General features: G+C 45.4%; 2 protein-coding genes and 1 long non-coding RNA gene across 3 annotated transcripts; all 3 read right to left on the reverse strand.

The window, feature by feature from the left end:
• Nucleotides 1-24,070: 24,070 nt before the first annotated feature.
• On the reverse strand, nt 24,071-80,865 carry LOC117052040 (hemicentin-1-like). Its single transcript, XM_033158766.1, has 20 exons — nt 80,862-80,865; nt 78,964-79,401; nt 76,235-76,597; nt 73,589-73,656; nt 72,253-72,721; nt 65,613-65,858; nt 64,300-64,639; nt 59,932-60,092; nt 50,808-51,053; nt 49,077-49,337; nt 47,657-47,902; nt 46,604-46,864; nt 45,186-45,455; nt 42,416-42,676; nt 37,330-37,602; nt 36,588-36,854; nt 32,670-32,793; nt 30,710-30,762; nt 28,671-28,702; nt 24,071-26,561 (listed from the first exon to the last, which is right to left on the reverse strand). Exons 1-20 carry the CDS (start codon nt 80,863-80,865, stop codon nt 26,439-26,441), a joined length of 4,506 nt encoding a protein of 1,501 aa, XP_033014657.1. The 3' UTR covers nt 24,071-26,438.
• A 3,777-nt stretch (nt 80,866-84,642) lies between these two features.
• Nucleotides 84,643-89,696, reverse strand: CEACAM8 (CEA cell adhesion molecule 8). Its single transcript, XM_033158767.1, has 5 exons — nt 89,493-89,696; nt 87,577-87,948; nt 86,093-86,188; nt 85,046-85,125; nt 84,643-84,690 (listed from the first exon to the last, which is right to left on the reverse strand). The coding sequence occupies exons 1-5, from the start codon at nt 89,572-89,574 to the stop codon at nt 84,643-84,645; spliced, it is 678 nt and encodes a 225-aa protein (XP_033014658.1). The 5' UTR covers nt 89,575-89,696.
• A 27,405-nt stretch (nt 89,697-117,101) lies between these two features.
• Nucleotides 117,102-120,027, reverse strand: LOC117051719. Its single transcript, XR_004427206.1, has 4 exons — nt 119,952-120,027; nt 118,568-118,662; nt 118,278-118,319; nt 117,102-117,532 (listed from the first exon to the last, which is right to left on the reverse strand). It is a non-coding gene; the product is annotated as an uncharacterized LOC117051719 (long non-coding RNA).
• Between the last annotated feature and the right edge of the window lie 24,152 nt (nt 120,028-144,179).

Here is a 144,179-nt window from a genome sequence, read left to right on the forward strand (position 1 = left end):
GCCCCAGCTGCAACAAAACATGTCTCTCCCATATCGGTCTCTACAGCCACAGCAGCCACTGCAACCTTCCAACAGTTTGACTTCACCCCCAAAGGCCCTCTCCTCCATTAACGCCCGAGACAGACGGATGCCAGTGAGTACAATAATAATACTTTGGGATGCAATGCGACAATCAGTGCAGATCTCCGTGTGTTGCCTTTCATCTGGATCTTCAGATAAAAGGAAGGATTACAGATTTAATAAGTAAATAGATAATGCAGTTTACGTGGGTTCCCATGAGTTCAAGGGCCAATGGCAGAGGCCCAAATCCTGAAATGTTCTGTGATTGGACATTGTGTATTGAATCAGAACACAGGAGCTCAGAATCCTTAGCCCAGACTCAAGCTCAGGCAAACACAGACCACTGAATACATAAGAGATAGTACCATTTTCTGTGTATGTGCAAGGACAAATGATTTTGAGTGCTCCAAATTTTCTTTCAGAGGGACTTAAGCAGTGTTTTCCTTGACGTTCCATTGTATGTAACAGAAGTTGCACACTATCCTCTTGAACGAGTAGCCCCTTGTGTTTTCAGTGTTTTCAGTGTTTCTAAACGCTGAGCTTTGCAGCATAAAGAACCACAACTCCTCAGCGTTGCTCCTGCACTCCTTCTCCAGAGTGACCCTAGGAGCCTGTCTTTGACAGCAGTCTCACCTCCTTCCCCTCGGATTGGCTCCAGTTGACACAATGGGGGAGGACACTCCTTTACAGGGGCTAAAAAGCTCTCCATTCATGCTGATCGGGTGGCCCTAGGACTCTGGAGACAGGGACCCTGCTGTGGAAAGAGTAGGGGATCTTTGACCTCAACCCCAGGCCACGACACCACGACCTGAGCCTGAGGTCCACCACCCCCTGTTTTAAGCCTTGACTGGTCCACTCACATGCAGTGATGGGGAGCTGTGGCAAAGAAGAAACAGGGCTCTAAGATGAGGACTGAACTTCAGGACAGTGTGTCTAAGCCAGAGAAGAAGAAGAAGAAGAAGAAGAAGAAGAAGAAGAAGAGGAGGAGGAGGAGGAGTTTGGATTTGATATCTCGCTTTATCACTACCTGAAGGCGTCTCAAAGCGGCTAACATTCTCCTTTTCCCTTCCTCCCCCACAACAAACACTCTGTGAGGTGAGTGGGGCTGAGAGACTTCAAAGAAGTGTGACTAGCCCAAGGTCACCCAGCAGCTGCATGTGGAGGAGCGGGGAAGCGAACCCGGTTCCCCAGATTACGAGACTACCTCTCTCTCTCTCTCTCTCTCCCCCCCCCCCCCGGTCTAATAAGTAGCATTTGCTGAAATTCCCCTCTTTCCGCAACCGACAAAGGCACAGGGCAGAGATAGAACCATAGAATCGTGCCTGGCATGTTGTACGCTGAAAGAAAATTATACGAAAATGATGTACCGGTGGTATTTGACTCCTAGTAAATTAGCAAAAATGTATAAGACAAGCACAAATATCTGCTGGAAATGTAAAGGAAAAGTAGGCGCCTTTTATCATATGTGGTGGTCATGTAAGGTAATAAAGGCCTTTGGGAAATGATATATAATGAACTGAAAAAATGTTTAAAATAGCTTTTGTAAAAAAAAACCCCCAAAACCAGAAGCTTTTTTATTAGGAATTGTAGGTACCGAGATCTCAAAGGAGCAGAAAAGACTTTTCATGTATGCGATGACAGCCACACAGATGTTACTAGCCCAGAGATGGAAAGAAGATAAAGTCTCTACCAGAGAAGAATGGCAAACTAAGCTGTTGGACTATTCTGAACTGGCAAAACTGACCGGAAAGCTCAGGAACCAAGAAGACCAAAACTTCAATAAAAAATGGGAAAAAATTATAATTTACTTGAGAGACCACTGTAAGCAGATGGAAACCTTAGCAGGATTGCAATAACACTTGTAATGTAGAAGATATTATGGATAAAAAGGAGAGACATAAAACTTGGATGATGAAATAATATGCAGTTGAAATGGTTTATAATAGGACCCATGGAGGGGAAGGTGGGAAGTCTAGAGATTCAGAGAAATCTCCAAATATGGATATGTTTTTTGCATTGTTATAACTCTGTACTTGTAAAATCAAATAAAAATTATTATTATTATTTTTAAAAAAGAATAATAGAATTGTAGAATTGTCATGTAGAATGTACGGAAGTGAGAGCTGGACCATAAAGAAGGCTAATCGCCGAAGAATTGATGCTTTTGAATTATGGTGCTGGAGGAGACTCTTGAGAGTCCCATGGACTGCAAGAAGATCAAACCTATCCATTCTCAAAGAAATCAGCCCTGAGTGCTCACTAGAAGGACAGATCCTGGAGCTGAGGCTCCAATACTTTGGCCACCTCATGAGAAGAGAAGACTCCCTAGAAAAGACCCTGATGTTGGGAAAGATGGAGGGCACAAGGAGAAGGGGACTGAACGACTGAACAACAACAACAAGAATTGTCGTGTGTCGGAAGTGACTCAAAGAGGGAACCAGTGGCTGTACAGATGTTGGACTCCAGCCCAGCTCCCATCAGCCCCAGCCAGCAGGGCTTAATAGTGGGGGGTGATGGAAGATGGAGTCCGCCAACATCTGGAAGGCTGCACGTTCCCCATCCCTGCTGTACACATGTCAAGATTCTCCCTTTTCGACCTGCTAAATGAAAGGGCCAGTTTAATCGATTTAATCGATAGCTCTTGTCAGCTTAGACTGCCAAACATAATAATTTAAACCCCGTCTGGGTCTGTCGTAGAGTTACATCTTGATAGATAGGTAGATAGATAGATAGATCCCTGTCTGGTTCTCCTCTTTATAGGATGCCTTCTGCCTATAAACAGCAGATGAATTTTCAGTCATCTGAGGAGGAAGCCAGTCAGCGGAGGAATAGGACTGTGTTAGTGGAGATTGCCTTCTCTTTCAGCTCTTAGCTTTTGGCTAGTGGAGAAACGAAACTAAGGAGATTCCAGGAAATGGCATCTAAATAATTCACCGGGAAGGAATGAGATGAGTTGGAGCCGAGCATTTCAGGAGTGCCCGGAAGGGAGAGGCCTGTAACAAAGAAATGAGAGCACTTAAGAAGAAGAAAAAAACCTGCACCTCAAATTGAGTAGCGGCAATAAGAATGGCATGTTTCGGTAATGCTTCTTGTGAACTTTAAGAACTATGTACCTCCTTACAATGATGGAGATTATTCTCTAGAATGCCTCACTTGCCAGTTTCACTGGTGGGTCATAAGTCACCATTGGGTAGCGTCTCTTTTCTCTCAGCCTTAAAGTAGCCAGTCCTGATTTTTTAAAAACCTGGTTTAAAAGAACACAGCAGGTTTGTGTGCACTCTGACTGTATCATGTCACCACCACCAGGAAGACTCCCTCTTTTTCCGGTTTCGGTCCTTGCTAAAAGAGGACAGGGTCACACACATACCAGTGATGCTCCTGGGTTGATGCAGATGGGATTCAGCTTGACGGGGTGAATTTGGGTTATGCAGTTACTGTAAGAGTGAAAGCAAACAAAGGAAACCCCGGACTGTTTGCAGTAAGGAAAGTGACAAGATAATAATGTTCTTGGAAGTATGGGATGGCAAATGTGGGAGCCAGTGTGGTGTAGTGGTTAGAGTGTCGGACTAGGACCTGGGAGGAACCAGGGTTCAAATCCTCACTTGGCTCGCTGGGTGTCCTTGGGCCAGTCACACTGCCTCGCAGCCTAACCTACCCCACAGGGTTGTTGTGTGTGAACTCCTTGGAGAAAAAGCTGGGGGTATAACTGCAACAAACAGACAGACAAACCAATGGGCAATTGCTTGATGCAACGTTGAATGTATATGCATTACTGGCTTAAAACACAGCTATGTTGTGTGTGTGTTTTTCTTTTTTAATTTAGATAAAAGCTGGTTTGCTGTATTTCCTAAGTAGCAACGGGTTATTTACAAGATAGAGATGGATTGTGGCTGACACAGGATGCGAACTCTGCTTCCCAAACCAACAGTGGGAGCTTGCTGGATGCAGAGTAGACAGGAAGAAGAGTTTGGATTTGATATCCCGCTTTATCACTACCCGAAGGAGTCTCAAAGCGGCTAACCTTCTCCTTTCCCTTCCTCCCCCTCAACAAACACTCTGTGAGGTGAGTGGGGCTGAGAGACTTCAAAGAAGTGTGACTAGCCCAAGGTCACCCAGCAGCTGCATGTGGAGGAGAGGAGACGCGAACCCGGTTCACCAGATTACGAGTCTACCGCTCTTAACCACTACACCACACTGGCACACAGACAGGAGTGTGTACATGGCCGTTGTATATCCTCTGCACAAAGAAATTGTACTACCAACCTTACTGTAGGCTTGTGAAACATGGACCACTTACAAACGCTATCTCCAACTCCTCAAATGATTCCATCAACGGTGTCTCTGAAAATTTTTACACATCACTTGGGAAGACAGGTGAACTAATACCAGTATATTGGAAGAAGCAAAGATCACCAGTTTCGAAGCAATGATTCTTCAACATCAACTTCATTGGACTGGTCATGTCGTGCGGATGCCTGGTGATCGTCTTCCAAAGCAACTACTCTATTCCAAACTTAAAAATTGAAAGCATAATGCTGGTGGTCAACAAAAGAGATTTAAAGAATCTCTCAAGGCAAATCTAAAAAAATGTAGTATAAACACCAACAATTGGGAAGCACTTGCCTGTGAGCGCTCCAATTGGAGAACAGCCTTTACCAAAGGTGTCATGGGCTTTGAAGATGCTCAAACTCAGGACGCAAGGGAGAAATGCTAAGAGGAAGGCACAGTTTGGCAAACCCTCACCGTAATCAACTCCCACCCAGAAACCTATGTCCCCACTGTGGAAGGACGTGTGGATCCAGAATTGGCCTCCACAGTCACGGACTCATTGTTAAAACCGTGTTTATGGAAGACAATCTTACTCGGCTATGAGTGATTGCCAAAGAAAAGCACAAAGAAATGTGAATGAATGCTCAGTGAGCAATCAATGAATGCTGTATAACATGCCACAAACTATGTGCAAATAAAGCAGGATGAATGCTCAGTAAACAGGTCATCTGGAGGTGACCAAAAGTTATTGAGGTTTCAGATCTGTTACTATGCAATTTATTGACAGGGTGGGGGCAGGAAGCATCTTATTGATTCAGTATTTGCATGTTCTAGTGCTCTGGTTTTCCAGCAAAGTTAAAAGAATAAGTTGCAGCAACTTGATTTGTAGAAATTTCAGACTTTCACCCTACTGGAGATAAACTTTATCGTGTGCAAACGACGGCTTATCCTAGTTGGTGTTAAGGATAGATTGCCCTCAGAAAGTTCACAACCTTAGTGCCAAAAAGGCCCACAGGTCTGGAAATCAAGGCTGCCAACTTTCTGCCTTAATGCTGCTCTTCTGCATTTAACAGCAGCTGGATCTGCTGACATTGGCAGGTGGCAAAGCTTCTCTCCATGCTGTAAAAAACCAAAAAAACCAAACCAAAATCACCTGAAGATTAAGCTGCTGTTGAAGACACAAGAGGTGGTCAGGCCATTTTCTTCCTAACTGGGTCAGTGAGAAACTCTGAATTGGCTTAATCTCTTTAGATCTCAGCAGGGGAGGCCAGATATTGTGGTTCAGTGCAAGGTTCGAAGGCTGATAATGGAGCCGTCACACCACTTCCACAGCATTAGGATTGCTGGAAAGAAGCCAAGCTTTGTTTACTGCACTTGTCCTTCATCTCTGGCATGGCTCATCCTTCCCACAAATATATTAGACTGTGTTTTGATGTTACCGGGAGGAGGACTGAGGTTGCCACTGTCTTGTTTTGGCAGGGCTCTTCTGCCTCTATAACAGGCATTTTATGGGTCATGGAGAGGCGTTGATGAAGAAGCTTCACCTGTTAAATATGTGCATCTGTTGCAGGGCACAGGAGGCTTTTCAGGAAAACAAAACCCTGGCAGCTTCAGCCCTGTGATTTTCCTCCCTGAATTGCATTAGTTGCTTTGTGGAGGTCAGCTGATATATAGAAAACTGAATCACTTGACGCAGAAGAAGAGATGCTGGCAGACCTTAAAGCTCTTTGAAAGTCACGATCTTGCCTCTTCTTGCTTTCATTTTCATCAAGGGCTTTATAAAAAAATAAAATAAATCACAAGCCCATTAGTGACGCACTCTTCAGATTGTTTGTTCTCTAGCTTTCAAGACTTCATTTTATTTCAGGTCCTAAAGAGCCAAGGCTACTTGGGAAACAAAATATAAACAGAGGAGCATGTGCTCTTTTATTGAGTCGTGCTTCCGACACAGGAACACACAGCATTGCAGGTAAATTGTGCTGTGTGTGTTTGATGATAGCACCACAAATTTTTCAACCAGGCTGTGTTAGCAGTGCCTCAGACAACAAGTTGCCACTGCTTCTCTCCGCCGGGACACGGGTGGCACTGTGGTCTAAACCACTGAGCCTAGGGCTTGCAGATCAGAAGGTCAGCGGTTCGAATCCCCGTGACGGGGTGAGCTCCCGTTGCTCGGTCCCAGCTCCTGCTCCACCTAGCAGTTCGAAAGCACGTCAAAGTGCAAGTAGATAAATAGGTACCGCTCTGGTGGGAAGGTAAACAGTGTTTCCATGCGCTGCTCTGGTTCGCCAGAAGCGGCTTAGTCATGCTGGCCACATGACCCAGAATCTGTATGCCGGCTCCCTCAGTCTATAGAGTGAGATGAGCGCCGCAACCTCAGAGTCGTCTGCAACTGCACCTAACGGTCAGGGGTACCTTTACCTTTACCTTTAACGCTTCTCTCCATGCACTGAAAACCCATGACGTCTGCACAGTGCTTTTTTCCTGGCAGTACGCACAGGCTCACAGTACCAACACCTCACCCCTACCAAATCAAAGCCTTGCGCCTCCTTCCCGAAGCTCAGGAAGCTTCTGCCTGGCTTAGAGAAGGAGGCACGATGTCTTAAGATTTAGTGTCAGGAGTATAACGTATTCCTGGACACCGCAGAGTTAGACGCAGACTTTTCTGGATGCTTCTGGCTGTTGTGTAATTGACTGGACAGCACAACGCAGGAACTCAGCAACTCACTGGATAACTATATACAGTATTTATTGACTGAAGCAACTAGCATCCATAAGTCACTATCTACAGACTTCACAAAATAAAAGAAACAAAACATAAAATCTTTCCTCTCTCTCTCTCTCTATACTTACCACTTTCTCACACCAACACCTGAGCACACACTAACCACACTAACTACACAGCTCTCACACAGAGCTCAATCTTTAGGCCCTCATTGACCAATCACAGGTCGTTGCTAAGGGTCTGAGAGAGAGCAGATCTGGGCTTTCTGCCAACTAGTTAATTGCTTGTAAGATAGGCAGCTGCAATTCTGCACGTAGGCAACTCTGAAAATCTCTAACACGATGTTCTGGCAGGGTCAGCGATCCATCTTTAAAGCTTCATACATCTCCGGATCTTGCAATGCGGTCCTCCGTCCGAGTCATGCATGCCAACATCTATATACTAGGGTAAACTCCCTCCCCAATGCACATTTTAGTCTGTGAAAGTAGCATTGAAAATGCATTCAATTAGGGGAAATTGCTTTGCAAAAATCTATATATTAAGAGAAATTCCATGCAAGTGTGTATGCGAGGAGAAATCTCCAGATTTTGCAATGCAGTTCTCCAGCCAAGACACGGGCGCAAACACTAGGGTAGAAAAGCATGTGTATGTAAAAGTGTATCTATCAGAGAGAATAACGTAGAATTGCACTACATTTGGAGGAATTGCTTTGCAAAAAATGCTCATATTGGGCAAAATGCAACACTAACAAATTTGAATTAGGAGAAATTCACACTAAAAAGCGGATGGATTTTCTGGAGGACTTTTTTGTTTTTGTTTCATTGCAAACTGATGTAGAAATGACAAGAACTGAACTTTGGACTGGGAAGAGGAGAAACTGAGAGAAACCGAAATGGATCGATTTGCCTCCCCCTAATGAAAAACACCAAGAAATGTAATTTTTTTGGGTGTTGACGCTGGCAGGATTTAAGGATTGTTGCGCAGGGGTTGGAGTTTGTTGTTGTTGTTGTTGTTGTTGTTGTTGTTGTTGTTGTTGTTGTTTTTGATGTGTGCCTGCTCTGCTCTGTTTCCCCCAAATGTGATGGCACTGTACTGCTGCAGCAAAGTTTCCTCCCAAGTAAACTGTTGGTGTACGGAGCGATGCCCTTAAGGGAACCCATCAGGGAAGTGCATTGGCTCTGCAGCCTCTGCAGGACGACCTCAGTAAGCCATAAATGGGTGATTTTAAATCGCTGGGCAAATGTTTTCCTCCGGACTTGCCATTTGGCAGGCTATGCAAACCATGATACTATTGTTCCCACTCCCATTGGGTGCTCAAGATGGATTTTCCAACACTTAACACCCATTCAGATCTTGCCCTGAACCATTACCTTATGTTAATCTTGTTACAGGTAGGTAGCCGTGTTGGTCTGCCATAGTCAAAACAAAATAAAAAATAAAAATAAAAATCCTTCCAGTAGCACCTTAGAGACCAACTAAGTTTGTTCTTGGTATGAGCTGTCATGTATCTGAAGAAGTGTGCATGCACACGAAAGCTCATACCAAGAACAAATTTAGTTGGTCTCTAAGGTGCTACTGGAAGGATTTTATTATTTATTATTTTGTTTTGATTATGTTAATTTTGTTTGCTACTGTGTTAATCATGTATAACCCTCTCCTTTGCTCTAGTGACGTTTTGATGATGTTTTCCGGACTGTATCTTGGGATGTGGGGGGAAGTTTTAAAAATCCATGTCACGCTGTTTCCTACGTTCAGTCTTGGCTTGAACCTGTTGCTCAATAAACTAGGATCTCTGTTCTTTGCTCCGTTGATGGCCTGGACTCCTTTTTTCCCTCCGCAGAACCCTGCGGGCTTTGCCCGACGGCTAGGTAGCTGAGCGGCCTCGCACCTGGATTCCCCCCCCCCAACACCACACAATACTAAATTAAAAGCCAGGAAACCTGAAAACTGTAGGAGCAGGTAGCGCTCTCTGAGCTTTGCATGGGCATCTGTCTGGCCTCTGCAGGAGCAGGATACTGGAGCTATTGGCCTGATCTTCTGATGTTCTTAAAAGGAAACGCTTTGTAGTCCTGGAAAAATCATTGTTGGGAGTTTATGACTGGCAGAGTTTGTTAGGCCAGATCCAAATATAGCTCAGCAGGAAAGTACCGCTGGGGAAGCAGGCTGGCTGCCCAACCTTATCCAGAGGCTAAACAGAAGTGGGGGGTGGGTAGGTGGGGTTCAGTTTCTGCAGTTCAAACAGCACAGAGAGGAACAAGAGGAGGAGGGAACAGCTGACTTGCTGTCAAACTTGTGACATTCCCCTCGGATTCATCCACAGCCCAGTTAATGGTTAACCATCTCTCTCCCTCTTCTGCACTTCGCAAGGAGAGCTTTGCAGGCACGGTTGATACAGAAAGCTGCATCCATTGGTCTCCCCCCCCCCAGCTCATTTCAGCCTGTTGTTGATTAATAAACATGTTTCTACACTGCCATATCGTAAGATCAGGGCACCATTGAAACAGGAAAAAAATAATCATCAAAACAACTGGTGGATTAAACAGCCGCAAAGGTCTTTTGGAAAGGTGTTCCTGAAAGTGAGAAGCGAGGGTGCCCGTTCCATCTGGAGACACTCCATGCCTAGCTTTTGGTTGAGTCCCGGTGGGAAACTAAGCATGATGATCTCAAGGATCACGGTGGGATATAAGGACTCTGGTGCTCATTAAAATATCCTGGATCTAAGTTGTTCAGGGCTGCACCAGTTGAATTTCTGCCTGTCGTGCAGCTACTAAGGGTCTAGGAACCCTGTGGCCAGAGAGAAATCTGCCATACGGAGCGGTTAACGGTGTTTCATGTTCACAAATCTCCACTGCACTCATCTTGCAACAGCATGCAATACTTTGGTAGGGATGAGGCTGTTAAAACCAGGAATGGGGAGGGGGGCAGTTAGACAAATTTCCCCAAAATCCCAAGTCCCCACCACAGCCTCTAACGAAGATCAGGACAATGATTGTTGACACAGGCACCATACATTGTTGTTGTTGTTTAGTTGTGTCCAACTCTTCATGACCCCATGGACCAGAGCACGCCAGGCACTCCTGTCTTCCACTGCCTCCTGTAGTTTGGTCAAACTCATGTTGGTAGCTTCGAGAACACTGTCCAACCATCTCGTCCTCTGTCGTTCCCTTCTTAAGACCTTTAACGCCATCTTATAATTTAGTCTTATAATTCAATGGGGCAGTTTCCACTTTGATGAATAGATCACAAAGGACAAAAATTACAAATTAGGGGAAATTGCCCAAAATTTTTTCAGATGGTTGATAATTTGGATTTAATTGACACATGGAGACTAACCCAACAGAAACTGAAGCAACTTTTTTTTCAGAACCACAGAAGTCGTGGTCGAGGATTGATTACATCTGGATTTCTAGAGGACTGGCACCAAAAATACAGAAGGCAGTAATCTGCCCCAAGACATGTTCAGACCATAATGCTGTACAATTGGATTTAAAAATTCTCTCCAAGGATTCTTTTAGATGGAGAATGGATGATGCATTGTTGAGAGATACCAAGCTTGTTGAAGAAGCTGTAAAGAAGATGAGAGAGTATTTTCAGATAAATTTGAACTTAGAAGTGGAGAAAAGAATTGTTTGGGACGCAAGTAAAGCGGTGATGAGAGGGTTTCTCATAAGGGAAAAAGCTAAAAAGAAGCAACAAAATCTTGAAAAGGAAAGATTACTGGACCAAATAAAAGAAAAAGAGAAGAAATTAAGAGGGCACCCGAAAAATCAACATATTCAGAAAGAAATAAAGATCTTGCAGTCCCAATATGCAAAGATTTTAAACCAAGAAATTGAATGGAAAATCAAGCTGATGAGAATGCTGGCTTGGCAGTTAAAGAAGAGACAGAAATTGAATACCATCACCAATTTAAAGGTTAAGGACAAGGATGTGGAGAATCCGGAGGAGATTAGAAAATGCTTTCAAATTTTTTACAAACAATTGTACAAGGAAGAGAAAGTGGAGGAGAAAGATATTGAACAATTCTTGGAGGAAAATGGATTGCACAGAGTCCCAGAAGAAAAAGTAACATTACTCAACCACCCAATCTCAACTCAAGAATTGGAAGATGCAATTAACAACATGCAGATAGGGAAGGCCCCAGGACCAGATGGACTGACTGCAAAATACTATAAAACTTTGAAAGACTGGCTGATTCAGCCGTTGAAGGATGTATGCAATGGACTGTTGGAGGGAGGCAGGGCACCAGACTCATGGAAGGAAGCATATATTACACTGATTTTGAAACCAGATTCTGATAAAACATCTATGAAGAATTACCGACCAATTTCGCTTCTGAATGTGGATTATAAAATATTTGCAAATGTCATGGCCACGAGATTAAAAAGAGTGCTGAAGGACTATATCCACAAAGATCAAGCAGGTTTTTTACCTGGAAGACATATAAACAGTAACACAAGGATTATTGTGGATATATTGGAAAGGTTGGAAAAGAAGATAAATATAGATGCTGCACTGATGTTCATTGATGCAGAGAAGACCTTTGACAATATTTCTTGGACTTTTATGAAGAAAAATTTGGAAAAGATGGGGGTCGACCAAAGGTTCCTGAATGGCATTAATGCTATTTACACAGAACAGAAAGCAAAAATTATAATAAACAGTGTAATATCAGAAGAAATTAGGATTGAAAAAGGAACGAGACAAGGGTGCCCTATCTCCCCTTTACTTTTCATTACGGTCCTGGAGGTCCTTCTGAATATGATTAGGACTGATAAGCAGATAAAAGGAATAAGGGTGGGAGAGAAGGAATATAAATTGAGAGCCTTTGCCGATGACTTGGTGTTATCCCTACAGGAACCAGAAAGCAGTGTTCCCAAAGCATTAGAGACAATTGACAGGTTTGGACAAGTAGCAGGATTTAAATTGAATAAAGCCAAAACTAAAGTATTGACAAAAAATATGACGCCATTGCAGATACAGAAATTGCAAGATCGCACTGGATTGAACTTTGTTAAAAAGGTAAAATATGTAGGGGTGAACTTGACTCCAAAGAACATAAACCTGTTCAAGGACAATTATGAAAAACTGTGGAATGAGGTTAAAAGAGACCTAGAGATATGGACTAGGTTAAAGTTATCCTTGATGGGCAGAATAGCGGCTATAAAGATGAATGTACTACCAAAGATGCTATTTTTATTCCAAGTGATACCGATTATAGATAAGTTGGATTGTTTTAGAAGATGGCAAAAGGACTTATCTAAATTTATCTGGCAGGGGAAGAAACCTAGAATAAAATATAAAATTTTGACAGACTCTAAGGAGAGAGGTGGATTCTCCCTGCCAGACCTAAGGATTTATTTTGAAGCTGCAGCCTTTTGCTGGCTAAAGGACTGGTTTAAGTTAGAAAACACGGATGTGTTGGACTTGGAAGGACATGACAATGTATTTGGTTGGCATGCATATCTTTGGTATGATAAGGTTAAGGCCCACAAGGCTTTTAAAAACCACATAATCAGGAATGCCTTGTATCAGGTTTGGACTCGTAACAAAGACTTATTGGAGAGAAAGACCCCTAGATGGATATCTCCAGTGGAGGCCAAGGCCTATAAAAGGCCTAACATGTCTGCAAAATGGCTGAAGTATGCTGATATACTGCAACAAGAAGGTCAAAGTTTTAAGTTGAAAAGTTATGAACAACTTAAAGAGGATGTTGCTGACTGGTTGCAGTATTACCAAATAAATGAAGTTTTAAGTTAGACAAGAAAGTTGGCTTTCAAGTAGAGAAATCTAAGTTGGAAACAGAATTAATAGAACCGAACTCTAAAAACTTTCCAGAATGTATAATTTGTTGCTAGAGTGGCATACAAAAGATTAAATGGTTAAATCTGCAATGATTGACTAGGCAAAAGATGTGGGCCATAATATCATGTTTGAGGACTGGGAGAGGCTGTGGAGGGAAGGTGTCAAATTTACTGCATGTAATGTTTTAAGAGAGAATATTATGAAAATGGTATATAGATGGTATTTAATGCCAGTTAAATTAGCGAAGATGTATCATGGATTGAGTAATGAATGCTGGAAATGTAAGAAAGTGGAAGGTACCTTCTATCACATGTGGTGGACGTGCCCAAAGGTTAAGGACTTCTGGGAGAAAACTTACAACGCACTTTAAAAAGTGTTGAAAAACACATTTTCTAAGAAACCAGAGGCCTTCCTGTTGGGCACAACCAATCATGAGATACCCAGAAAAGATAGAGTGTTTTTTGTGTATGCCACAACAGCTGCTAGAATTTTGATTGCTAAAAACTGGAAAGGTGAAGAGCTCCCAACAGTAGAAGATTGGCAGATGAAGTTAATTGACTACATGGAACTCGCAGAACTGACCACGAAGCTCCGAGACCAGAGGGAGGAGAAGGTGCAAGAAGACTGGAAGAAATTTAAAGATTATTTGAGACAACGTGAAAAGTTGGACATTTGAAGTGAAATCAGTGAATATAATAGGCGATAGCTATGTAATGTTAGGTTAAAATAGTATATAAGAAGTTAAGATTTTGTTTTTTATATCAGAAGTTATGATTATAAATAAGTTGATAGAGATAAGATAAGATGTTATTTGAAGATTAAGAATAATGGTGAATGATTGTTAAAATAGTTACAAAGTTACTAAAGTAAATTAGAATTGAACGCAGAAGAGAGAACGGAGGAAGTCCCCTGAATAAGATTTGAAATAAGATTAAGATAGTTAAATAGGTGTTTTATGTATTTTTTTATATTGTGTATGAGTTTTTTTCTTTGTTTAAGTTTTTGTAGTATGTATACCTTATTGTAATTTGTATGTTTGTATTGTTTTTATTTGTTTGTTATCTTTCTTGGAAAACCAATAAATTCTTATTTATAAAAAAAAGGATTTTCCTTATCAGGGCATAGGCTGGTGCATTGCCCTGAATCATAGTGGGTGGCAAAGTCTGGTTTATAACTCTGATCAGCAGTGGTTAGCAGAGGGTGGGTCCCTGCAGGGTTTATGAGGTTTCTCTGAAAACATCTTGCCCTTGAAAAACAAGATTTCTGGTCTCGAGCAGCCACATTTATGGTGCCCTTCACTTGCTTGGGCAAACAACTTGGGCATCTGAAGAAGTGTGCATGCACACAAAAGCTTATACCCAGAACAAACTTAGTTGGTCTCTAAGGTACTACTAGACAATTTTTTTAATTTTTTACTTTATTTCGACTGCATCAGACCAACACGGCTACCTACCTGAATCTAGAGCTTGAGCAAAGTGAGACTTTTTGATCAAGGAACCTTTGCCCTTAAAAGTGGCTGGGGGAGAGATTAAGGTGGTCACTTACACATTGCCAAAAGAGGAGAAAACGCATCACCTCAAAAACATGCAAAGGAGGATGCAGACTTGCATAAAATTTGCACATGCTAATTTATATGTGCAGCTGCTGATTTTGAAACCATTGTTATGGTATGCATAGAAATACCATATTATACACCTCATTCAAACTATAAGTTTAAAGCACCATGATACCACTTTTAAAAAGTTATGGCTTCCCCCACAGAATTCTGGGCAGTGCAGTCTGTTAAGGGTACTGAGAGTTGTCAGGAGAGATCCTCTATTTGCTTACTCAAGCTACAATTCTCTGAGTGATTTAACAATCAATCCCTTTTCACAGGGAACTCTGGGAATTGTAGCTCCGGGAAGGGAATAGAAGAGCGCAAAATATGGTCTGAAGCTCAACATCAAAAAAACTAAGATCATGGCCACTGGTCCCATCACCTCCTGGCAAATAGAAGGGGAAGAAATGGAGGCAGTGAGATATTTTACTTTCTTGGGCTCCATGATCACTGCAGGTGGTGACAGCAGTCACAAAATTAGTAGACGCCTGCTTCTTGGGAGGAAAGCAATGACAAACCTACACAGCATCTTAAAAAGCAGAGACATCACCTTGCTGACAAAGGTCCATATAGTTAAAGCTATGGTTTTCCCAGTAGTAATGTACGGAAGTGAGAGATGGACCATCAAGAAGGCTGATCGCCGAAGAATTGATGCTTTTGAATTATGGTGCTGGAGGAGACTCTTGAGAGTCCCATGGACTGCAAGAAGATCAAACCTATCCATTCTCAAAGAAATCGGCCCTGAGTGCTCACTAGAAGGACAGATCCTGAAGTTGAGGCTCCAGTACTTTGGCCACCTCATGAGAAGAGAAGACTCCCTAGAAAAGACCCTGATGTTGGTAAAGATGGAGGGCACAAGAAGAAGGGGATGACAGAGGATGAGATGGTTGGACAGTGTTCTTGAAGTGACTAGCATGAGTTTGGCCAAACTGCGGGGGGCAGTGAAAGATAGGCATGCCTGGCGTGCTCTGGTCCATGGGGTCACAAAGAGTCGGACACGACTAAACAACTGAACAACAACAACAAGACTCAGCTGCACCCTTGACAAACTACACTTCCCAGGATCCCTTGGGGCGAGCCATGACTGTTAAAGTGGTATCACAGTGCTTCAAATGTGTCAATGTCATCTTTTGACGGCAGAAAAAAGAGATAGGGGTGTCTTCTGTAATGTGGGAGATGTGGCCACCCCCGGGGGAGGTACAGAGGTGGCAAGAATCTGACAGGGACATTCCTGAGGGGAACTGATCACGATACCTTTTCAGAGACGTACAGTGGTACTTCGGGTTAAGAACTTAATTTGTTCTGGAAGTCCGTTCTTAACCTGAAACTGTTCTTAACCTGAGGTACCACATTAGCTAATGGGGCCTCCCGCTGCCGCCACCGCACGATTTCTATTCTCATCCTGAGGTAAAGTTCTTAACCCGAGGTACTATTTCTGGGTTAGTGGAGTTTGTAACCTGAAGCGCCTGTAACCCGAGATACCACTGTATTTTGGACCTCTCCTCTCTTGAGATGCAGGAGCAAGCATGGATTGTAGGAAATTCTCCTCAGCTAAACAGAAAGAGGGATCTTTCCTGTCAACCTGTATTTCCTTTAATAACTGTTAACCTGCTTGTTTTCTAAAACTCAAGAGTCTCTGGGCGGTTTTATCCAGGGAAAGCATTCTGTCTCAATTCAGCTTTTGGCCAGCTTTCAACTTCAAATGCTAACATGGACATGGTAGGCCAGGCATAGGCAAACTCGGCCCTCCATATGTTTTGGGACTACAACTCCCATCATCCCTAGCTAATAGGACCAGTGGTCAGGGATGATGGGAGTTGTAGTCCTAAAACATCTGGAGGGCCGAGTTTGCCTGTGCCTGTGGTAGGTGCTCCTTTGTCAGATGTTTAAAAGTAGAGGGTGGGTGGCCAATCTATCAGGGATGCCTTAGCATGTGAGTCTTCTGTAGCAGGAGGGGGCTGGGCTGGATGACCTTTGAGGTTCCTCAGCTGAGATAGAACCACTAGTCTAAATATCCACCTACTAAGCTTGTGGCAGAAATGAATTCCAGGCAGGCAAGTTCCTGTGTCATAGCTTAATATCTAAAAAGATGACCCACACTGACCTTTTTCGCCTCACTCTTTCGAGGCCCAGGACTGTGACTTAAAGCTCTGTGTCTGAGCGCCTGTTTTTCTGCTCTAGAGATTTCCTCTGCTATTTAAAGCTGAATGACAATTTGTGTTTTCTACAGATGGCCATTTGCTCCGATTGAGCTTTATGGAGCACGTTTTTTTAGTGGAGAAAGCTCTGGAGCAGAAAAAAGGGCACAGACACAGAGCTTTAAGGACCGGGGAACTGGAAAGTCTGGAGGAAAGGTAAGGGCAAATAAGCCCCGAGCTACTAACCCACTTCCAGGCCCAAACGGGCAAAAACTGAAGAACCAGGGTGTGTAGCTTTAGAGAGAGAATTATACAATGTTTGTCTAGGGCAGGGCTGCCCTGTGAATGCATCTCAAAGTTATCTTTTGAAGCATTGCTCATCATCGCACAGGATATCCCATGCCCTCCAACACTCCTCATATGAGAATAGGGACATTTTTCTTTTTAAAATTTTATTTATTTGGTTTTTCAAATTAAAATTTTACAGAGAGGTATCAAACATAAATAATAAAAACAAGATTCAAAGGAGTCTCCAGGACTTCTATCCTCCCTTTTGTGGGTCCTATTGCTAATCCTTTCCTCCCGCATCTTTTATGATAATCCAAACCCTTTACTTCTTCCATTATGTCCAGAATTCAACCTTAAACTGCAAGTGATATTCCAACCCTACTAACGATTTTAACTGTTTACAATGGTCTTTAAGGTAAGTTATAAATTTTCCCCATTCCTTGTTAAAATTTAGGTTTTCCCTGACCCTTCCGGTCATTTTAGCCATTTCAGCATAGTCCATTCACTTCATCTGCCACTCTTCTCTGGTAGGAACTTTATCTTCTTTCCATTGCTGGGCAAGAATAGGGACATTTCTGCCCTTCTCTCCCCTCCACCCACAACCAACCCTCCTCAACCCTCCATTTTTGTGTGCCACCCCCCCACCTGAGTGTTTCCTATCTGAAGAAGGGCGAATGGCCCCATCATGACACCAAGGAGACACAGCACACACGCTGTTCTGAGAAAACCCCTTAATCCTGATTTTTATTTATTTTATTTTATTCTTTGGTGGATTTACAAAAAGAAAAAGAAAAAAACACCAGTAAATACAGTCGTACATTGGAAGTCGAACGGAATCCATTCCGGAAGTCCGTTCAACTTCCAAAATGTTCAAAAATCAAAGCACGGCTTCTGATTGGCTGCAGGAAGTTCCTGCAGCCATTCGGAAGCTGCGGAAGTCCCGTCGGGCGTTCAGCAAACCAGAACAGTCACTTCTGAGTTTGTGACGTTTGGGAGCCAAAACGTTTGGGAACTAAGCTGTTTGACTTCCAAGGTACGACTGTACGTTTTAGAAAGGGGAAAGATTAGACATGGATGCTCCTCTCAGTTCCTACTTTTTTCCAGGGTGACCCTGTCTTCTGCCTGCACCTCAGAGCTGGTGTATCATCAGGGCTGGGCCCTGGCAGTGTCAGCCTCTCCTCCTCCTCGCCTGCTCTCCAGCAGCTGCTATGAGGACCTCTGGAAGCGACCTGTGTGGTTTGCAGATAGCAGTCGATCTGCCTTTGATGAGGAAGTGACTGTCCAAATTGAAGAACCACAGTGAAGTTTCAGAAGAACTCCAGAGCTTCCTAGAAAACAGTTTGCAAACCACACCATACTGCACTTAACTTGACTGCATTTCTGACTTTATTTTGACAGGGGTGTATTGGGTCCTCTGTCAAACACCACCGACAGGTCTGGGGCTTGACAGCTGCCCGACCCAGCCATATGAGATTGCTAGGGTAGTAAGACTGATGCAAGAGCCCTTGTACCCCACCTGCGCAGTCCCACTGGAATATGGACTTTGGGATCCATTTAGGGTCCCACGTGATTTCTTATCGCACCAAGATGGGCGTGGAGAACGGAGGGTCACTCATTTGAGGGGCGTGAGTGAGGAGAAAAACGCAGCAAGCATTTCTAGCTTGAGAGAGGAGTGATGGAAACAAGCACGCTCTGCCTTAATATATTCTTGAAGATGTTTTAAATAATCCTCACACACAACAGATGCCTGGGACAGAGGTCAGATGGCGCTTCCATTTTTGTTTCTAAAAATGTCTCCGTTTAACTTTTCCTCACTCGTCACAGCAGATAATGAAGGCCGCCTTCTAAAAGACAGCTTGAACTATTTTGAGGCCCGAGGCATAAAAATCCAAATCCGACCCAACTGGTGGTAAAAATACACATGCTGCAACTGTCCCAGTTTGTCAGGTCCTCATCTCTAGTAAATTGCTCCATTAATTTTGCTTTATTTTTGCCGCTTACAGATGCCCTGTCAACATTTGTTCGCTGGGGCTGCTGGCCTTGTTCCTCACAGGTCCAGCTATCTCCACAGGCCCCCTAGAAGTTGAAACTCAAGAGTGCAAAGTAGCTGTGGCATCTTCTCTCTGGGGCATCAATGGGAAGGCATCCTGTGTGGAGCGGTCTGCCGTTTCATAGACTGCAGCTGCTAAGATTTTGGTATTAATATACAGTGGAACCTCGGTTTACGAGCTTAATCCATTCTGGAAGTCCGTTCTTAAACTGGTAACTGTTCTTAAACCGAGGCACGCTTTCCCTAATGAGGCCGTCGGTACCCTTCCACTGTATGGATTCCGTTCGTAGACTGAGGTAAAGTTCCCAAACTGGGACATTACTTCCGGTTTTGTGGAGTTCGTAAACCAAATCTTTCTTAAACCGGACTGTTCTTAAACCAAGGTACCACTGTATTATTGGAAGAATTTAAATGATTAAGAAATAAAGTGATACTGAAAAAATATATAGAAAAGATAGGAAAGGGGGAAAAATGTGTGGAAGAAACAAATATAATATAATATACTCCCATAAATTATCAGCCTTTACCAAAGGTGTCATGGGCTTTGAAGACACTCAAACTCAGGACACAAGGGAGAAATGTGCTAAGAGGAAGGCACGCTTGGCAAATCCACACCGCAATCAACTCTTACCCGGAAACCAATGTTCCCACTGTGGAAGGATGTGTGGATTCGGAACTGGCCTCCACAGTCACTGATGGACTCCTTGCTAAAACCATGTTTATGAAAGACAATCTTACTTGGCTACGAGTGATCACCAGAGAAGAAGATATATATGATGTTATCATCCTAACATGTATGTAGATATTAACAGCCTACTTATTTAATATATATATATTCCGCCCTATACCCGGAGGTCTCAGGGCGGTCCACGGTATGAACTCATTCTAAATGTTAAGGAGTATTTTGAGACCCTGGCAACTTATTGTAGGGTAGTTATGTTCCCCAAGCCTATATTTTTAATCTGATGACCCATCACTTTCTCAGCAGAATAGCAGGAGAAGCTGAGACTCTCCGATCTGTAATGGGAGGGGCAGGGCTGGTCCATGCATAAGGACATCAGAAGAGCTGTCAGCTGAATCCGGCCAATGGCCCATCTAGTCCAGCATCCTGTTCTCACAGCGGCCAGCCAGATGACCATGGGAAGCCTGAAAGCAGGATCTCAGGAAACACACATCCCACAGCAGGGGCATAGCAAGGGGGGGCGAGGGGGGCGGGCCGTCCCGGGTTCCATAATGGAGGGGGTGACAAATTAGCAATAAATAATTTTTTTGGGGAAAATAATTTGAATTTTTTTTTTTGAAAAATAATTTTGATTTTTTTTAAAAAAATGCCTGCTCCGAAGGACTTATCTTACTATACTAGGGATTATATAGCTATATATGAAATTTCATGCGTATCGGTTAATATCTTGACCCTCCTCCACCAAAATAGCTGTTCACTTGGCTGTTTTCCTATGTCATGAAGGCTGAAATTTCAGTTCAGAGAACACTTACTGTTCCCAACCCTAACCCTGTGGAAAGCCATCTAATTAGACTTTGAGAGGTTTTTAGGAGGTAACTTAATTATTGTTTGATTTTATACCAATGTTATGTATCTGGTGTTAGCCACCCTGAGCCCGACTTTGGCCGGGGAGGGTGGGATACAAATAAAAGTTTTTTTATTATTATTACTTGTTATTATTCCTTTGTAAGAAAATATGAAATAACGTAAAACCATTTTTGGGGGGGTCAATGGGGGGGTTGACAAGAAATTTTCCGCACCGGGTACCACCTGACCTTCCCATGCCTTGGGGGGGGGCAACAATTTTTTTTTGCCCCCGGGTACCAATTTACCTAGCTACGCCCCTGCGGCCCACAGAGACCTGCTGATACAGGGAAACAAGTTGCATTAACATACCCCAGACCCTCCAAGTTTCCTTATTTTCCAGGGACAGTCCTGGATTTTCAGAAACTGTCCCAGTTTCTTATTTGATCCTAGAACGTCCCGCTTTTCCTGAGGACGTCTCTATTTTCATCGGAGAAGTGTTGGAGGGTATGGAGTTAGGCGACCCCCGAGCCAAGGAGATAAGTAAACTATACAACTTTTAGAAGACACCTCAAGGCAGTCCTGTATAGGGATGGTTTGTTTTTTAAATGTTTAATGGGTGGCATATAAATAAATAAATAGAATAGGACATCCTCATTTTCATTGGAGAAATGTTGGAGGGTAGGCATACTCAAGCACTATCTGCAATAAAGGCTGTGTACATGCCATATATTGAAAGCATCCACCCCATCCAGAGAACCCTGGAATTGTAGCTTTGTGTTTGTGTGTGTGTGTGTGTGGGGCGGGGGTTGCTTTAAATGCCGGGTGTGTTCCCAGCCATGGTCTCAATGTTTTAGTCCAGGCATAGGCAAGCTCACCCCTCCAGATGTTTTGAGACTACATTTCCCATCATCCCTGGCCACTGGTCATGTTAGCTAGGGATGATGGGAGTTGTAGTCCCAAAACATCTGGAGGGCCGAGTATGCCTATGCCTGTTGTAGTCACAGAAATGGGTTCACAGACCAGATCAGCTTTCCAGGCTGCATCTCCAGTTTCTGCACTGTCTGTCTATGCCTTGCTCCTAATGAGAGGCAAAATGTTGCCCCAGAGATCCATCTTTGGCTTGTCCCATCAGTGGGTTAGAACATCTGCTTTGCATGCAGAAGGTGCCGTGTACAGTTGCAGGTCTCCCCAGGTCGGGCTGGGTCTGCTGCCTGCCTGACACCCTGACCAGCTGCTGCCAGCCAGTGCGGACCACCTTAGCTAGATGGACCCACAGTCTGGACTCAGCATAAGCTTCCATCCCATGTTCACCTGGCCTTGTTTTCACTCCCATGTTGAAGACCGTGGCCAAACGACGCCGGCCCAGCAAGCTTCCTCTCCACATTTCAAACAAATCTGGTTTAAAAATAAACCACGTTTTTAAAATAGCAACATTCCGACCATCTGCATTACCTCTGCTGGGTTTCGGGTCGCGTGGGGGATGTGTTGGAACATTTTGGAATTTCTAAATCTAATCTCGCAAGTGCTTAAGTCTCCATCAAACCGGCAGCTGCTCCAAGGCAGCGTGGAGGAGTCTCAACGCCATTGCGGTGGCAAAGGAACGGAAAGGGAAGTGAGAAGAAGACGCCCGTCCTTCAATAAGAAGTTCCTCAGGAAAGTATTATAAATTGCACCCTCGGGCACTGGACTGTGTAAATTCCTTGCTTCCGGATGGCTATGCAAGCTGAGCATGAATCCTGATCTCTTTGCATCAAATTTTCAGGAAGCCTATGTGACTGTTTATTGCTCATTTGTTCTGGTTTGTTTGTGCAGGAGGTTACATGTCGCCGTGCCGAGCAGAAGGCATCGAGTTCAAATCCCCCAGCACCACACCTCTAGTTAGGGCTAGTGGAGAACTCTCTCTGAAACCCTGGAGAAACCGCTGCCAGTCAGGGTAGACAATATTGAGCAAAATGACCAAAGGTCTGATACAGAGTAAGGCAGCTCAGTGGACAGTCTGCCATTTTACAAACTGCTGTGCTCTGTTTTGAACTGTGGGTGACACACCGGAATTCTTTGGTTGTTTTTTTTTTAAAGTTTATCTTTTACCAAAATAGCAATTATCACCCTGGCTTTGAAATGAGAACAGAACAGGCTGTTTCGCAATAAAGAAATGCTGCATCCAGAGGGGGCGTAACAGGGGGGTAACAGGACTCCAGGAGAAGAGTACTTTGGCATGAGTCAATGCTGTTGTTCCAAGCATAGCTATTTTCATCTGGGAAATGTTTCAGGGCATGTGTTTACACTGTAAACTTCCAAGTGATTTTAAACTGGGTTAACCCTCACAGCGCAATCGCCACCCCTCCCTTTTATTTTTTGTTTTTAAAGAAACAGACAGAGAAATTATGCAAGGGAAGCTTTCCTAGGCATTTCTAGAGAAAAGCAGCCAGCTGCTTTTTAAAGGCATAGTATAGCCAGCATCACCAAAGAGAAGCAGCAAGGCGATTATGTGCCTTAAAAAAAACAAAAACCCAAAAAACTGGGAAACGAGGCTCGGCATGCTAGGGGTGGCATGGGAATTTATTATAAGGCATGCTGCACCCTCCCCCCCCAAAAAAACACCCAAGGGTTTTTAAGAAAATAGGAAGATGCCTATGGGAAGCCCACCAATCACCAGGACATTAATTTAACCACATTCTCCCCCTACCCCGGTCCGCATTTGTGATTTCCAGCAATTGCTCTTCACAGACACAACACTGGAAGATATTTGACATGCAAAATCTTTATTGGCATGCAGGTGCGGCAGCAAGAAAAGCTGCCCTGCTGACTTCCAGTTTGCTCATGCAAACTCCCAAAGATGCAAAGCAACAGAAAACGGTGATGCAACTGCAGGGGGTCAAGGGAAGCTGCTGCCGAGCCCCTCTGATGGGTGGGAGGGCACGAGGAGGAGCGGGAAAAGGTGAGTTGTGGTGGCATCCCCGTAGCTATCACATTCTAGAGACCAGGGACCTTGCAAGACAAGCTGCATCTATGGGCTGTAGGACAGCCAGGAAGTGGGGGGGGGGAGAGGCTTGCCTGGTTGATTGGTCAAGCAGAATACCAGCGCACACCAGACCCATAAAAACGTCCGAGCTACAAAGGCTTATGCAATCTAACACCCATGCATTGTGTCCTGCAAGAGCGCGAGATGCTATCTCACCGCTCCCTCATGTTTGCAGTCTCAGGCAGGCAGTGAAAGCAGGTTAACTACCTTCCAGGCGGGCCGCCATTCTTAATGGGTCACGAGTTGTGCAGGCCAGCCTGCCTGACACATTCTCACCAAACCTTCCTGCTGCATCGCTGCTGCTCCCGTCACTTTTAGCAGCAGCCTGATTTGCAGAGATTCGTTTGCGTGTCGTTACGGGAGTGAAAAGCTTCACTGCCCAGTTTCAGCAGATCAAACTGTTGCTAAAGGCCCAGGAACAAGAAAAGTTTTGTTTTTGTCTTCTCCTGTCAAGTTGCGGGATCCTATTCCTTCCCCCTAGGGCTACCCGAAAACATTTTGGCACCTGAGGCAAACCACAAAATGGTGCCCCTTCCCCGGCCAGGGAAGAAGGGGTGAGTGAAGATCTACATCAGGAATTCTACACAAGAGTCTTTTCCATTCTCAATTTATTATTATCGTTATTATTAAAAACAAAATTATTCATCATTTTACAACCAGAATAACAGCCCAAATTTCCACAACCATCAGCTTTGCATTCCATCACCAGTTTTGCACTCTCAACAGCCGCCCCTCAGATCTGAGCAGCCTTCTCTGCTTCTCCTGTCCTGCAGGACAGCAGCTAATCATTTCAAAGGCCCGGTGCCAACCGGATGCAACAGGGAGACAAGCTTTCTTTTGTGGGGGTTTCTTCATTGAAGACGACTGTGCCAGGCCTCCTCAAGATGGCAGAACGATTCATGGGTTAACTGGGGCATGATGAGTGCAGCGCTTGTTCCAAACACTGCTCCATTGTCCTTCTGTCCTGAAGCTTAACGTGAATACATGCAGTCTTCCAGCCACACCCAACAATTAGCGAGGCCCAGAGTATATGAGATGCTATCGACTCTTAATCGAAGATGACAAACTTTTGGCGTGGGGTGGTGGTGGTGGTGGAGGAGGAAAACGCACACCCAAACAACACGACGAGGGAGCAGAAGGCATGGGATTCCCCTCTCGTTCCTATCAGAGATCTTACGAGGTCTGCCTTTGGCTCAGGCCAACATCAACAGTGCTTGGCATGTCTGCCCCATTAGCTAGAAGCTGGCTAGTTGCGAAACCGGCGCTGGCGTTTGAAGCAAAACGAACAAATGCTCGCTGCCAAGTGCCCTCCTCCTTTCTTCCTCGCTGCACTTTGTTGAATTTTGCAGAGCAGCCCAGTTCGCCTGCCCGTTCTGAGTCGTTTCTTTGCGGTGTGGGAGTTGAGCTAATCTAGAATGCAGACCCCGCTGTCCCTGATTCTACACCTGCAATTAAAATAAATTAATCTCCCGAGACTCCGATCCCCCCCCCTCCTGCTGGCTCTAGGCATTATTATTGTTACAGCTTTATCTCACTGTAGCCCCACAACAATCCTGCAAAGGAGGTTAGTCTGAGGGGTAGTTAACTTGCTCAAGTCTGCTCAGCGAGCGTCACGGTTCTTGCAACCGACCCCAGTGCTTTGCCCACTGGCTCTGCGGCCGCCCAGGGGACGTGGGGAGACATCGGATCCCTTCCTCTTCTGTGGGTGGTGGCTTCCTAACCCCTGCCCAGTGCTCTAAGCCTCCAGACATTTGGCACAGTTCTCTTCCATTTCTAGACCCCACGTAGCTGGAGAAACATGGAAGGGAATCTATTCAAGATGCCTCAACTCACCCCATGTTCTACAGCAGCCTGCTGTGCTTAACATATCTGCTCTGCAAAATGATCTTGCTCCTTCTGTTACAGACTGGATTTGGCAGTTAATCGCAAGAAATGGGGCAGTGGTGGTGGAGAGGGGATAATGACCGGTGGCCTTACCAGGCAGAGGGGAAATAATTATGGCTTTACCACTACAAATCCCCCCCCCTCCCACCCACATGTCACTCCGAGTTCCATATCCACACGTAGGGCACTTTCAAATTCACATGAGCAAAAGAATAGCTGAAGCCAAAAGCCAGACTGCAGGGGCAAGGGGTGTTGCTGTCTTGTTGAGACGTTGCCAGTTCATTCTGGACAGTAAGAGGGGGTGAACTGCTAGTCCACAGATCTGGTCTGACCCCCAAGCAAGTTTTTATGCCTCCTCAAAAAAGAATAAGCTCAGAAGCGTCTGGAGTCAGATGGAGGCATCAGGAGCAAAGGCCCTCTCCTGTCCAGTCCAGGCTGGCCCTGGATGCAGCTGCCACACCGGCCTGTTTCCCAGTGCACTCTTTCCCGGATATCGAACGCTTTCTTCGCCGGTGCCTGGAATCCAGCTCCCCCAGGGAGGGCTTGTGGTGTCTGGGGTAGGCCTGAGGGAGCAGCAGCCACACCGCTGCCTAGCGACACCAAAACCCGAGGGACAGGAGAAAGAGGGGAGGTTTGGCACAGCCAGGAAGCGAAACAATAGCAGGATGGGGAGAGAGAGAGAGAGCGAAAGGGAGAAGAGATATCTGAAATGTTTCTAGTTTCTCTCCACACAGATCCGAGGATGAAATGGCCTCCCTCTTGCCATGCATGCCACCAACGGCAGGGTGGGTGGAAGGAAGGTCTGATTTTGCATGGTTTGGTTCCATTCCAAACCCTACCCTCAATTACACCAGGTGGCAGGGCGTGGAGACAAACTTCTGCTTTTTTGTTTTCAGCTCAGCGGGTTGGTAGAGGAGAACCACTTGAGAGGGGGGTGTGTGTGGGAGGGACCGATAACCTTATCTTCAGAAGAGGCAACAGTTTTTTTAACCCCCCCCCCAACCAAAAATAAAATCCAGGCAAATGAAGCAGAGGTGAGTCATGGGGGAGCCCATTAGGGGAGATCCATCCCTGATCATTTCTTCTTGATTTCTGAGTATATTATGGTGCTTTCCAATGGCCGGATGGCCGCTGGCTCTGGCTGAGGAGGGTGGTTGGGCTTGAAGGCTAGTGTTGAATATTGTATGTCCTCTTCACCCTGCAAGAGAAGATCAGCAGGAGTCAGAGGGAGCAAAGGAAGGTTCGAAGGCAGGGCCCTTGCCACAGGTGGGCCTGTGGGGGGGGGGAAGCAGTCCCTCCTGGGTTCTTGAAAGGCCCTTCCCCGAATCTCCAGCTTTCATTGGAATTAAGAAAAGCAAACAGCAGCACACAACAAGGCGCAGGCCTTTTCACTTGCAAGGTTATAAGGAAAAGCATGCAATCAATAATCAATCTGTTACTCAGGAAACATCAAACTTCCAGTGATCCAGCCAGCGAGTGTAAAAGTACCAGGGTAACAGCCAAGAACTAAACTCTTATTTTGATATTTTGAAACACATTTCATTTCATTGGAATTCAACAATCTGTGCAATTAAGACAAAAAAATAAATAAATAAAAATTCCTTCCAGTAGCAGCTTAGAGACCAACTAAATTTGTTCTTGGTATGAGCTTTCGTGTGCATGCACACTTCTTCAGATCCACTGAGACAGAAGTAATTAAGTAATTAAGATTAAATAAAAGTATATTAAGATTAAAAGTAATTAAGATTACTTTTAAGCTTACTAGGTTCTCTCTATTTTGCTTCTGGCTGTTTTGCTCTGGTCTTCCTCCTCTGCTGGCCACACTTACAGCTTATTTACACTTAGTTTTCCTCCACGCTTTCCAGGAATGGTCCACACTTTAAAGCTCTGTGTCCGGGTGTCCTTTTCTTTCTTTCTTTCTTTCTTTCTTTGATCCACAGCTTTCTGCACAAGAACCTGCTCTTTAAAGCTGAATTGGAGCACATGGCAACCCACAGAAAACTTGAAATGGCCATTCGTTGCGCTTCAGCTTCAAATAGTTAGGTTTTGCGGGGAAAGCTCCGGGGCAAAAGAAAGAGGAGCTCTCAGACTCGGGAGTTTTAAAGCACGGACCCGTGCCTGGAAAGAGCAGGGCAAAAGGTAAAGTGTGGCTAAGCCTTTAGCCAGCATCACCTGAGCCCCAGGACCCCTACCCACTGCACATGAGCAGGTCCATTTTGAAAGGTGACGATTCTACTTGCATGTTGATGAGGGAATCACAGAATGGTAGAATCATAGAATTGGAAGGGACCTCAAGGGTCCCGCAATGCAGGAATCTTGGCTAAAGCATCCTTGACAGATGGCCACCCAACCTCTGCTTAGAAACCTCCAAGGAAGGAGAGTCCACCACCTCCTGGGGGAGGCCGTTCCAAACAGGTGAGGTGGAGACCAAAGAGAAGCTTATGAATCTCCTAGCAACTAGCTCCTAGTTCCGCTTTAGGGAGCCCTCTCCTCCTGCTCTGAGAGAGACACATCTGATTCCCTCGGAGTTGCTAGAAGCGTGGTAAAATTAAACTCTACGCTGACCAGCAGACTGTACAGACTTACCTCACTTACCCTGGAGCAAGCAAGACACCCCCAGGGTAGTTTGGCTGTACGGGCACCAAAGTCCACTCACCTCTCAGGCCAGAACCTGATGCCTGGATCATATGGGCTAGGATACCAAGAGGCCAGAACACAGGGGTGGGGAGAGGCAGACCTTCTCCCATGCCTTGATCGACAGAAGTCCACTAGCAAAGCTTTTGACTGATTGTTTGTTAAGCATGATAATGCTTTTGAAGATTTGGAAGGGACCTCGGGGGTCATCTGCTGATGCAAGAAATCCACTACTACAGCATCTATGCTAGGTGGACCCATGCAGCTGCTGCCTGGAATTCTCTAATGAAGGACAGTTTGCCACCATCAAGGCAATCCAAAGTTCTTGTCCCCATCAAGAACTTGTGTCGTTGTCACATTGCTACGTTCTGCAGATGAAGCTGCTGTTAGCAGGTCAAAGAGTTTGGGGCTGCTTCCTTGTTAGGATTGGGAATGGGCTCAGGAAGCCTCTAGGGCTGGGCGATATCTGGTTTTCAACACTGTGATATATCACCAGATAAACATCGCAATGTCTGAAATAAGGCTGGCTTCACGGTTCTTCCCGCATTGTGATTTTTGGATAGCACACACACAAACACACACACACACATCATGATTTGCAACATATTGCCAGGTCAAAAATTATGAAACCAACATCATGATACGGACTTCAATATCATGATTCCGTCCTTACCGGTGTGGGTTTGGTGTCAGTGACGCCCTGGTCTGAAATGACAGAGACAGGACAGAGAGAGAGCATCAGGGAACTGGCACGTACAACAGACAGAGCCTGAACACAAGCCCACGGGAGCCAAGCAGGAGACACTGAAAACCCACAACCCTCTGCCCTTGGACTACAGTGGGGTGGGGACTCCCACTGGATTAGCGGAAGCAGACAGGACAAATGGCGTGAGCTGGATTAGTAATGTGGTAAGCAATGAAGGTGCCTGGCCAGGATTTCCCCCTTGGTATCAGGAATCTCCTAAAGGGCCGTATTCCTTTAGGGCAGACCTCTTTCACCATGTGCCATCCAGACATTGCAGGGCTCACAGCGGGAGAGTCCAACAGGATCTGGAGGGCCACAGCTTAAGCTACCCCCACTTTTAGGGCTGCATAGAAAGGAGAGGTCCACTGGGTATGCACAGCTGCTACTTTCACTAAACCACAGTTTAGTGAAAGTGGGGGGGAAAGGCCTAGCAGGTAAACATTCTCTCTTTGGGCAGCTCTTAAAACCCCAGAAGCCTACACTGAGCCCAGACTGGCAATCATACAACATAGTAGACATGAGCAGCGCATGTTGGCACCCGCCTGTCTTGAAAGACAGTGCGCCTCCGAGAGTGATGTCAAAGCGCTGCATGAGCAGCATCAAAGTGTGCCTGGAGGTCCTGCGCTGCCCACATGACAAGACCGCCCCCTTGGCCTCGCTGATGTGGTCCAAAGGAAAGCAGAGCAAGACATCTGGCTCCAGCTAGGCGGCAGGAGTTGCTAGAAGGTGGCATAAAATGCCAACCGTTTTAGAAACCCCACTCCAAAGGCAGCAGAGGTTTAGGATCGGAGTCTTCCTTCTCCTAGATGGGCTTCCTTCCCAGGTGGACGAGCCCCATCTGCCCCTCACTTCCCTCAACAGCACGTGCAGAAACTGCCTTCTTGACCTGATCTCGTCTGCTCCGTCTGCCAGAGTCTGTCTTCGCATGCAGGGGAAGTCCCTAGGCTCACTGAAGGTTTGAGACCCATTGGCTACCCTCACCTGGTTTAGCCGGCCAGTTGAAGCCGTTCCCAGGGCGTGGTTGCTGTCGCATGCCGACAGCTTCTAGGAACCTCAGGTGAGAGCTGAATGCAGGGTGGGGACCAATGGCAAGCAAGGTAACGGTCCATCAGCTGGACAGGTGGGACAGGAGAGGGGATGTGCGTGTGCGTGTAAGACCGTCCCCTCCTCACTCCAGTCGTTCCCCCATCTCACACCCTTCCCCCTTGCTCCAGCCCCACCTGCTGCATCTTCCTACCTGTGCTGAGTCCACCTGAGCACTCCAAGGCCAATGTACGGAGTAGAGGAAGGGAGCCACCTGCTTCCACCCTCACCCCTCATTTCTTCACTTCCGTTCCTTGCTTCGCACCGAAGCCCAAGCATGATTAAAGAGGCAGGCAAAGAACGGTCTTGGATAGACTTGATTCTAGGAAAATTACGGTGGGGATGCAGAGGCCAGAAATAGCCATTCTCTGGAGAGACCAGTCCGGCGAGCCCCATCACCTCCCCCAAGTCCCCCCTCGTGAGCTTTTCCACCACCAGGCTGGCTACAGAGCCACAGCATGAATCCCAAAAAAGATGATGAAAGATTTTTGTGGGGTGGGCGGAGAGGGCGATAGGGGACAGGAAGACACCCGCACTCCACAGAAAACAGCAGCTTACTTTCCCCTCCCCAGGAGGGGTCAGGGAAGAGATTCCCCCAGCCAGCCTCTTGGAAATGGGAGCTGGGGCAGCTGTGAAGTCCTTTCTCCCCGCTCCCATGAAATGGATTAAGCAGGAGTTTCCCATGATGCATCTGGGTTGGGGATGGAGTGGTCCTTCTTGCCCATGCTTTGGCACAGAAGTGCATGGGAAGGCCACCTACATTCTTCGTGAACTATAAAGGCTCACCCTAAACCGGGTGATGGTGGTCGGGGGGAGTAACATAGAGCACACAACACGCGTCACATAGACCCCGGCCCGGCCCAGCCCGTTGGGCTGATACTTACTGCGGCCGGGAGCTGAGGGTATGTTTCCATTAGATGAGTGCTGCTCCGTCCTCCTAGGTAAACAGCAGACACTGTGTGATCCTATAGCAAGCAGGGGGTCTCTCCCCCAACAACAGAACCAGCACATTATCCCTCGCCCTATACTAGTGACCAGTCACGTGAAATAATAAATCTCATTCGCTTCCTTTGTGCCACATAGTCATCCATCCAATTTTTAACTTGCCCTTGGCCAAACCAGTGGTTTCCAAACTTTCTACTATTGATGGAACCTTCCCCGTATTGACCTGCTTGCAAAGGGAGCCCTCGTGTGCCTTCAAAGGAAACGCCGGTAAATTGCAGGGGATTCTGGCACACGTTCCAAAGGGCGCACTCAGTTCACGGGCAACCTGCAGCCCTTCAGAAGTTGCTGAACTACATCTCCCGTGATTCCTAGCCAACAGGGCCACTAGTCAGGGATGATGTAAGTTGTAGTCCAACAACATCTACAGAGTTGAAGGGTCCTCAACTGGTCATAAAAGGGCACCGGCAAGGCCTTGGGAGGCCTCGCCGTTTCCCTGTGTGAACTGAGAATAGGCCTAGGGCACGTCCCTATGTGGTTACGAACAAAAACCAGTAGCCATGGGCCAGTTTTGTTTTGTCTTCCATTGCTTATGGCTTCATTGGCAAGTATTGGAGATGATCTGAAGACCCCCCCCCAGTCTCTCTGTCTTTCAGACACCCCCCTGACCTTTATACATCTGTTAGCCCTTTCAAGCTGAAACAAAATATGTAAGGGAGTGGGGGGACGGACTCTTAAGAATTTTTTTCAAACTTGAATTTACTCCTCAGAATTTGAACTGGGGATGAATCAAAATGAGACCTGCGCCTTACACTGACATCTGACCAGTGAGAGCAGCAAGGGAGTGGGGACAGGGGCAGGCCGGGCGGTTGCAACACCAGGTTCATGGGGGGGCACAACATCATTAGGGGTAGCAGAAACTTACTGAAACGTCTTTTAAAATAATCTTGCCACGGGCGACTACAGCAGAGTTCCCCTTTTAGGGGAACAACAGCCATTTTCTTTCCCCGAGAATGCCCCAGATGCAGCCCTGTTTTCACTGACCACTTGTGGTGACCACTTGTTTCGAGTTCAGGAGACGAAAGATTGAAAACTGTCAATCTTTGAAATTTTGGCACTACCATCATTCTTCCCCACCCTTTACAATCTCCCCACTAACATATGTATTTGAACTTTCAGGGTCCCTGAGAGCTGAAAGTTTGGCAGGTCCATACTTAATATTGTTGCCTAAACATGTCATCAACAACGCTTAAGACTTACACTTTTTTAAAAGGGTCTATCCAATCATAATTACCCATTCGGCTCCATATGTGTGTTTTAAACTTTTTAAATGCTTTTACCGGTTTTACTGTATGATTTCATGCTTTTATTGCTGCACACCGCTTTGATATATTTGTTATATTACAGCAGTATGCACATATTTGTTATAATAAATAAATTTATTTATAAATCAATAAATTAAATGTGTGTGCTTTTGGAGCGACCAGATTCAACAGAGGGCAGGCCTTCTGTGTCTTTTGACAGGCTATACAGAAGTGGGAATTTCAGCCGCTGCAACTTATTTAAGCTCTTTCCAAGTGTCACAGTGGAAGCAGAAGTTTCTTCCCCTGCCCCATCTTGAATCTGGCAACCCGGGTTAGTGTCTGTGCTTTGGCTGGGAGGCATGAACAGCAGGACACACTTGGTTCTTCCAAGAGATGTGTAAGTCAGGGCTCCAACCCAGGCTGGAGAGACAGGAAAGAAACCCGCACCCATGAGACAGCCTCAAACCCTGAGCATGAGCAGAGAGACCAATCAAACCAAGTAAACAGAGCAGGAAGGTCCTGGAGAAGCTGGGGAGATGGCAAATTCAGATTTCAAATGGGGGACCCCAATCCAAGATGAATGGGATGGCAGACTTACCCCAAGGAAGTCTTGGTGCACAGGAAATATCCCAGACCTCCAATGAGTGCTACTCCAAGCACACAACCTATGACAATTCCAGCAATTTGTCCTGAATTAAGACCCGTATCTGATGGAAGAGATTCTGGAAGAGGAGAACAAGAGGAACTGTGAACTTTGGAAAGTACAGGTATACACTAGTGGCCAAAATTGTGGAAACCTTTTTCGAAAAAGTGTATTTCTGAGGTCTGATGCCTCATAACACCATTTTTTTGGGAGGGGGAATAATACCATAAATTTATATATCAATGGAAAGATAATTTAATGAAGAATGTAATGCAACAAAGTTTGTTCAATTATCTGTATTCTATCAAAAGTTATAGCCAAATAACCAGAAAAAGGAAGCACAATATGCTTAGGTTAATATGCAGAAGTTTCCTCCCCCCCCCCAAAAGAAAAGCAACTCTATGACCACAGTGCCCCTTTCCCTTTACTAAATCAGTCTTTTGGGACCTCTAGCCAAGATTGCCATCTGTTTATTTATTTTAGCGTCCTTAGCTCCTGTGCCTTCAACGTCACTCTGACAAACAGAAATTCAGGCAGTGAACTTTTTTTCTGGCATGGAGGTAAGTGGCGGGGTGGAAAAACTTCACCAGCTTGTTTTCTGCATGGTCTGACTGCTTTCTTAACAAAGCAAATGGGCAGGAGTGAAAAAAGAGGAGGCAACTTTACCCCAAGTTTATATGTGGTGTGGGTGCAGTGAGGCTTCTCAATCTTTCACTTCATATTCCCTTTCCTCACAAGCGCTGGCCTTACGATTAATTTAACTTTTCATTTAATGTAACAGCAAAGCGGTTCACAACCCAGAAACCTTATGAGATTCAACAAAACCGGAAAAATCAGCCAAGTGCTAGAGGCCAGGGCAAAGAGACAGATCTTTAACCGCTGGCAAAAGCAGCCAGGCTGGCCTAATTTCAATAGGGAGAGTGAGCACTCCACACGGTAGGAGCCACTACAGAAAAGGCCCTCTCGACTCCTACCAATCTAACTTCTGTAAAGGTATGATATGGTCAGTGGGGTCCCATCTTTAGGCCATAGTGACATGGGCAGCCTATTCGGGAGGAGGAAATCCTGCAGATATCCTCATCCCAAGCTCTATAAAAGGTAAAGGTAAAGGGACCCCTGACCATTAAGTCCAGTCGCGGATGACTCTGGGGTTGCGGCGCTCGTCTCGCTTTACTGGCCAAGGGAGCCAGCATACAGCTTCTGGGTCATGTGGCCAGTATGACTAAGCCACTTCTGGTGAATCAGAGCAGCACACAGAAACGCCGTTTACCTTCCCGCTGGAGCGGGACCTATTTATCTACTTCCATTTTGACGTGCTTTTGAACTGCTACGTGGGCAGGAGCTGGGACAGAGCAATGGGAGCTCACCCCGTCACGGGGATTCGAACCGTCGACCTTCTGATTGACAAGCCCTAGGCTCTGTGGTTTAGACCACAGTGCCACCCTTGTCCCACCCCAAGCTCTATAGGGCTTTGTAAACCAAAACTAACAGTGCCGTCCCTAACCATATCTACTCAGAAGTTATTCAAGTTGGTGATGGCTACCTCCTCCCCTAGCCCTGCTGCTGCTCTCATACCAGGAGCTAAGTCATGGTCTGACATAGTGTTTTGTTTGTACCTGGGCTGGTGGTTTGTCTAACTCCAAACAAACCATGGGCTGTAGCCAAGGTCTGCTCTTGGCTTACAGTTTGTGGTTTGTTTCAGGAAGACAAGTCACTAGCCTGTGCTATGACAAACCATGGCTTAGCTCTAGATAGGGTTGAGTAGGGTTGCCATATGTCTGGAATTTCCTAGGTAAAGGTAAAGGGACCCCTGACCATTAGGTCCAGTCATGGACGACTGTGGGGTTGTGGCGCTCATCTCGCTTTACTGGCCAAGGGAGCCGGCGTACAGCTTCCGGGTCATGTGGCCAGCATGACTAAGCCGCTTCTGGCAAACCAGAGCAGTGCACAGAAACACCATTTACCTTCCCGCTGGAGCGGTACCTATTTATCAACTTGCACTTTGATGTGCTTTTGAACTGCTAGGTTGGCAGGAGCAGGGACCAAGCAACAGGAGCTTACCCCGTTGCGGGGATTTGAACCGCCGACCTTCTGACTGGCAAACCCTAAGCTCTGTGGTTTAACCCACAGCGCCACCCACATCCCAACCTGGAATTTATGGCAACCCTAGTATTGAGCAACCCACACGCTTGCTCATTAACATTCCGTGTGAAACACACCACAGTCAAATGATTTTGGAGCCCTCTGATGCACACTCACAGGAGAAGGGAATCTGTTCCTGGTTCATATTATTCTATGACTATCATCATTCATCATCATCATCATTATTAATAATAATTATCCACCCTTCACTCTACAGTCCCGGGGCGGGTTAAAACAATTTAAAATACAACATTAGAAACAGTTAAAAAACTTACAATTGCTAAAAACACAACCACAAAAAACGATTTAATAAAAATAACATTATCTGATAAAAAGCAATATACAACTGCTTATATCACACTTAGGTTTCCAATCTTTCTGCATCTTAAAGGCCGTTTCTTATTTGCTTTAAATTTGCAGCTCTAAGCTGAGAGGTTGTGTCGCATTTTGGTCTGATGCATGTAAGAGGAAGCTGCAGGACTTTCCGAACGCCGAGAATGAAGACGAAAATTAACAAACATCTAAATTTGTTCCTGTAACCAGGGGGTTGGTAGTGATTCAATATTAACAAATTCACGCCATGCCTATGGATGATGCTAAGCAAACAAACCAACGAACCAGAACCACCACAAGAAATGGGGTTCTCAGGCTGCAGCACAGAGAGTAACCTCTGTACCTTGCAAACCAGCAAGTCTCTTCACACGTCACATGTACAGGGGCAACACAGATACAAAGGGTGTGTGGAGGCTCCATCCCGGATGCCCCGTGGCTCCTCCTGTGTGGAGGGAGAACTTCTGGAGCAGACAGCCCTTTCTACCCTTTGGGATTTAGAACGTGGGAAGACCAGGCGTATAAAGCAACATGGGTACCTCCATGAGACGCATTAAAAAAAAAAACCCATGGCTTGCACTTATGTGTGCACCCCTTCTACTATGCCTAGGCAACGTGTATCATTTCTGTACTTCTGAACAGCTTCTAAACCAATGTCTACACATCTCCAGATCATCATTCCTCCTCCAAAAGAAAACACCTCGCTGCCATAAAACCCTCAAAGACTACATAAATTTGCCACAAAGTTTTTTTCCCTAGCATTCAGGTGCAAGAATAGATAACAAGGTTCTTCCTCTTCTGTTTTTTAACCCTGCCCCTGCCCAACCTGTGCCTTTAAACTGCAGCCGGACACCCAGAAACCTAGCAGGTGAAGCTTTTGCTAGTAAAGAGGTGCAACAATGCGGGGTGGGGAAAACTGAAGCTATTACGTTTTCAGGCTGTAGTTAAAGTTTAATTTTTTAAACGTAGTTTATTGTTTGATTATGTCTTATCTTGCTTGTCGTGTTTTATTTTGCGACACTGTTAATAGTCTTGGGTGGCCATTTCGCCCAGAAAGGCAGGGTATACTTAAAAAAATAAAATAATGAAAGGCGCAGGAGCAAGGGAAAGCCTAAACAAGACTTTGGGTCGGATCCAGACAAAGTTGGTTGCACCTAGTTCCACTGAGATCACGGGGAGTTGTCACGATGAACTCACTCAACTGGTTTCAATGAGATCTTGGCGCAGCCGACTCTGGATACCACCCTTTTCTGCCCGCAAAAAAAAGGCAGTTGCGTCCTCCTCTGTTAATTCCACTCGGTTTGGCCACATTTCCAAATAATCAGGTCCAGGGGGAAGACTGTGGGGCATTCAAAATGCTGGTGGGACAAGAGACAATTGTGGGCTTGTCAAGGGACTCACCCTGCTCTGTCAATTTCACGTTGACAGATGCTGAGGCCGTCTTGTTAACGACGCTGTTGTATGCCTGGCAGGTGTAAGTGCCTTCGTCTTCCCAGGTTGTTAATTCTGTGCTGAAGGTGTTCGCCGCCACATTCATATCAGTATTATTGAAAAGCCACCGAAACTGGGCTTCGGGTAGGGACTCTGCAGCGCACAGCAGAGCCAAATGGGAACCTAGTTTTAGAGTTACGGTTCCCGTTTGGTTCAGCTTAACGTTATTTGGCCCATCTAGAAAGGAAAGCAAGTAGAATCAGGACCAAGGGGTGGAAACAGGGGCGGGGTGCGTCTGTGTTGTCCCGCCGCCCTGTGTGTGTGCGCACCCCCCCAAACGCAGCAAAAGAGCTGGCCAACCAGCTTTAGGGCTTAATATGAGAAAGTGTTTGCTGGGGTTCAGTTCCCCGAAGCCGTTTTCAATCCTGGGGCTTAGCTTTAGAATGCAGGCCTTTATTAATAAAGGGGACAGCATCTGCCGAGTGCTTTTCCCGCCTCCCCATGAGCTACCTCCACACATCGGGGGTTAGGGAATAGGGGGCTCATAGCCTCCAAGTATGCTTCGAGTGCCAGCACCTAAGACCAGGGGTGGGGAGATCGAGGGAGAGAGGAAATCCCCATTAGGACTCACAAATGCCCTCGCTGCCAAATGCACGCAGCAACGGCAAGGGAAAAAGGAGTCACCAAGCATTTTCAAACCAGGGTTACTTACATGCCAAGCTAATCTTACTGGGGTTGCTTTTGGCATTGCTGACAGGGTTGGTAGCATTACATGTATACACCCCTTCCTCATCTTTGGAGACGCCAGTTAGAGTGAGGGTTCGGTTCCTGTTGAAAAGCACAGCCTTATCTAGGACAGGGTTACTGCCCTTGAACCAGGTGACGGTGACATCTTGGCTGTTGGAGGTGTTACACTCTAAGGAGACGGTTGCGTTCTCTGCCACTATGGCTTCTGCAGGCCACAGGATTGGGTCGGAGAGGGTTTCTGCACACAAAACAGAAAGAGGGTCATGCTTTGTGGGTCCTCATGGCCCCTAAATCTGGTCAGGGTCTCTTCAAGTGTGGTTATTAGGGAAAGTGCAGCACTTTGCCTCTGGAGTGTGTTAGAAATCCCGTCCCTTTTAAAGCAGAATCCTGCTTCTTTTGAAAGCATAGCTTGAGATTGCTATACGAAAGTGTTCAAGGAATTACGTACTGAATTGCCAGGGCCATGGGTTGTTTTGTGCACCGTTGTCTCTGTTGTGGTATAGAGAACACACAGAAAGGGTGTGTGTGTATATGTGTTGGGGGAGATACATTTTGGCAGCATTTCCAGGCAAGACATCTCGAGGAGGAAGCAAGTGAGCTAGAAGCTTCCTGCAGCTGCTCTCCAAAGGCCTCTTCTTAGCAGCAATTTAAATGGAATTTGCAAACTGTGATTTAATGAAATTTTGAAATGCGAGTAGCTGAGACAGCGACTGACCTCACGCTTTGAAATTAACAATTAAGTGGCGCCAGCGACTGCTATAACCCAGAGACTTTTTACAAAAACAAGGTGATTTGGTTTTTTTTTTTTACAACCTATATGTTGTCGTGGTCACTTTTAAGCCGTATTAGTGCTCAATCTCGGGTGTCCGTCCCTTGCCCATTTAAAAGTGGCTGGACACCAGGTGCTGATGGCGTCACATAATAGGGGTGTTGTGGGATTTTTGTAAAGGGAATGTTAATATGGGGAGTGTGCTGCTAAGTGCTTTAATGAAGTGTCAGGGAAGTTTATGCAATTTGCAGGAACGAGCAGGAAAGCTTTCCCAGGGTTCTTCCACGAGGCTATGCAGGAGAACATCCTGGGCAATTGCACCGCATGGGCAATTGCACCACATGGTGATGCTTCCAGGTTCCCGAGGGTCCTGGGGCAAGATGCTCATAGTTGGGCCCTCTTCCTGAACAGGCACCATTGCTGCCACTGCCCATGAGCTTGTCTCTTCTCCTGGGCCAAATCGGCACCACCTCTCAGAGAGAGAAAAGAACAACAAGGCAGCCTAACCCAACAAGGTGTCCTTCCAGATGTTTGGTATTACAAGTACCATCAGCTGCAGCTAGCACTGATGTGTTAGCAGGAGCTGATGGGGGCTGTAAATCCAGAACATCTGGAGGTCACCCACATTGGGGAAGACAGTGACAGGGTGAGCCTGCTCCTCTCATTGCTTGCTTGAAGAGAGTAGGAGACGAGTCAGCTGCAGAGGTACCTTTTGAGGAGTCCTCCTAACCACTAGGAGGAAGGACAAGACGCTTATTGGATGGTGTGTGTGTGTGTTTGGAGGGGGGGTTACTGCTAGGTAACTGAATGGACAGGGGTGCAGGTCCCTGACACGTATTTGCATGCAATCTGCATATGTTCATTTATATGTAGAGATGCCTCTGGGAAATTAAGATGTTGAGAGGCTGGGGTTTCCTCACCACGACTGCACTTCATAATGCACTCAGCCGTCCTATAAGCAAAGTAAAATAGTTAAAACAATTAAAAAAAAAAAGGAGTGGAGGAGGAAACGAACAGATGTAAAAGACCCCATGGCTCAAGGTCCCCTGGGACGCCTCCGGTGGTGCAGCAGGATTGATCAGATTTAGAGACATGCTTTTGATTTTTGTATTAAATCACACGTGTGGGTGCTTTTGTTTAATTGAAACAAAATAATAATTTAAAAAACCCTTCCTTGTTTAATTGGTTTTCTTGGATTTGGAATGAATTCAATTAATTAGAAAGAAGCAAAGCGACGCCAGTGAGGAGCAATGGGAACTGAATTTTAGGAGGAAAAGGAGAATTCCTTCTGAACCCCTTCAAAGAATTCCAAGGACACCGGTCCCTGGGAACCACAAGTAGTAAACAGGTTTGAAAGGCAGGTAAGCTTATATGGATGAGGACAGCGCATAAAACAAAGGTGGGGTGGAAGGGTAGGGGTGGGAGAATAAGAGAAATGAGGAAGAAGACCTCAGATGCATTACACAGAGTTGTTATCACTGGGAGAGGTGACTGGGAGAGGTAAAGCACTAAGCTGTATCTCAGTTCAAGGGTTGAGCTTTATTGGCATAATAAGGAAACGCTGAAACGAAGATTAAAGAAAGGCACCTGACTGACACAAACACACCTGGAACTGTCACATTTTCATGGACAATGGATGCTGGATAGATGAGGTTAAATTACAAGTGAAAGGGTGGACTGAGACAGCACAAAGAAGCGATTTGCAAATTCTACAGAGCAAACAGATGTGAAAGAGCAGGCTTTTGCCTAGCTCATCTGCCAGGGAGCAGAAATGGAGCTGATGGTGGTTCACAGTTCTGTATGGCACGTGACAATGCGACCAAGAGAAACAGCCAGCAACAACTTCAACTCCCAATGGATGGTGGGGGTTGGAAGCAGACCTTGATACAGGACTCTCTGAACCTGAGCAGAGCTGTGACACATTAACCTAGTAACCAACCGAAACTTAACAGGAGGCCTTCGCACAATCACTAAGCATAAATTAGTTACCTGAGAATCAGGGCTGTGTGTACTCCATGCTTTAAACACAAACAAACAAACAAAATCTACATCTACCTAGGGAATCCCAGTTCTGCTCCAAAAAACCCCTGAATTCTGTGACATAAAAGAAATTACACAGGTTCAACTTAATTTTGCAGATTTGCACAATTTAGTCTTTCGTTTGTATTACTCTGCACAATCTCTTGGTTCATGTTTTCCTGTGTGAGGACAAAGCCCAGGCACTGGCAACCATTCTTTTAGTGACCTCCCTGGCTTCTGAAATTTCAGCAACTATCTACCAAACAATCCCAGACATATTGTTGCAGTAGTAAGGGCTGGAAACCTTTTAAAAAGCTTTGCAATCTGGCACTTGCAGGGATAACGGTTTCTCTTCACAGGAGAACCCCCAACTGGGGATATTCATGGTTGCCATTTTCCAAGAGGGTGAAATCTCAAATACAATGGTTGCGTATTTGTGTACGGTCCATGCAAAATTTGTGGATTCGTAACTCCTGTGCACTGAACGCATGCTTGGAAGGCGTAGAGCAGGGGAGAAAGAATCCCAGTCACACTGGTTTAAAACTGCCAAGGTGGCACTGCCCAAAGGGAAATGCAACAGTTGCATATGATCTGCCAGCAAACAAAGAATTAAACGTAGCTTAGTTGCTGAGCCGGTCTTCTCAAGGGCTTGGATCTTTGTCATATCCATTTGCTTCCTGTTGCTATTCTGATACTACACGCTATTATGCTCTCTAAAGTGCTTCTTCCCTCCCCACCCGAAACTGCCAGAATCCCAGCACAAACCTCATCCGTATTTGGGGTCCAAGATTTGCACAGAGAGCAGGCTAAGCCGAGGCTGATGGCAACCATTCCACATACTGCAGAGCGACTCTTTCCCAGTTCATCATAGAAGTGGAGAAAGCTTTGGAGTCCACACTGAGACCCTCAGCAATTTTCAATGTGGTCAGTGGAGGGGGCCACCAACATAGAATTCAAATAGTGTTTTTCCACAAACATGCTGCAGAACACCCGAATGAAGCTTGCAGACAATGGGTGGCCCACAGACCACAGTTTGGGAACCCCTGGCCTAGAAGTTTGGATAACGCAGAGGATTCCAATGCACAATGCAAAGTGAGAGTCCGACCACTAAGCTATGCTAACAGAATCTCATTAACATTCCAGCGCGGTCTATGTTGCATAAGAAACTTACATGCTAAAGAGCTAAATCTGGGGTGGGAGACAAGTGGCCCTCGGCCAAATTTTGTGGGCGTGTGCCTAGAGGAAGAGAAGGAGGCAGGACAGGGGTGGGTGGTGAGCCAACAGAGATCGTGCTAATGGAAGAAGTGTGGAGGGAAGGGGGGGGTGCAAGTCAGAGCCAGCAACTTGTTCTCAATGGTTTCCGACAGACCCATAATGGAAACGTCAGAAACTTCCGCTGTAAGGAAAGAATAACGAGGAGGCAGAGGGTTATCAAGGAACAAATGATGAACAGATGCAGGGAAGGGTGTTGCGGGTCTGCCTGCGAGGACTCCCTCTTCCCTTGAGATCTTCCAAGGAGGACAGAAACGTAGTTTAAAAGCCACACGACTGCTTTCACCAACAGAACAAGAAGGACCTCAAAGATACCAAAGAAGTGTTGAGTGACAGGTGATGAACAAGGCCTTGACCGGGGACAGATGGACAATTTCCACGGACAAGAGATATTTTTGTTTTATTTTATTTTATTTTATTTGTGGCCAGTCCTAAATAAAAGTGACAGTCACTGCAAAAAGACACCAGAGGGGGAGACAGTGAAGCAAGTGGCTGTGAGCACCATTCCTTTGAAGGGAAGCAGTAAGCTGTTGCATCAAGATTCTTATCCAGTTTCAGGAGATGCATCTTAGAGAGGGCAGATTCTTGGGAATAAGATGAACAGAAAACATACAAGAAGTTTGCCAAGGCAGCAAAACGCCACAGGAGGTGCCTTCCATTGGTGATCTTGATTTGAAGGTCTTCATTGACAGGTGACTGATTATATTCGAAGAGACACCGAGAGTCATGCAATATCCCGCGGGAGACAAATCAATAACAGAAGGGCAACTGAGCCTGCTGGGTAGGCAGAAAATGACAGAATACCCAAACATTCATTTAAAAAAAATAAAAGAAACAGGAGGCCAAAAGATGGCATTGGGTTTGGCTCCAGGAAGAGTCCCATGGAAACAGGAAGCGAGACAGGAGTATAAACGACCAGCATGGCAAAAGAAATGCCAGTGAGAAGTCATGTTTGTAAGCAATGGATGCGTATAACCCTGTGGATACTCACCTAGTACCCAGATCTCCCAGTTTGCGAAGGTGGAGTTAGCATTGGTTTCATTGTTGAAAGCCTTGCAGGTGTAATTCCCACTGTGGTGGAACTGGAGGTTGTGGACAGAAAGCTGGGAGCCGGACCCTATGTCTGATGTCTCATTGAAACTCCAGGTGTATTGTGCAGCCGGGTTGGAGTCAGCAGTGCAGGAGAGAGTGAGGTTGGAGCCTTCTGCATAATAGTGCTCACTGGGGCCAATTACAGGGACATCAGGCCCATCTGGAGTAAATACAGGAGAGTCAGAAGTTGGGGGAAGCCAGTGAGATCCTGGAGGGCTCAGGTGCCACCGTTGGCAAAATGCATCAGGAGTCGGATTGACCAGCACATGCCTGTGTGTTCAGCATGCGAAGTGTGATGTTGTTCTCTTAGTTGGAAGAAAGCTGAATTGCAGATAGAAGCACTTGTTCGGAGACAGCAGAATAGCTGCCTTGGGAGGTTTAAACTGCCCCTACCATATCCGGGATAAGTTTACTTACTTAGAGCATGCTTACATTTCTCTGGGAATCCTGACAAAAGAATTGTCAGGATTTCCCAAAACTGTGGGGAAATCCTTGGTAGAAGTCATGACTTCCAATTACAGCAGCACCTCGGTTTACAGACGCTTCAGGTTACAGACTCCACTAACCCAGAAATAGTACCTCGGGTTAAGAACTTTGCTTCAGGATGAGAGCAGAAATCGTGCGGCGGGAGGCCCCATTAGCTAAAGTGGTACCTCAGGTTAAGAACGGTTTCAGGTCAAGAACGGACCTCCGGAACGAATTAAGTTCTTAACCAGAGGTACCACTGTACTGGTTTGTGATCTGGGAATCAATATTACAGACTCTGTTATCAGAGAGAGAAAAGCAGGAAGCTGTGAACCTAAAATGGGAAGTTGAACAAGCTGGGCAGGATGCGGGCAATAATTCTGTTCAGTGCTTTTAAGGTATCTTTGGGAACTTGTTGCGGCTTATTCTTGAGCAATTTATGAAAAGAGGAACATATAAGCTCAATAAAATGGAAAAGCTGTGTGTCAAGGACAATACACTATAAAGTGAGGCTGGCTTTTTTTTTAAAAAAAAATGCAATTAGCTAAGATTTCTGAAGTCTGCTGGGTGGCTGGTTTTGCTTAAGGACAAGAAGGAATTGCTAGCTTACGAGTGGCAGGTCTTCACTTGGGAGATGGAGCCTGTCGCTTTAATAGCTCGGAGGCAACACAAAAGGCAGCGCATTATTTAACTCTTCCTCATCAAAACTCAAGGAGGAGCAAACTAACACCATGAAGCCATGTGACCAGATGTGCAGCAGTTGCATTTTGAGCATTCGAAAGGGGAAATAGCTCCTCCTGGTTTCTTAGGTTTTGCCAGTAAAATGTGTGCCTCTGTGTGAAGGAGTATTGCCTCAGCTAACTTCTGAGCAGCAAGGCTAGACTCCTACACCACACCACAGCCAGCCAGTCACCATATAGGAAGTTGTACAATACGTACTGGGAAGTTGCTATGAGCTAAAGCACATGGTATGCCTTTACTAGGCCACAAATCTAGCCCTCGCCATCTGCAGTGAAGGATTCTAGCGGTCCAGAAACGACATCTGCCTCCGATGTTGGACAGCTACTTTGCCGCCAATTAGGCCAGGCAGTTCTGTTTATTCATTTATTCTGATTTCTCATTCTCATTTCTCACATTTTCCTCCAGGGAGCTCAAGGGGGTGTGCTTGGTTCTCCCCTCTGTATTTTATTCTACACCAAGCCTGTGAGGGAGGTTAGGATGAGAGACACATGGCTGGTTCAAGGTCACTCAGTGAGCTTCATGGCTGAGTGGGAATTTGAACCTTGGGTTCCCAGGTCCTAGCCTAACACTCTCATCATTACGTTACACTGGCTCTGGATTACAGGGGCCACAGATCTCGCTCAATATGATGCAGACCCCTGAACTTCAACTTACTATCTTTGGGTCTGATGCAGCTCTTAAGAGTTGACAGTGCTGTGTGAAATCAAGTGTACGGTTAGATCAAATAAGGGCCGCTACATTGATCTTCAATCTCTCCTAGAGATTTTGATGGTACTTTCAAAATATGAAGGAGCATTCCCACCCCCATCGTTCAACACTGAGGTCCAGCTCAGAGGGCCTTCTGGTGGTTCCCTCACTGCGAGAAGCGAAGTTACAGGGAACCAAACAGAGGGCCTTCTCGGTAGTGGCTCCTGCCCTGTGGAATTCCCTCTCATCAGATGTCAAGGAAATAAACATCTATCTGACTTTTAGAAGACATCTGAAGACAGCCCTGTTTAGGGAAGTCTTTAATGTTTGATCTTTTATCGCTTTTATTATTATTAATAATAATATTATGTTGGGAACTGCGCAGAGTGGCTGGGGAAACCCAGAGAGATGGGTGGGGTAATAATAATAATAATAATAATAATAATAATAATAATTTGGTATTATTATTATTCTGCAATAAGTGGGGGGAGAGTTTTAAAAACAACAGAGTTCTGGCAATCCGGTTCCAAAAGAAGGTAGATTGGGCATGAAGTAATGTTTTTAGAAGTTGTGAGTGCTAACTTTGCATGAAGTGAGTTAACTCACATAGTGGGTCTTCTCTACCTTTGTGTATTTCAGTCTTATTATTATCTGCTTGCCAGATATCCTTGTCTTTAAAAGTTATAGTCTTGCACCCTCAGGGCCTAAGTCAAGCCCCCACCTGCTCTGCTCCCAGAACTGCTTCAACCCTCCCTCAACGGTAGAACCAGACTTACAGAGAACATTCAGCAAGTATGAGGTGCTGTCATTAGAGAAGGTGTTATATCCATAGCAGCTGTAGCTGTCCGAGTCATTCCGGCTCGTTGGATTGATTGTGAGGACCTGGTTGTTGTTGCTCAGAGAAATGCGCTCTCCAACCACCAGGCTCTCGTTCCCTCTTAACCAAGAGTAGGAAACATTAGTGCCTGCGGAGGTGCAGTTCAGAACTGTGATGTTATTCTCGATGGCTTTGCCAGAGTCACTGATGGTGATATTAGTGACATATCCTGTAGAGAGAGAGAGAGAGAGAGAAAAGAGAGAGAAGTAGAGGGAATGATGGTGTTATCCAAGGTAAAAGTGGAGAAGTAAGTAGGCCTCCTCAGGGTAGTTTCTTCGTTCTGCATCTTGGAAGTTGAATATATCCGGCTGTCATTTAAGGAGAGGTCCTGCAGTGTGATCCGTTTGCCGTTGAGAGGTGGAACTCTTGTTTATTTTCGATTAGGAAACTTCAATAAACTAAATTCTGCAGCAATATGGAACAAGTCGGCAGATGCAAAGAACAGGAGGGCACACACAGAAACACTTCAAAATTATTGGTTGCAAAAGGTTGTCAGTGTGAAATGAATGTCCAGTCAGGGATGAATGTCAACATGGAACAAGGCAAAAGAAGTGGACAAGAAAATAGTTGATACAGTAAATAATCTAAAATCAGAATTGCAGTGAACATTAATTACAATCCGATCTCTGATGCATTTCACATGGAAGACGGAATCCACAGCAGTGAAGAAACTGGTGTGATGAAATCTGAAGGTTCGGCAACAGAGAACAAAGTTTGCTTCTTTGGGAATGCGTTATTTGGAGTTTCAGTGCAAATCAGTGGGAAATCTGATCCAAGGTTTTGGAACAAAGATGACCATCCATGGAGGACCAAGATACAGTAAAGCCCAAGTGGAATCAAGTTAAGGAAGACAGGTATCTGAAAGGAAAGGGTCTATCCAGAGACCCATGCCAACTTGAACCACCACATGAATCAAATTTCTAGAAGGAAGGTTCTTGAAGACAGGGCACACAAAGGAAGAGAAATGGCAGGAACTTTGGCACAATTTTTGTTTGTTATCCGGGCATTTTCATTGACAGGTAAAAAGTAGTGAGTCCAGAAATATGGTAAGAGACCGAGACTACAAAAAAAGCTGAATATGACCTGAAGGAGAGAAAATTCATGGTACTTCAGGAACTGAACTGGAGTGATCGCCATGGGACAGTGAGGTGACAGAATACGAGGAATGCATTCTGGAAGCCAAAATGGCCATAGGACAGAGTTTGCGCAATCAAGTCCCCATTGTACAGATGAAGCAGCGACTGCAAGGACAGTCTTATCAGCCACAGGAAGACGCAAGTTAGCCTAGGATCCAGCCTGGCCATTCAAGCAACTCACCCAGGACGCTGATCTCCAGGCTGGTGTGGCTGAAAAGGCCAGTGACATCATTGGTGGCATTACAAGTATATTTGCCGGCATCATTTAGAGAAAGATGTGAGATCAGGAGCTGGGACTCGTTCTGAGCTTCCAGAAGTTTCTCATTATGATACCAAGAATAACTGGCAGGTGGGTTGGAGTTGGCAGAACACCAGAGGTTAAGCGGGAAGTGCTCTATGTAAACTGTCTCCTGAGGGTCGATTGTGGCGTTGTCGGGCCCGTCTGAAGCAAATATAGGAAAACCACATGTTGGAAAGGGCCAGGCTGTGCTGGTAAAAGAGGTGCTACTCAGTTGTTACTACACTGATGCAAAAACACAGAGCCCTTGGAACCGTTGTTTTTGCAATATGTTGTTCCTATGCAATCTTACTGACCTGGAGAAATATCCCTGGGATGGATGCTCAGTGAATATATCACCTCACGGTTCTTTGGAAGAACATCAGGACCCTAAGGGTTTGAGCTTTGGGAGGGGGGGTAGGAATGCTAAATCCCCATTATTTAGCCTTTCATTTCTATTTGTGCAGTTCATTTCTATTTGTGCAGTTGGAGAGTGTCTGGGTGGAGGGGCTTTCTTGGAAGAAATGCAGCATAGAAAAAAATCCTCCAACATTAACAATAGGATTAGGGGTTAGCAATAAGATAGACCTGCAGACCAATGCATAGTTGAGTCCCAGGTGTGGGTCAGATCTCTTACACTTCTCCACTTCATGCAGCCAGTATACTTACAACTAGCTGCAATGGAGAGCCACAGAACACTGCACACTGGTCTCAGGAAAAAAAAGGGAGGCTGTAGCAAACATTTGCTCAGGACAGTCTCTGGCAGTTTCTTCTCCCTCCTGAAGCCAGCTGTGATAAGGGCTAAAAGAGCCACTTTTGTCTGCTACAGAAGGTAGAATGGGATGGGGCAACCTATGATTGACTGCGGCTGGGTTTGGACTATGGGACACCAGTTGCCTGCCATTGCCCACATAGTCAGTCTAGACTTACAGAAGATTTGCAGCCAATGTGGCTCACTGGAATTTCCAGAGAAGCTGTTGTTCCCAAAGCAGGTGTAGTTGGCATCATCGTTCCTGGTGACTGGGTTGAGAATGAGACTCTGGTGGTTGTTGTCTAAAAAGATATGACCTCCTTCTTCAATCAGCTGGCTTCCGTTCAGCCAGTAATACGAAACACTGTCGCCAGCAGCAGTGCAGTTCAAAGTGACAGCACTGTTCTCTATGGCATGAAACGGGCCGGAAATGGCCACATTATATACTTCACCTGTTGGGAAAGAAATGTTGCAAAAGGGCTCCATGTTTCTTATAGTGCAATAGCCCTGGATTTTGATCAATTTGTAAAAGAACCAATATTAAGAGAAATAGGCCCAGACAGATAAAGGAAGAGACCATTGGGAAAATCATTGCCAGGGGTGGGGTGGGGGTTGTACTATCATTTGATAATATGAGTCTTCGACAACATTTAAGACAGAAGGTAGCACTTCACAAAGAACTGAGATTTTGATGGCCAAACATCAGAGCCATATTCTACCCACCCCCCAAGAAAAAACTCAGCTTGAAATGACAATGAAATGAAAATTAGCTTAGTTATTATAAAAGAAATATAAAGACTTAGTGAGCCATCTTTAGCCATCTCACCCCTTGCCTTTCCCTGCTAGACTAATTGCAGCCGTTTAGAGTCGTCAACAGGTTTTCCACACTTATCAGCCTATCACCCATTCCCACCACCCTTCTGAGTAATACCCCTCCCCACTCCCCCACTATATTTAAGGATCTGGTGACTTCTGTTTCAGTGTATCTGAAGAAGTGTGCATGCACACGAAAGCTCATACCAGGAACAAACTCAGTTGGTCTCTAAGGTGCTACTAGAAAGAATTTTCGATTTTGTTAGTGAGAGGTGCAACCTTCCAGTTGATACCAGAGGAAGTGGGAAGACATCTAGCGAAACTTTGGAACCCGGAAAAGGTTTACTGTATACAAGATATAGCAAAGGTACATTGACTGAGAGTTTGTGACTTGGAGTGTGCAACACAACATGAGGAAAAGTGAGGACTGAGGCAACAATGGATAGAGGCAGATGAGAGAGGAGCATTTTTTGTTTGTTATCGGGGTGTTTTCTTTGAAGGGAAAAAAGTAGTGTGAGTCCAGAAACAGGGTAGGAGACAGAGAGACTCCAAGACCAAGAACTGGATTTGACCTGAAGAAGAGAAACTTCATGGTACATCAATAACTGGAGTGATCACCATGGATACTGTAAAGGGACAGTGAGGTGGCAGAATACGAGGAGTGCATTCTGGAAGCCAAAATGGCCACGGGACAGAGTTTGCGCAATCAAGTGCCCATTGTACAGATGAAGCAATGACTGCAAGGACAGTCTTATCAGCCACAGGAAGACGCCAATTAGCCTAGGATCCAGCCTGGCCATTCAAGCTACTCACCCAGGACGCTGATCTCCAGGCTGGTGTGGTTGAAAAGGCCAGTGACATCATTGGTGGCAATACAAGTATATTTGCCAGCATCATTTAGAGAAAGATGCGAGATCAGGAGTTGGGACTCGTTCTGAGCTTCCAGAAGTTTCTCATTATGGTACCAAGAATAACTGGCAGGTGGGTTGGAGTTGGCAGAACACGAGAGGTTAAGGGGGAAGTGCTCTATGTAAACTGGCTCCTGAGGGTCGATTGTGGGGTTGTCGGGCCCGTCTGAAGCAAATATAGGAAAACCACATGTTGGAAAGGGCCAGGCTGTGCTAGTAGAAGAGGTGCTACTCAGTTGTTACTACACTGATGCCAAAACACAGAGCCTCTGGAACTGCAGTTTTTGCAACCTGCTGTCCCCATGCAACAATACCAACCCTGAGAAATATCCCTGGATATGGGTGCTCAGTGAATATATCACCTCACCGTTGTTTTGGAAGACCCTAAGGGTTTGAGCTGGGGGGGGGTACGAATGCTGAATCCCCATTATTTAGCCTTTCATGTAGCAGAAAGGTGATCAAGATGCTGATAATATTACAATCAGCCCACTGATCAAAGGGACAGATGCAGTAAAAGCAAACAGTTCTTTCTGTTTTCTCCACAAATTTTATTGGGATTGTCGAAACTGGGTGTGGCAGTGAGCCAGGTTTCTCATGGATTTGGGTGACCCAAGGCAACTAATACCGGATCCCTTCTATAGTATTCCTCCCTATTGGCCACTAGACTTTCAAGCTTCAGTTACAGCTCTATGGTCTTTGAAAAATGAGCAAAGTCCCCTGAATGCTACACACAAGGTTAGCTAAGAAACCTTTTCAACTCCGTAAGGAGATGTTTTTTATTTGAAATTTCTATTTGTGCACTTTGAGAGTGTCCGGCGGGGTGGGGTGGGGGGCTTTCTTGGATGAAATGGAGCATAGAAAAAATTCTCTAATAATAACAATAGGATTAAAAGGTAAAGGTAAAGGGACCCCTGACCGTTAGGTCCAGTTGCGGATGACTCTGGGGTTGCGGCGCTCATCTCACTTTACTGGCCGAGGGAGCCAGCGTACAGCTTCCGGGTCATGTTGCTAGCATGACTAAGCCGCTTCTGGCAAACCAGAGCAGCGCACGGAAATGCTGGTTACCTTCCCGCAGGAGCGGGATCTATTTATCTACTTGCACTTTGACGTGCTTTCAAACTGCTAGGTTGGCAGGAGCAGGGACCGAGCAACAGGAGCTCACCTCGTCGCAAGGATTCAAACCGCCGGCCTTCTGATCGGCAAGCCCTAGGCTCTGTGGTTTAGACCACAGCGCCACCCGCGTCCCCAACAATAGGATTAGGGGTTAGCAATACAATTGTCCTGCGGACCAATGCATAGTTGAGTCCCAGGTATGTGTCAAATCTCTTACTTTTCTTCACTTCATGCAGCCAGTATACTCACAGCTAGCTGCAATGGAAACCCACACTCATCTTAGAAAAAGAGGGAGGCTGTAGGAAACATTTGCTCAGGACAGACCCTGGCAGTTTCTTCTCCCCCCTGAAGCCAGCTGTGATAAGGGCTAAAAGAGCCACTTTTGTCTGCTACAGAAGGTAGAATGGGATGGGGCAACCTATGATTGACTGCGGCTGGGTTTGGACTATGGGACACCAGTTGCCTGCCATTGCCCACATAGTCAGTCTAGACTTACAGAAGATTTGCAGCCAATGTGGCTCACTGGAATTTCCAGAGAAGCTGTTGTTCCCAAAGCAGGTGTAGTTGGCATCGTCATTCCTGGTGACTGGGTTGAGAATGAGACTCTGGTGGTTGTTGTCTAAAAAGATATGACCTCCTTCTTCAATTAGCTGGCTTCCGTTCAGCCAGTAATACGAAACACTGTCGCCAGCAGCAGTGCAGTTCAAAGTGACAATACCGTTCTCTATAGCATTAAAGGGGCCGGAAATAGCCACATTATATACCTCTCCTGTTGGGAAAGAAAAGTTGTAAAAGGGATGCTTCTTATAGTGCAATAGCCCTGGATTTTGATCAATTTGGAAAAGAACCAATATTAAGAAAAATAGGCCCAGACAGATAAAGGAGGAGACCATTGGGAAGATCATTGCCAGGGGTGGGGTGTGATACGGAAATTATGGGGGGGGGGTCACCTAAGCAAAGTCTCCTCCTGAGTAAACTCATTTGGGGTATGGAGTGATGCCCTTAAGGGGACCCATCTCTGCCATGATCCAGTAGGCGAGAGACCACGTACACAGGGAAATGCCTCAGGAGGTAATCTCTGGGTGTTTCAGGCTAATATCCCTCAACCAGAATCCCATTGTTCTCTCCCAGATAAGTGCTCAAGGTATCCTTGCCAATACTTAACACCCATTCACACTTCTCAGGGCTATCTCCCTGATATTGCTCTGTTTCCCCCATATGCTAATCTTGTCTTTCCTGTTTTTCCTATATGCAAATCATGTATAACCCTTCCCTTTTGTGAGGTAGTGATGATGTAGTGATGATGTTTTCCAAACTGTATTCTGGGAGATGATAGGAGTTTTAAAAGTTCTTGTAACACTGTTCTGGGTGTGCAGTTTGACTGTAACCTATTGCGCAATAAACCCTGTCTTGTCCTTGCTCCAGTGGCTGGACTTCTTTTATTTAACTCCGCAGAAACCAGTGGGCCTATCCCTAAGGGCCAGGTGGCTGGGCAGTTCCACACCTGGGATTTTTTCCATAACAGTTGGTGCCGAAAGCCGGGACTTGCGGTTCTCCCATGTTGCTGACTGGGGGCCCTGAAATCTTCAGCCGGCACCAGGCCATTTGCCTGGGAAGATCTTTTGGACCCCCGGCCATCTTCAGGGGCGGTAATTTGCAAGTCTCTAAGGAGCCAGCCGGGGAGCAAAGACAAGATCCAGCCGGCTTATTCATTGATCCCGGGATCCCAGCGCAGGACGCGTGAGTATAGGTTAAAGGGAAAAACCCAGTGCACTGGTGGGAGAGGGGTGGTGACTCCTGGCAACGAATTCTCTGCCCTCTTACCTGTTATTACTTCTTGCCTTTCTCTTGGTCCAGACCACAAAGCCTGTGGACCTTTGCTCAACTCGACAGGGGAGTTCTGAGCTCTATTACTTTCTCTCAAATTCTCTGGCCAGCCGCACCGAGACTGGGCCCGAACGTAAGACGGGGAGGACGGCCTAAACAACCACCTCACCGCTGTGGGCACCTTATCGAAAGCAAGGGGTCAGAGTTCTTTTTCATACTTCTGCCTGCCTTATCGGTGTGGAGCCCGAAGAATAAGTCGGGGAGGACGGCCTAAACAACCACCTCCCTGCAAACGGGTGTCCTGTCGACAGAAGGGGTTGGAAGGACTGTCTTCTATCCAGGGGCCACCCGATCTGGCACCACATTGAGTGGGCGTTCAGTAGGGTGTCCCCCCTTTTCTCAAGTTTGTGACAATAGGTAGGAGGTTGCCAGGAGGGAGAGCTTGGCCTGAGGGGCAGGACAAGGCAGAGTGGTAGATTGCACCCCTGGGAAAAGGAATAAGGAAGAAGAGGTCTGGGGAGGGAACCAGACGGTTGTTGAGGTGTACACGGAAGTTTAGTTGATAGGTTTAGTTGTTAAGTTTTCTTTTACATGTTACATGTTGTCTGTTATGTGTATGTGAGTCTGTTGTGTCTCTGTCATTTTGTTTTCCTTATGTAATTTCAGTGATCTTAAAAGGGCCAGAGAAAACCAGAAACAATTACAAAAATCCAGTCTGAGAGCATGTATGTTAGAGATCTTAAGAGAGTTGTGTTTTAAAACTGGCCATCAGACTGCCCTTCTTAAGTGTGCATAATTTAAAACTGCAAGCTTGCTTCAAATTTTTAGTTTAAAGAAACTATTTGGACCTGATCAACTTAAACATGATATGTTTTAACCCTCGATTAGGAGCCACCCAGAGTGGCTGGGGAGACTCAGCCAGATGGGTGGGATGTAAATAATAACTTATTATTATTATTGAATATAAAACTGAGGTGTGAGCAAATATTTATTATTCAAGAGAGGCTCCAAAAGTGTCTCTCCAAGTGGTAGGAAAATCCCCTGAAGGGGTTTGACTGTGTTCTGAGAGGGGGATTCCCCCCCTTCCTTTTGCAACTAAACAGGAAAGAAATCTGTACCTAATGAGAAATGTTTAGTTGCAACGTAAGTTTATGAGAGCTAGTCTACTATTGTGTTCTAGTCTACTTTGGAATGTGCTGTGAATTTAGCCTAATGTTTCTGCTGCAGACAGCCAAGTTGAGTATAACTGCTCTCGCAAGCTAAACTGCAGCGCCTGTAATTTCATTAAGCCTTAGGTAGGTCTCCCTTTGAGAGAGAAATGTGGTTGCTGTTGTTCTGAGGAATTGTTATGACTATATGCCTATGAAAATATGGTGTTCCTTCTAGGAAAAGTGTTATTAAGGGTAGAAGCTTCCATAGCCAGCAATTGTCTATCTGAGTCCAGTTTTAACTTTGATTTGGTTGGACAGAAGGGTTATTGTAAGGCTCCCAATATCGGTCTGTAAGATCAGCCAGGATTAACTAGCCCTTTTCTTGGAAAATGCCCCTTCAGTTTCTGTCTCTTTCTGGTCCCCAAATCGGAGTTTGCCCAGGTTCTCCTTTTGAGTTTGTCAGCCTTAGAAATTGGCCATAGCTTCTTAAGGGTGCACAGTTAAAAAAAAAAAATGTGTGAGGGCTTGATCAACCCAAAAACATGGCAAATATTGGAATGGGTGGAAGTGGTGTGTAAAGATTTGTTGTTTTAAAGAGACTGTAGAAGGCCATTTCCCCCCCCCCCTCCAAAGAGTAAAAGAGGGTGCAATACACAATTTTCCTGCTGCAGAAGTCTTAAGTTTTACAAGATAAACTGCAGTGTCTGATTTTCATCAGCCTTAAGCCTTAAAACAACAACAACAACAACAACAACAACAACGAGGTAGTACAAAACTTGTGAACCCTGTAATTTAGGGGGTTGGACTGGATGACCTCAGGGTCCTTCTTTCAACTCCCACTTTATAGCTATGTGGAAGGCCATGTGTCTGCAAGCATTGGAGGGTAATTTTTAAATCCTGGTGTGGTGGTGGGTTGAAATTCAGCCCAGCTTTCCGAGTTAAGAGGAGAGTGTTGTGTTTTGTTTTTTTTAAAGGAGTGATTATCTAAGTTTTACCATTTCACCTATTATTTAAGTTTTAAAGTTTAAGCACACACATACAAAATTGACCTTCCCTATAAGAGCCATTTTCCCATACATGAGGGGGGCAGAGAGTTTAGTCTGCCTTGGCTAAAATCACTGAGAATATTTGAATTTTATGAATTCTGACTCTCTGGCCATTTTTACTCATATATAAGGGAGCAGGTATTCTGCTAAATGACCAGAGGGGGTGCACACAAAATAATGATAGCCCACATTTAATAGAGATCTGTACCCCGAAACCTGTAGATAAAGGAGGCATAGCTCCCAATTTATTTTGCCTGGGGTATGAGATGTTTATTTGATACCGTAAACATGATTAATTAGTGCTGAGACTTCATTATTAGGAATTTAATTTGACCAAACTTAGCTAGGTTTGTCTGAATGCTGAAGTTCTAATTATTTAAAGTTTAAGATTTATAAGCCCATTTCCTAAGCAGTGAGAAACAGGAAATGTGTCAGAAAATGTCTTAGGACGAAACCCTAGAAAAATGGATTTAAACTGACCAAACCGAAATTTAATTTGACCAATTTCATTGCTGTTTGGTTAGGGGTGTGAATTGCTAGGTTTCTGTTTAAAAATCCCACCCTGCTCTTTAAAAATCTACTCTTCACGCTTACCTTCCTTTATTCAAGGTAATTTAGCCAATGGATACAATTCTTTCAAATGGTACAATAGGTTTCTAAATCATGAACTCTGTACATGCACAGAGGCTACTGACAAAGTTTAGCCCTGCAGGGAGATTGCTGCAGAAGCCACCTGAAGAACAAGAACAGAATTAAGTATTCGGGCTTTAAAATCCTAACATGCCAAATTCTTTCAATAGGTAAAAATGAGTGCTCTCTCAGGAGCACTATTCTTTCTTTTCTTTTCTTTTCTTTTTTGAAAAAGGGGGGGATTAAGTACTGAACCATTGCAAGTTAGGAGGTTGCCATTCCAAATCTAACATGCAAAATTCTTTCCACAGGTAAATATCCCAGCACTCTAGTTCATCTCTTTAGTAGTTTTTTCCCCTTCTGTTTTGTTTTGTATGTATGTATGCCTATGCATTTTATCCACAGCACATCCTGACAGATTTTCACAGGCAATAATTTTCCTTTTACATCAGGATACTGAGATCCAGGGTGCAGAAAAAAAAAATTGCAGTTCTTTCAGAACCTTAAATGCAAATTCTATTTCTGAGTGGGGATGTTAAGGAATGGGGGAGGGGCACCTAAAGGTAAATTGCCGTCTTCTTTTTATTCTACCACTGATTTGCACCTTTGGTCAAATGCTTCCTCTGAAATCCACTCAGGTGATAAGACTATGCAAAACGAAGGTTCTATTGTTCTTTCCCAGTAGGTACTCACTCTTTGCATTTGACTCCAAGCATTCTCTCTTATGTTAATCTGCTATAACCCTTTCCTCTCTTCATAACAAGTTTGAATCCCTGCTAATAATCCCTGCTATGTTAGTTTACTTCCCTATATTTTTAGGCTACAAATAATCTGCTTTTCATTTATTAAATTAGTTCTCCATTATGTCTATGAAATTGATCTAAGCACAACCAAGTATTCTTTTATTGGTGTTATTTTTGCTATTAACATTCTAGCTGATGTTGTCACATAAACAAACATTTTTTTTGTTTCATTTGGGAACCATTGTTAGAAATTGTGTTTTTTATCATTTATTTTTGGTTCCTCATAGGTCATTTTTTATTTTGGGGACATGTCATTTGTTGCATCTCCTAAACTTATGGTTGATATTTATTTATTTATTTTTGACTAACTTGGATGGGGTCAGGTACCATCTATAAGTTTGTTTGTTTTTCCTTCATAAAGTTCTTTTTTATCAGATAGCACATTGTTTAATGTGGATCTAATTTTTAATTTTGTTTCCTTTTAATATTTTTACCTTTTGAAAAAAAAGAATCCAAACAAACTAAGTAGGTACTAACAGTAATTATATAGAAATATGATGATAATATTGAAATAATTAAAATGCTTAATGCATCAAGATTTTTTTGTTTGCAGTTTCCCAGGAGGACTCCGGGAGATTTTTTTTATTTTATTTTTTTTTTGCTTTTACTTATTCCCTTGATAACTATGTCCTTAAGCCCCCAAACCCTACCCCTTACAGGATATCCCTTCTACAGACGTTAATGCAGACCCAATGATGGAAAACCCTCAGCCCAATTCCATGTGACCACAAGACTAGCTACCTCCTGCAGCAGCAGCAGCAACAACAGCAACAAGACTTCAGAGTTTTCAGAGTGGCCACAGCAATCTCCTTCCAAAGGACATAAGACTGAGGGGGGTTTGGGGGAATTAACAAAGGGGGGAGTTGAATTGTAAGGACATTTTTCTTTTGACCTCAAGATTCTGTCTCAAAATCACATGAGTTCCTCAAAGACATCCAACTGCTGTGGAATTAATAATTGAATGTTGTGTATAATGTGTTATTATGTAGGAATGCTGAAATGTGTCTGATAGTGTGTTCCTTTTGTGTTTAATTGTTTTGTTTTTATGTTTAATGTATAGTATATTGCATGCATTTTATGTTTCAATAGATCAGGCTATTGCATAGTCATGTATTTAGGTTAGACCAATTTATGACCACATTCCTTGTCTCACATGGTATTCCAACCTTCCCTACACATTTTAGATTGTTTTAGGTCATTTTATCAAGAAGAAACTTCAAGATCAAAACAGAACCCCAGATACATGAAGGTGTTTATGCTTTGATTTAGCAGGAATGGTTCCCTATAGGTTAAATTATTAATTTGGACCACTGCCTTTTTAGAATGGTTTTTCACAGTTTGGTTTGGAAAGTGAGAACCAGGGGCATATGTAAATTCTAATTGGACTTTGTTTGAATTGGACAAAGTGTATCCAAGGTGCCATGGCTTTTGTCCCCTTAAATAGCAAGAGCGCAGGCCCACCCCTTTGAGAGCAGGACCAAAGCCACAGAGGCCCCACAGTTGGTCAGGGTGCGGCATTTCTCTCCAGGGAGTGTCACACCTAACCACATGGGGTAAAAAGGCTTTAGGTCAAGTCAATGCAAGCCCTTACACCAGGGATGCATGTTGATGGGTGTTGCTGTGGCATCAAGAGACCAGAGGACAGCTAGCTTTGACACCTGGGAACACAACACACACAAAAAAAGAGAAAAAACAAAACAAACTGCATTTTCAGTCACAGGCGGACCTTTCTGGTAAATAAGCATAAACCACTATTGGAAATGATTCTCCCAAAGTGCTAGAATAGTAATTTAGTAACAAAATGTAGCATATGTTATTTTTACGTAATATCCTATGTCTCGCTAGGTACACTGATACACTTCCAAAGAGCCTTAAGAGGCGTGACATGCAAGTCCCTTTCAGGTTACATACACCCACACCTGGGAGGTTGGATGCCATGATAATATTCAGTGTATATAACATGCAGGACGAAAGGGGGGTGGGAAATATGTCTATCTCTGAACTGTAGTTCAGTGCGGAGAAAGGATTTGCGTTTCCTTCAGAACCTGATGCAAATCTATCTCCGAAGGGGGGAATGATACGGAAATTATGGGGGGGGGGTCACCTAAGCAAAGTCTCCTCCTGAGTAAACTCATTTGGGGTATGGAGTGATGCCCTTAAGGGGACCCATCTCTGCCATGATCCAGTAGGCGAGAGACCACGTACACAGGGAAATGCCTCAGGAGGTAATCTCTGGGTGTTTCAGGCTAATATCCCTCAACCAGAATCCCATTGTTCTCTCCCAGATAAGTGCTCAAGGTATCCTTGCCAATACTTAACACCCATTCACACTTCTCAGGGCTATCTCCCTGATATTGCTCTGTTTCCCCCATATGCTAATCTTGTCTTTCCTGTTTTTCCTATATGCAAATCATGTATAACCCTTCCCTTTTGTGAGGTAGTGATGATGTAGTGATGATGTTTTCCAAACTGTATTCTGGGAGATGATAGGAGTTTTAAAAGTTCTTGTAACACTGTTCTGGGTGTGCAGTTTGACTGTAACCTATTGCGCAATAAACCCTGTCTTGTCCTTGCTCCAGTGGCTGGACTTCTTTTATTTAACTCCGCAGAAACCAGTGGGCCTATCCCTAAGGGCCAGGTGGCTGGGCAGTTCCACACCTGGGATTTTTTCCATAACAGGTGGGAGTTGTACTATCTGTTGATAATATGATTCCTCGACAACATTTAAGACAGAAGGTAGCACTTCACAAAGAACTGAGATTTTTTGGCCAAACATCAGAGCCATATTCTACCCCCCCCCTCCGAAAAAAAAAATCAGCTTGAAAAGACAGTGAAATGAAAATTAACTTAGTTATTATAAAGGAAATATAAAGACTTAGTGAGAGGTGCAAACTTCCAGTTGACATCAGAGGAAGTGGGAAGACATCTAGCGAAACTTTGGAACCCGGAAAAAGTTGACTGCATACAAGGAATAGCAATGGTACATTGACTGAGAGTTTGTGACTTGGAGTGTGCAACACAACATGAGGAAAAGTGAGGACTGAGGCAACAATGGATAGAGGCAGATGAGAAAGTGTTCAAATACAGTACCTTCTCCCCACAAAGGCATGAGATATGACTTTCAGTGACAATTTTTCTACGTATTCAATGTATCAAATGTAGAAAAGTTCAACGAGACTGTTTGTCTAGTTGCATTTATATTTTGAGCAAGGAGATACTGATATTCATGAACAGAGTCTGCACTGCATCTTATTATCTGCAATTAACATGGTAAATCTTACTTGTGACAAGTTTACATAGAACTTATCCCTCACTGAAATCTTGATTTCTTGATAGCTTCTTTCAGCAGAACTAGTGCTGGATTCTTAATGATTCCAGCTTCAAGTACCCTTTCCATACCACATCAAATTTATTAGGGTAAACATGCAGTGCTTTTTAAATTATTTTTAACGAAGGAACCTTCATTTTGGTGAGAAAGAAACATTTATGTATGAAAAACTGTCACTACATTGAAAGAACCGGTGTGATGAAATCTGAAGGTTCAAAAACAGAGAATAAAAGAACAGAGTTTCTCCTTTGTGGATGTGTTATTTATGGTTTCAGTGCAAAGCAGTAGAAAATCTTCTGATCCAGCTTTTGGAACAAAGATGACCATCCATGGAGAACCAAGATATAGTAAAGCCCAAGTGGAATCAAGTTAAGGAAGACAGGTATCTGGAAGGAAAGGGTTCATTCAGAGACCCTTGCCAACTTGAACCACCACATGAATCAACTTTCTAGAAGGAAGGTTCTTGAAGACAGGGCACACAAAGGAAGAGAAATGGCAGGAACTTTGGCGCAATTTTTGTTTGTTATCTGGGTGTTTTCATTGACAGGAAAAAAGTAGTGTGAGTCCAGAAATATGGTAAGAGACAGAGAGACTCCAAGACCAAAAACTGGATTTGACCTGAAGAAGAGAAACTTCATGGTACACTCAACTAAAGTGGAGTGATAGTCATGGATACTGTAAAGGGACAGTGAGGTGGCAGAATATGAGGAGTGCATTCTGGAAGCCAAAATGGCCATGGGACAGAGTTCGCGCAATCAAGTCCCCATTGTACAGATGAAGCAGTGACTGCAAGGACAGTCTTATCAGCCACAGGAAGACGCAGGTTAGCCTAGGATCCAGCCTGGCCATTCAAGCTACTCACCCAGGACGCTGATCTCCAGGCTGGTGTGGCTGAAAAGGCCAGTGACATCATTGGTGGCATTACAAGTATATTTGCCAGCATCATTTAGAGAAAGATGTGAGATCAGGAGTTGGGACTCGTTTTGAGCTTCCAGAAGTTTCTCATTATGATACCAAGAATAACTGGCAGGTGGGTTGGAGTTGGCAGAACACGAGAGGTTAAGGGGGAAGTGCTCTATGTAAACTGTCTCCTGAGGGTTGATTGTGGTGTTGTCCGGCCCGTCTGAAGCAAATATAGGAAAGCCACATGTTGGAAAGGGCCATGCTGTGCTAGTAGTAAGGGTGATACTCAGTTGTTACTACACTGAGGCCAAAACACAGATCCCTTGGAACCTTTGTTTTTGCAATATGTTGTTCCCATGCGACATTACTAACCTGGAGAAATATCCCTGGGATGGATGCTCAGTAAATATATCACCTCAGGGTTGCAGGGTTGTTTGGAAAAGCATATAATATCGTCAGGATGGCTCTAGGTTATTGCTGACTCTCTTAGTTGCTAAGGATCTGAGCTTGGGGAAGAGGGGTTGGAAACACTAAACACCCACTCCTGAGCCTTTCATTTAGTATTTATCTTCCAAGTAGCAGAAAGCTGATCAGGATGCAGATAATATTCCAATCAGCCCATTGATCAAAGTGACAGATGAAGTAAAACCAAATACTGTAGTTCTTTCTGTTTTCTCCACAACTTTTGTTGGGATTGTCCAAACTAAGTGTGGCAGTGAGCAAAGTTGCTCACAGATTTGGGTGACCCAAGGCAAGTATTACCTGATCCATTCTATAGTATTCCTTCCTACTGGCCACTAGACTTTCAAAGTTCAGTTACATCTCTTTAGGCATCGGGAAATGAATGAAATCCCTTGCATGCTGCACACAGGATCAGATCAAAAACCCTCTCAACCCTATCTGATATTTCTATTTGTGCACTTCGTGATGCTCCATAGGGTGGCATTTTGTGGCCAAAGGGAGCATTAAAAACCTCTTTAATATTGGATTAGGTTTTAGCCATAAGATGACTTGGGGGCGAATTAAGGGCAGAGTACAAGGTGTGGGTCAAATCTCTTTCCTTTCTCCACTTCATGCACACAGTATACTCATAGTTAGCTGCAGTGAAGAGCCACAGAACACTGCCAACTGCCCACTAGGGATGGGAGATATCTGGTTTTCAACATTGTGCTATATCACCAGCTAAACATATCTGAAATAAGGATAGAGCTTTGTAGACGCACTGGCTGGCTTCACAGCTTTTCTTGGATCATGCTTTTTCCAGTGCCTGCTCTTGTGATTCGCTGCCCCCGCATGAAGCAGGGGAGAGCTGAGCTGTCAGAGTGAAAACGGGCTGCAGGAATCGAGAAAAGCATTGCCTGGCTTCACGGTTTCCCCCCCTCCAAATTGCGATCTTTACATAGCCCGCACACACACACACACGCGCACACAAAAATGCTTCATGATATATTGTCAGGTCAAAAATTATGAAACCAATATCACAATATGGACTTCAAACCAGTTTTGGACGATATCTCACCCAGGCCTACTGCCAAATAGGATTAGGGGTTAGCAATAAAACAGACCTGTGGACCAATTCATAGTTGAGTCCCAGGTGTGGGTCAAATCTCTTACTCTTCTTCATTTCATGAAGCCAGTATACTCACAGCTAGCTGCAATGGAGAGCCACAGAACACTGCACACTGGTCTCAGGAAAAAGAGGGAGGCTGTAGCAAACATTTGCTCAGGACAGACCCTGGCAGTTTCTTCTCCCTCCTTAAGCCAGCTGTGAGAAGGGCTGAAAGAGCCACTTCTGTCTGCTACAGAAGGTAGAATGGGATGGGGCAACCTATGATTGACTGCGGCTGGGTTTGGACTATGGGACACCAGTTGCCTGCCATTGCCCACATAGTCAGTCTAGACTTACAGAAGATTTGCAGCCAATGTGGCTCACTGGAATTTCCAGAGAAGCTGTTGTTCCCAAAGCAGGTGTAGCTGGCATCGTCATTCCTGGTGACTGGGTTGAGAATGAGACTCTGGTGGTTGTTGTCTAAAAAGATATGACCTCCTCCTTCAATCAGCTGGCTTCCGTTCAGCCAGTAATATGAAACATTGGTGCCAGCAGCAGTGCAATTCAAAGTGACAATACTGTTCTCTATGGCATTAGAGGGGCCGGAAATGGCCACATTATATACATCACCTGTTGGGAAAGAAAAGTTGTAAAAGGGCTCCATGTTTCTTGTAGTGCAACAGCTCTGGATTTTGAACAATTTGGAAAAGAACCAATATTAAAAGAAACAGGCACTGGGCCCAGACAGACAAAGGAAGAGATCATTGGAAAAATCATTGCCGGGGGAGTGTTGTACTATTAGTTGATAATTTGCTTCCCAGAGGAGATGTAAGACAGAAGGTAGCACTTCACAAAGAACTGAGATTTTGTGGCTTAAAATCAGCCGCATATTCTACCCAACCTTACCCACAAAAACAAAAACAAAAAACAACAGCTTGAAAAGACAGTGAAATGTAAACTGGGTTGGCATTTATAAAGGAAATTTAAAAGCTTAGTGGCAGGTAGAACATTCCCGTTGACATCAGAAGTGGAAAGACATCTTGGAAAACTTTAGGAACTAAAAAATGAAACCGACCACATACAAAGAATAGCAATAGTCAATTGACTGACAGTTTGTGATTTGGAATGTGCAACACACCATGAGAAAAAGTGAGGACTTAAGGCAACAACAGAGACAGGCCAATGAGAAGGTATGAGTTCTGAGTCTCAGTGACGTATCTTTGGATATTCAAAGTATGAAATAAAGAAATGTTCTACAAGAGTGTGTGCAGATGCATTTGTATTTCAAGCAGAGAGATACTGATATTCATGAAAGTATTCTGCACTGCATCCTATGATCTGCAAATAACATGGTGAAACTTTCTTGTGACAAGTTTACATAGAAATCTCATCTTATTTTCTGCTTTGATTGTATTTTTAAAAAGGCAGAATGCATTACACTTCTGCATTTGTGAACGTATCCATCGCAGACACCTTGATAGATTTTTCTGCTAGTTTATTTCAACAGGAACTAGGACTGGATTCTTCACGAGTCCAGTTATAAGTAACCCTTCCGTACTGCATCAAATCTATTGGGGTAAACATGCAGTCTTTTAAAAAAGAAAAAGAAAAACCTGCTCCACCCAGAAAAAGATGCATTTTTGTATTAAAAATGGTCACTACACTAAAGGAAATGGTGTGAAGAAATCTAAAGGTTCAACAACAGAGAATAAAAGAACAGAGTTTGCTCCTTTGTGGATGTGTTATTTATGGATCAGTACAAATCAGTGGAGAATCTTCTGATCCACCTTTTGGAACAAAGATGACCATCTATAGAAAACCAAGATTAAGCCCAAGTGGAACAAAGGTAAGGAATTCTAGATTCAGGTAGGTAGCCGTGTTGGTCTGACACAGTCGAAATAAATAAAGTAGCACCTTAGAGACCATCTAAGTTTGTTCTGGGTACAGTGGTACCTCTGGTTGCGAACGTTTCTGGTTTCGCTCATGTCAGGTTATGAGGTCTGCTAACCCGGAAGTAGCTGCTCCTTGTTTTGACGTTTCCCTAGGATGCAAGCGGAAATCGCATGCTGGAGGCGCATGCAGCAGAATTCCCCATTGATGAAAGCGCGCCTCAGGTTAAGAAAAGTTTTAGGTTACGAATGGACCTCCAGAACGGATTAAGTTTGTAACCGGAGGTACCACCATATAAGCATTTGTAGAAGTGTGCATGCACACGAAAGTTTATACCAAGAAAAAATTTAGTTGGTCTCTAAGGTGCTACTGGACAAAAGTTAAGGAAGACAGGTATCTGGAATGAAAGGATCAGTTCAGGGCCTGAAGCACCAAGTGAATAATTGCAAAATGCTTGCCAACTTGAACCAACACAATAGAAGATCTAGAAGAAAGGTTGTTGAAGATAGGGCACACAAAGGAGGAGAAATGGCAGGAATGTCTGCACAATTTTTGTTCATTATCTGAGTGGATTCATTGACAGGAAAAAAGTAGTGTGAGTCCAGAAATATGGTAAGAGACAGAGACTCCAAGACCAAAAACTGGATTTGACCTGAAGAGAAACTTCATGGTACATCAAGAACTGAAGTGGAGTGATAGTCATGGATACTGTAAAGGGACAGCGAGGTGACAGAATACGAGGAGTGCATTCTGGAAGCCAAAATGGCCACGGGAAAGAGTTCGCGCAATCAAGTCCCCATTGTACAGATGAAGCAGTGACTGCAAGGACAGTCTTATCAGCCACAGGAAGACGCAGGTAAGCCTAGGATCCAGCCTGGCCATTCAAGCTACTCACCCAGGACGCTGATCTCCAGGCTGGTGTGGCTGAATAGGCCGGTGACATCATTGGTGGCATTACAAGTATATTTGCCAGCATCATTTAGAGAAAGATGCGAGATCAGGAGTTGGGACTCGTTCTGAGCTTCCAGAAGTTTCTCATTATGATACCAAGAATAACTGGCAGGGGGGTTGGAGTTGGCAGAACACGAGAGGTTAAGGGTGGATTGGTCTCTATAAACTGGCTCCTGAGGGTTGATTGTGGTGTTCTCAGGCCCGTCTGAAGCAAATATAGGAAAGCCACATGTTGGAGAGGGCCAGGCTGTGCTAGTAGTAAGGGTGCTACTCAGTTGTTACTACACTGATGCCAAAATACAGAGCCCTTGGAACCTTTGTTTTTGCAATATGTTGTCCCCATGTGATCTTACTGACCTGGGGAAAAATGGAAGCCCCACCCTGGGAATGGATGCTCAGTGAAAATATGACCTCTAGGTTTTTTGGGAAGATATACAGTATACTGTATCATTAGAACTGGGTCTAGGTAATAAACCACTGTTTTAGATGCAAAGAGTATGGACTTCAGGGGAAATCACTCACTACCCACTCTTGAACCTTTCCTTTGGTATTAATCTACTGAGGAGCAGAAACCTGATCAGGATGCAGGTGATATTTCAATCAGCCTATTGATCAAAGGACAGATGTATTGAAAACCAATGATTATTTCAGTTTTCTCTATGTCTTTTGTTGGGATAGTCCAAACAGGCAAAGTTCCCTGCATCCTACACACAAGGTTACCTAAAATAACCCTTTCGACTCTGTGTGGAAATTGTATTTTGTATTTGAAATTTCTATTTGTGCAGTTGGAGAGTGTCTGGGGAGGCGTTCTTGGATGAAATGGAGCATAGAAAAAATCCTCCAACATTAACAATAGGATTAGGGGTTAGCAATAAGATAGACCAGCAGACCAATGCATAGTTGAGTCCCAGGTGTGGGTCAAATCTCTTACTCTTCTTCACTTCATGCAGCCAGTATACTCACAGCTAGCTGCAATGGAGAGCCACAAAAAACTGCACACTGGTCTCAGGAAAAAGAGGGAGGCTGTAGGAAACATTTGCTCAGGACAGACCCTGGCAGTTTCTTCTCCCTCCTGAAGCCAGCTGTGATAAGGGCTAAAAAAGCCACTTCTGCCTGCTACAGAAGGTAGAATGGGACGGGGCAACCTATGATTGACTTCAGCTGGGTTTGGACTATGGGACACCAGTTGCCTGCCATTGCCCACATAGTCAGTCTAGACTTACAGAAGATTTGCAGCCAATGTGGCTCACTGGAATTTCCAGAGAAGCTGTTGTTCCCAAAGCAGGTGTAGTTGGCATCGTCATTCCTGGTGACTGGGTTGAGAATGAGCCTCTGGTTGTTGTCATCTAAAAAGATATGATCTCCTCCTTCAATCAGCTGGCTTCCGTTCAGCCAGTAATACGAAACATTGGTGCCAGCAGCATTGCAGTTCAAAGTGACACTATCGTTTTCTGTGGCATTAGAGGGGCCCGAAATGGCCACATTATATACCGCTCCTGTTGAGAAAGAAAAGTTGCAAAAGGGCTCCATGTTTCTTATAGTGCAATAGCCCTGGATTTTTATCCATTTGGAAAAGAACCAATATTAAGAGAAACAGGCACCGTGTCCAGACAGACAAAGGAAGAGACCATTGGAAAAATCATTGCCGGGGGAGTGTTGTACTTTTAGTTGATAATTTGCTGCTCAGAGGAGATTTAAGACAGAAGCTAACATCTCACAATGAACTGAGATTTTGTGGCTAACAATCAGCACCATATTCCATCCTGACCCCACAAAAAAACAGCTTGGAAACAAAAACTGGCTTTGCATATATAAAGGAAATATAGAGGTTTAGTGGCATGTGCAAGCTTCCTGTTGATATCAGAGGAAGTGGGAAGACATCTAGGAAAACTTTGGCACCGCAAAGGAAAAGACTGACAGCGTACAAAACAAAAAAAAGAGCAAACGGCCATAGCCGAGATGAAAAATCCAATGCATCAAGAATGCTGGCTTGGACACACCTTAAGGGAGAAAGGACATGAAAACAAAACAAACAAGCCATTGGATGAAAGCACAGTGGGATCACAGCATGAGAGACAATAAGCTAAGAGCTGGAGCTCCAAATTCAGATATAAAGAGAACGCTTCATCAACCCAAATTGACAGCAGGATGTAATCAGTAAACTGGCCAGAGCAGATCATGCTCCTTGAATAGCGGCAACAGATATTCTCGAGCTACTCACCCACCACCTCAATTTCCAGGGTGGTGTTTTTCTGGTCACGAGTCAATTTATTCATCGCCTTGCAGAGATACGTCCCAGACTGCTTCACAGAAATGTCTCGGATGAGCAGTTGGGATCCGACAGAATGTTCTGTCCCATTGATAAACCAAGTATAGACAATAGCAGGCTCTCCAATAGCTGTGCAGCTGAGCTGGATGTCAGAATGCTCATTGTAAATGCTTGTATTTGGTTGGATCACAGGTGTTTCGGGTCCAACTGAGGTAAACAGATGAAGCTACCATGTTGTTATTCCAGCAGGCGACTGAGATTCCCTCCCATCCCTTCGCAACATGAAAGATTCCTTCACCAGAACAAGATGGAACCAGAAAGACAGGGAATTTTTAGCCCCCTGATATTCCACGGAAAGGTGATAGACACAAGTAAATAGAACAGTGCAAAGAGAGAACCTTGCTAGGACTTATCTCTTCACCTGGGTCTATTTGTTCCTCCTTGACAGGCATCCTAGGGACCTGTGCATCTCACCCCTAGAAGATGTTATGACAACAAGCTTGGTGTATCTCCATACAGATCTACAGTGATGAGTCTTAGCTGCAGGCTGCTAGTTTTCATCATTGTCACCTTGGTACGCATCCTTCCCCTTTGTTCCACCTCTGCTTTCTGCTTGCAAAATGATATCCCAAGACCCCACTTCAGTCAATTTTTGTGCAGCTCCTATAGGGCCCTGCTCAGCAACTTCTGGAATTACACTGGGGTTGCATCCACACTAGTCCCTTCCCTAGGAGTTGCCCTCACTTTTTATGGAAAATTGTTGTGTCCCAGGGTTTTTTGTGTTGTCTTCAAACCTGCCATATGGTGGTATGAGCAGGTGCTTGCTATAAAATGTAATTCTAGCCTAAACATGATGCCTGGTGTGGATAAAATATTACCAAGGCTTTCAAGGAGGCCTTTCTTGAATGGGATGCTTTGGTGAGTAGACATTATACAGTAGAAGGATCCTGGCCATATGGACAGCTATTGCTGGATACAAAATGGCACAGAATTAAGCACCATCTATTTTAGTTCCATTTCCAGCTAGCTGTGGAAGAGCAATGCCTCAGTAGCATACAAGGGGAAGCTATTTAAGTGAGACCATTTGTCCAGCTAACACAGTACTATTGAATGCGACTGGTAATAGGTATCCAAGATCTCAGGTAGAGGTATTTTCCATAACCTTTCACTTGAGGTGCGAGGCACAGAATCCAGAAACTTCCGTATTCAAAGCATGCACCTTTATCTTGTTGAACTGTCGTTGAAATGGGCCACAACGCAACTTACCGGCAAACAATTTGTATTGTGTTATTTTATGCAGTGACTTGCTGCTATTTTTGTTGATTATAGTTTGGAAATTATTTACTGTAATTGTTAAGAGTGAGTTTCTGTTTAATTATTATTTGCTGATATTTAATTTCATTGTGTGCTATTATTAGATAGATAGATATTCTTTATTCGGCTATAAGCCCACAAGGTAAAACAAATCAATAAATAAAACGGCATTTTACATTTTAAAATATCAACTAAAATATTTCAACGCATAATCTCCTTCGCATTACAGCACTTACAATCTCTAGATGTACCGTATTAAGGCCTTGAAGATAAAGATGGTGCATAGAGTTTACTAGATTTTTAATAGTCATGCAGCATTCCATGAAGTCTTTTATATGAAAGAACTGAAACCAGGAATCTGGCAACTTGTAATGTTCTATAAGAGTCTATGTCCTGGAGTAGATAAGCTAGATGCAATTCAGGTGGTTTAGCAACAATTTCCAGAATGATTGAACTCAGAATCCTTGATCAGGGAACACTGTATAATGGGCAATTAAATAAGATATGGTAAAGGGATTCTATTGATTTGTTATCACATGCGCATAAAACAGAGGTTTTACCGTTAGAAAATCTATTGCTCAGAACATTTGAGGGGAACACATTAAATCTGGCTCTAACAAATGCGAATCTGTGCGACGCAACCGATAAGGTAGACAGATATCGAGGTATCTGGGACATAGGTGTAATGCCCATATTTATCGGAGAACATGTGCTATTATTACATTCTAATGTGTTGAATATTAGTTTATTTGATATAAGTTGTTTATTTTAAAGTTAGGCTTTCATCATGACATTTTTGTATAGGATCAGATTGTTATAAGGTGTGCCATCTTTGTTGTATAGTAATATACTTGTGCAGAGTAATATAAAAAGGCGGTATACAAATCAGAAGCAAAATGAAAATGAGAAGCAGCTTTACAGTACCGACAGGTACAGGGCAGGAAGGAAATAATAAATTCCTTTTGAACTGTAGACAGAGAGGCCAGGACTGAGAAAATTAGCAGGGCTGAGAGAAGTGCCCTCAGGGTTTAGTTTGCGCCATGGCTGAGACCAGGATCAAACTTTCTATTCATTGTCAGGGCTCAGCACTAGGAAGAATGAAATAAATCAATTGTACAAACAGCACCTGTTTGGAGGACAACATGCCAGTTCTAGCTGGCACCATTTCCAGACACTGCTGTTCCTATTCTACCTGTCTCTAGGGAGAACTGGAATGACCTTTATTTAGATGACGCAATAAAAATGCTCGACTGGCTGATTCCTATTATGCAGGGACACAGAACGCAGCACAGGAGCGATGGCTGCACATACAGTACTAGCAGCCTCCGAGAGATGTTCTCTGGGATGTGCTGCAGGAAGTGGCAGAGGAGGAAGTCTGCCTAACAGGGATGACTCAAAATATTTTGCTGCCCCTGGCAAAAAGTTGGCCCTCAGCCTTCTTGTATGCAACCAGGGGGGCGGCGGCATTTCATTTTTTTTTACTTATTCATGCCTTCGTTGTAATTATTTATCGTCCTGCCTTTATGAACGAGTTCTCCCAGGGAGGCGGGAAAGTGAAAAGATCAAAACAATAAGCATTAAAAATGCAGCACTGAAAGATTGTGTTTCCTCCGCAAAGGGTTTCCCTGATTGAATCCTCCTTACCCGGTTTCTAGTGGAGGAAACAGACTATTCACAGCTCTTATATATTCACTTATATGGAATGGAGGAAAAGTGGCTGCAGTCAGGTCATTTAGCCCTACAGATCGATCTCAAGTGGCTGTGCATTGTATCCACAGACGTTTTTCCCAATGGGCCTGGAGCCCCCAGCATTCTGTCCTGCCACCCATTCAAAACTTTTGTGGATCGTTCATAGTTTGCGTGCTCTGTCCATAACTAAAACAGAAACACTAGAATTTATGGCTAAAGTTCGTTAATACATTGGCAGGATTTTAAAAACACTTGTAATTTTGGAAATAGTACAGGAAATCTGAGGTAAATAATAATAATTTGGAGTAGAAATGATATGCAGCTGAAAAGAAAACTTAAGGAACCAGGGGTGGGTGGGTGGGAGGGAAGTCACGGGTTCGGAGAATCCCATTTTGTGGATTTGATATTGTTTTTGTGCATATTTTTTGTTTGTGGTTGTTATTGTATTGTCAGTGTTTTTGTTGTTATTATATTTGTTGAAATTTAATAAAAAAATATTTAAAGAAATTATGGGTAAAGTTCATCCAGACGTTTCTGATGGCCGAGTTGCGTACCTGAGCAGACTTAAAATAAATTTTGCCTTCAGTTTTTTTAAAATGCGCGTTGTGTCTGTGTATTAGGTGAAGGGTTCTGAAGACAGCAAAGAACAGCAGCTAATCTGCCTTTCCGGTAGACTAATAGGGGAAGCCATTTTGCTGAAACAATAATAATCATACCTTGAAATCTCATTTTATATGCGATAGTCGGTGAAACTGAATTTACTATTTGGAGAATAAGGAACTTTAATGACCTTACGCACTGTGGGCCTGTTTTTCCAACTCTGCCTTTCTAATAACTGCAATAATTACCAAGATGGGACCAGATAGCCAGGACTATAGGCTACTATAGTCAAAACAATGAACTCTTTGACGTTTGGCTCATTCTGCCTCAATTTTGCCAGTGCAGCCCCCAAAAGTAGCAAGCTTTGTTCCGCATTTAAATGTATCCTCAAGAACACTTTTTAAACTCCTTAAACTACCGCAAACTATATTATTGGGGTGGAGATGGGAGAGTTGTATGGCCAATGTGGGCTAACTCGGAGCCTCAAAATCACATCTCCTTTGATAAAAGGCCTAGTTGCGGCTAAATTCCCTTTGTTGTAAGAAGAACTTTGTTAATAAACCTCCTGTTTCAGCTCCCTAGAAAAGCAGGCCTTTAGCGCCTTTCAGTTGCAAAAAGGCCGCCCCTGTCCTGCCTCGCCTCGCTTGCCTGGGTGCCCTTTTACCCAAGGGAGCCACAGTGAGCGGTGCCAGCAAGCTGCGTCTGACGCCAGCAAATAAAAACAGTTGTCAGGTTAATGAGAAACGGAGGAGGAAGAGAAAAACAAAACTGTGTGAGGGGGGAAATCCTGCAGAGGCCTTTCGAGACAGGGGCCAAGCCCGCTCTCCCTCACACCTGACTAGACTCTGGGGCGAACCCTCACACATCCCTCTCCTGATTTATTTGTTGCTTCAGATTTATCTGAAGTGGGCAAGAAAAGGGAAGGAAATAGATAAAAAGAAAAAGAAAGATGTTGAATAAATATAGGCAGCTTGGTTCGTTTAACTCTCCATGAAGAGAACATGTCTGTCAGTGTTCTCTGCTCAAAGGGGTGGGTGTCTGGGATTTTATAAGTGGGCCTCAAAGCGAGATCTCAGAGATTTCTCAGCCTCCTCCCATGTCCACAAATAATTTCCCTCAGGCAAGAGGAACGTGAATAAATTGCCTGGAAGAGCCACATGCCAGTTTGACCCACAAAATGTTCAAATTAAGGCAGAGCTAGGATGAATCTAAGGGAAATCCTCAGGCCATTTCTCTTCCTAGCTCTGAATGGCTTCACTCCTTCCTGTGTAAGGCCCTTAATATGGTGCTTGTTATAAAAATTAACATCATGCTTCTTTTTTGGGGACTACCTGTTTCATGCTTTTATTTGGAACGATCTGTTGCTTCCTCTCTTCAAAAATGTAATCCAGACTCATTGGGCCATATTACTAATATTATCCTTCTGCGTATTGTTCCCAGAAGGACAAACCACTTCAACTTCATGTGGAAATCCAATTCGGACTTTAACCTGCATTTATTTTATGGTTGTTTCGCTCATTGTAAAAAACAAACAAACACCCAACCACACCTATTGTACGCTTTATATTTGCCACCGGGAAAACAAGAGGAAGTGCTTGGAGGAATTATGAGGTTTGCGTAACTATGCCAAATCTTTAATTTAAAAACAACCAAAGGCAGCAAAAACAGCCATGCGGACTGAGCCACCTAATGTTGTTTGTTGGAAAAGAAAGAAAAATGGAAAACAGGGCAGAGAATGAAATGGGATATTCTGGAGGAGGGCATGGCAGACTGGCAAAGATACTGAACAGGACCATTCTTGTTAGAAGGTGAGGGTAAGCTAATGAGGAACAGAGAGGACAAGGAAGGTGACTAAGGGGCTAGAGTCAGTCAGCAGCAGAGGTGGACTTCTGAACTGAACAGTTGGGACTAGGTTTTCATGGATACCACAACGAAATTTGCACATTGCATTGGCACAGTACAATCACCATATCTTGACTCTCTATCCAAGCATCACGAAGAAGTTCCCTAGAAGCAACCCAGAGAGATCTGAAGAATCAGAAATAAAATAAGACTTTTTTTGAAACCGAAGCACCTGAAGAGATGTAGAGGTGGGAGAAGATACCACAGGACAGAGAAGAAGCAGAGACCGGGACAGGTCCAACGGGCGGCGCTTGGAGACAGATACTCACAGAACACTGAAATGTATACGGCATCACTCCGCACAATGTAGGCTGGGTTGGACACTCGACAGCGATAGTTCCCAGCATCGCTGCGGTTAATGCCGTGGATGGTGAGAGTCCGATTATCATCGGAAAGCTGCATCTGAGAGCTCTCCCTGAGAGGCATTCCTTCCCAGAACCAGGCGACACTGACAACACTAGGCGAGGTGTTGCAAGTTAAAATGGCAGTCTCGAACTCAGTTAGGAAACGGGATGGGGAAACAAGCACGTTGGGCTTGGAGAGAATTTCTACAGATGGAAGAGACACAGTGTTATCGTTGCTGAGCTATGTGAAAGCATGAGAAAGGGAACCAGAGACTGTCCCATTTTAGAAGCCGGATGCTACCTGAGGCAGGAAAATCGAAATGGCAATCCAAATACTGGTAAAATATAACACCACCACCAGATCATTAATTGCATTCTGATTCTTAATAGCACCCTGGAATTGGATGCCCAAAGTGAGCTGCTTCGTCCAACATCAGCTCACATCAGCTGCAGGTTGCAACTACCATATCACCGGTTTGAAACCAGAGGGTTGCCAACAGAGAACCATTAACAACAGTTTCTTTCTCCTACTGATGCTTGATGGAGATTGGGAGAAAAATACCCAGCAAATAAGCATTTCGGAAATGTATTTACAAAAACAGAAAAGAACAAAGATGCTTCCACCGAGTCTGACGGATGGAGAACACATCTACAATTGACAAGAAATTCAGCGTTCAGTGTTTTTTTCAGTTCCCACAATCGGCTACAAGTATTCAAGCGCTGTACAAGTGTTTGATCTGATAATATTTCAGTGCTGGTTCGCACATGTGCATTCCCAGCATCCCTGTGGATAATGTGTGGGATATCGACAGTCCGATTATTGTCAGACAGGTGGATCAGACAACCATTTTGGCATATTAGCCGAAATAAATAAATAAATAAATGCCCAGCAACTTTGGAAAACCTATAGTTAGCTTTCACAAATCCATGATCTCATTTCTTGCTTCAGAAAACCTCCCTGCCAAATATGTAGATTTTTAGAATTCTGAGTTCCGTTCATACCTACTCAAGTTTAACACCCTTTTAACAGAATATGACAGCACATGTTGCAACACTAGGATGAATATAGCTGGTATACTGGTAGCATATGAACAAATGTGATCCAAACATGACTGCTTTGCTTGCACTGGGCGCTGGACCAAGATGGTGCCGCAGGGGGCGTTGCACAGGGCACCCCTGGAATATGAAAACCCAAAGTCCTCACAGGCAACCAAGTTTTGGGAGTCACCTCTGCTATGTCAAATTAGACCTGTATTTAAATCATCCTGGGGTATTAATACGCCAACTCTGCCATTCAGGAGCAAGCAAAAGCATTTTGGTGCAAAACAAGGAAAATTCCAGTGGAACCCACTGTATAACTAATTAACATGGGGTGCAATGCATTAATAATAATTTTTCCTGCACCTGTCTCTATTAAGCATATAGCACCTGTTCATTGCAATAAGGATCATGTATATTGTACCCCATGAGTCAGGTCTGTTCATTTCCTACAGTGCTGCTCACGGGTCACTCTTGCTTCTTCTATTCATTTTAAAGACAATGGGTTACACCCAATGTTAGTTATTCTCAGAGTAGGCACACTGAAATGACATGACTATATTAGGTCCATTCATTTCAATGGGTCGTTTTCAAGTAGAACTTTGGGTAGACACTGCCATCTTAAAGCATTTCCCTGCTCCCCACCCCTGCAAGCTGTTCACATAAGCACATCTTCATTTGTTTGCGCACACACCAGGGGGTATTGGCAAAGTGGGGATGTCTCTACCCTATGCAAAAATGTCCAGACCTTAAGGATTCCAACTGGGGTGAAGCTGGTTTGAGAAACAACACATCAAACAGTAGCATCTTATAACAAAATACAAGATAACATGGGCATTTTGGCCGGCGTCATGTGAACCTGGATTAAAAAACCCAGCACTGGAAATGCAATACAAGTGCACAGTAAACAGAAGAAGTGTGAACATATCCTTAGTTGGATGTAACTTGCACTGCATTTGCCACACCAGTTTTGGCACTTCGGAAAACTCTCTGGTTCAAGTGAGGTGTCCATGGAACAAACCCACACCATGACAGCAATGCAACCAGCTGCAACACATATTCACCCAACTCCCTTCTCATCATGTCACTTTGGTCATGTGCATCGGCCTTCATGTGGCCTTAACTCAAAGTGCAGATGCTCACTCGCTTTCTGCAGCTCGGCAGCCTGTGGCATACTAGAACAGTACATGCAAAACAGTGGATTAGTTTGCTCCAACATCATTGTATAAAGACACCCCTAGGAAAGTTTCATCAAGGTAACAAGGCAGGATTGACCCCAGTCCAAAAGAATGGGGAAGAACTGTCCCTTATAGGAACACAGAGAACTGCCTTACACTGCCTTAGTCTATCTAGCTCACTATTGTCTACACCAGCCGGCAGTTGCTCTACTACACAATCTCAAAGAGGATTCTCCCCCGAGCCCAACCTGGAAATGTTAGGGACTGAACCTGAGACATTCTGCTTACAAAGCAGATGCTCTACCGCTTTGGGGTAGCCCTCCAACCACTCTTGTGCAAGACCAGATGCAGAAAGATGGCAAAGAGTACCACCCTACAAATATATATATATATCAGCCAACCTTATTCTATTGATAACCCAGACACCACTGTTCATAGTTTTTCTTGGCACTCCTGTCTGTGCCATTCACTCAAAATAGAGAACAACTTTTTTTCCTCCAGCAAGTTAGCCATATTGAATCAACTTCTTTTCAATACCATCAAGCTGGCACAGATCCAGGAAGACTGGCTCACATCCCACATTCAGAAGACCCCATCTTTCCCCTCCAGTTTGGTTAATCTGGAGTCACTACCAATTCCTATTTTTGCACTATCAATCATTAACAACAATCAGAAACTTGATTTCCCCTGTGAGCATGTACTGATAGCACAGGGGGAAATGGTGCAGTTCAACTTCTCTTTAGCAATCCACATTGAGAGCATATTATGGGAGTTAACTAATGTAGCAGTATATTAGGGTGACCAGTGCAGAGGAATGGGCAAATCTGTCAACTTTGGCTTCTCTTAAGTTTCTCATTTCTCCACCATTCAGTTCTATACATTTCCCCATCAAAACAAGACCTCATGAAAATTCAAAAAATTCTACAGGATTTTAGTGTGATTTCTCCCAATGTACATAACTTGCTTTGCAATTTTGCATAACACCCACATTATAATGCATTTTTGCATGTTATTACCAAAAATATTCATTCTTGTGCACATGTTATCTTGGGGTATGTGTTTTTGGACAAATTACTGGGCTGGAGAACTGCAAAATTCAGGTAAGTGTGAATTTAAAAGGGTGGCTGTGTTCTCATATTGTTTTGGAAACTGTGACTTAGGAAGTCTTCCTTTCGATGTGAAACCTCACCCCCCCCATTCCTACTAATGCAAGTAACACAGTTTAGGGATTTTAGCTTTTAAATGAATATAACTCCTCCCCTCCCCCCAAAAAACCCTATCAAACATTTCCCCATTGAACAGCTAAAAAGGCAGTAGCAAGACTAGCGTATTCTGGTATAGTTTTCTGATGAAAAAATGAATAATTTTGTAGGGCCTCATTCTTGGGGCAGAAAAATTGTGCTTAGGACAAATTCACGAGCGCCCCCCCCCCCACCCCCCAAGGGGGAAAGCCAGAATTCTCCACCTCAGAGCTCAGCAGAGGAGATAGATTTGGGTGCATAAGTAGTAAGAATGACTGGAGATCAAGTTAATCATACCTGAAACGGTGATGTTTGTAGCCCCTGTGTTGGTAACCCCAGGACCTTCTGATTTAAATGAATAGGTTCCAGAGTCATCTGGCTTTAAATCTGTGATGAGAAGGGAGCAATCTGGGTTCACAGTCTCCCTGCCAGTGTAGGCATCTCCACGGTTCTGACCAACATTTGGTGGGAAAAAGGTAATAATAATGTTTTTTTCTTCAACTACCCCTCGGTACCATCTGCAGGTAATCGCCTTCGGAGCAAGACCTTCTGGTGTTAATGTGACACTATCTCTTTCTTTCAGCACGTCTGGAAAAATTCTGATACTTATAGTTGTCTCCTGGGCTCGAGTCAACAGGAAGCAGGAACTCAGGACGGAGGCTGTAGGGTGGAGAAGAAAAGAAGGAAACTGAACTGCAAGCAAAAGACCTGTTCTAGGCAAAAATAACAGATATCAGCACGTGTAGTAATCATATTCCAAAAGGCCATCAGGTGATGAAGAAATGCCCCCAAAGTCTTGCTCTTATGTGCTTTCACAATATTTCAAAGAGGCTTCAACCCAAAAGAGTGCTGATATAATTACAATGCCCACATTAACAAGTATATGAACAAAAGCGAAATAAAATAAACAATAATTTTTTAAAAAATATAATGCAGATCATTAAGTCAGCAGTCACACCCCTCCTGTGTTCTGAAATAGTATAGTAAAACTGCAGGTATCCCGCCTGCCTGGGGATTCTTGGATCTGGACTGTTTTCATGCACTAGCAACACATCCTGTAGAATTCTATCCATTATATTTTATCTGCACAATCAGAATGAACTTCAGGAACCAAAAATGTTGTGTTGAAAAATATGACTTTTGAGCCGCCTGGCCCCAAAATGGCAACTAGGCCTTCCGCTTTGCCAACTGTAATCTTGGTTTAATGAGCCATTTGGCGCCTAACTTATATATCTGAGTTTCTAACACTGCCTCTTTTCCATACAAGTATTCCACAAACCTCAGCATTATCAGCAAACTGCATAGAACTCTAACCTTTGTCTTCCTTTTATCTCTCTCACTTTCCATCTCAACCCTTCCATGGGGATGGGAATTCCCATTGCTAGGGTTTGGATCTATGGGCAGGAAAGTCCCAAATTAGATGTCACCCAATAGCAACCTCAAAGGAGGATGAGCTCAACAAGGATTGCAGCTCAGGAGAAAGGGGCCCTTTTTTAAACCCTACCCCCCCCACACACTCCAAAAGCTGCCGTTAGTCCTAGAGGGGGAAAAGACATATACCTATCTCCACTGCCCCAAAATCATGCCCGAGAACACCTACAGGCAATTTTGGTCAGATTGTGTGTTTGAGTGAGGAGCTCTTCTCCACCAAATGCTGCCACCCTGGTCCATTTTGCCTCCACTCCCCATGAAAGCTTTTAAAAGCTGTTATGAGATCTACAATGCAACCATTTACATGACTACGCAGAAGTAAGCCCCACTGAGTTTAGTAGGACTTACTCCCAGATAAGTGGGCATAAGATTGCAACCCTAATCACCAATCTCCCATGTAACTTGGCCCTATGGAGAGGGATTGACTAGGTTCTAGGTGCTAAAAGATCCCTTGATTTGGGGTAAAGGTAAAGGTAAAGGTACCCCTGACCATTAGGTCCAGTCGTGTCTGACTCTGGAGTTGCGGCGCTCATCTCGCGTTACTGGCCGAGGGAGCCGGCGTACAGCTTCTGGGTCATGTGGCCAGCATAACAAAGCCGCTTCTGGCGAACCAGAGCAGCGCATGGAAACACCGTTTACCTTCCTGCCGGAGCAGTAACTATTTATCTACTTGCACTTTTGATGTGTTTTTGAACTGCTAGGTGGGCAGGAGCAGGGGCTGAGCAACGGGAGCTCACCCCATCGCGTGGATTCGAACCGCCGACCTTCTAATCAGCAAGCCCTAGGCTCTGTGGGAACCCGTAAAACCTAAGAACGTAAGGACAGCTTGGCTTCTGGATCAGGACTCCTGTAAACCAGCATCCTGGTCGCACAGCGGAAACCAGATGCCTCTGGGAAGCCCACAAACTGGACAAGAGTATAATGGCCCTCTCCTGTTCCAGATCCCCAGGGACTGGAATTCAGGGACTGTATTTGACACCAGAGGTACCAGTAATCTATAGCTTGCCTGCCTAGCAGCCATTGGTAGCTTCCTGTTCCACGAAATTGCCTCAACCCTGCAAAAGTATTCAAAAGTTTGTAAAAAGTGAACGCCTTAGGAGATTCTAAGGAAGAGGTGTAAAGACAATAGCTATTCAGGCGCAATTTGCCATGAGCGTGGACCTATGGTGCTAAGGGGCACCGAAGCCAAAATCAAGAGTGATGCATTGAATGGTCACTAAACATCTGATCACCCCTAGGATCTTGCTCAAATAAATGCAATAAACACAGTAATCATATGAGCTAGAATCGTATAATCATCCCCTCGGTAGCTCAGTTGGTAGAGCACAAAACTCTTAATCTCAGGGTTGTGGGTTTGAGCCCCACACAGGGGCTTGGACTAGATGACCCTCGGGATCCCTTCCAACTTTGGGACCACGAGGGTCGTCTAGTCCAACCCTCTGCAATGTAGGAATCTCAACACAGAATCATAGGGAGCACACTACAGGGCAGGCAAGCGGGGCCAGAGAGAGAAGCCCCATTCCTCCCCATCCCATTCCTCTGAGACCCCCCCAAATAAATCTGTGGCTCTCTTTTAGGGTCCCGATCCGCCTCACCTGCTAGGAACGCCGTGTGCCAGGAGTACCTCCATCCGGGGGGTCTCCACGCCTCGTGCTTGCCCATGGCGGGGCTTCGCTTCGCGGTGGGAGGGGGCCCCTTCGCTTCCAGCTGCTCACCAGCGCCCGGCAACAGATCCCTGGGTTCTGATCTGCCCGGCTGGAGATCTGATCTGCCTCGCTCGTTCCGCCCTCGGGGGCCGGGCTTGTGTACCCCGTCTGCGCGCTCCAGCCCGCCGCGTCCTCGGCCAGGTAGCGGGATTCGCAGGAAAGGCGCGGCCGTCGGGGGGCGGGGAGAAGAGGACTCTGCCCACAACCAGCCAGCGGCCACTGAAGCCTCAATCGGCCCCGCCTTGCAGAACAGACACTTCCCGTTAGGGGAGCAGGAGGAGGAGGAGAAGAAGGAGGAAGAGCCGGGGCGCGCCTGTCCCGCCACGTCTGGCAAGCGCAATGGAGAGAGCCGAGGGCGCCCGCCCGCCCGGAAAGGCAGGGCGGATTTCGGGCAGAAACGTGGCACGGGAGGAAAAGGGGGTCGCCAACCTTCGGGGAACCCTGGGAGTATCTACAAGCCTGGGAAACTTTCCCGGCCACGCGGCGGAACCGCGCTTACACCGCTGGGTGCGTGTAGCGCAATTACGCACAGGACAACCACACTCAAAGCAGTAGCGGACCTACATTTTAGGGGGCCACTGAAGCTTGAACTGTCATGGGAGGCCCTTCACAGCCAGCAACGAGCTCTGGGTAGCTCAGTCGGTAGAGCACGAGACACTTAATCTCAGGGTCATGACTCATGGGTTCCAGCCCATGTTGGGGAAAACCAACTAAGTTTGTTCTTGGTATGAGCTTTTCAGATACACTGAAACAGAAGTTGGGCAAAAGACCCCTGCATTGCAAGGGGTTGGACTGGCTGACCCTGGGGTCGCTTCCAACGCTAGTTCTATGATTCTTCAAGGGGGTTGTTGCCCCACAGATCACCACACCTTTACAACATCTATGCTACTGACTCTCAAACTTTGGGTTTCTTGAAATATATACAACACAAGATTAACCAATTAGAGTTGTGAGACTCAAATTGGGTCTTCTCAACACAAAAAAATTAATCAAAAGTTGCTTCAGGATTAGGCGCCCTGAATCTACTAGTTTCCTAGTAGATCCATGCTGCCCCAAGGTTTGAAAAAAAGAGTGTTGTAACTTTTGTCCAAGCTATTTTTTTTGGTAATTTTTTAAAAATACTTTTTTGTGTGGTGATCCTCCTGGAGATTGTTGCTGGGGAGAGGATTCTTGCTTCTTTCAAGCCTGATTTGTGCCTGTGGAGGAATGGGGACAGTGAGACCCTGTGGGCACCAGGGCTCTGTAGGGGCACCCAGGGGTGCCCTGCCATTGGCAACCCTGACGGAGCGGTGGCTGAAGACATTTTTGGTGCCTGAGATGGAAAATCCTAATTATAACACATGCACAGGCACACATCTCTTGGGATGTTGACTGCCTGCAGAGCTGGCCCAAGACATTCTGCTGCCTGAGGCAAAGGATAACATTCCTCCCCACCTCATTCCTTGAAGATGGTTGGGATGGCAACCAAAGCTGGTGAAGGGACAAGATTAGGGTTTGGGCCTCCAAAGATGCACCAGGAAAAAAAAAACCCTCTCCAAATTGAAACAGACAAACAAACAAAACAAAACAAAACCACAGAACTGTTGGGATACTGAATTAATTTCTGCACACATTGTGAAAACAACTGAACCGACAAGGCACTAATTGCATCTCGTGAAATGCATTTAAATGCCCCATCATTTGAGGAGGTATTTAGTGATGACAACGCCTCTTGATTCAGGCAACGCAGTTAAAATGGTTTCCTGAGCACTTAATGTGTGTTCTGTATTAATGGGAAGCACCAGTACCCATTAAGCATTCTCGCAATATACTTCATAAAAACACAGCCTTGCAAATCAACAGCCTACAAGCTGAGCCTGGTGTTGACTGTGGTTTTGCTATACATCACGTCCCACGCTTCCTCCAAGGAGCTCTGGGCAGTGTGTCTGGAATTACTCCGTCTTATCCCTATGACAACCCTGCAAGATAAATTAGGCTGAGATAGGAGTATTTGCTGGAGACCACCCACTGACCTTCAAAACCGAGATTGGATGTTTTCTATCAACTCCCCAACGCCCTGTCTTTTTTTTTTTTATTAATATGGGATTCTGTGTCCCTCTAGTGGCTATTCAGGAAATGGCAATCTCTTCTTCGAGAGGACTTTCCCTCTTGGTGGGGCAGCAACAGTCTCTCATCTCCTTGGAGACTTAACTTTTCATAGAGAAAATTAAGTTCAGCTCCTTTAACAGAAACTTTTGCCTTGCGCTATGGAATATCATATAGTTTGCCCCTGACCGCTAGGCTCAATGGCAGGAACTTGGTCCGGTGCCTTAGCCAGTGGAACAGGAGTCTGGCTCTGGTCACTGCTAGACTCTAGGGTCATAGAATCTCAGAATCATAGAATTGGAAGGGACCCCAAGGGTCATCTAGTCCAACCATCTGCGATGCAGGAATCTCAACCAAAGCACCCAGGACAGATGGCCATCCAACCTCCGCTTATGACATGGATGGAGTAAGTCCACCTTCCTTCCTTCGCTTCATGCCTTGTCTGTCAGGGCCAGTGTTAATGTCAGCAGTGGTTAAGTGCTCTAGAGATAATTTATCTCACTATGTGGGCAGGTGTTCTGTTCTGCTGGGAGCAGAGTTAAGTTGATGGGTGGTAAAAAAAAGGTAAAAAGCAAATTAACAAATAAAACTAGGTTGGAAACCAGACGAAAAAGGACTTGGGTTAATCCATTTCACCCGGGAACCAAGTTGCCAGGACATTTGCCAAGGCACTTTGGCAAAGACTAGTTTTGGGGGGGACCTGCAGTTCAACCCTTCTAGATCGATGACCTTACTCAGAATTTTTATTCGCTGAGTTTCAAGGAACTCTCTCAATACATGCAATGTTGTGTGCCTCCTGGTGGTGATTCAGGAAATTTCCTTTATTTTTAAATTGCATCTACCAGCAGCTTTATTGATTTATTTAAAAGCATTTCCAAAGTTTTTAAAATCTGTAAGCAGCGTACTATGTTCTCTCTCTCTCTCTCTCTCTCTCTCTCTCTCTCTCTCTCTCTCTCTCTCTGAAATACTACCCAAAACAAATAAATATATAAAAGCAAATGAAACAGAGATTCTGGGGTTATGGGTTGGAGAAGGCCCTGGCAAAGCATTGCAAACTTAAGAGATCATCTTCCTTGGCATTTCGATCCTCATCAGCTGGATATACCATGGGGCATGTTCTTACACCACCAAGAAAGGAGGCAGTTGGCCCATTAGCCAGGGCTGGCCCTTCCATTGAAAGTATAACATATTGCTAATTACTTATTGCTGAGAAGAAGGAAGAAATTTTGCAAGCTCAATAACTTTGCCAAAAAAAGCTCAACAACTTTTGTTGTCTCAGGCAACAAATTCTTTTGCCCATAGCAAAAAATGGAATATGGTTTTCTGTTTCTTTAATCCAGAACTGGTCCTCCCCAGTGGCTGTTGGCTGGATCTGATGGGGGTTGTAGTCAAAAACATCTGGCAGGCACCTGGTTGGCAAAGGATGCCATGAGCTATATTTGCAGACTCAGCCACTGGCCACACAAGTAACATTTTCACGAATTTAACGGCCATTACGGGGAGAGCTTCCCACAGTAGGGCATTGGAAGTTACTTCAGGCAGATTCAGAACTAGATCAGTACTTTTATTCCAACTGGATCTCCAAGGTCTCAGGCAGTTCTTCCTTTGCACTTCCACAAGATCCCTTTAACCAGAGAACCAGGGGGCTGTACTTTGTATCGTTCCAATTTTAGTATATGTGCTGCCGAAGCGAGCACTGTACTTTGGACTTCCAGGGTGTGCCCTTCCATCGAAGCTCCAAGTCAGAAGTAAAATGGACATTGGTGGGTTCATGCATTACCGCTTTGTCTGGTTGTAAATTGCCTGGTCTCTCTGTTGGAGGGCCTGAGGACGAAATGGAGTTGCATGAGACAGAAGCACCGAGAGCAAAACTTTCTTTTTTTCTTTTTTAACCTGGGTATCCTGGGAAGCTGGCCATTTAGGTTGGATGGCCACCTGTCAAGGATTCTCTAGTATTGCAGGGGGTTGGACTAGATGACCGTTTGGGTCCCTCCCAACTTTACAGTTCCGTGAGCCTATGATTCTAACCGTGGAGGTACCACACAGCCAGCCATATTAATAGCCCTTAATGGACTTATCTACCATAAAATTGGACGCGGGTGGCGCTGTGGTCTAAACCTCTGAGCCTAGGGCTTGCTGACTGGAAGGTTGGCGGTTCGAATCCCCGCGACGGGGTAAGCTCCTGTTGCTCGGTCCCTGCTCCTGCCAACCTAGCAGTTCAAAAGCACATCAAAGTGCAAGTAGATAAATAGGTACCACTCTGGCGGGAAGGTAAATGGCGTTTCTGTGCACTGCTCTGGTTTCGCCAGAAGCGGCTTAGTCATACTAGCTACATGACCCGGAAAAACTGTCTGCGGACAAACGCTGGCTCTCTCAGTTGGTAAAGCGAGATGAGCGCCACAACCCCAGAGTCGTTCACAACTGGACTTTACTGTCAGTAGTCCTTTACCTTTACTTTTTACCATAAAATTGTCCTGAGTCTTTGACCATTGAGCAGGAAGAGGGAATCTTTTAAACTAATACTTTAATTATTCATTTTAAGACTCTTTTAAGTTCTTAAGATAGGACACGGGTGGCGCTGTGAGTTAAACCACAGAGCCTAGGGCTTGCTGATCAGAAGGTCAGTGGTTTGAATCCCCGCGATGGGGTGAGCTCCCATTGCTCGGTCCCTGCTCCTGCCAACCTAGCAGTTCAAAAGCACATCAAAGTGCAAGTAGATAAATAGGTACCGCTCCGGTGGGAAGGTAAACGGCATTTCCGTGCGCTGCTCTGGTTCGCCAGAACTTAGTTATGCTGGCCACATGACCCGGAAGTTGTACGCCGGCTCCCTCGGCCAATAAAGCGAGATGAGCGCCACAACCCCAGAGTTGTCTGCGGCTGGAGCTAATGGTCAGGGGTCCCTTTACCTTTACCTAAGTTATTAAGACAAACAACTTTTAACCAAGAAGGGAAAGGCATCAATATGGAAAGCAGGGAGGGGGAAACCTGAATCCATATTCAGAACAAATCCCCCATCAGCTTGGATGTTAAGATGTTACTTTACAAGGTCAGCATATGTGGAGGAGGTGTTTGTGTACATGTCTGAAAGTTTCTGCCTCTGATTCTGCTGGGGCTCGGGGTCTTGGTCAGGCCAGGTAAATCAGGACCATGGACAGCTCCCAGACCACCATGTTGCTGAATTAAAGAGGATGTTGCTTCAGCCAGAGACCAAAGTCATTCGATTGCTCAAGAAGGCTGGTAGGGCCTTTCCTTCCAGTGGCCCTGTACCTTTGAGAGAGGAGATCACATGGGATCACCTGTCTTTTATGAGAGAAGGATAAATGTGAAGGACATTCACCTACCTGGTACATGTGGTTGGGATCAGAGGAGCTGTCAGACTTGACCTGGATTTAATACAAACAACAACAATAATAATGATGCTAAAGAACAGTTCTTGGTTATTAAGCAACAGCACCAGTAGCAGGGACTGATGAACTGTTGAACCTAGTGCTGAATTCTGAATATGGCTAGTTCTAATAGCAAACTTGAGTGCTGTGTGGCAACAGAAATTGAACCAAAATGGATCCATTGAGAAATGACGGAGGGTATCAAAAGGCTTAGGTGAACCCTGGGGAGATTCAGGCTTGCAAAACATTTTTTAACGACCCCAGTGGAGGGCAGCCTCCCTTTTAGAAAGCCGATTTTGCATGTCCCAATCTCACCCTCTTTGCTGAGCTGTCAACTGCTAATCCTTTTCCCGCCTTACTGATTGTATATTCCTTGGGGCAGGGCCCTCACAACCCTTTCATGTTCTCAAATGGACTGCATATAAGTCTTTATGCTGAAGATAAACTTGAGATAGGATTTGCCAGTGCAAACGGCTTCCCTCGCTGTACTGAGGTCTCACCTGTGCAGAAAAGGGAACATCATCAGGTAAAGGAGGCGCAGAGACAGAGGCAGAAGACTTAAATCTCAGGCGACAGGCCCCTGAAGGAGGGAGAAAAGTGGGAATCAAACCTGAACACTCACCCTACACAGTGCCTTGCTTTTCTGTTTTTTTCTTTATCATAAGATAGGATATTGGGATAAAGAACTGGGATGATAGAAGCAGAACTGATTTGGAGCGGGATCTGTCAGAAAATTAAAAGGGGAATAAATGAATGGAAGAGGGACTCACCTAAAGAATTTTTTTGGGGGGGTGACATGGATGGGTTGCATGCTCTAGTTATCTCCTGCTTGGGTTATTGTAATGCGCTCTACGTGGGCATCTACCTTTGAAGGTGACTTGGAAACTACCAACTAATCCAGAATGCGGCAGCCAGACTAGTGACTGGGAGTGGCCACCGAGACCATATAACACTGGTCTTTAAAGACCTACATTGGCTCCCAGTACGTTTCCGAGCACAATTCAAAGTGTTGGTGCTAACCTTTAAAACCCTAAACAGCCTTGGCCCAGTATACCTGAAGGAACGTCTCCACCCCCATCATTCAGCCCACACACTAAGGTCCAGCTCCGATGGCCTTCTGGTGGTTCCCTCCCTTGCGAGAAGTGAGGTTACAGGGAACCAGGCAGAGGGCCTTCTCGGTAGTGGCGCCCGCCCTGTGGAATGCCCTCCCATCAGATGTCAAGGAAATAAACAACTATCCGACTTTTAGAAGACATCTGAAGGCAGCCCTGTTTAGGGAAGTTTCTAATGTTTGATGTTTTATTGTGTTTTTAATATTCTGTTGGGAGCCACCCAGAGTGGCTGGGGAAAGCCAGCCAGATGGCAGGGGTATAAATAATAAAATTGATATTGTTATTGTTGTTCTGTGGCATTTATGTCTAAGTTAGGGCAAACACATTTTATGCACATTTGTTTCTGTGGACCCTCTGCCCTGTCCAGCAATACCCCCGGGCTCTAGCAGTTGGCGACAGGACCCAGGCTTCTGAATCTTTCAATGTCTTACTCACAGAATAAGACACAAAGCAGCGTTCCAAACAACGTCAGCCCAACCAGAGACCCAACGACAATCCGAGAAATGACTCCTGCTTCCAGCAGAGCAGAATCTAGAACCAGAAAGAAGTTTTTGAGGAACTCGGCAATGGCAGCAATAAGGACTAGCATTCATCTGACTGACCTCCTCTTTTCAAACACATCAAGGCTTTCTAGGTGAATGGAGGAAGCAAAACACAGAAATGAAAGAATCTGCCTTTTAAAAAGCCAGACAACCTGGGCCCTGGAATTTCCCATCCAGAGCAGGCGCTTCCATGGATCTGTTCCCTAAGTGAAGGTTGGCAATAGGCAATGACTTGAGTTTCCTTCCATCTGCTGACCCTGAGGACTAGTATCAAGTAACCCATCTGAGCAGGAACTCTTCCTTCCTTTTGGCTTTGCTGGCTCCACCATTTTTATTATTAATCAGTTAATTAAATTTGTTAACCACTCTTTATCCGTAGATCTCAGGAGGGTTCACAACCTAAAATAATTGGTGGGTGATTGGTGGGCTACTTAAAAATGAGGCTGCAGTTTAGATTTAATTTTAAATTGTATTTTAATCTGTATTTTAATGAATTATTTTATGTTTTTGTTGTGATTTTATTGGTGTTAGCCGCCCTGAGCCCAGTTTGGCGGGGAAGGGCGGGGTATAAATAAAATATTATTATTATTATTATTATTATTATTATTATTATTATTATTATTATTATTATTATACAAACCCCCCACAAAATACATGATAAAAATAAGAACAACAAACTAATATTTTCCCCCTCCTACAACACATTTAAAAGGGCATCGGATGCCAATCAGCCAAAGGCCTGCAGCAAGAGGGATGTTTTTGCCTGGTGCCTAAATGAAGGCAGCAACTGAACTATTTCAGTTGGGGTCATGCCCTGGGCTTGAGTCAAGCAAAAACTGAGGGTTGTGGTTGCCACATCAGAGGGGTTTAATAAGGGGGGAAGTGACCTTACCTTCAGTCAAAAGGCCCATTTCATGGAGTTACTGTACCACCATCCAGGGGAGCTTCCAGACCCACCATGTTGTGCTAGGAATTATGGGATTGCAGCAGGAACCCTAATTAAAAGTAGCTGCCTTCAATACCTGAACCTAAACCTTCTTCATCCAATTCTTCACGGATTTCTTGCAGCTAATGAACCCAGCAGTTATGACAGGGGTTTTCTCCTTGGAGACGGTTGTGCTGGGGGCAAGTTCACTCAACCCTCAGCAGAAATGCTCAGAGACCTAGCCAGAAGCTGCTTAGAGGGTGTGTGTGTGTGTGTGTGTGTGTGTAAATCATGCCTGAGACCTCTAGGTTTGCACTCCCTGTTTCAAATCCCAGAGGCCCTTCTGTTCTCAACGTATAGGTTCCAGAGTCATTTGGCCCTCGAAGCTCAGCAGAGGAGGCAGATTTGGGTGCATAAAAGGTCAGAATGACTGGAGGACAAGCTAATCATACCTGGGACGGTTATATTGATAGCCCCTGTTCTGTGTTCCAGAGGCCCTTCTGGTTCCAGAGTATAGGTTCCAGAGTCGCTTGGTGTTAAATCTGTGATACGAAGGGAACAGTCTCTTCTCCCGGTCTCCCTGTCGGTGAAAGCAGATTCGTTTTTCTGTGAAATCATCGGAGCTAGGAAATAGGTGAAGATTCGATTTTCATCAGCACTTGACCCTCGGTACCATTTGCAGCTACGAAGTGTGGTCACATCAATATCTCCTGGTGTTAAAGTGACACTCTGTCCTTCTTGCGGTATTTCTGGTTCAACTTTGATAGGTATTCCAGTCTTGGCCTGGGCTTGAGTCCAGAGGAAGCAAGAACTCAGGATGGAGGCTGCAGCATGAAGGTGGGTAGGGAAGAAGAGCAAAAACACGTCCCCATATTATAATTTCTTTTCCTTTTTTTACAATTTATTTACTTGGTTTTTCAGATTAAAATTTTATCGTCACATATCTGACATGCAGCATAAAAACAAGATTCCAAAGAATCTCTCAGACTTCCCTCCTCCCCTTTGTGGGTCCTATTGTTAATCATTTCCTCCTGCGTCTTTTATGATAATCCAGATCTTCTACCTCTCAATGGTAGAATGTGTCCAAAATTCACCATTAAACTACGAGTGATATTCCAATCCTACTAACGATTTTAATTTTTTCCAATGGTTTTAAAGACAAGTTATTAAATTTCCCCATTCCTTATTAAAATTTTGGTCTTCCTGATTTCTGATTCTTCCAGTCTTTTAGCCATTTTTGTCATAATCCATCAAATTGGTCTGCCATTCTTCTCTGGTAGGGACTTTATCTTCTTTCCATCTCTTTCCATTATAATTTCTTAGTTTACATGTCACTTATTGCTAAAATAGGCTTCTAAGTGGATTATAGATTATGAAAACATATTGCACACACATTAAAATGTGAACACTCACAATTCAAGTACATAATAAAACAATTCCCTATATCTGTGTGTGGTAGTTATATTTATTATTATATTTATTTATAGCTTGGCTTTCCCCCCCATACTGGGTCTCAAAAGCTACAAGCATAGAAAAAATAATCATTAAAAGATAATTAATTACACACACATTCATGATCTAGTAAAAATAGAGATATTAACAATAAAAACATCACGGCACCAGCCCTTTCCTTAAGAACAGTCAGTTCCTAAAAGCATGTTGGAATAAGGAAGGAAGGACAAGGAAGAATCCAGTCTAAATTCTCTAGGAAAGGAGTTCCAAAGTTTGGGAGTAGCCCTGTACTACATCCCAAGCAAGATTGGCTGTGAAGGGGGCAGGACTGAGAAAAGGGCCTCCTCTCAAGGGTATGTTATGGTTTTTCAAAGTTATATGTAAACAACCCTGTACTCTTCAGATGAAGAACGGTATATAAATTTATTTATTTTTTAAAATGTGATTGTGTGTATGAGTGTGTGTGTGTGTGTGTGTGTGTGTGTGTGTCCTGCTCACTGCTGGACTGCAGCCCCCAAGAACTTCCCAGAGTAGCTTAAGCAGTCAATCCCTCTTCACAGGCATCTCTGGGAACTAGTTTCGAGAGGGGAAATAGACGTCACCTGACAACTCTTGGCACCCTTAACAAACCACACCTCCCAGAATCCTTTGGGGGAAGCCATGATGGTTTAAAGTGGTACCACAGTGCCTTAAATCCATGTTGTGAATGTGACCTATCACCCTTAGAGAGATCAAAATCTCTTTCCGTGCTATCAGATAGCAGATGGTGAAATGTTGGGAAATAAGTGGCTGGAGCTGTACAGCCAGCCACCGAAAATTAGCCACCCTCCGGCAAAGGACAAATCGAAACCCAGCACCCATTTCCCTTACCCCTTTGTGTCTCCTCCCTCCTATTCAGGGTCCCTATCCATCTCACCTTTGAAGAGTGTGGCCTGCCATAAGCCCTTCTTCCCCAGCAAAGCCCAAGCACAGCATGGCGGCTTCTCCTGCCTCCCCATAGGATGCTTCCCTCGGCTGACTCCTGGATTCGTCCTCTCTCTCTGCTCCTCCCCTGGTTTCCTGCTTCTGTGCCGGGAAAGAGCCCCCGGCGGGCACAGAGTAGGGTGGGGAACTTGGCAACAGAAGCCCACGCCCCACATCTCTCTCTGTGCTGCAGCTATCCAGCCAGGTGACAGGCTGTGGGGCAGAGACCAGAGCCGAGGCACGGCTTCTGGCAGCGGCAGAAAGGGGAAGGAAGGAAGGAGGAGGCCCTACTCAGAAGGGACGAAGAAGAGGCAAACTTCCTTCCCTTGGCCCCACTTGGAGATCAAAAGTTGGAGGGAGGGACTTGTTCTCAGTTCCTTCTTTGCGTGAAAGTTTGCAGCACAGCTCAAGGAGACTGGGACCACAATCCTAACCCACTTAACATGGGAGTATGCCCCACTGAATTCAGTAGGACTGACTTCTGAGTAGGCATGGTTAGGATAGCAGACATACCGGTATATGCCCTGCACCCTCAGATAAGCTTTTGGTCACCTCATATCATCTACTGTCCCTTCCCTTGACACCCCATTATCTCCGATCAAGACTGTTGTCTTTGTGCAATGCTCTCTTCAGGGGTTAACCTCTCGTTTGCCTACAGTTCGGGGTCTCTCCTTATTAGATCCCCTCACTATACCAGTTAGCTAAGCCCTCTTAGCAACTCTGTGGCAATACCAGGGTTTCCGCCCGCTAGCCCCTCCTGAGGGAACTCCAAGACACAAACTATCACCCTTCAGTTTAGTTTTGTCCTTTCCCTGAGTTCACCTCCTCAAGAGCCTATATAACTCGCTGGACCAAATGAACGACGATATTTTCTTAGCTCAACAATAAGAGGTCTTTATTTCTTACAGAACATAACGGTTTCAGTGATGGTTCATAAGCTTGGTTTCATAACAGTGTAAACTCTTTATTTCAGCAACATATACACATCTTCAACGATCCTAACCTAACCTAAACCTAACCTGGCCCCACACCCTCCTTCTTCCAGTCACCACTCTCTCTCTCACTAACGGCTCCTCCCTCCTTTTAAAGAGCAGAATGTCCCGCCTCCCAAGGGGTATCTGCCACTCAAACTGGGGTGCCCATTAACTCCTAAAACACCGTTGGTTTCTGAACACCCCCTAACTTAGATCTGATTCATTACATATGGCAGACCAACACGGCTACCTACCTGTAACTGGAACTATGGAAGGCACCACATTGAGCCGCATGAAATGGAAGTCCATCAACCTCACCAAGAAACTTGCACATGTACAGACCGACATCTTCTTTCTGACTAAATGCAAGAACCTGGACATTATACCTAAGGGTCTTAGAATTAAGAACCCTCTACAATCCACTTATCCTACTGAATATGCAAGGAAACTATGCCACACTCTCTCCAAGAAGCTGCTGAAACATCTGATCGGCGTTCTGTACTCCAAACAGAAGCTAAAACTTAGTTGGTCTCTAAGGTGCTACTGGAAGAATTTTTAAAAAATTTTTTAATTTTTTGACACTGGTCCTGTTAGCTAGGGATGATGGGAGTTGTAGTCCCAAAACATCTGGAGGGCCGAGTTTGGGGGTACCTGACCTAGCCATTCCCTGACAATGAGCTGCGGTTTGTATCCCAAGTGAAGCACTGAGTCCCCCTCAACCATATACCCACGACTCCATGAGGGTCCTCCTTTTGAGGTGGCATCAACTTAAATCCAGTCCCAAGGCACAAGACAGCAGAATCCTTTGATTCCTACGTCGGCTCCTAATGCTCCCCCTGTGCGTAAGCAATGCAGCCATTCGACTAGAATTGAAGATTGAAGCAAGTCTTCAATTATTGGTTAACATTGTGGCATAGATTACCAAGCCACTACCTTGTCCAATGCTTATGGCGAGATGAATTCTCTAGCCTTTGGACTAGTAGAATTCATGCCAAACTCCTGAGTTATGGAATCTCTCCTTCAGATTCCCTAAAATTAGATCAAATTACTGCTCAAAGACTGATCCGCCAAAGACTGGATGACATCGATCTACAGTGAAATTATATGCTGGGGGGAGGTGTTTGTTTGCCCCAGAACATCGGTATCACTTTAACTTACTGTGTTCCATCATACCTCTCCTCCCTTTCGACTGTTGTCCATAGACTGGCCTTCACCAAAGCGAGGTTCAACGTTTTTCCCTCCAACGTCCTGAGACATAGATTCTCAAAGGGCCAAGCCTCCGCCATGTGCGAATGTGATAAGGAGACACTGGAGTCTCTCCAGCACATTATGTTCACTTGCCCCTTGTTCAATGTGCCACGGGCAAACTTGTTGGGATCAATCATACAGAAACTAGAGGGCACCCCACCAGAATTCCACCTCGCCCAAATCTTGCAGGATAAGGATACTCATACGACCCTGAAAGTGGCAAGGTTCCTGGTCGCTGTCCTTACCCAAAAGCGACGCCAAGGAGCACTACAAGCTAGCTAAGGCGTAGTTTGCCAGTCTATTTTATTGTATTTTATTGTTATTGTGGTGTTTTAGCACAAGTTGTTATCTATGTGTTTTTTTACTTGTATGGGCCTATGGCCGTAAATAAAATTCTATTCTATTCGGAATCTTTTGAATGGTATGGTAAGCCAAGCTACAGTTTACCGGGAGCATATGGGTGTGGGCTCTTGGAGGGGAGCTCATGAACACTTTGCCCCTCCCTGGTCCTTCTTTTGCCCTTGCCATGCTGAGTTACCCCAAGATTTGTCTTTGCGTCTCATCCAAATCTGGGCTCTAAGCCTCAAACCATTTAGCACCCCTCTTCCCTTTCCACCCAGCAGATACCACAACGCTGGAGAAGCATGGAAGATAAACTATTCGATTCCCTTCGACACTTCCCACACTCTCTTTACAGCCTGCTGTGTCCTCGCTTGCTTCACCAATCTGCACCTTGACGCTTCTGTCATTGTCAGGGTGTGGGCAGAGGAGGAATGGTGGAGGAAGAGGAAGACAGTCTAGATTTACAACAGGGGTCTGAGGTGGGTTGCAGCTCAGAGGCAGATGAGGAGAAAAGTTGGGAAATGATGGGAGAGCCGGAACAACACCCGGCTGACACGTTGTCATTAGAAAACAGTGTTTTAGGAAACAGCGTTTCCATGTGCTCTGGTTTCCATCACGGTGTTCCATTGCACCAGAAGCGGTTTAGTCCTGCTGGCCACATGACCCGGAAAAGTTGTCTGTGGACAAACGCTGGTTCCCTCAGCCTGAAAGCGAGATGAGCCCCACAACCCCACAGTCGCCTTTGACTGGACTGAACCGTCCAGGGGTCCTTTACCTTACCTTTTTTACCTTACATTAGAAAACATTCAAGACCTGCCATTTCCCAGAACCCGGCGAGCCTTAAAAGTAGGAGAGCAAGGAACTCAAAGACAGAGGGCATGTAGCCGCACCTGTAGAGGAGACAATGAGCAGGGCAAACGAGGAAGCGGAAGACATGGAGGGTGGAGATTTGCTCGGGACAACGCTATTGTCCAAGAGGCTGGGTTCTATAGGCTCTCTCTGTAAATAATGAAATAATAAAGGGCTATAAGAAACTTTTCCTTGTCTTCATACTTTCCTGGGCAACCAGCTGGGAGCCGCTGACAGCATCCTGACAGTCATCTCGTTGTAGAGTGGATTTTGTGGGTTAATCTGGAGAAACTGAGGTGTGTGTGAGGACCAATGGCTTTACCCAACAGAGGGGAAATCACTATCCCTTTGCCGCTACAAATCCTGCCCACACACTTCAAGCCCCCCATACTTCCACCTGACATATCCATCCATGGGACAGTTTCAAATTCACATGAGCAAAAGAGTAGCTGGAGCCAAAAGCCAGACTAGAGGGCAAAGGGTGCTGCTGGCTTGCTGAGACGTTGCCAGTCCATTCTGGACAACAAGAGGGGTGAACTGCTAGTGCACGGGTCCGGTCTGACCCCCAAGCAAGTTTTTATGCCTCTTCAAAAAAGGATAAGCTCAGAAGCAGATGGAGGCATCTGGAGCAAAGGTCATCTCCTGTCCGGCACTGGACGCAACTGCCGCACGAGCCTGTTTTGCAGTGCACACTTTCCCAGATATTGAGCACTTTTTTCACCGGGGCCTGAAACCCAGCGCCCTCAAGGAGGGCTTGTGATGGCTGGGTTAGGCCTGAAGTAGCCACACCGCTGCCTAGCGACACCAAAACTCGAGGGACAGGAGAAAGAGGGGACGTTTGGCATAGCCAGGAAGTGAAACAATGGCCTGGCATGGTAAGGAGAAAAGAGATACAAACCATTGCTAGCTTTCCCCCACCCAGTTATGAGAATGAAGCAGCCTCTTTCTCGGTACGCACACAAGTCACAGCAAGAATTGAGGCCTTGTCTGTGAACCACTTGGTCCCACTGCTAAAACTTTTTATTACACATTCTTCTCTTCAGACAAGGCAACCAATTTTTTTCCAACACACTTTCCCCAAACAATCCAGGCAAAGGAGGTGAGTCACAGGAGATGTTTGCACTGAGGAGACCACAGGAGATGTTTGCACTGAGGAGACCACCAGGGTAGAAATATCCCTGATCATTTCTTCTTGATTTCTGAGCATATTATGGTGCTTTCTAAAGGCAGGACGGCCGCTGGCTCTGGCTGAGGAGGGTGGTTGGCCTTGAAGGCTAGTGTTGAATATTGTATGTCCTCTTCACCCTGCAAGAGACCATAAGAAGGAGTCAGTGGGACCAAGGGGAGGTTCAAAGGCATTGCGGTGGTGGTGGTGGGGGTTGTAATGGGGCAGCACTTTTGAGTGTTTATTGCAAGGCCGTTCCCTGGATTTCTAGCTTTCGTTGAATTTTTCAAAAGCAAACACGATGGCACAGCAGAGATCACAACTTTCTACTTGCAGGGTTATAAGGGAAAGCATGCAATCAATAATCAATCTGTTTGCCAGGAAACATCAAACTTGATCCCACCTTCCAGTAATCCAGCCAGCGAGTGTAAAGGTGTCAGGATAACAGCCAAGCTCTAGGTCCTTCCTTTTAAATATATTTTTAAAATTTCACTTTAAAAAACCACAACAAACACATAAACTCAACAAATTCATAGGTACATAGTATTATCGAATACATATATACTTCACACAACATCAATATTATGAATACCAGCATTGGTATTTGATTTAATATTCCCCCCGGGTACTTCTTCTGTATCAATTTTGTCAATGATTCAGCACACAAAAAATGCAAAGGTAAAAGAGGGGCCTCTGCTTCCTCAAAAATGATTTCAGGAATTTATTTATATTTGTTTGTTTATATATAAAACTGTGCATGGGTCTTCAGAAACAGCTTTGATATATTCCAAGAAAGGAACACCAGTTTTTAATTTATCCAACAGGGATTATGAATAATTACTTTCTATCCTATCAAAAGCTTTTTCAGCGTCTAAGAAAACCAAAGCTATTTCTTTCATTTATTAAATACAAGAATTTTCTTGCATTAACTGATAGTAAACAATCTATAATGACACTCGTGGGTCTGGATGTCTATACATTAAAATAACTTTAACCTTTTTGTGTACATTGCAGCAAGAATTCTAAAATCTTGGTTTAATGATGATATTGGTCTATAAGATTAGGGTAATGTCAGATATTTGTATTTCCTATGAATTAAGGTTTTTTCCCATCTTTCCAAGATTCTTATATTACCTTAGTTAGCTTGCAATAGTTAAACAGCTTAATTTTAACAGTACTGCTACCTGAAAATGTTTTTATAAAATTATGCATATAATCCATCAAAGCCTGGTGAATTGTTGGTTTTAAGAGCTCTTATAACATTTTGTATTTCTTGGGGAGTATTCTCTATATTGAGCATTTGCCTGTCCTCAGTAAATGCTGCAAGTTTTATTCCAAATAACATGGGTGTCTTTATCCCGGGGTTGCATTGACTGATATACACTGGAAAATTGCTTTCCAAAGACGGCCCTCACTTTGAAGTTTGTTTCTAAGTGACTTCAAAGGAGCCTGCTTGCAAATGAAATTCCTAGTCATTGTTGTCATGTGATTGACGTGTTGGTGACCTAGTCTACCTGGCAAATTTGCCCGGGGGAGGGGGGGGTTCCATGAAGATAAAGATCTGAACTGCTGGGCTGAAGAGGTTCTCCTCTCCTGCTCTTACTTCCTTCGCAGGACATCCTCTGTTGCAACTGAACCCTTCTCCCACTTCTAGACTTTGCATCAGAATGCTGAAGTCTGCATTTATTAGGGACTGCGGTTGTTCTATCCTTACCAATGTGGGTTTGTATTCTGTTCCTACAGATGCACTGAAGCACCGGTCTGAAATTACAAAGAGAGAAAGTCACGGAACGTACAAGAAGAGTTTGGATTTGATATCCCCCTTTATCACTACCCTAAGGAGTCTCAAAGTGGCTCACATTCTCCTTTCCCTTCCCCCCCCCCACAACAAACACTCTGTGAGGTGAGTGGGGCTGAGAGACTTCAGAGAAGTGTGACTAGCCCAGGGTCACCCAGCAGCTGCATGTGGAAGAGCGGAGACGCGAACCAGGTTCCCCAGATTACGAGTCTACCACTCTTAACCACTACACCACACTGGCTCTCAGACAGAACCCAAGCCCAGCAGAACCAAGCAGGACACACTGAGAGGGGTGGTTGTCCGGTGTCTGGTAGTTGGGTGATCCAGCCTACTACATGTCAAAGTTGGCCCACAGGACTCATGGAAATAAGGATCTGGCTCGCTGGGTTGAAAAAGTTCCTCACCCATGTCCTACTTCCTTCTGAGGAAGGAAGACCTTCACTTTGCTCTGCTTTAGCTCAAACCCCCTCCCCTCCCCTTCCTACTCCGTTGTAGAGATTGGACCAGAACTCTGGAGTCTGAATGCATTAGGAATCATAAGTGTTTCATTCTTACCCTGGTGGGTTTCGTGTCAGCGACGCCCTGGTCTGAAATGACAGAAACAGGACGGAGAATGAGCATCAGGGAACAGAGAGAGTTCCCACCAGGGCCAAGGAAGAGGCACTGAAAACCCACAACCCTCTGCTCCTTTTGAACCCTTTGCTTAAAAGGCTGAGACCGCGGGAAGGAACAACTCCTACTAGATTAGTGGAAGCAGGCAGGGCGAGTGGCCTGAGATGGGTTAGGGGTGCAAAGAAAATGCCTTGCTAGGACTTCCTCTAAGATACTGGGAACTCCCAAAATGGCAAAAAATAAAAATAAAAAACCTTTAAGGAAGGTTTCTTCAATCAGGTGTCCTCCAGACATTTATTGAGTCTGACAGCATCTGGAAGGTCACAGCTTAGCCACCCCTCATTTAAGGCTACGTAGAATTGAAAAGTCAACCCAACGTGTACAGTTTCTAACCAATTTTGGAGGGGTGCTTGGTGTGGTCATCTACTCATCGCAAATGTGTGTGTATCAGAATCATCAGGTTTAACAGAGGGTAGGCCTACGGTGCCTTTGGCAGACTATCGAGAAGAGGGAACCTCAGCTGCTGGAACTTCTCCTGCCCGAGTGTCACATTTGAAGCAGACACTTCTTCCTCTGCCCCGTCTTCAACATGGCAACCCTGGTTGGCATTTGTGCATTTGGCTGGGGGGGGGGGCGTAAACAGCGGGGCCCTGAATGCTTCAGGGGTGGGACTCCAACCTAGGCTGGAGAGACTGGAAAGAAACCCACACCAGTGAGACAGCCTCAAACCCTGAGAGTGAGCAGAGAGACCACTCAAACCAGTTAAGCAGAGCAGGAACTTCCCGGAGAACCGGGGGGAGGTGGCAAATTCACGGGGGCCCTGATTCAAGGGGACCAGGACAGGAGACTTACGGTAAGCAAAGCCTGGGGTACAGACACAACCCCAGACCTCCCATGGCCACGATTACAATCATACAACCTAGGATGATTCCAAAAATTGACGCTTGGGGGTGGGAATCAGCCTCCTGTACATCTGCAAGATGGGAGAGAAAGGTGCTGTGAGCTTTGGAAAGTATGTGACCAGCCATAATTGCTTTATTGAGATTAAAAAGATGTAACAAACATACCAGTTGAATAATAATAATGATAATGATAATAAAGATAATCGTGCTACTTGTTACATCATATCACTGTACATTCCACATCCAACGACTTCTTGCCACCCCATCGTGTATTTGCTGCTTAATCTTTCTAGCGCACTATTAACATTCATTTCATTTTATTTGCTTTTGTCAATTATCAATATTGTATTCTCTTGTTAGTCAACATACCACAGAATTCATTCGAGTCCTCCCACTGGCATTATGTTCCTACAGTAATTTATAAGGTGGTTGGGTTTTTTTTGGTACATATCCCATCTCTTCATAAAAGTTTGCTCTGTAGAACCTCTCAGTTTTACTGTCATTTTTGCCAAATCCGCGTACTCCAACAACTTACTTTGCCACTCCAGCTTTGTTGCAATTTTTTCTCCTTTCCAGTTTGATGCAATAAATATTTTTGCAGCTACAGTAGCATACAAGAATAATTCTCTCACATTTCTAGGTATATCTGGGCCAAGTATCCCTAAGAGAAACACCTCCGTTTTTTTAAAAAAATAAAGGATACCTTAATCATTCTTTTAAACTCATTATAGACTACATTCCAAAATTCCTTTATTTTCTTGCAAGTCCTCCACATGTGTAACATTGAGTATAGGGCAATTTTCAGTGAAACCAGGTCTTCTGGACATAAGCCTAATGTTGCCAGTTATTTAATTTCCCCAGCTCATGCGCCATTCAGAAGAGCCTTGATGAATAGCTAAAGGTTGTTTTTCCCCCCCTCCCTGGCATGGAGATACAGTGGGACTTCTGGTTGCGAACGGGATCCATTCTGGAGGCCCGTTTGCAATGTGAAAAGCCTGCAACCTGAAGCGCCGTATCTGTGCAGGTGCGCGGTACGATTTTGCCATAGCTGTCAACCTTCCCTTTTTTTTGGCGGGAAATTCCCCTATCAGTACTGATAGGGGAATTTCCCGCAAAAAAGGGGGAAGGTTGACAGCTATGGATTTAGCGCTTGTGCGCATGCGCGAGTGGCGAAACCCGGAAGTAACCCTTTCTGGTACTTCCGGGTTGCCATGGGACGCAATCTGAAAAAACGTAACATGAACCAAATGTAACATGAGGTATGACTATAGGTGGTAAAAAGAGTATCACCAAAATCTTTCTTGCCTGCTCTGACTGCTGTTAAAGGCGGGGCGGGGCGGGGGGGGGGAGAGAAAGAGGTGGCAACTTTGTCCCCAACCTGTCTGTGGCCTTGCTGCAGTGAGGCGTCTCAAACTTTCTCTTCACATCCCCCTCCACGAATGCATCTGGAGGGTGACCTGCATGGACAAATGCACCTGTGTGCATTGCACATTCAGGCTTCCCTGCACACGAGAGCCTTCCATTCCATTCTGATTTATCTGAAGTATTTCTACCCCGTTCTTCATTGGATGTTTTCAACCCCAGAGCAGGGAGCAAAGCGATAAAAATTAAAACGGGCAAAACAGCAATACAGCAGAAATTACAAAATCGTATTAACAGGACCAGTAGCCGACTAAGCAATTCTACCCGAAGGTAAACAAAGCAAGATCGCAACGGCATTAATTAACATTCCCAATTTATGGAATATGAGCCTCAAGATCAGCAGGGCTGCCAGGTAGTGACGTGCAGGTGGATTTGTTTGGCTCCCTCATCACTAGATGTTCCTTGGGGTCCCTTCCAACTCTGCAATTCTATGATTTGTTTTTTTTAAAAAAAACAATTTTCATTAAAGATTTACGTGAATTACAAAAGAAGGTGTGTGTGTGTGTGTGTTTGTGTGTGTTTCAGATTATAAAGTCAATTCTGTGATTATTATTTCTGTTACCACTATTTTCCCACCCTGGGCCCTTAGTTCCCAGGGAAGGCTGCAACATTAAAACACACAGTATGAGAAACAGTTTTAAAATAACTTACAGTAATAAGGCGGATCCTAAAAGTAGACACCATACCTAAGATATTTATGACTACAAATCCTAATACCGTTTCCGAAGATAATTTAGCAGTCAATGTATAGAGTCCAGAGTCATTTAACCACAAATCCCTGATGTTAAGGGAGCTGTCTAGGCCCCCAGTCTCCCGCCCAGTGAAGGAAGGTCCATTGTTCTGTATTCTAGCTGGTACTAGTATATAAGTAAAGATCCGACTACTCTCCTCAATTTCCCCTCGGTACCAGCTGAAGAAGTTAAGGTGCCCCACATCGAGGTCTACGGGCCTGAAGGTAATGCTGCCTCTTTTTTCTGGGTGTTCGTTGTCCATCCTGATGGTTGCCTCCTTCTCACCCTTGGTTTGAGTCAAGAGGAAGCAGGAACTCAGGATGGAGGCTGTAAAGGGGAGAGAGCGAAGAGGAGACGTCACTTCAAAGAAGAAGAAGAAGAGTTTGGATTTGATATCCCGCTTTGTCACTACCCGAAGGAGTCTCAAAGCGGCTAACATTCTCCTTTTCCCTTCCTCCCCCACAACAAACACTCTGTGGGGTGAGTGGGGCTGAGAGACTTCAGAGAAGTGTGACCAGCCCAAGGTCACCCAGCAGCTGCATGTGGAGGAGCGGAGACGCGAACCCGGTCCACCAGATTACGAGTCTACCGCTCTTAACCACCACACCACAGGACTCGTTCACTTGCACATCACACAAATGTGTGGGAAATGGCTTTACCTGCGAAACTAACTGAGTACATGCCTGGAATGACGTATCTGATACAGAAAATTTTGTTGAAATATGGCACCCCTTTTAAAAATGTCCACGTCAACACCCAGCTGACCAGCACCCACCAAGTATGTACATAGACATATGGGAAAATTTGACACACTATTTTTCCAATCTGGGGGAGGGGTGGGAAGGGGGGGAAACCAATGGTTTTGTTCATGTTGATGTTCACGTTTATATCCTTTTAATTTGAAATTAATAAAAAGGTTTATAAAATAAACGACAGACAACTTTGACAAAATACCACCAAAATGCACAGTTACATATGGAAATTGATGCAAAGCTCCCAGTGTATATAAACCAATATGAATTCATTTTCGAGGCCAAACTTAGATTCACAAAATGTTTTGGTATGCGTCCCCCCAGAAAAAAAAGCACTGGGCATGGGAGAGTCAAGTACTTACTTCTACACACCTCCACCAAACCATGTCTGCAAGCTGCTGGAAGGGGTGTGTGCGATTTTGATCAGAGGAACAACGGGCGCAGGCATAAAGTGAAATAAGTCTCAATGCTTCTGCAGCACCCCTGATTCATCTGGCCTCCGATCTTCGTTTGAAAAAGTGCTGGGAGCTTCGCGGCACGAAACCACAACCATATCCATCAGTTTGGTCCCGATCCTGCTCACCTGCGAGAAGCCCTGCGCTCCAGCAGTTCCTCCATCCCGGGGGTCTCCAAGGCAGGGCCGGACGCACGTCCAACCTGCCCATGGCGGGGCTTCGCTTCGTGGTGGGGGCCCCTTCGTTTGCCCGCTTCCGGGCAGCCCCGGAGGCCGGGCTTCCATCCACCGCGATCCGACTCAACCGGCTGGCTCCTTCCCTGCGTTGTTGGCAAGGTCGGGGGACCGCTGCATTGTCGCCAATGCGCGGACGTCGGGGGCAAGGGATAAGAGGGCTCTGCCTAGAACCAGACGGAGGAGCGCGAAGCCGCGATGGCCAATGCCGCGATTTCGAAGCTCAGCTGCGTTTGGCCTGGAACCGAGGAGTCCAGGAGCGTCATGAATGCGCAATAAACAGAACGCCTGGGCGGCCCCGACGGTAAAAGAAGGATGGACACTGTCGACGAAACGGACGGCACGGATGCGGACGACGTCGACAGCCAGAAGGGGGCGCTGAGAAGGAAAAAAAGTTTCGCCCACTTTTGGGGGCTTGTGGGCACCTTTGTAAACTGGAGAAACTGTCTTGGGCGCACTCAGCCCCGCTGCAAGCGGTGGGATCAGATGATCAGGGCCCAAACATGAGGCCAGGTGAGGCAACAGCCTCAGGCGGCAGGAGCCACAGAAACAGGACACCCAGCCTCAAAGGGATAATAGAATTTTAGAACTGTAAGGGACCATAAGGGTCATCTAGTCCAACCCCCTGTAACGCAGCCAGTGCCGGATTAGCAAGTAGACTTCTTCCCTGGTGGCTGGGGGTCATTTTGCAGTTCGCCTCAGGCAGCAAAGTGTCTTGGGCAGGCCTGAGTCAGATGGTGCTGATGTTGCAACTTCCATCATCCCTGGCCCTGGGCAGAGCTTGCTGGTGCCCACAGAAGCTGGAGACCAGCAACATCTGAAAAGGCAAAGGCAGGGAAACCAGTTCCTCCCCTCTGGTTTATAATGATGTTAATAACTGCCTATTAACCCACCCCCCGCACCCACCTTCCCCGTGAAATATTGGCTATATTGGGCTGTTTCTTGTATGCTAAATAATAAAAAAGCAAGACATTTTCTCAGAAGGATGGACAGGAAGAGTTCTGAGCTGACAGCATGACTCACATAGTAAAGAAACTGACCCATTTCCTAGCCACAGATTTAAAGGGTGCTGTTTGGGGATCCTGGCTCTCACAAACGCCATTAATAAAGAACCGAAGTTTCTTTTGCCCCTGGTAACCATCCTTTTGACACAACTGCATTGCACATATGCCTATTGGTGCCTTAACCCCACTCTGATTTTGGCTTCTAGCAAGAAAGGGAGCCCAGAGCTACAATAAGCCTTACTGTCCCAGTATATGGTGTTTGACAGGTAATAATAATAATAATAATAATAATAATACCCTGCCCATCCGGCTAGGTTTCCTCAGCCACTCTGGGTGACTTACAGCATATATGTCCCCCAGAGTGAAGAAGAAGTGTAAAGGTAAAGGGTAAAGGACCCCTGACTGTTAGGTCCAGTTGTGTCCGACTCTGGGGTTGCGGCACTCATCTTGCGTTACTGGCCAAGGGAGCCGGCGTACAGCTTCTGGGTCATGTGGCCAGCATGACAAAGCCACTTCTGATGAACCAGAGCAGCGCACGGAAATGTCGTTTACCTTCCCGCCGGAGCAGTACCTATTGATCTACTTGCACTTTGTCGTGCTTTCGAACTGCTAGGTTGGCAGGAGCTGGGACCGAGCAACGGGAGCTCACCCCGTCATGGGGATTCGAACCGCCAACCTTCTGATCGGCAAGCCCTAGGCTTTGTGGTTTAACGCGCATCCCTAAGAAGAAATGTGCATGCACACAAAAGCTCATACCAATAACAAACTTAGTTGGTCTCTAAGGTGCTACTGGAAGGATTTTTAAAATTTTGTTCCAGCACATATAAAAGCATAGCATCCAAATAAAGTCAGACCCCTGTCTTTGTGGAAATGCATCGAGTTATGTGCAGAGCAGTGCTGCCTGCAAATTGTCTCCCCAAAATAGTGACAGTCCGAAAGAGCCCAGATAGATGGCTCCAAGTGTGGAGAGGCGATTGTAGAAACACAGAAGATTTGTTTTGACAACAGAAGAAGGAAGCAGTAGATGGAGTCATGACTCAAGTCTTTCAGGCGCCTGAGGAAACTCCAAATGTCAAAACTGTTAAATGTGAAAATTCTCTCTCTCTCTCTCTCTCTCTCTCTCTCTCTCTCTCTCTCTCTCTCACACACACACACACACACAATTGAGTAATATGGGGCAGAATCCTGTGGGAATCTTCTCTAAATGAACAATATGCTTGCACAATTCACTTCAACGGGGCTTCCCTCAGAGAACGTCCCTCCTTATCAGAGCTATCCAGTCTTGCAGTGTTGAGTCAATCATTACATAACCAAACAAAATGTGGGCGCTACACACAGTCAACTCAGCATACAGCGGTTGCTTCCAGACAACCTCTTTATTGAGCAAATATTCATCACCCTCTATTATTATTATTACTAATCATTTGCTATTATTACCATGGCCACCCTGCTATGTTCTCTAGGTCAGTGTTTTTCAACCACTGTTCCGCGGCACACTAGTGTGCCGCGAGATGTTGCCTGGTGTGCCGTGGGAAAAATGGAAAAATTACTTCATATATAGTCCAGTGGTGGCGAACCTATGGCACGCGCACCATCGGCCCACCCGCGCCGCTGTTGCCGCTTTCTCCCCAGGCTTGCGTCCGCTGCCGAAACCCTGAACTTTTTATTATTATTTTTTGCTAGTCGCCGGAGATTGTGTTCGGCGATTGATCTGCCCCTCAATCCGCCGCGTCAGCAGTCGTCTCCGACTGGGCACAACAGCGCTCGCTTCTTCAACCCCCAGGGCCGGTGTGGGGCCCCCGCGCGGGATGGAAGGCGAGGGCGGCCGGCTCCGGGCGGCATTCCCTTCTCCTGCCTTCTGCCCCCTTCCACTTCTGGCTGGGAGTCCGCTGAGGAGCCGCAACGGGCGAGGAAGCGGGGCTCGCCGGCTGGGGTCGCCTCAAGCTAGCGCGGCTCCGGGAGAGGAGAGGCCCGTGAGCTGACAAAGAGCAGCCGTACTCGCTCGCCCGCCCGCCCGCTTGGCCTCCCCTTAGTCCGGAGCCCCCTCGGCTGCTCCCCTCTGCCTGCCTGAGGGCGATTAATAATGGGGCGAGGACAATGTGTCAGGCGCTGCCGTCACACGCCCAAGCGCCCCGGCTGAATGGGCGAGGCTGGCACAAAAGGCGCCGCCGCGGAGGGAGCCGTCGGCGGCGCTGCTTCTCAAGGGCCCCGCCGGCCTCCCTCGCTCGGCCCCTGCGGCCCTCGCCTGCGAAGTGAGCCGCGCTTTGGTGTCTTTGTCGCCTTGGGAGCGGGGCGGTGGCGGCAGAGCAGGGCTGCTTCCCTTTTAACCGGCTGGCGCCACGCAGCCCCGGCCAGGTTGGCCCAGGCGAGGCGCGGGCGGCAGGCGAGGCGAGGCGCGGGCGGCGGCTGCTTCCTTTCCGGGGTCCCCGCCGCCCGCCTGCCGCTCTCCGGGCAGCTTGCAAACTCCCCGCTCCAAATAAGAACAGTTCAGGGGCACAAGGACAAAATGTGGCGCAAGTCTTGTCTTTAAGCAGGTATCCATATAAATATTGTTGTTATTAAAGGTGGGGCGGGAAATCGAGGCCTGGTTTTTAAGCCAGCTGGCCTGCATTCCCACATAGTGTTCCCGTGCTTAGGGTGGATTAATTAATTAGTTAATTAATAATAGATGGGCGGCAGGCGGGGAAGGCTGGGGCTGACCGCTGCCTCCAGCTTGCAGGACCCGGCCAGGGCAACGGGATGGTCCAGCCCTGGGCAGCTCAGGGAGCAGTTTTCCTCCTTCATAGCAACTTCTTTACAGGCCAGGGGAAGTGTGATCTGCAGTGCCTCCTCAAACCCACAGTTGCCTTTTGCAGACCCTCCAAGTGAAATATGATTGGCCGGGGGGAAGGTCATCTCGCCTAGGGCGCAAAACACCCTAGCACCGGCCCTGCCCACTGCGCTGTGCGCGCGTCCCCCTGGCGCCCCGGCAGACGACGTCGGCGCTGCATGCCAACTCCAGCAAAGGTACCACCTGTCATCCACTTCTGTTCTCTCCCCCCCCCAAAAAAGCTCAGCAGCCTTGGGGCGCCCACCCAAAAAAGCAAAGCAACCCCTGTGCAATCCCCCCAAAAAGCTCCAAAACCTTGGTCGGCAGCTCCCCAAAAAAAGCTCAACAAGCTTGGGCACCCCGTGATAAACAAGTGGGTCCTGGTCTACAGTTTGGGCACTCGGTCTCCAAAAGGTTCGCCACCACTGATATAGTCAATATAGGCACAGAGTTAAATTTTTTAACATTTTCTAATGGTGGTGTGCCTCGTGATTTTTTTCATGAAACAAGTGTGCCTTTGCCCAAAAAAGGTTGAAAAACACTGCTCTAGGTGCTTTACTTATAACAATAAAATGCAAAACACAATTCATAATAAAAATCCTGAAACCGAAACAAAGGACCTCAGTCAAAACAACAACCCCAGAGAAAATCTGCACAGAACACAGCAGCTAGCTAACACAATTTAAACCTTTAAACCTAGCATAGAACACATCAAATGGAGAGCAAATGGTTCAAGTCAACTATAGCAAACCAGCTATAAGCACCCACTTCAAATCTTGACTGAGCTGGGAATAGGGTTTGCTTGTTAGTCTTTAAACTACGTGGTTGCAGTTTCCAGTTCATGTCTGGGGCCATGACGGCAGCTTTCCCATTCATGGGAGAGACTCGGGTGGAGGGAAAGGGGGGGTTACATGAGATTGTAAAATCCCCTGAAAACCCCCAAGGTGATTTAGGGGACCCAAGGATATCTTTGTGCCCGCTCCTGCCACCGAAAAAGCAGGAAGGGAGGAGATGCTGGGTCTCAAAGAGTTTGCAAGTAAGACATTTTTAACTTACCAAATTTGTGGTCTCTTTCTATGCCGAGGGCAGTGGGGAGCTTTGGAATAACAACAACAACAACAACAACAACAACAAATTTTATTTCTATCCCGCCCTTCCGAATCCAAAAACCGGGCTCAGGGTGGCTAACAACAAATGTAAGACAATGATTAAAACAACTTAAAAAACAGCTAAAAAACAGCATAAAAACAAACATCAGTGGGATCCCCCGGGCTAACTGGCCAGGTTAGTCATGCTAGGCCAGTAGGGAGACCAGGGAGGAATTTTAAGGTGGGGACCCAGAAGGGTTTCTTCAGAAAAAGGGAAGGGGTAAAGGAATAGGGGATCAGGCTAGATTAAAGGCCAGGCGGAATAACTTTGTCTTATAGGCCCTGCGGAAGGAGGTCAGGTCCCGCAGGGCCCTAGTCTCGTTGGACAGAATATTCCACCAGGTCGGAGCCAACACTGAAAAAGCCCTGGCCCTTGTGGAGGATAATCTGGCTTCTTTTGGGCCTGGGACCCTTAGGCTATTGTTATTGTGGACCTTAAGGTCTTCTGTGGGGCATACCAGGAATACTTGGAACCATACTGTGGGGCATACTTGGAAGCAACCAAGAAGGGGCTATTTTAAAGGTCCAGCAGCCTATATTTCCATGCTTTACTTTGCTGTGTGTTTAGTGATTTTAAATCTCTGCTGGAGCTCTGTCATCGAAGACGACATGCCGCAAACCTGGATCTAGGCATCCGGCGAATTCTCCTTTTTATTATACAGGGTGAGTCCTTTAAAAGAGGGCCCGTGGATACAGAGTACTCATGTTCCATAGGGCCTCTTTTAAAGGACTCACCCTGTACGACTAGTATTTATCCATCTCAGCCAAATTACAAAAAACCCCACCCAAGAAACTCAACATTCACCACCCACGATCCCTCTGCAAGCAGGGATGTTTGTGGAAGCGTCTCCATCTTAAGACGGGAGCAGGGTCACGAGGAAGCAGACTCTTCTTCCGATGCTGATCTGTTGTGGGTGCTCATTCGAAGCGAGGGCTAGGATTTGCAGAAGGACAGGCCTCGAAGGAAGGAAGGTCCATTTTGATGGAGAATATGATATCCCCACTTCAGGTGTGCTGAAAGGAGCACATCTCCTCTGAAAAGGGATGAGCGATGAGGGTCAAGGAGACGACCCAACAGAGGGGTCTTCCGATGGGTTTTGTTTGAATATCAACTGGTTGTAGACATTCTGATCTCCATGCTGCAGACTCTAGAGAAGAAATGGAGGCACTGCATCAGCCGACATGATTGATGTTTGTGCCTGGGAGGAGGGAAAGATAAGAAATCCCTCCTCTGACCAGGTCTCAGAGACACAAGAGCCCATCCCTCCTTCGCATCTACCCTCCCTGGAGTGCACCCAGCACCATCTGCAGAATTATTGCCTGATATTGGCTTCTTCCGGGTCTTTTCTGAAGGGTAAATCATGAAGAGCTCCTGCCAATGCTTACCTCGTATACCTGGTCAGCACCAGAGGAACTGTTGTGCATGACCTGGAATGAATGAAAAATGGTTGAAGGTCATTTATTGGTTGTTACACCCAGGGTTCAAATAATCCCCGCTCAGCCATGAAGCTTACTGGGCGACCAGCTAAAAAAAGGCCAACAACTTTGGGGTGAAATTGTAAAAAAAAAAAGCTCTACAACTTCAATCCTAAAAAAAAAGTTTGGGCACCCCTGAGCTACTGTCTCTCAGCCTAAGCTTTGTGTTAATGTAGCACCTGAGAAGTCACTGTGGGGTGGGGATTATCATGTTATACATTTGTTATTATACATTTTAATAAATATATATCTTCCTGTTTAAAGTTTGTAAATTTCCCAGGGCGGGTACTGTTATGCTCTCAACAGCACCTCAAAATCTGAAAGCCAGTGTTGAATAGTTGTCAGGGACCGTGCTGAGGAGGGTTGCACTGAGGAAGAATGGTGGGAGTCTCCCCCTCCCCCTGATCCTGAATCTTCCCAGGAGCAGGAGGACAGTATAGATTTGGAACAGTGGTTCGCGGAGGGACATAGTTCAGAAGGCAGAAGCTGGGAAATACTGGATGGGGAACAGCTAGCAGAAGAAGAAACACTAGAAGAGAGAGGGTTAACAGATTCACAATCTCTGGATAGCATTCACCCCCCTTCCCCAAAGACACAGAGAGCTCAGAAAGTGGCAGAACAGAAAGTGCAGAGGGTACAACCTCAGATTACAAGACGTAGGAGTGATGCAGATTAATAGGGACGGTGGGGGGGGGAGTGAACCTTAATTGGGAGCTCCGCCATTTCTAGGTAGACGTGTTCTTTTCTCTCTCTCGCTGTGATTATTAAAGAATCCAACTGGGAAGACGTTCCTTTTGTTTGATCTTCTTATTTACTGCCACAGGGGAGGAAGCCGATCCCCCAAAGTCTTCGTGTCGCCCACTTGAGGCCTCACCTTTTGTGCAGGGGAGATGTTCTCATATAACGGTGTCGTGGAGATGACCTGGGTGGGTGTCCCGTAGCTCTTACGACGGACGCCTGAGAAAGGGAGGAGGCTCGGAGTAAAATGTTAACATCCAAACCCTATATTAACATCAGCAGCGTAATCCTAATCAAATGTGGTCTCTACAGGGCATGAAGGGCAAGGGGTAAGGGTCGTCATCCCTCAGTGGGAGAGGAACTGCTTTGCATGCACAACACCCCCAGTTCTGTCCCCGGGGGCACCTCTAGGTGAGGCCGGGAGCATCTCCTCTCCAAATCTCTGGACCATTCAGTGTAGACAATACTGAGCAAGATGGAACAAAACGAAAACTTCTTATAAGGCAGCTTGGTGGTAGAACATCTGCCCTGTATGCAGAAGGTCCTGGGTGCCATCCCCAGCAGCATCTCCAGGTTGGGTGGGAGAGATTGGATAGCTCAGCTAGTTACAGCATGGTGCTGATAATGACAAGATTGCAAGTTTGATCCCTGCATGGGACAGCTGCATATACCTGAAGGAGCATGGCCACCCCCATCGTTCAGCCCGGACACTGAGGTCAAGCTCCAAGGGCCTTCTGGTGGTTCCCTCATTGCAGGAAGTGAAGCTACAGGGAACCAGACGGAGGGCCTTTTCGGAAGTGGTGCCCACCCTGTGGAATGCCCTCTGTTCAGATTTCAAGGAAATAAACAACTATCTGACTTTTAGAAGAATTCTGAAGGCAGCCCTGTTTAAGGAAGTTTTTAATGTTTGATCGCATTATTATTATTATTATTATTATTATTATTATTATTATTATTCTGTTGGGAGCCACCTAGAGTGGCTGGGGAAACCCAGCCAGATTGGTGGGGTAATAATAATAATAATAATAATAATAATAATAATAATAATAATAATAATAATAATATTCCTGCATTGCAGGGGGTTGGACTGGATCATCCTCAGGGTCCCTTTCAACTCTACCAATCTATGATTCTATGATTCATGACCCCTGCTTGCAATCTGCTGCCTGTCAGTGTTGACCATCCTGAGCTAGATAGACCACTAGCATGATTTCCTAGGTTCCTAGGAGCAGTTTTTACAGGGTCTCCAAAGGGTCTAGGGAAAGGGATGGATTTTAAGCCTACAAACGTATCTCCTTCCTTAATACGGGGGAGACTCCAGGTTCCCCATCTCCTTCCTGCCCTGGACACGAACCATCATTTCTGTCTCACGGTTGGGAGTCTTGTGGTCCCAGGTTCCGGCATGTTACTCACAGAGAAAGAAGTAAAGCAGAAACCCAGCTATGACGAGTACCAGCAGAACTGCAACGATGACGATGGTGGCCACCAAACTTTTTGAATGGTTGACTGGGCCTGCGGAGAATATTTTTAGGAACTTCAGTTGTTAGGTGAATCCCATCCCTTGATCTGAAAGGAGCAAGGTTAGCACCTCTGCTCGCTGCTCAGAACTGGAAATGTAAGAGTTCCCCTCCCCGCAGTACTAGGAGGCCAAACTATTGCTCCGAGTTCCCACCTTTTTCTGTATCAGTGAAGTTCTTTTCTTTGTGTAGATCTGATAGTTCCTCTGTCGTTGATATTATGGTCCCAGCTGCAGTTTGTGAATGCATTGAGGAGATGGAAAGAGTGGGAGCTTCATGGCAGGTGTAAGGAGTCCAGATTCCAGCTTGATAACACAGTAAGTATAGGTAATTAAAAAGGAGGATTTATTGCAAAAACTAACAGATAGCTCCGGACGGCTCTAACGAAGCCTCCAACATTATCACTCAAGATGACCCTTCTGAAGATTTCTTCCGCTTCCTACAGAAGATATTGAACTTTCGCACCTTACGTCTCTTGTTTTGCTTCCTGTCTAGCAGCCCTCCCATTTGCAGACTCTTTGGACTTATTGGATTAGTTCTAGCCTCTTCCCATTCTGACAGACTATCTCTGTTTTCTGCTCGCATCTGTTTGAACTTCCCAAGAGCTTTGGCTGTGTTCCACCCCACTCTCAATTGTTCCCTTGGCAACCGGCATGTCAATGTCCAAGGGAGTCACACTGGGCACTCGCCGCTGTTCAGCCTGCATCAGATCTAACCCTCTCTGTTCTGCAGCTAGCTGTGAAGTTCCACTAGGAGCTGACTCATTCCTGACAGTGGGGGATGGACAGAGAAAAGGACCATTAACTTCAAGGAAAAGGAAGAGGACTTGGGCCCCCTCCAGACTAGGTATAAGCAAATACGTCCATTTCCGTTTCTCATTTTTTCCAGTCTTGGGTTGGGGTCACTTCTCCACATTCGTTTGAAAGTTATAGAAAAGAAAATATACCTCCTTGTGAAAATTCATCAACGTTTTAAGAGTGAATTTCTCCCAATGTACATGTAATTTTGCCTGAGACATACACTGTCACAAAGCAACTTTCCCTAAAAATGTAGAGACTGAAAAGAGAATTCAGCTCTGGGTGAATAAAAGGAACACACTGAGGGCGTCCCGCTAAAAGATGGGAAACTAGGGGGGAACATAACTGAGATGGTTATAGTTACAGGTGGGTAGCCGTGTTGGTCTGCCATAGTCAAAACAAAATCGAAAATTCTTTCTAGTAGCACCTTAGAGACCAACTGAGTTTGTTCCTGGTATGAGCTTTCGTGTGCATGCACACTTCTTCAGATACCTTAGAGACCAACTGAGTTTGTTCCTGGTATGAGCTTTCGTGTGCATGCACACTTATGTTTGTATTCCATTTCACATCCCAGAAATTCTTTTTTTAAATGATTTTTCAAGTTTATACGTTTCCATAATTTTACAGTCATTTTAACATTTCAAAACCTGACTCACTCCCCCCCCTTTCTGCGGTTCCTTAAATTTATTTTTAACATCTGCATATCCAAATTAACTTAATTTGTTCATTTATTCATATACTTTAAATATATACTCTTATGAAACTGCAGGTTATTACAACAATCCTGCCAATGTTCTTATCTGTTTAAAATTTCTCTGTAAATATTCAATAAACTATTTCCATTCTTTTATAAAAAGTTGATCTTGATTTCTTATTCTTCCGGTAAGTTTTGCCATTTCTGCATATTCCATAAGTTTTTGCATCCATTCTTCCTTTGCTGGGACTTCTACTTCTTTCCATTTGGGGGCAAGTAACATTCTTGCGGCTGTAGTAGCATGCATGAATAAGTTTCTATACAGTTTAGGTAGTTCTGTTCCTATAATTCCCAAAAGGAAAGCTTCTGGTTTTTGGGTTTTTTTGTTTTTTTTTACAAACATTATTTTAAACATCCTTTTCAATCCATTACATATCATTTCCCAGCAAGCTTTAACCTTACTACAAGACCACCACATATGATAAAAAGAACCTTATTTCTCTTTACATTTCCAACACTTATTTAATTTAGATATATACATTTTTGCCAATTTGCACAGTGTTAGATACCATCGATATTTTCCCTGTAGTGATGTATGGAAGTCAGTGCTGGACCATAAAGAAGGCTGATCGCCGAAGAATTGATGCTTTTGAATTATGGTGCTGGAGGAGACTCTTGAGAGTCCCATGGACTGCAAGAAGATCAAACCTATCCATTCTTAAGGAAATCAGCCCTGAGTGCTCACTGGAAGGACAGATCCTGAAGCTGAGGCTCCAATACTTTGGCCACCTCATGAGAAGAGAAGACTCCCTAGAAAAGACCCTGATGTTGGGAAAGGTGGAGGGCACAAGGAGAAGGGGACAACAGAGGACGAGATGGTTGGACAGTGTTCTCGAAGCTACCAATGTGAGTCTGACCAAACTGCAGGCGGCAGTGGAAGAAAGGAGTGCCTGGCGTGCTCTGGTCCATGGGGTCATGAAGAGTCGGACATGACTAAACGACTAAACAACAACAACAACAACAACAACAACCACAAGATACCATCAATATATCATTTTCATAACAGCCCAGAAATTCTGTTGTTGTTGTTGTTCAGTCGTGTCCGACTCTTCATGACCCCATGGACCAGAGCATGCCAGGCACCCCTATCCTCGACTGCCTCCTGCAGTTTGGCCAAACTCATGCTAGTTGCTTTGAGAACACTGTCACTTAGCCTTAAATCTGAGACCCCAGTTTCCCACCCAATGAAGGCAGATACATTTTCCTGTCCACTGCACAGAGGTCCTGCTAACCAAACGCTCGCTATGTGAAAATTCACTTATCCAAAAGTGAGGAATTAGTACCCAACCTGGCTATATACACTGTAGATTCAGATATCCAAACAGTTGGACCTGCATGCATCCTTAAACAACCTTTTGGGGGTTTCTCCCTGGTGCAATGCAGGCGTTTCACCAGAAACCATGGTGGGAGGGAGGGAGGAAGGGGAAGACATCGGTCAAATAAGAGAGCATTTTCCCCTTCCTCATTTGCCTCCTGCAAGGTTTCAGAAGGTTTCCTCAGTTTTTTCCTCATCATTTGGTCGGGAACACAATAGAAATTTCCCCATAGGAATCAATGGAAATCATTGACTTGAGAACACTCACCTAACTCTCCACCTCAGAGCTCAGCATAGATTTGGGTGCACAAGAAGTAAGAATGACTGGACAGCAAGTTAATCATACCTGAAATGGTGATGTTTGTAGCCCCTGTGTTGGTAACCCCAGGACCTTCTGATTTAAATGAATAGGTTCCAGAGTCACCTGGCTTTAAATCTGTGATGAGAAGGGAGCAATCTGTGTTCACAGTCTCCCTGTCAGTGTAGGCATCTCCACGGTTCTGACCAACATGTGGAGGTAGGAAAAAGGTAATAATAACGTTTCTTTCTTCCTCTACCCCTCGGTACCATTTGCAGGTAATAAACGCCTTCAGATCAAGACCTTCTGGTGTTAAGGTGACACGATCTCCTTCTTTCAGCACATCTGGAAAAATTCTGATATTTATAGTTGTCTCCTGGGCTTGAGTCAACAGGAAGTAGGAACTCAGGACGGAGGCTGCAGTGTGGAGAAGAAAACAAAATACATGTTCTAGTAAAGAAGAAGAAAAAAGGCATTTCCCGGAGGTATCCAACCCCTGCTGAAATGTCACGGCACACTCTAAATATCCCAGTTCATATCAGTGATTTCCCTCAGGAGCTGTCCTGCAAACACAAAGTCCAGCCCCCACTGGCGAACGAAGCTGCTTGGCTACCTGGAGCGGCAAACCCGGGGGCACCCCCCAGGGGCGGGGTGTTGCTCCGTAGCGCGCATGCGCAGCGTCGCTCCGTAGCGATGCATGCGCATGTGTGCTACGGAGCAGGCAGAGGCGAGGGGGGGCCAGGGAGGGGCATCAGCAGCTGATGCCCCTCCCTGGCCCGTCCCTCGCCTCTACCCCAGCCAGAAAAGGAAAGCACGCTCTGAGTAGGTTTGCAAGCAACCCGACAGCAGGCGCTTAACGGGCGGTGGGGCTCGGCTTGGGCGTCGTGCATGGGGGGGTGCGCTGAGTGCCCCCCCCCTCCAGGGTGGCACTCGGGGCGGCCTGCCCCCAACGCACCCACCTTGCTCCACCCCTGCCAGCCCTTACTTTATTGAGCGACCAAGGCAGTTCCTTTCCTAGCAGCTCAGCCTCAGCCTTCTTCTGGGGCAGGCATGAAGAAAGGGGAAGCTCTCTTGCATTTCCCCTTCCAAGACCCTCCCATGCTTCTAGGTAAGTAAGCGGTAGCGTAAAGGGGCCCAGTGAAGGAGGTCTGCTCCCTTGTCTGTGCTCACCCACTTCAGGGACTCAGAATGACTCCTTTCTACTCACAAGGCCCGGCATCTCACTGGGTACCTAGGTTCCTCCTCCAACAGTTTTGCCTCTCCATATCTGGCTCAGAAAGGACTGCAGCCTGGTACTCTGGTGTTCAGCGTTCAAAACTCCCACTGTTCCAGGCACACTTTGCGACAGGGAATTTCATCAGCGCGAGCAGTTTCTGAGCTCTGGGTGCAGTACTGCACCAAAGATTTCAGATTAAAATTGCAGAGGGGAAGGAAAAGAGGACCCTTTTCTGCGTCCCCACTACTCTCTGAAGACTGTAGAAGATACCCTCTTAAGAATATTAAGGGGGTGGGCAGGGAAGGACTAAACCATGTGAAATATGAACATAATATTTTAGCTGCAGATCATTAATTTTCAGCTTTGTATTCTGTTGTTGCACCCATAACCTAGGTTTAAAGTGCCATTTAGCTCCCAGCTTTCATCTCGGTTTCTAATACTGCTGGTGCTACCCTCAGAGCTCTTTCCTGAGATGTCTCTGAGGTCATGATCCTACCCCCAGCTCAGCTGCATGTAAGCTTCTTTCATTCCAAAAGGAGTTTTTATGCCCTCTTCCAGCACTCTTACCAGCGACCCCTTTGGAAATGGGGTCCGGATTCTGCATCCTAGCAGGTAGGAAACCGAAGTGTACAACAGGGTGGTCCCTAGCAGGCCTTTGTACTTTTGCATATAAATACATGTTTAAAAACGTATTTTCACTCAAAACAACGCCATCCTCTAATTCGAATTCTTGAGAACTGCACCACCACATTTTGAGATGTATGAAATCGGGTGCAGAGTTAGGTTTCGACATCTGCATTAGTGGGAGAGATGCAGATCTGTGATAAAAGACCAAATTCCTCCAGCGTCCTCAGCTCCCCCCAAGTAAGTCCTCCCCATTGCAGGGTGCTGTCCTCTCACCTGCTAAGAGCAGCATCTTCCAGGAGACCTTCCAGCCACGGGTGCTGTGTGGCCTGTCCATCTTGTGGGTGCACTTCCTGGAGGATCGGTTTGGCTCTCTGTCCCTTCACAGCTAGTGCTGTGGGGTCTTTCTCTGCTCCTTGCCTAGCTCCTGGTTCCAGCACCACTGCTGACTCTGAGCAAGTCTCTGATCAGAGAGACAGGGACGTGGCCGCTGAATTTTCAGCACTGGGTCCCCCCCCCCAAAGGGTTGGAAATCATCCAAACAAAGCTCTTTTGTTCACTTCCTCCTATGCCCTTATCAGGCAACCCACTCATGGAACTTCTCACCCAAATACTTAACTCGGCAGAACCCACCTCTCTGCGTTGGGAGCAAAGATGCGATCTGAGATGAAGAGTGTGCATAAGGAGTTGGCAACTTTAGGGTTCATTACAGAAGAGGTTCGAAACAGTGGTCTCCAAACCAATCCAGACCTGAGACCCATCTTAGATTTCCAACCGTGACTTGGGGCCCTACTTTCACATTTTTAGTTTTCATTTAGGCTTAATAGGGCTAGCGTTTAAACCCGCATCACGCCCTAAGGCATTGGTGTATTATTTTTTTGCAGCAGGAGTGAGCCCATATTTCATGCATTGTTGGTCAAACTCCTGAACCCTTAACAACAACAACAACAACAACAATTTATTTATACCCCGCCCATCTGGCTGGGTTTCTCCAGCCACTCTGGGCAACTCCCCACAGAATATTAAAAACACGATAAAACATCAAACACCAAAAGCTTCCCTAAACAGGGCTGCCTTCAGATTTCTTCTAAAAGTTGGATAGTTGTTAATTTCTTTGACATCTGATGGGACGGTGTTCCACAGGGCGGGCGCCACTACCGAGAAGGCCCTCTGCCTGGTTCCCTGTAACCTCACTTCTCACAGTGAGGGAACCGCCAGAAGGCCGTCTGAGCTGGATCTCAGTTTCTGGGCAGTACGTTGGGGGTGGAGTTGCCCCTTCAGGTATACTGGGCCTTTGAGGCCGTTTAGGGCTTTAAAGGTCAGCACCAACACTTTGAATTGTGCTCGGAAACGTACTGGGAGCCAATGTAGGTCTTTCAGGACAGGTGTTCTATGGTCTCGGTGGCCGCTCCCAATCACCAGTCTAGTGGCTGCATTCTGGATTAGTTGTAGTTTCCTTTCAGTTGTCGTAACCTCTGCTTGATTTCCTTTGGTTTTCTTGTGGTTGATGGAGCAAGAGGGCAGGCCTGCATTGCCATTTAAGCCCATGTGTTAACCAAAAGAGACTTTCTTTGGCTTTCTAACACTTTCAGTGCCTCTTTTCATTCTCTGTTACTGCAGCTCCCCTCCCCTGCTCAACTCACATGACCCTGCTGCCTCCTCTATGCTCTCTGTATGGTTTATTTATATGTACACCACTTACAAGTGAGGGATATTAAGCAGCAAATACATGTCTTAAAGATGTAAATCAGAAGTTTCTTCTGCACACACACAGTTCCAACCTCCATCCATGCAAGCAGAAGGCTTCATCACAATTCAAGGCAACAACACTCAAGGAGGGCAAGGATTAGGACCTGACAAGGTTCTCCTTGGCTGGATTAGATATAAGCAAGGGGAGAAACTTGATACATGTGGAAGGTTGGTTTGTAAGCAGGAAGAAGAAATCAGCAACAGAGCAGGGGTGTGTTTGTGATCCTAGGCTCCTCTAGGTGTTGTGGGACTCTAGCTCCCATCAGCCCCAAGCAGCATGGTGGGGGTTCATGGGAGGTTGAGCCCAGCAATATTTGGTCTGCCAAATACTGGTGTTGCGGAGCACAGGTGGACAGGGCTGAAGTGGTGTTCCTAAGGCAAGTTCAGTTTGCGCTGAAGGCAAATCTATCAAATGTGCACATTTCCCAAACAATATGGGAACGAAAATGCAGGCATCCTACAGAATTCACACGCACCTGAATCTTGCAATGCCGTTCTGCAAACAAATGATGCGTACAAGCATGTATATTTTAAGGGGGCGTGTGCGTAATAATGAATATAGTCATGAAAATGACAGGAAAAGATGCATCGCATTCGGAGAAAGTGTTTGCAAAAAGCTGAACGCTAGTCAAAAAATGCATACAAAAATGTGTTTATTAGGAGAGGTGTACACAAAAAGGTTGATGAATTTTCATGGCGATTCCTCGCCTGCTCAGCGTTAATCCTTTAGTCTCACGAGATGCAATTCTGTTTGGCCTTTCCAGGGAAAACTTCCTTTGTGTCTCTGTCTCAGTATCTGCAAGTCTTTCCCAACAGGAGAGTCCCTTGGGGACCAAGGCTAGCTCTTTTCTTCAGAACGAGGACTAGGATTTCCAGAAGGACCTGGCCCTGCAGAGAAAATGTCCTGGTCCTTACAGTTACTCGGCTGCAGCTGAAAGGAAGAGATCCGAACAGGAAAGAGGCTTGAAAGCCCGGGAGAGGCCTCAGCAGTGGAGAGGAAGTTGCTGGGTCCAACTCTTATCTCTTCATCTCTTCGTAGACAGACTGGATTCTGGGCTGCAAGGTCTAAAGAGGAAATGGTGATGGGTCAGGTGGAAACAAGAAAGTCAGGTCCATTTTGGTTTTGAATTGTTCTCCAGGGCAGCATGAGACTAAGGGTGGTGTCATTTCTTTATTTATATTCTTGGAAGCAGAACATCTTGTAAGAAGAGAAGCAAATCAATGCAAGTGCCTTTTGTCTGGGTAATTTATATCGGCTGGGAACCTCGGTGCCCTTCACATGGGAATTCAGATAGATTACAACACAGGGATTGCCACTGTAAAAGAGCAATTTCAGGGGCAATATCTGCTGCAATATCCTTTGGTGCGCAGAGGGAAAAGCTTATATTTCCTGAGGTACCCATTTCTATTATAGGAGATTTTGCCCACGTTTGCACTGGGTAGCCGAATGACAGGAGTGCTGGTGCCCGGCAAGCTTCCCTTGTGAATGACTTACAGACTTGGGGTGCCACTCAGAAAAGGCCCTGTTTGTGGCTGCCACCCATATTACCACTGAAGTTGGGGGGAATCTGGAAAAGGGCTTCAGAAGATGGTCCAAATTGTTGGGTAGCTACCTGTGGGAGAAGGTGAACTCTAAGGCCCTAAACTGTATGAGAGAAGCTTAAGGCCAGCATTTTGACTTGTGCTTGAGATCAAACTGTAATCCAATGCAGATATTTCAGTAATGGGCTATTATTTGGTTGATAATGGATATTTTGAGCCCAGTTGAAATTTTCCAAACATTTCAAAGGGCAAGGGACCTTCTACTCACCTCATATATGTTGTTGGCCTTGGAGGAGCTTTCGGGCTTAACCTGGATAGAACACAAAAATATGCTGAAGCTTATACTAGCACAGACAACTGCCGAATCTTCGAGTTCTTGCAAATGGATTGTGGCCAACATTCCCCAGGAAAAGGGTAAATCAATACCACAAGGGGGGGGGAGGTATGGCTGGCATCTTGATGCCAAAGGCAGGCTGTGAACTCATTGAAAAATCTGCCTGCATGAGTAAAATCCATTTCACGACACACACCCATCTGGAGGCCCCCTGATTCACTCACTTGAGGTTTTGTTTGTCCAGATGGTGGATCATTCTCATATACCTGAGGGGTAGGTACAACCAGAGAAGAAGTTCTGCCATTCCGATGACGGGCACCTGCAAGAGGGAGGAGAAGTCTGGGAATAAGCTCTTAACATGGAATCCCACCCTTTTACAGACTATACACTTCTGCCTCTGACAACAGGGTAACATCAGCTAAACTGCAGAAAACCCTTTTCTTTACACTCTTTTTTGTTACCCATTTCTATCTTGTCCTTAACAAGAAGGGGAACAGCAGTTTTTACACAGGCACACATCCTGAAACAAGTGAATGTTTTAAAACCTTCAGAGACATTTGTGCATCAGATGGACTGGGGAGATGCTGGTTCAAATCCCCATCAATGAAACTCACAGTGTGGGTTTGGGCTGGACACTTTCAGTAGCTGGACACTGAAAACATGGTTAAGGCTATTTGTTTAATTGACACTGAAATGGAGAATGCCTATGCCTATTGCTGAAAGGGTTTAACATGGGGAAATTCCACTAAGTGCTCTCTGAGCTTCTTGGAGGGCTGATAATTGTTATTCTTTGCTAGCTAACACCTGGGTGTTTAACCTTAGATCAGGTGATTAAGGTATTGAATTGCAAATTCACCATCTTGGAAGGGTGGTGGCTGTCTTTGTTCCTGGGCCGTGAAGGGGAAAAGATGCATAAAAGAGCCCTGCTGAAGGGAGTGAATACAGCTCCAGTCAAAATGGAGGCTGTAGGAAGAGAGAGGTCTCTGCTTGTAGATCTGTTTGGAATCATATTTTATTTTGAATATGCTGAGCCTGTGCTGGACAGCAAAATATATTGCATGGAGTTATTTGGATGTATCTTTGATGTTTTGAAGAAAGTTCTGCAAGTTAAGCTTTGAATAATATCTAATGGGTCTGGACAATGTTTCATTCCAAAAGGAGTTAGTTTTTTATGCATCCAGTCTCTTCAAGCTGCACAATATTCCTGCATTGCAGGGGGTTGGACTAGATGACCCTCAGGGCCCCTTCCAACTCTACAATTCTATGACTCTATGGGTTCCAGCACCTCTTTTTCTAGAAAAATAGCACTGTGTTTGTGAATGTTTGCATATGTTCTTTTATGTATCATCTGTTCGGCAAATGACGTTTCTGACTATTTAACGAGTGTCTGGACAATGTTTTGATTCCTAAAAAGGAGTCAGTCTTACACACGTTTAGCTACCTAGCTGTACAATATTGCTACTCTGCAACAGCTGCTGTCCCTGCCACTGACCCCCACCCCCCCTAAACCCTTGCTTACTGGGCTTCTGCTACTTCAGTCTGCCTCATGGGTGGGCCAGCCCTGACAAGGGTCCCCTGAAGTCTGGGATCTGCTCTGGTTTTACTCACGGAGAAAGAGGTAAGTCAGGGTTCCCATCAGCACCAGTATTGCAGCCAGAGACCCGATAACAGCCCCAGCGAGGGCTTTAGCAGAACTGGAAGGAGAAGAATCTGAAGAGCAAGGCAGATTTTTAAGAGACGGAGCGATGTCATAATTAAGGACTGCTTGTAATCTAGCCTCTATAGACTCTATGGTAGAAGGAGGGGGCTGGACATATGGTAGGGGGGGGCATTATCCTGTATGCACAGCTGCTATGCACAGTGAGCATTTCCGGACCAGCAAAAAAACAGCAGCAAAACTGTCCACCATACAGTTAGGAGCAGAGCTTACTCTGTTGGGTAAACTACATTTTACCTGTGTGCAGCTGTGAGCCTCTTCACATAGTGAGCCCATCAGCATTACTAAAGTACCACCATGTCAGGGACTGGCTACATGAGGAAGAGGGGTGGAATTTGCCCAACCAACAGCTGCTCAGGGAAGGCGCAGAGGAAGAGGATTTTGAGACTGGGGACTGGTGGTGGGATTCTGGCCACACCTTAGAGGAGCTGGGAAGTGCTAGAAACAGGGTGCTCGAGGGATAGTGAACAGACAGGACAGGGTGAGGAGGTGTCAATAATAATAATAATAATAATAATAATAATAATAATAATAATAATAATAAAATATTTATACCCTGCCCATCTGGCTGAGTTTCCCCAGCCACTCCGGAGTGGCTCCCAACAGAATATTATTATTATTAATAATAACAATAAAGCGATAAAACATCAAACATTAAAAACTTCCCTAAACGGGATGCCTTCAGATGTCTTCTAAGAGTCAGATAGTTGTTTATTTCCTTGACATCTGATGGGAGGGTGTTCCACAGGGCAGGCGCCACTACCGAGAAGGCCCTCTGCCTGGTTCCCTGTAGCTTCACTTCTCGCAGTGAGGAAACCGCCAGAAGGCCCTCGGAGCTGGACCTCAGTCCAGTCTGGATGTAAGCACTGAGAGTGATGACAGACGGGTGGCAGACCCTGCAGTTCTCCATCAGAGCCACTCTGAGGGTTTCTCTGCTGACAGCTTGCTCCCCCCGCCTGCCCCCCGCCGACTCCTAGAATGAGGCGTCCATTTCATGTTGCCTAGCAGAGAGCCAGGCAGAAACGGAGCCTTTCTCTCACCGGCATAATCTACCTCCACACAAAAAGCGATAGATAGTTAGAAACCACCAGCATGGAGAGCAGAGTCAGGAGGAAAGGTTTCATGTGTTTTTTAGTGGATCACTCACATGCCAAAGTTATCTTACTGGGGTTGCTTATAGCATTACTGACAGGGTTGACTGCCTGACATGTATAGATCCCTCCGTCCTCTTTGGTGATGCCGGTTAGCATGAGGGTTCGGTTCCGGTCAGAAAGCCCAGTCTTAGATAGGACAGGATTTCCATCCTTGGACCAAAGGATGAAGACATCAAGGCGGTCAGATGTGTTACAGTATAAGGTGACAGTTGTGTTTTCTGAAACTAGGGATTCTGTCGGCCGCAGGACTGGGTGGGAGAGGATTTCTGCAGATGAAACAGAAATACAGCCATCATTTGTGGGTCCTCATGGTCACTGAATCTGGTTAAGGTGTCTTCAGTTGTAGCTACTAAAGAAAGCCACTTTGAGGCTGTTACTCAGTATAGCAGGGGATCATTACAGTAGCCTAGCCTCCAACACATCGCAATGAAAATCCGGGATGCTGCCTTCCAGAGCCATACTTCTGCACAAGTCACGTGATCGCAGCCCTGAAAAAGCGCTTTTTCAGGGTGAGTTTGCGATGCAAAATCATGCAAAGGAAGGACCCAAGGGTCATCTAAGAAGAAGAAGAAGAAGAAGAAGAAGAAGAGGAGGAGGAGGAGGAGTTTGGATTTGAAATCCCGCTTTTCACTACCCGAAGGAGTCTCAAAGCGGCTAACATTCTCCTTTCCCTTCCTCCCCCACAACAACAAACACTCTGTGAGGTGAGTGGGGCTGAGAGAAATGTGACTAGCCCAAGGTCACCCAGCAGCTGCATGTGGAGGAGTGGAGACGCGAACCCGGTTCACCAGATTATGAGTCTACTGCTCTTAACCACTACACCACACTGGCTCTAATCCAACCCCCTGCAATGCAGGGGTGTAACATCGCCCGGCTGTGAGGTGTCATGGCCGCTCCCTGCAAGGCCCTTTCCAACAGGCCTAGGGGGCGGGGCACAGACTCACCCAGCCCTACAAAAGAGGCTCCTCATGAGGCTGGAGGAACAACGCCCGGCTATTGTTTTATTGATTTAATATGCTGTAAACTGCTTTGAGATTTGTATTAAAAATATAAAGCGGTATAAATAAAGAAATAAAGCAAGATCACAGTGTTCAAAATGGCCATCGTTCTCTGGTGGGGGGGAAAACACAGGATGTCCCGGTTTTACCAGCACAGTTGAGGGGTATGCAGTATATTGTCATTGAGGTATCTTAAAGGGATCCTGCAGCTTCTAAAGTAGCATCCTGTTATTTTCGACACATAATTTTGACCCACTATAAGTTAATGCAGGAATCAAACAGTTGTCAAGGCCAGGTAGCTTTTGGGATTCTCCCCGGTGTGTTGGGAGGTGTTTATGTCCATTTTGCTTGGGGTTAGGGCACATTCAGGAAACATAAACTTTGTTCTGCTAAGCTGCTCCAGGAAAGAAGCCGTGTCCCATTAGCAGAACTTTAAAAACAAACAAACAAACAAACAAACAAATCTAAGCCTTCGCGATTCGCTTATAATTACTGAACTCAGCCAGATGGGTGGGATATAAATGATAAAATAATAATATTATTAATTTTTATTTATTTATTATGATTGGGCTTCTCCACAGAAGGTGTTGTTCTGGGGGCAAGTTTACTTGGTCCTCAGCAGATGCAAGACTCAGCGGATCATAGAATTGTAGAGTTGGAAGGGACCCAAGGGACATCTAGTCTAACCCCCTGCAATGCAGGAATGTAACAGCTCTGGACAGATAAAAGAGATGGGACATTTGGAGGCACCTCTAAAACGTGAGAAAGGAGGGGGAAACAATACCTGAGATGGTTATGCTGGTAGCTCCCATTTCATTTCGTAGAACTCCTCCCACTTTTAATGTATAAGTTCCAGAGTCGCTCAACCTTAAATCTGTGATGTGAAGGGAGCAGTCCGTGGCCCCAGACTCCCTCCCACTGAAGGCAGGTCCATTTTTCTGTTCAGTAAATGGACTTAGCGAATAAACAAAGATCTTATTTTTCTCTTCAGCTGCCCCTCGGTACCAGTGGCAGCTAAACAGATCAACACGTCCTGGTGTTAAGGTGACACTCTGACCTTCCCTCAGGGCTTCTGGTTCAACTGTGATGTGTATTCTCATCTTGCCCTGGCCTGGAATCAGCCGAAAGCAAGAACTTGGGATGGAGGCTGCAGGGTGGAGAAGAAAAAGAAAGAAAAGAAAAGAAAGAAAAAACGGTTCTAGGTCAAGACGATGGAGTTGCCAAAGGGTTTCAGACCAGTGCAAGTTAGCTTAAATTCTCCTTCACTGTAACTCCCCCCATCCTTCTCTACAGAGTTTCAGTGTTGGAGTGGTGGTGATATGTGAAAATGGAACTTATTGAGGGTCGGAAAAACAATGACCCCTCCGCCATTCCAGCTGGATTTACGATCTCAGTCCAGTGCGCTTCTGTTGCGTCTGGTCTTCATCTCAAAGCAGAGATTTAGCAGCGAAGAAACAGCAGCCGTCTGCTGGAATGATACACGCTCAGACGTTGCTTCTAAAAACTAAGGTGCTTTTATTATACAGCAGAAAATAACAACAGCTATCCCGGAGAACGTTCGGCCATGTCTCTCCATCATCAAACAATATCGAAAGTAAAAAGTACATACACAGAACAAAGAAACAGCCCAAGGTCATCCAGCAGCTGCATGTGGAGGAGTGGAGACGCAAACCTGGTTCACCAGATTACAAGTCTACAGCTCTTAACCACTACACCACACTGGCTCCAAGCACTGATATGGTTTCTTTGATGCTTAATTGAGATCTAAGCTCTCTGTCTCTGTAAGAACCCCAGCCTGCCCCCCCCCTAGTACTTCCCCTCTATCTTTCCCCACAGCTCCTTCGCTGGAAGGCTGTGGGACACCTTCAAAGTCCTTCTCCCTCTCTACTGTTTTTAACTCCAGCTCTCTTCATTCAGATTCCCTGCCAGCAACCTCTGTGGAAATGGTAAGGCAGCAGCAAGGCGACCCTCCATTTTAAAATGTGCACTTAAATATGCACCTTATTGCATGTTTTAAAATGCATTTTCTCTCAAAATAACAGCTTCCTCTAGCTGGATTTCTGGAGAATTCCATCTTGACAACTTTTGGAGAAGTATGAAATCTGAGGGAGAGTTAAGCTCAAATCCCCACATTAGTCCGAGAAATGCAAATAAAGTCAGACTGCATCAGAACTGGAAGGGCAGGATCCTTTGGGCATCCTCTACTCCCCCCAGTAAGTCCTCCCCCTTGTAGGGTGCTGGTCTCTCACCTGCTAAGAGCAGCATCTGCCAGGACGCCATCCATGACCTGCCCATCTTGCAGGCACCCTTTCTGGGGGCTCGGTTTAGGCTGCCTGTCTCCACACAGCTGGTGTTCTGGGGACCTTCTCGGCTCCCTGCCCAGCATGCCGTGCCATCTCTGCCTCCGGCTGAGTCATTGACCACACAGAGGGGAACTGGGCAGCTGAGATTTCGAGACTGGGTTTTCCCCAAGAACTGCAAGACACCCGTACCAGAACTCTATTGCTTCCTCTTATGCCAAGCCACTCCGGGAACAATTTGCTCAAATGCTTAACTCGTCAGCACCCGCCTCTCAGAGGTGGTAGCAAAGATGTGATCTGAACCGAAGAACTGGGCCCAGGCAGACTGTCATACAGAGTTGGGAAGTTTAGGATTAATAATGGAAAAGGTCTAAAACAGTGTCTTCAAACCAATCAGGACCCCAAATCCACCTTAGACTCCCAACCAGGAACTTGGCACCCAATTTCACATTTTCTTTACACTTAATAGTGTTAGTGTCTAGACACACATCACACGCAAAGGCAGTGGTTCATGCCATCCTGGTGTGGCAAGAGAGGAGGGCAACCATGGCAGTAAGATTGTTGTTGTTGTTGTTTAGTCGTTTAGTCATGACCGACTCTTCATGACCCCGAGCACGCCAGGCACTCCTGTCTTCCACTACCTCCCGCAGTTTGGTCAGACTCATGTTGGTAGCTTCGAGAACACTGTCCAACCATCTCATCCTCTGTCGTCCCCTTCTCCTTGTGCCCTCAATCTTTCCCAACATCAGGGTCTTTTCCAGGGAGTCTTCTCTTCTCATGAGGTGGCCAAAGTACTGGAGCCTCAACATCAGGATCTGTCCTTCCAGTGAGCATTAAGGGCTGATTTCCTTAAGAATGGATAGGTTTGATCTTCTTGCAGTCCATGGGACTCTCAAGAGCAGGGGTAGGCAACCTAAGGCCCGTGGGCCAGATGCGGCCCAATCGCTTTCTCAATCTGGACCAAGAACGGTCCGGGAATCAGCGTGTTTTTACATGAGTAGAATGTGTCCTTTTATTTAAAATGCATCTCTGGGTTATTTGTGGGGCATAGGAATTCGTTCATTATTTTTTTTCAAAATACAGTCCGGCCCCCCACAGGGTCTGAGGGATGGTGGACCAGCCCATGGCTGAAAAAGGTAGCTGACCCCTGCTCAAGCACCATAATTCAAAAGCATCAATTCTTCGGTGATCAGCCTTCTTTATCGTCCAGCTCTCACTTCCATACATCGCTACGTGGAAAACCATAGCTTTAACTATACGGACCATCAAAGAAACATTTAAACATTTCCGTGTAGTTATATGGCCACTGAGATCATATAACACCAGTCCTGAAAGAACTACATTGGCTCCCAGTACGTTTCCGAGCACAATTCAAAGTGTTGGTGCTGACCTTTAAAGCCCTAAACGGCTTCGGCCCAGTATACCTGAAGGGGGACGCAGGTGGCGCTGTGGGTTAAACCACAGAGCCTAGGGCTTGCTGATCAGAAGGTTGGCGGTTTGAATCCCCGTGATGGGGTGAGCTCCCGTTGCTTGGTCTCAGCTCCTGCCCACCTAGCAGTTCAAAAGCACATCAAAAGTGCAAGTAGATAAATAGGTACCGCTCCGGCGGGAAGGTAAACGGTGTTTCCGTGTGCTACTCTGGTTTGCCAGAAGCAGCTTACTCATGCTGGCCACATGACCCAGAAGCTGTATGCCGGCTCCCTCGGCCAGTAATGCGAGATGAGCGCCGCAACCCCAGAGTCGTCCATGACTGGACCTAATGGTCAGGGGTCCCTTTACCTTTAATATAATTGAGATTACCTGATGAGAACAAGCTCCCACCTTTCGAGTATGCAGACATCCTCATCCATGTGTAAGAGGCTCGTTTATAATTATATTTTGGGAATGATTCATGTTCTTATGTAGCTGCATTGTTTTGTAGTTTCTGAATGTCCCACGATCATATTATAAGGTAATTATGTCCTGTGTTATAAATCAAGCACTGCTAGGTGTTGTTTCTTTTCATTTTCCAGTGCATTTCATTGTGGCATGAGCAAATTTTTATTTTGAAAGTGTGGCTCAGAGAACTACTGTGCTAAGGTACCGGTGTTGCCATACTATTCCCCCCCCCCCCAATACAAGTGAACCAAAATTTCATGCATTGGTGTTTAATCTTCTGAACCCATTGTACCCTCTCTTTGATTTCTGGAAGTTTTCTCATCAGTGATGCTTGTGGTTGATATGGAGCAGAGAGCAAGTCAGCTGGATTCTTTCGCCAGCAGGAGGAAGATGACTGGGTTCCTTTGGCCTCTCTCCCTACCAAACACCCACCCACCTGAGGTAGGAGGCTGGCCCCGTTGCCCTGTAGGAAGCTATCTCCCTTCCTCTCCCAGCCATGATGGGATGTCAGAGAGAAGTGCTAGAGCTGTGGTTCTGCAGTTGATGGATGCCAGAGGGGAGTGAAGAGTGACCTGCTGGGGGGAACCAGACAGCAGATGAGTGACCCTCACAAGAGGAGAGACTTCTTCTCAAGAATTACTGACCCTCCAAATGTCCCTATTTTCCGGGAGTGTCCCAGATTTAGAGAAGCCGTCCCGGTTTCTGATTTGACCCCGGAATGTCCCGCTAGGATATCCCTATTTTCATTGGGGAAATGTTGGGGTTATCCGACCCCTGAGCTGTCTGAAGGCAATGCTGTATAGGGAAGTGGTTTTTTTTTAGTGTTTAATGTTTTATTATGTTTTTATATATGTTGGAAACTGCCCAGAGTGGCTAGGGGAACCTAATAAGATGTGTGGGGGATAAATAGTAAAATTATCATTATGGAAAGGGGACGTCCCTATTTCCATCGGAGAAATGTTGGAGAGTATGGAATGAGGTCTCTTTTTGGATCATGAGAACTGAACCGCAGCCATCCTTCAAAATTTTCACTTATCCAAACCTTGAAATGCATATATTAAGTGAAAGTGTGCATTGAAAAGAATCGATCCATGAAAATCGCAGGAAACCATGCATCATATTAGGAGAAATTACTTGCAAGGATTAGAACATCGTTCAAAACGGCATACAAAAATGTGTCCAGTAGGAGAAAGATGCTGGTGGGTTTTAATGAAGATTTGCCCACTTCCTTCCTTCCCCCTAAGCGCCAATCCTTTAGACATGTAAAGTGTGATTTCAAGGATTTCAGTTTGGCCTTTTCAAGGGAGAGGTTCCCTCACGTCTCTGTCTCAGTATCTGCAAGTTGCTCCCACCATGCAGCATGAAAGTCCCTCGGGAACCAAGGCTGGCTCCTGTGTTCAGAACAAAGGCAAGGATTTCCAGAAGGATTAAGCCCTGAAGAGAAAATGTCCTGGTCCTGACAATCACTTGGCTGCAGCTGAAAGGAAGAAATTCAAAAGGGAAAGAGGCTTGAGGGCCCGGGAGAGCCCTCGGCAGTGGAGAGAAGGTTGCGGGGGGTCCATTTGTTATCTCTTTATCTCTTCATATACAGACTGGGTTGTGGGCTGCAAGGCCTAAAGAGAAAATGGAGATGGCTCAGGTGGAAGCCACAAAGACATTTTCATTTGCAAACTGGCTTCATTCTGCATGAGTTAGGGCTCATCCATTCTCACCTTTGCCCCACATTTCTAGACACAGAGCTGGGCTTACCAGGTCCAGTAACAACAAACAACAAAGTTGCTATTTTTTTCTTTTGCCTCACCAGTTTCCCTGCGAAAACACACTTCTAACCATCAAATTGGAGCAAACAGCAATGCACAGAGCCAAAGGTGGATGTGGATAAGCCAGGCATTCCCAAACTTGGCCCTCTAGATGTTTGTTTGGGACTACAACTCCCAGCATCCCTAGCTAACAGGACCAGTGGTCTGGGATGATGGGAATTGTAGTCTCAAAACATCTGGAGGGCCGAGTTTGGGGATGCCTGGTATAAGCCCTTTTACTGTGTCTCCTTTGCACGGAATCAGGGCCATCTTAATCATATGCGGCGCCGGGGTGCAAAGATCCGCCCAGTACGTCCCCACGGTTTAAAATTTGTTTAATAATACAGGCGTTTGACATTTGAAGTGCAAGGGATTTCCACTCACCACATATATGTTGGCTGCCTCAAAGGAGCTTTCAGGCTCAATCTGGGTCAAAGAGAAAAAGATGGCGAACATCATTCATCAGTCACAGAATCGTAGAGTTGGAAGGGACCCTGAGGATCATGTAGCCCAACCCCCTGCAATGCAGGAAAATGCAGGAGTCCCATATGGGGATTGAGCCTGCAACCTTGGCATTCTCAGCAACAGCACCCTGATAACTATGCTATCCAGGGTAGGAATGCACCGGCAGCTGCTGAATGGTCTAGTTCTTGTTGGTGCAAATTTCCAGTCGGGCGACTGTTTGTTGTTTCTTTAACTTACTGAATTTCCCCGTGAGCACCCCCCTCCCCACTTCCTGAAAGGGTAATTCAGATGAAATTGGGGAGGGGGGGATGTGGGCTTGCATCACTATGTCAATGGGCACTCTGATATAACTACATACTTGAGGAGTATTTAAAGGTAAAGGGACCCCTGACCGTTAGGTCCATTCGCGGACGACTCTGGGGTTGCGGCGCTCATCTCGCATTACTGGCCGAGGGAGCCGGTGTACAGCTTCCGGGTCATGTGGCCAGCATGAGTAAGCCGCTTCTGGCAAACCAGAGCAGTGCATGAAAATGCTGTTTACCTTCCTGCCGAAGCGGTACCTATTTATCTACTTGCACTTTGACGTGCTTTCGAACTGCTAGGTGGGCAGGAGCTGGGACTGAGCTAGGTTGGCAGGAGCTCACCCTGTCGCAGGGATTCGAACTGTCGACCTTCTGATCGTCAAGCCCTAGGCTCTGTGGTTTAATCCACAGCGCCACCTGCGTCCCCCTTCATATTACTGTCCCCCTTCATATTACTGTAGGTCTAATTTGAGACAATCAAACCTTAGGCTCTGTGGTTTAACCCACAGCGCCACCCGCTGACAAATATCTCATGACAAAAACTCACCCCGAATCACTTACCTCAGGCTTTCTTTGTCCCGGTGGAATAATATTCTCATATATTTGAGGGGTGGGTGTGGCCGCAGAGGTTGTGGTAGAAGTTTTGTCCTTCCTATGACGGACACCTGGAGGGGGGGGGAAGTCTGGGAATAATGTCTTAACACGGAACTCCTTATTCCGGTGCAGACTCTACAGATCTGCCTGTGACAGCAGTGTAACATCAAGCAATCTTCAGCAAAATAATTTCCTACTCGGTTTTCCGTATTCTTATGAGTCTTGTATATTGTAAACCACCCTGTTATCTTTGGATGAAGGGTGATATAGAATAATAATAATAATAATAATAATAATAATAATAATAATAATGGCAATGCTATTTGAAAGAAGTGGGTCAAACTAATGGAGAGGATATAGAAGTGTCTAGGATAATTTAGGAAGTTACTCTACAGACCAATATTGGCCAGAATAGCAGAGCAATAAGCCCTCTATACCTGGCAAAACTGTCCAGCTATTTTCTGACTTCTGAAAACAACAACCCCACCCCCACCCCCAGTAACTGAATAAGCAATGCAAGATGTGTGTTTGAAGGAAATGCAGCTGGACACTGGGATCCAGCTCCGAGGGTCTTCTGGCGGTTCCCTCCCTGCGAGAAGTGAGGTTGCAGGGAACCAGGCAGAGGGCCTTCTTGGCAGTAGCGTCCACCCTGTGGAATGACCTCCCACAAGATGTCAAGGACATAAACACTATCTGACTTTTAGAAGACATCTGAAGGCATCTGAAGGGAAGTTTTTAATGTTTGATATTTTATCGCATTTTTAATATTCTGCTGAGAGCTGCCCAGACTGGCTGGGGAAACCCAGCCAGATGGGCGGGGTACAAACAAACAAACAAACAAACAAACAAACAAACAAACAAGTAATAAAGGACCCCTGGATGGTTAAGTCCAGTCAAAGGCGACTCTGGGGTTGCGGCGCTCATCTCGCTTTACAGGCTGAGGGAGCTGGTGTTTTTCTGCAGACAGTTTTTCCAGGTCATGTGGCCAGCATGACTAAGGCCGCTTCTGGCAAAACCAGAGCAGCGCACAGAAACGCTGTTTACCTTCCTGCCGGAGTGGTACCTATTTATCTACTTGCACTGCGTGCTTTCAAACTGCTAGGTTGGCAGGAGCTGGGACTGAGCAACGGGAGCTCACCCCGTCGCGGGGATTTGAACAGCCAACCTTCTGATCGGTAAGCCCTAGGCTCTGTGGTTTAACCCACAGCACCACCTGCGTCCCTCCAACATAAATAAAAACATAATAAAACATTAAACATTTAAAAATCCTTTCCTATACAGACTTGCCTTCAGACGGCTTGGGGGTCAGATAACTCTGTACCCTACAACATTTCTCTGATGACAATAGGGACAAAACTAGTCCATAACCTCCAACATAGGGGTGTCTTAAGGAAAAGTGGGGCATTCCAGGAACAAATCAGAAACTGGGACGTCTTCTCTAAATCAGGGATGTCTCTGGAAAATAGGGGACACTTGGAGGATCTGAACCATGGGGCCAGTGCTGGTGTTACTCACGGAGGAAGACGTAGGTCAGGGTTCCCATCAGCACCAATATCGCAGCCAGAGACCCGAAAACGGTCCAAGTGAGGGCTCCAGTAGAACTGGAAGTAAGAGAAGCTGAAGAGCAATGCATTTTTTAAAGGCTTTAACGATGCCTGACATCTCTTCCCCAAAGTATTAGGACTAAATGGGTAAATGAAGGAAGGTTGATATTTTAACAGTACCAAGCTTTGAGGCAAAGGCCCGGGAACATATGAACTCCTCCTGGCTCAAATAGGATTGTCTCAGAAATAAGCCAGGGCATTTATGTAGCTATAACCTGGGAGTAAGGAACATTGCTTAATCTAAACTGGGTCTCCCTTTCCTGTATTTGGGATCCCGCAATACAGGTATATGAATAAATGAATGAATACAGAACCTACCCATGGGAAGCTGACACAAAACTCCACACATAAGCTATCATGACCCCTCCTCTTTCTCCCCCCCCACTTCTCTATAAGCTACTACCACACAAAGAGTGATGCTGAGCAGGGCCGGCGTGTCCATTAAGACGAACTAGGCAATTGCCTAGGGCGCCAAAATGGAGGGGGCGCTGGCGAGGCTTGGGCGGGGGGCGGGATGGGCTAGCAGCAGCTTCTCTGCTGTAGCGGAGAGGTGCTGCTTGCCCCCTACACCACCCCCGGCTCCCGCTAAAGCAGGCTTTGGCGGGGGGCGGGCGGCGGGTGGCGCCAGAGGGTGGTCTCGCCTAGGGCACAAGAAACCCTAGCACCGGTCCTGATACTGAGTGTGTATTTGCATACGTGACTCTGTCTGCCCTTCTTGTATATTTGAGCTTCAACACCCCTTTAGAAACCACTAGGATGAAGAGCGGAATCAGAGTTAGGCAGTTGTTAGCATATTATGGTAGTTAAAATGGGATTACTCACACGCCACAGTTATCTACTGGGGTTACTCTAAAGCGTTACTGACAGGGTTGGCAGCCCGGCACGATAGATCCCTTCGTCCTCTTTGGTGATGGCTGGTTAGCGTGAGGGTTCGGTTCCGTTCAGAAAGCCCGGTCTTAGATAGGACAGGATTAAAATCCTTGAACCAACCAATGTGACATCAAGGCGGTCAGAGGTGTTGCAGCGTAAGGTGACAGTTGTGTTTTCTGCCACTAGGGTTTCTGTCGGCTGCAGCGACCGGGTTGGAGAGGATTTCTGCAGACGAAACAGAGAGAGGGCCGTCCTTTGTGGATTCCTTGCGGCCAACTGGCCTCCTCAAGTGTGGTCATCAAGGGAAAGCCACATTTTGGCACTCCTAACTTAAGAAGGGATCATCACAGTAAATCATTGTGTAAATCACCTCTGGTTACGAATTTAATTTATTCTGGAGGTCCGTTCTTAACCTGGAGGTCGTTCTTAACCTCCCGCTGCTGCGCACAATTTCTGTTCATTATCCTGAGGTTAAAGTTCTTAACTCGAGGTACTACTTCCGGGTTAGCGGAGTCTGTAACCTGAGTGTGTTTGTGAACGCTGAGGTTCACTGTATTTGCAAGCATGGCTGTTCTACTAGGCTTGCATGGACGAACACATTTCAGCTATTATATTATATTATTAGTAGTAGTAGTAGTAGTATAGTAGTAGTAGTAGAATCATAGAATCATAGAATCGTAGAGTTGGAAGAGACCACAAGTGCCATCCAGTCCAAGCAGGAAAATCATCAAAGCATTCCTGACAGAGGGCTGTCAAGCCTCTGCTTAAAGACCTCCAAAGAAGGAGGACTCCACCACACTCCTTGGTAGCAAATTCCACTGCCGAAACAGCTCTCACTGTCAGGAGGTTCTCCTAATGTTTAGGTGGAATCTTCTTTCTTGTAGTTTGAATCCATTGCCCTGTGTCCGCTTCTCTGGAGCAGCAGAAAACAACCTTTCTCCCTCCTCTATATGACATCCTTTGATATATTGAACATGGCTATCATATCACCCCTTAACCTTCTCTTCTCCAGGCTAAACATACCTAGCTCCCTAAGCCGTTTCTCATAAGGCATTGTTTCCAGGCCTTTGACCATTTTGGTTGCCCTCTTCTGGACACGTTCAGCTTGTCAGTATCCTTCTTGAACTGTGGTGCCCAGAACTGGACACAGTATTCCAGGTGAGGTCTGACCAGAGCAGAATATAGTGGTACTATTACTTCCCTTGATCTAGTAGTAGTAGTAGTAGTAGTAGTATTAATAGTGCCCCACCTAATTTACTGGGTTGCCCCAGCCACTCTGGGCAGCTTACAATAGATATAAGAACACAATAAACCTCAAACATAAAAAACTTCCCTATACACAGTTGCCTTGACATCTGACAGGAGGGCGTTCCACTACCAAATAGGCCCTCTGCCTGGTTCCCTGTAACCTCACTTCTCACAGCGAGGGAACTGCCAGAAGGACCTTGAAGCTGGACCTCAGTGTCAAGGGCTAAACGATGAGGGTGGAAGTGCTCCCTCAGGTATATAGGAGCTGAAGCCGTTTAGGGTTTCAAAAGGTCAGCACCAACATTTTGAATTTGCTCAGAAATGTGCTGGGAGCCAGTGAAGATCCTTTAGGCCCAGTGTATATGTTCTACACAACTTGGGCTGGAGGAAGCCAAGAAGCAGCTAACTTCATTTCCCCACGTAGTCCCACAGAAAAGGTATTCCTGCTTAATTCTGCTGAGTTCAGGAATGGGCCTTTAGAACTTTCTCAGTGACCTCTGCATATCCAAAAAAAATAAGATTTTCTGCCTATTTGTGCAAAGTTGCTGATGTCATGGGCGTTTTGTGCCAAGGCTAAGATGGGGGACACAAGCAGGGCTCCCAACCCTACTTAAAACCATTAATTTCTAATAATCCAATAATCTGATAAATAATAATAATAATAATAATAATAATAATAATAATTTTATTATTTATACCCTGCCCATCTTCAATAGCAACCAAAAATGGATGCCTGAGGCAGATATTGTGCTTTCTCTAGTGCTAGACAAGGCAAACAACAGAATGCTTTCATGTGTTCCAGGAGAAACAACCAGGAAGTCAACATCAGACAAGAGAAAGTCGAGAATTCCAGCAGCTCCTCCTCCAGCCTTGCTGGCTGTTCTGTTCAGCTATAACATTTCAGTTGCAACATTGAGTTAACAGGAAGCAAGACCTGAGAACTGAGATTATGGTAAAGGAGAGACCCCGCCCCCTTTGAGCAAAAGGCCCATTCTATGAAGTTGAAAAGAGAGCTTTCGGTCTAGCTACCGCATTGTGCTGGGAAACTAAAAGCCGAAAAGAAACATCTCATAGCTGGAACCTAAAGGGAAACTTATTTTCCAAACCTTCATTATTTGCTTGTGATTACTGAACTCAGCCGTTGTGCCTGGCTTCTCTAGGGCAGTAGATGTGCTGGGGCAAGTTCAATGGAGGATATAATACGGTAATCATAAACTCTAGAATCGTAGAGTTGGAAGAGACCACAAGGGCATCTAGTCCAACCCCCTGCCAAGCAGGAACACCATCAAAGCATTCCTCACAGGTGGCTGTCAAGCCTCCGCTTAAAGAACCTCCAAAGAGGAGACTCCACCACACTCCTTGGTAGCAAATTCCACTACCAAAAAGCTCTCACTGTCAGGAAGTTCTTCCTAATGTTTAGGTGGAATCTTCTTCTTGGAGTTTGAATCCCATTGCTCCGTGTCCGCTTCTCTGGAGCAGCAGAAAACAACCTTTCACCTCCTCTATATGACATCCTTTTATATATTGAACATGGCTATCATACCACCCCCTTAACCTTCTCTTCTCCAGGCTAAACATACCCAACTCCTTTAGTCAGGAACTGAACAGAGAACACAACTTTGAGGGATAAAAGGAGGTTGCTTCTAAATGCACCAAGGTCACCGCTTAAAGATGGGAAAAGTAGGGAGACTCATACCTGAGACAGTTAGGTTTGCCTCGCCGTTCCGCGTATCACACAGGCAAACCCATTGCCAAGTTACATTCCCGAGTCGTTTAGCCTTAAAAGTGTGATGCGAAGGAGCAAATGGGTCGACAGTCTCCCTCCCCGTGAAGGCAGGTCCTTTTAGCTGTTCCTCAAATGGAGCTACAGCATACAGTAGGTAGATATTCGGTTTTTGTTTTCCAAATGTCCCTTCGAAACCAGGTGCAGCCGCGAATTGCTTCAGATCAACACTTCCGCGTTAAGGTGACACTCTGTCCTTCTCTCACTCATTTGGTAAACTGTGATGTGTATTTCGTCTGGCCCTGGGCTTGAATCATGCAGGAAGGCAAAGAACCTCAGGATGGTAGCTGTGTTATGGAGAAGAAGAAAAAACACTGTACTAGGCCAAAATAAAAATAATGGAGCTGCCAGTAGTCATGAAATTGATTCAGTTCACATGAAAATCAGTCTATCAGATTTGCACGTCCCAAACCGTACAACAATGAAAACAAAGATATTCTTAAAAATTCTCACTTTACTGAATTTATGATGTAGTTTCCCAACCAAGTTTACTCCCCCTGAATATGTGGAAGAAATATGTTCTTAGCGAACATGATATACAAAGTGCATACATCAGAAGAAATGCTTCCAACAAGTGTACATTCGTCAAAAACTGCACACAAAAACATGTTTATTAAGGAGGAATGCGCACTAATTTGTGGAATAATTTCAACGAGCCATTTAAAAATAAATCACAGATTGCTTCAAATGTGGAGAATGAGTTTGAGATTGGAAAAACGGTGAAACGGGAGGAAAATCAAAATCCGACTTCCTACCTGGAGTAAGTTCCATTAACATAAACAGAGCTTTCTTCTGATCGACATGCGTGGGAATATACCGTACGTATGTTTCTCTGTTCTGTGTTGCTTTTGTATATGTTCAACTGCATGCTTGTAAACTTCCTTCTTTTTGCATTGGTCTACAATTTTAAAAGAAACCACTTGTTGTTGTTGTTGATCCATGGACAGGGATGTGTCAAAGGGGTCTGCTCCCACCCTGAAATATACTCGGAGTCAAGTGTGAACTCAGTACATAACACACACCCTCTTCCCTCCTCCCTCTTATACAAATGGACACAAACACAGGGAATACAGCCATGAAGAAAGGCTGCGGTTCCCTTTCAGCACCTTCCTAAAGTCCCAGGCTTTCTCTTACACCCCAGTTTGGCTCACCTGCTAGGCTCAGATGACGCTCCAGCCTCCTCCCCATTGTGGGACTTCACAAGCTGGATGCTGCCGCCAGCAGGACCACCAGGATGCCTGGGTTCCTCCGGCCGCTCCTGCTTCCACTCAGCCGCCAGTGACCCCCAGGTCGCTCGCTGTGCTTTGCTGGATCCTTCACCCCAATAAGACAGGAGGCTCCCTCTCTGCCCAGAGGAGTGTAAAAGCTGTGATTCTGCAGAGGGGAATGGGGAAGGAAGGCTGCTGGGGAGGAACCACACAGCAAATGAGGCCAGCTTCAGGAGAGGAGAGGCTTTCTCATATTAGAGGAAGGAAAATGTCAATCAGATCCGGTGTGGGGTAACGTTTTCGGGCAGAGGGGCGCATTGCCTCACAGACAAGCTTCTGGGACACTCAGTGGGGGGTGGATGCAGTGAGAGGCTACATTCCAGCAACACAAGGCCAGGGTAGCGTTCTTTCTTTCTTTCACAGCTCGATTGTAATAAACGGCTCAGAGGTTTCCTTACAATCTCCTTATATCCCTGCCCAAGCATGGAGATATCCAGGGGAGTCTCTGTGTGTGGTCGGCCAAGGCTCGGATGCACTTTTTGCAACTACTAGAAGCCATACCTTTGGTGACCTGGGCCCGAGCCTGTGGAACTCCTTCCCACATGAGAGCACACAGGCATTCTTTTTACAGAGAACCAAGCAGAGGGCCTTCTCAGTAGTGGTGCCCGCCCTGTGGAAAGCCCTCCCATCAGATGTCAAGGAAATAAACAGCTACCTGACTTTTAGAAGACATCTGAAGGCAGCCCTGTTTAGGGAAGTTTTTAATGTTTGATGTTTTATCATGTTTTTAATATTCTGTTGGGAGCCGCCCGGAGTGGCTGGGGAATGAATTATTATTATTATTATTATTATTATTATTATTATTATTATTATTATTAGAATTTTATTGGTTTTATTCAAAACAAAGAACAACAAAACACATACAACAACACAAACACAACAATCAAAACATAATGAAAACAAATACAAACCACCACTGAAACACCAATAATTCTTTTTCTTGTTTAAAACAAAAAATAAATAAATTCTTGTTTGAATCTATACTGGGTGACTTCCCCCATTTTCTCTCCTTTGGTTCCACTTATAATTTACTTTAATAACTTCTCATCTTAAAATTTATAAATCATCCAAAAAAATCTAAACATAATTCTTAATATTTAATTTTACTTCAAACTAACCTATTACTTCTTAACTCACATCATACATCTTATTTCACTTAAACTGCTGCTAATAAAAAATTAACATATCTCTTCACTAGTTCAAAATCTTAAATTCTTAACACACTGACTTCAGGGTACCATAATAAACCGTCCTAGTTATATTTTAAATGTTTCATCCTATCTCTTTTCTAACCATTTTCCTTCGCCATCTCGGGGTCTCCCCCCAGATATTTCTCCATCTCTCTCCAATCCCATTGCCCAGAATGTTCTCTTCTCTATAAATCCACAGTTCCAGACGCAGTCCCATAAATGTCCTTGCAGGGAGCTTCAGGATACACAAATCATCACCTTCCAGCATCTCCACTTCAAAGTTCCAATCATCTTCTGATCGTAGATTCACAAATCTTATTCCCATCATTCCTGGGCTCTCACCCCAGAAATTGGATATAGGTTGTCTTCTAATCCTGGGTCTCTCACCCCAACAGGATTTTCCATCTTCTCGGAGTTGCACAGACACTGTACTTTGGATTTCAAAAATTTCCTTAAGTTCCCTACCAAGGTTTTCTTCCAGTTTAACAAAATTCTCAGAGTCTTTCCTGTGGGATATAACTTTTCTTCGACATCCTGGTTCAACAGGTTTAACTTCTGATTCAGCAATTCCAACCTCAAAAGAATAATCCTTTGTTCATGCGTCAGTCCCGAGTCTAAAGCCAATCCGAAAACGAAAACCAAGCATGGCAGAAGCGGGCATAGGGCATCAAGTTTCAGTATTTTTCCCTCCCCAGTCACAAGTTTCAGCAGCCATTTTCCCCGGAGTCAGGGTGAAAAGATTACACTCCAACAACTTCACGAAGAAATATTTCCACCAACTTAGCCCCCCCAAAAGGGATTCAGCCAGTCTCACTTATCCAGAAAAAAGACACTCCATCGAAACTTTGTATCCACTACTGCAGCAGCAGTCACAGTCAGAAACCGTTATTTCTTCTTTAAACAAAGGGAGGAACGGGCTTCCTTTTTAACATACCTCCCGGAGCGCCAAATGCCAGAGAATTTAGGTCCGATTGTTCCGATGCTCACGGCCTGCGGGTTTCTTCTTTTTCCTTCGAAATCAGGTAGAACGAACTCGCCCATTGCAAGCGGCGGCCGCCGCTTCACTGGCCCGGTTGGGGCATGCCTCCACAGCCCGGCGCCGTTGTCCCTTCACTCCCTCTCCCCCTTTACAGGGGGAAAGGGAGAAGGGTTCAGCGCCATAGTGGGCTCGCTGGAGAGCCCGTGCTGCGGGACGCTCGACCCGCAGTTTAGTGGAGCCCCGCTGTGCGGTAGCAGGGCTCCTACCCCCGGGCCGGCCTGGGTCGTTTCGCTGCCGAAACGACCCACAACTGCCCGCAATGGCGTCCTCGCCGGAAGTCTATTATTATTATTATTATTATTATTATTATTATTATTATTATTATTATTATTACTACTACTACTCAGCTGCAAGTGTATGACAAAGACTTTCTCATTCCAGCAGTAGCATTCAGGGGTGTAGTGTGTGTGCATATAGTGTGAAAATAACATGGAAACATGGATTTTATTGGGGGGGGGAATATTTGAAAAATGTGAACATTCGTCAAAACTATTTGGAAAAATGTGTATATTACATTAAATATATTATATTTACATATATATGTAAATATATTATATTTACATTAAAATGCAGGCAAGTTTTCATGAGGAATTTTCCTTTTCTTTCTCCCCCCTCAGCATTAATCCTTTAGTCACACAAAATGCAATTCCATGGATTTCTGCCTGCCCTTTCCAGGGAGAGTTTCCTTTGTGTCTCTGTCTCAGTATCTGCAAGTCTTCCCAACGTGAGAGTCCCTTGGGGACCAAGGCTGGCTCCTTTGTTCAGAACAAGGACTAGGATTTCCAGAAGGATTAAGCCCCGCAGAGAAAATGTCCTGATGTCCCTACAGTTACTCAGCACCATCTGAAAGGAAGAGATCAGATCAGGAAAGAGGCTTGAGAGCCCAGGAGAGGCCTCAGCAGTGGAGAGGAAGTTGCTGGGTCCAACACTTATCCCTGTATCTCTTCGTAGACAGACTGGATTCTGGGCTGCAAGGTCTAAAGAGAAAATGGTGATGTGTCAGGTGGAAGCCACAAAGTCAAATCCATCTTTGCTTTCATTTGCTTTCCTGGCCAGCGTAAGAATACATTCATTTACGTATTTATATTCTTGGAAGCAGCACGGCTTGTAAGAAGAGAAGGAAATCAGAGCAAGTGTCTTTAATGCAAGTGGTTTATACTGGTCAGGGAACCTGGGCGTCTTCTGCCTGGAATTTGGATAATTCGGAATACAGGGAATGCCACTGTGAATTCAATGCGAAGGAGGAATTTCAGGTCCAGTTGCCGCAGGGCTTCTTTTGCAGTGTGAGCAGAGAAAAGCCTCACTTGCTGGAACACCCATTTCCACCTGACTCTACAACCCTTCAGGAGACTTGCACACCTTTGCAGCTGGCCATCTAGGTGTATACATTTCTGTTCTGGAGGGAGAGATCCCTGCTTGAAATCTAGGAGAGCAGATGCCATTCAGTGTTGGCATAACTTGGCTTGTTAGACTAAAGGGGTGACTTGGGATTAGGTCACTTTCTATGTTTTGTTGGGTAGGTACATGAGGAAGACATTGCCCATAAGGCCCTAAAATGTACAAGGCCATCTTAAGGCCAGCTTTCTGAGTTGTGTCTGTAATTCTGGGGTAATTGTGAGAGCTGCTGATGGGCTCTTGTTAATAGAGTGGTACCCTGGTTCTCAAACATACCCGAAGTCTGTTCCCAAACCAAAGCATTCCAAAACCATAGAAAGTAATGCAAAAATGGATTAAGACGTTCCAGACTTTTAAAAACAACCCCTCAAACAGCAATTGAACATGTCTGACGAGACCATTGATCCATAAAATGAAAGCAATAACAATGTACTGCAGTCACACAATCAATCAATCAATCAGTAGCTGAACTGCGTTCCACAGTCACAAAAACAAAACAAAAAGAGCCGCAAAATCAAAAACGCAAAATAAATAGCAAAAACTGATAGACCTCAGCGTAACACTCAAAACGGAAGTGTGGCACTCAAATCAGAAGCGTAACACTCAAAACAGAGCACATTCGGCTTCCGAAAAATGTTTGCAAACCAGAACACTTACTTCCGGGTTTGCAGTGTTTGGGTTCCAAGTTGCATGAGTACCAAGGCGTTTGAGAACCAAGGTACCACTGTAACAGATATTTGGTCATATTTGGCATTTCCAGACATTTTGAAGCACAAAGGACTCACCTCATATGTGTTAGCAGTGCTGGAGGAATTTTCAGGATGAACCTGGGTCAACGACAAAAATATGTTGAAGTTAGCACTTCACTGTAGCACTGATGCCCAGTTCTTGCAGTGTATCAGTGCAGAATTCTGAGAATTCAGTTTCTATTATTATGGCCAGTTTCAAATGTATGGCCAGCTGAACCTGTCCAGCGCCATTTTCTTAAGACCCAAATTTAGGGGCACCTTGGCAGTTGCTGAAACATGGAGTGTTTTCTGAAAACAGAAGTTCTGTTTTTGTTTTGTTTTTTAAACCCACTTTCCTTTTGCATCTTCGTGACTTAATTTGTGATTACTTTCTGTGCGCCACTGTTTAATCTAGACTATAAATCCTCTGCATCATGGAAATGGCACCCCTCATCTGCTCTCAAGGTCAGTTAAGTTAGCACTGATGCAAAAAATAAATGTTAAACAGCGTGCAATAGTGGTTTCCCACTCTTGACCCTCAATACTCAGTGCTCTAAATAGGTCAAATCCTGTTTATTCACATGGCCAGAGACCTGGTGCAAATTCAACTGCAGTCACCAAATCCAGATAACACAAAATGCCAACATTATACAGAGAAAACATGCTCAACTCTACATCTACCCAAAACCCAATTCTAAGATCATCTGGTCTCCTGTCTCATTACCAAAAAGGGTTCCCCTTCCAATAACATTCCTGCCCTTTCCATTCACATGGTTTGCTACAAGGGAAAGGGGGAAATTTCCCCAGCTTGATGGGAAAGGAAGATTTTAAGTGGCCACAGATCAGAAGTGGGTGGAGCCGGATGTAAAAATGGGTGGAGCGAGAAATGTAAATTTCACCTTTGTGCAGTAGGCTAGTTTCTACACACATCCCTCTCTACACCTCCATCCAGGCAAGGCTGAGACTTTCAAAGACATATTCCAGCCAGGCAAAAACACTCAGGCAAGGTGTGAAGCCAGGTTGGTGGTGGACATGACCTGAGAAGTAGTGTGTGGTGTGGAAAGATTGAGGGACAGGCAAAGTGATATTTGACCCCCAGAACTGAGTTTTCCTACTCCTTGTCTACCAGGTAAATGCTTTAAAATTGAGAGGATCGGCTCCTTTCTAAACCCATCATAATGTTGGCAATAAACAACATCATAAGAAAAGTAGTTCGATGGCAGCCCTCCTGGCAAGGTTATAATCTTTCTTCCAACAGAGCCTGGTTTAATCGACCCTCCGTTAATGCGCCTGGCAGGAAAGGAAGTCTGCCAGAGTTTGAAAGTTCTTCACAGTTCAGGAGGAGAAAGGAAGATGAAATATTTCTACATCAGATACACATTTCCAACCATCCCATCCCCAGATGTGTTGGAGATTAAACAGGTACATAAACAGGTTGTTTTGAATGTCACAAAACAAACAGATTGTGGGCAACAGGTGTTTTTTGTTTGTTCGTTTTAAACTTATTGAATTTCCCCTGAAAAGAGGAAAACCCAGATCAAGGGTGTGGGGTGGAGATGGCATGACATTTGGATGCTAGTGGGCGCCATGCTTGAGGTGAATCCATCTCACACCAAACAACCATCTGGAGGCCCCTGAGTCACTCACCTGTCCAGGTGGAAGAACATTCTCATATATTTGAGGGTGGAATACAACCTGGGTGAAGTTTTGCCATTTCGACGACAGACACCTGGAGGAGGGAGAAGTCTGGGAATAAACTTGTGACGTGGACCTCATATCCTACAACAGACCCTACAAATCTGCCCCCGAGAGCAGGGCAACATCAAGCAAACTGCAGCAAGACCATTTCTTTATGCTTTTTAAGAAGCATTTGTTTGAATCTTTCCCTTAACAAGAAGGAGAAATCCAGTTTATTGTATCCAGTTCTCCAAGGAGCTCAGGGTGGTCTACACAGTTCTTCTGATCTGCATTTCATCTTCACAACAACCCTGTGAGGTAGGTTAGGCTGAGAGGCAATAACTGGCCCAAGGTGCTTCGTGGTCAAGTGGGGATTGAAACCCTGGTCTCCAGGTTCCCAGTATGACACTCCAACCATGACACCCTTTCTTACACAGGCACACATGCTAGCCCCCCAACAGCTGACTGATTTAAATGTCAGTGCACTATGCCAATCATTTGGAGTTCCTTTTCCAGTCAGCAGAGTCACCCAGAAAGTCTTCCAGGATCTTCTTTCTCGGTTCAGCTCATGTCTTGGTGAATTCCCATGTGGGAATAAACACGTCACCCATTTCACTTCAGCTTAAGTAATTTATTGCAGAATTAAAATTGCAACTTATACAACTATTGGTCTAAGGAAAATAAAGTAAAACTATATACAACGAATCATTCCTCCTCTCTGCAGTTCACTAGAGTGTGTGAGTTGGGGTCATTGGTGTAGTAGGAGATTAGCAGCCCAACTTAACAATGCATATTCTTGCTAGTTAGCATGAGAAGGGGTTAAGACCACAGAGCTGTATTGTTGATAGGCAGACCATAGAGATGTAATTAGGAGAGAGGGCTCTGTGTGATTTCATTTCCCCACCTCCCCAACCCTCTTCCTTCAACCAGCAACAAGGGCTCTGCTTGCTCCAGCTCGTACACATGTGTAAGGCTGATTTTACTGTAAATTAAGTATTTTACCTGCATAGTTTGTTTACTGCTGCTGTTGCTGAGAACCAATGCATGACTATAAGTAATAATATTTTAAACTTGCTTCCCAGTCTGTTGCCTGATTCTTTGTCAAGCAAGGTAAGAAAAGGGAACACAGTTTACTTTGTAGCTGGGCTTTATCTAAAGAAGGCTTTGCAATTCCTATGCTTTAATTTTCTGCTAAGGATGGGATCCTAAACTCTGTTCAGCTTGTGCAAGTGGGTGCCTGGAGGTATAAATTGCAATTAATATATCCTCTCCTAACTAGTAAAACTCATCCCACAGTTGATAGCACCATGTTGAGAGCACCCTGCAGTCGACGGCCAGCTCTGGTTTTACTCACGGAGAAAGATGTAAGTCAGTGTTCCCACTAGCACCAATATCACAGCCAGGGACCCGATAACAGTCCCAGCGAGGGCTCCAGCAGAACCTGAAGAAGGAGAAGAACCATCTGAAGAATCTGAAGAGCAAAGGACGTTTTTTCCATGATTTTCCATTAAGGGTTGACAATAATCTCATCTCTCCCTCTAAAAGCACTGAAGGAAAGAAAGTCAATACAGTCGTACCTCGACTTACGAATTTAATCCGTTCCGAATGCACATTTGTAGGTCGAAAAAATTTTAAGTCGAATAAAGCGATTTCCACATAGGAATGCATTGGAAACGAAAAATTCGGAAAAATTCGTAAGTCGAGTAAACCCCATCTAAAACCGCCAACGGATGTCCATTCGTAAGTCGAAAAATTCGCATGTCAAGTAATTCGTAAGTCAAGGTACCACTGTATTTTAGAATTACTCGGCTTTGGGGGCAGAGAGGC

This window comes from Lacerta agilis, chromosome 8 (assembly GCF_009819535.1).
Source record: "Lacerta agilis isolate rLacAgi1 chromosome 8, rLacAgi1.pri, whole genome shotgun sequence".
Classification (NCBI taxonomy): domain Eukaryota; kingdom Metazoa; phylum Chordata; class Lepidosauria; order Squamata; family Lacertidae; genus Lacerta; species Lacerta agilis.

Excerpts from the sequence above, each read along its gene's own strand:
- CEACAM8 (XM_033158767.1), bottom strand. The coding sequence starts at position 89,574 with ATGGGGAGGCAGGAGAAGCCGCCATGCTGTGCTTGGGCTTTGCTGGGG. Across the intron at positions 87,949-89,492 it reads GCAGGCCACACTCTTCAAAG|CCTCCATCCTGAGTTCTTGC; the intron begins GTGAGATGGATA and ends TTCATGCTGCAG. Across the intron at positions 85,126-86,092 it reads GCTGCTTTGTGTCTTATTCT|GGGCCTGTCGCCTGAGATTT; the intron begins GTGAGTAAGACA and ends TCCCTCCTTCAG.
- LOC117052040 (XM_033158766.1), bottom strand. Across the intron at positions 45,456-46,603 it reads CCTGGAGATCAGCGTCCTGG|GATATGTCACTAATATCACC; the intron begins GTGAGTTGCTTG and ends CTCTCTCTACAG. Across the intron at positions 32,794-36,587 it reads CGTGAAATTGACAGAGCAGG|AATCTCTTCCATCAGATACG; the intron begins GTGAGTCCCTTG and ends CTCCTCTTCCAG.